Source organism: Colius striatus, chromosome 7 (assembly GCF_028858725.1).
Source record: "Colius striatus isolate bColStr4 chromosome 7, bColStr4.1.hap1, whole genome shotgun sequence".
In the NCBI taxonomy this organism is placed as follows: Eukaryota; Metazoa; Chordata; class Aves; order Coliiformes; family Coliidae; genus Colius; species Colius striatus.
In genome coordinates, this window is record NC_084765.1 from 6,156,919 (window position 1) to 6,301,097 (window position 144,179).

At 36.3% G+C, this 144,179-nt stretch overlaps 2 protein-coding genes across 2 annotated transcripts; one reads left to right on the forward strand and one right to left on the reverse strand.

Moving 5' to 3' along the window:
* Nucleotides 1-2,809: 2,809 nt before the first annotated feature.
* KIF18A (kinesin family member 18A) lies at nucleotides 2,810-41,693 on the reverse strand. The gene is made up of 17 exons (XM_062000152.1): nucleotides 41,543-41,693; nucleotides 40,287-40,678; nucleotides 39,533-39,690; nucleotides 38,344-38,448; nucleotides 37,465-37,575; nucleotides 32,565-32,762; nucleotides 31,148-31,324; nucleotides 30,198-30,272; nucleotides 29,790-29,899; nucleotides 26,021-26,183; nucleotides 21,917-22,081; nucleotides 20,752-20,873; nucleotides 19,312-19,550; nucleotides 8,248-8,731; nucleotides 7,631-7,735; nucleotides 5,230-5,339; nucleotides 2,810-3,541 (listed from the first exon to the last, which is right to left on the reverse strand). The coding sequence occupies exons 2-17, from the start codon at nucleotides 40,609-40,611 to the stop codon at nucleotides 3,399-3,401; spliced, it is 2,790 nt and encodes a 929-aa protein (XP_061856136.1). The 5' UTR covers nucleotides 40,612-40,678; nucleotides 41,543-41,693; the 3' UTR covers nucleotides 2,810-3,398.
* Nucleotides 41,250-119,651, forward strand: METTL15 (methyltransferase 15, mitochondrial 12S rRNA N4-cytidine). Its single transcript, XM_061999621.1, has 7 exons — nucleotides 41,250-41,270; nucleotides 41,530-41,820; nucleotides 43,707-43,958; nucleotides 72,960-73,096; nucleotides 108,992-109,183; nucleotides 111,226-111,404; nucleotides 118,551-119,651. The coding sequence occupies exons 1-7, from the start codon at nucleotides 41,250-41,252 to the stop codon at nucleotides 118,991-118,993; spliced, it is 1,515 nt and encodes a 504-aa protein (XP_061855605.1). The 3' UTR covers nucleotides 118,994-119,651.
* Nucleotides 119,652-144,179: the final 24,528 nt, after the last annotated feature.

A 144,179-nucleotide genomic window follows, 5' to 3' on the forward strand; every position in this document is an offset into this window, starting at 1 on the left:
TCCTCTTATTTTAAAAAGAGGTTTGAGATTTCTATTGCAAGATACACCTACAAATATTGTAAAGAGAAAGAAACTTGTACAAAGAATTTATACTTTTCTTCTCACTCTTCTCCAATATATACTATGTACCCCCCTCACTACTACTTATTTATCTCTAGATTTTCTGAGAGCTTTATACTTCAATAATTTAGCATACGCACTTTTCAAAAGACTAAAATAAGACATTCATGTATGAGGGACTGCTTTCCATAATGCTGATATGCAGCAGCAAACTCATGAATGTTCAATTAATTTAGACAGAGCCATGAATATTAAGACCTAAATTTTTGACTCAGGCTAATATTTGTTTTACATAAATGGAGAATCTGTATTAAATAAAGCAAGATGAGTCAAGATCAGCGCTCCTAGTGCCATCTATATGGCGAAACATATAAAAGTTGTCATGCATCTCACACAACAAGCAGGATGATTCACTCGTTACCTATGAAGTATTAGGTAACCAAGACGTCAGAATCTAGAGTAGTTAAGGAGCACAACATTTTTTTCAAGTAAATTTATTTTAAAGCTACTGCTTTTTTTTTTTTTTCTCTCTACACTAAATGAGATTAAATTGACCCAAACCATTTGAATTCTTGAATCAGCCTGAGTCATGTTATGTTGTGTGATATTCTGTTACATTCCATCTGGCATGATTTAACACCAAAGGATACAAGAGAGATAAATCAATTAAATATATAGTTCAGACAAATGCTATTACTTAATTTAGTTTACAAAGGCAGGCCAACAGGTAACAGGCAATGTAGATTGGCAAGGCAATGAAATGAGTTATATCTTACCCCTTCTTGCTCCCAAATTCTCCCTGCTTTCCACCTAAAAAAAACCTTGGCAATCTGACAAAAAACTTAAGCACTGAAAAGTTCTGTACTGGCATTTTGTATGTGGAAAGTGCTCTAAAGCACTTTCTGCTTATGAAGTCTAGATGTGTTCATAGTATGTAACAAAATAAATGTACAATTACCAGAACAGAGTATTAATCAACTGCCACCTGAAATGTGAAAATCCTACTTCAATCTGTTATAATTTCTGGAAACACTTATGCTGGTTAGAAGTTGTAAACACCTACCTAAAACTTGTAATCAACAACCTAGCAGATAGGAACAGGAATGACTTCTAATCTCAGTAATTTTCTCAACATACTTTTTTTCCTTCTTAGTCCCCAGATGTTTTGCAAGTCAACTGTACCAGTTCCACTCGGGGTGTGCAAAACACATTAAGAAAAGACAAGATCTCACCAGTTCTATGCTTCAAGTATCAGAATGTTGCATGCACAAGCTCATCTCAAAACCTTTCCAAATTGCCATGAACATTTATGTGTCTCATACACCACAAAAGTAATGCACATTGCAACTCTATTCATAAGCAAAGTCCAGTATGAACAAAGGAAGCTCCCTGTGCACATTTTAAGTTAAAACACTGATAATTTGAAAGAAATTCCATAAATAACATATGGTCTCTACAATTTTAGCTGTACCAGGTACCAAAAATAATAAATTAAAACCAATTCCAAAATTGTTGTTCATCACAAATATTAAGTTTACCCCCCCATCCCCTTCATTCCACTGAAATGAGTTATGCCATCTTGCTGAGATGTGGTCAAGTCACAAATTCTAGTTTTCAGGCTGTTCTGATGTTTCTTTGTTCATAAAAGCCTTTTCCACAATCAACATTTCCTCAGTGCTCATTATGCTCTCAGCATGACCCCAGGCTCACAACTGATCACCTATGCTCCCCTTTAAAATGCAAATAGGAAGATCCAGCTTTTACTCATAATTTTTAACTGCCAATGCCCATTTCTCAAGCAAACATTCCTTCCTGATGAAGCCAGACTGTGCAATGCTATCTGCTCCTCCCACAAGGGGTCCTGAAAGCTTACATAGACATTCATCACTTCCTTCTTCAGAAACTTTATGAAAAAATGCTTCTCTGGTGTGTCAAGAATCCATATGGCAACGTTCAATAGCTGGAGGAGATTTAACTGGGAAGAAGATTCATATTTGTTTGTCTAAATAGTAAAGACTAGGAAATAAAATTACAAACATCTGAAGCACTGAAACATTTTTAGGAACAAATTCAGTAAAAGTTATTAGATCATGAAATTAAACTGTTTGCTATCACAGAAAAGCTCATGATAAAATAACAGCTACCTTGGAAGCTTTTTTGAGCCCATTACTATTGCTGAAAGCCAGAACATTCTTCTGCAGCGTACTTCACATGACTTGATCGGGTTGCAAACTCTTTGCTTCAGGGAGTTGTTCGACACCACTGCAACTAGTTACCCTACTTCTTCCTCTTAAGTTCTCCTTAGTGCGGGTAAGTTAATGTATGTGCTTACATTTGCTCAGACCAAGCAGACCAGAATGATGTACCTATGGGTACATTAAGGCTTGTCAAGTCTACAATACAATTGTCACTACTTTGTCTCTTAATATTAATAATTTAACAGAAGGTAAAATATGAATGTGTACTTATAACAATACTTGTCCAAAATTAATTCACACAGTTGTCATAACAGAAGATGCAAACCAGTAATATTTATTCTAGAAGTTCAAGTCATATATTGTTTCCATTACAACAAAAAATTACTTAAAGAAACTAATAATAATGCTATTTACAACTGAATTAAAACTGAAAAACAATATTTACAACCAAGTAACAAACTGAACACAGAAAAGCTAAAAAAATTTAGATATAGTACTTCATTAAAAACACTTTGTGTAAATATTTTTCTGTCTCCTGGTACTACATTGATAGATACTATCTGGGATAACTTTTCTAACTAAAAATAAACTGGCATCTCAATGCTAAGCATGAATGCATTTTAATATTAATGTGTTTGACTTGCTTCCAAATGAAATTTTAACATTAGGAAGTTTCAGTGACAATAACTTAGCAGGTCAAAATATTATTTCTAAATTTTGAATTAGAAAGTCTCTTTAAATTGCTTACCTACAGTCAGTCTTAATTTTCTAGAGTATCACCTAAAAATTAGAGCACCACTGATCCCTTTAAACACTTGCATTGTCTGAAGTATTTATCTGTTAGTCACAAACCGAGGAAAATGCTCACAAAGGTTACGGTAAAAGGAGTAATTTGCACTTCCCCATTCCCAAATCTAAATGAATTTTTTTTTTCATTTCTTAAAATACAGATTTGTAAGCTTTAACAGGAGACAATAAGAGAACTTACTTTACAATTTAACAAAATCCTTGTATTTCCAAAAAGTGGTTCTCTGAAATAGTGCATTACTGAGACAGACATCTTCAACACAAAAATAACAAGAGTATCCCTGTTCATTTGTTATCTTATCAATCCTGCTTTAAACACCGATGAACTCAGAACTAAATCCTATTTTTTTTCTTACAAGCACGAAGTAAAAGATTTTTTGATGTCCTTGACTTCACACCCAATGCCACATTTCCTTCAGAACAGCTTCTAACTAGGTTTGACTCATCCTGTTCTTGCTTCCAGCTCCTTTTAATTCCTAGTGAAGAAAAAAACCACAGGAATAGGAGAGATTAATTCAACGAACGGAAGTAGAATTTAGCCTACATATCTTTTACATGTCTAAGAATTTTTACACTTATTTCTTGTCCTTATTGAAAGCTTAAAAATGTAATCACTCTCAACTTAGTAGTGTTGTGTACTAGTTGCCTAGAAAGTCCAACGTTTATAACCTCAACTGATACAAGATGCTATTATAAAAAGGCATGGTGGTCTCTATAAGAATGTAGAAATGTGAACATTTTAGTAATCCCTATTATTACAGAATAGTTAACACCATATAATTAAATAAAGTTTTGCGTATTTCATCCAGAATTAGCTTTTCCTCTTAGGGATTTGGTTATGTTTCATTCTTCTATAATACATGCTTTTGAAAAAAAAATACGAGTATTTTATATTGAGTTAAAACTTTAAAGAATTAAAACTCTATTTCAAAATGTGGTGCTTCACTACATAGTTTTTTATATCAGAGCAGTGATTGGATTTAGTAACTTCATAATCCCATCGTTAGTAGGAGAAATTGATATTGATTTAATAGTGTATGCACTGTGGTAAATAATTAACTATTGGTTACATTATGTTCAGGCTCAGATTTACACTTTTCAGAAGTGTATTGTAATAGAAGCTGAGCGTTTCTCATGAATGGAAGATAATAAATATTCCTAGGTACTTGCTTCTTCACATCAGTTTTTACATAAAAACATGTATGTGCTGTAAACCTGGGGCACTGTCTTTGCCAGTGGGAAAAGCTACATGATTGGACTATTCCATAAGAAGAGATTAAAACGAAATAATCTTTAATCTCCTCCATACTGCCAGAAGTGGCAATAAGACAGACTGGTTCAGTGTATTTCTGAAGATAGAAAGGAAAAGGAGAAATGGGAAGGGAGAAAAGGGAAATTGTAAGGATTTAATTAATGAAAATCTATATCAGGAATGGCACTAGGAATGGCAGATGCTTTTGGTAGGTTGTGAACTAAAGACCATTGTGCACATCTACTAAAAAAACTACTTGTAACTGATTTTGCTACAAAAAGGATTTATGTATACCTCAGAGAAACACATATAATTGTAGCCATGTAATTGTAACAGACTTTCACAGAATACCACCTGATCGTATTATTATCAGCAAAATAATTCTAAATATCACTTTAGAAGATTTTTCCTTAGGTATTGTGTTGGACCAAAATAGTCCTAAAGTTTAAAAAAATCTCAAAAAAAACCCCATCCCCATATCCATTAAAAAAACCCCATACAGTGTTATAAAACAAAGCAAGCAGTTAAAAAAGGGGTATGAAAATAATTTGAGGATTTAATTTCTTCATAAATCACACTTGGTAAAGATAAACTTGGTAGCAGAGTTCACTAAATATCACAGTAAGTACACAAACAATTTTTGGTGGAAGACTTCAACTCTTGGGAAAAAGTTTTTTCTGACAAGCTTGTAATAATATCAGATGAAAGCTTGCTATTATCTAGATAACTCGTTACACACTTGATTTTTATTTTCTAATGAATGGATATACTGTTCAAATCAATGGCTTCCTGTACTGATCAGAGCAACATATGCTGTTAAATTGACAAAATGCTGACTACCAGCCTTAATTCTGGTCCTCCTGTACAAACAGTTACCAATGCAGGGTCATACACTCAAGCTGTGACTCTTACCAGTCATTTTGGGTACTCTCAAAGCTCCACGGCTTAACATGACCTGCTGTTGAATGCGTTTTGCAGAAACAGGGTCTTGCAGGCTGCCCAATGCAGTGTTTGATGTCCAACTGGAAAAGATAACCAGAAAGGAGTTGGCTTTCAATAAAGTGAGTAAGCTACATTACAGTAGTTCAGGTCTAGCCGTGTAGCAATACATTAAATTATATTATCCAGTATTGGTAGTTCCTAAGAGAATGCAAAGAATAAAGCAGTTTATTTATGATGTATAGATATGGATATTACTCCCCTTTTTCCCTTTAAAACTTTACAAGAACATTTCAACTGTGAAAATGAGAACTAATGTTGCCACTTATGTTAAAATGCAGAGCAATATGCCATAATTTCTTTGGAAACCACAGAAGCCAGTTTGATGGTTACTGCAAACAAATTATACCAAAAAATTATCTTAATGCAGATGTTGAAATCCTTGAAATGACCAAGCTGTGTTTACTCAACAAATCACATTTGGTATTGCTGCAATAACTTTCCTACAGCCTCAACCACAATTGGAAGAGGGGAAAATTGTAGCAGACAATACTTTTTAGCTAAGCTGCAAGAAAGCTGCGATAGCTTCAAATTTATTAAGATAAAACCTCTATATCTTATTGTGACAGACTTTAAGACCTACAGTGAAAATTACGAACCTCTACATCTCACTGTTTTACACTCACCTCTAATTTCCCTGGTTCTACTCTAAGACAGATAAAGACTCATAAACCAGAAAACTCTACTAATGTCCCAAGTTTTTACATTTTTGCTGTTCCTCTAGTGTCATTGTATTATTCCTCCACTATAGTCCCTTAACCTGTACTACTTTTTTTTTTTTAATCACTTTCTATCTAAATAGAAATATATAGCAATCAGCAAAGATTAAGCCCTGCCTTGTGCCAGAGTCCAAAGATCTGCTCATGGAAGAGAACTTATGCCACTAATAATGTAATGCTATTGAGTAGAACAGCCTGTGTTATGACAGGCTTACCTCTTATCCCTTGTCCTAGCAATATAACTGTTTCAAATGATATTTCTAATGTAGACAATGTGTGAAATTAATATTTTTATTCTAACATTAGTAGGAGATTAATAACTGGAATGAACTACTTTAAACAGGGAAAGCATGGGAGAGCAGAGGGGGAAGAAAAAGAGAAAGTAATTGTATGTCATTATGCAGTTATTACCAAGAGTATTTCTAAAAATCTTAGACTATTTACTTTATGAACCAGGCTCTAGAAGCTCCCATATCCCACCCTAAAGAGAATCTAGACATCTAGCGAGTTTCAGGGAACAGGTGATTTATTTTCCTAAGTTCATAAGCAACTATTTGAAAAACAGAACATGTCAGATGTCTTTTTTCTCATCCTAAAGCAATATAGTTTATTCCTGATTCTAGAGCAATCTTGCAAAACAATTTAGAACAATAATGTCAGAACAAGAACATGAGACTGAATCACGTAAATTTGTGATCACCTAGGAAGATTATTTTAATCCCAAAGGTGCTAATAAACAGAAAAAGTGCTTCAGTTTCTTCCATGTCCTGTAATCTATCTTTAGAACTTGGGTCAACAGTCTTGAAATATTCGTTAGAAGACCTACAAAGTGGCAGCTCCACACACGGTTTAACAACAGGTGAGTCATAATATGACTTATAAAAGGTTGTATCAATTTTTGCTTTTGGAAAAAGAAAAAATGAAAATAAAACAAAAGAAAAAAAAAAAAAATTGATCCTGACCTGACAGCTAATCCTTAGGTACATAAGCACAAATTAATAAATTACAATTCCATTTAGTATCTATTCAATTTCAGCTTTACTGCTATTCCCAGTAATAAGCTTTTTTCCAGGGTTGTAAAATAGATGTGACACAAAAGGAGTTCTTCCCAGAGCAGACCACAAGAACGAAGTCATAACAACCGAGACTGGAAATGAATTATCAGAGAAACAAAGGCACTGGCCACATAAGTATTGTTAAGCACTTTCTTGAGTTTCTATTTTAGTAGTTTCTAATGTCTTCCAGCAAAGGCATAACATTTAGATTTTTCATTAATGATGGAATTTCTCTTTTCAGAATTATGTATCATCTTTCTATTTTGAGTAGACAGCAGATATGGAAGACATGATATTAGTTTTTATGCGTTAAAACAACAGAAGTTCCTAAACCGAGAGTAAAAATGATTCCATGCAACTTGTCAGAAAAAAAGTGATTTGAATTGTTAAAAATATTTGAGTCAGAGCATCTCATAGATACCTCCAGGTGCCCTGTATAAGAGGTTTTGATATTTGAAATGTAATACTGAAGCTCAAGTGAAAACACAAGAAGTGAATACAGACTAATTTGTAGAGAGTATATTTGTATATTAATCTTACCTTAACATTTTCCTTTTGCTCTCAGCAGCAGACGTCATGGCCATATACGAGGGCGTCTCAAATGCTGAAGTAGAATTTTTGTTTTTTAAGGAAGAGATATTAAGTCTGAAACCAAAGAGTTACATTTTAGTGTAATCTGTTCTGGGTAGATATCTATCGAATTTGTTCTTCACTGAAAATAAACATAAGTTGAAAAACAATATTGGAAATAGTTTTCAAATATTACCGTAGGCATCTTTGCAGGACTTCACACAAAGCAGACTGACATTGAAAGACTCCATTGTTAAAAGAAGTTAAGGTAGTCTTTCTATAGACAGGAAAAGTAAAGCTTAGAGAAAGTAACTTGTCTGAGGCATCATGAACAATTTTACAATGGCTGTATTTTCTTTTTGGTATAAATCTTGTAAAACAGGGTAAGCTTTCAGCTTCATCTCTTCCTACTAACATACCATTGAGATGAAATAATAGCAGAATTGACTCTTATGCTGATTCAAATTGAGGGTTTCATTTTCAAAATGTTGGATTTCCAAATAAAGTCGATTTCAGTGGAAAAATGCAGCATGAATATAACAGAATTAAATTAATTAATGCTTTTTCCCAGTGTAACCAGAAAATACCTTTGCAGAATGCTGTTACTGGGTGGTTTTAACTCCTTCACAGATGAGTCCCTAGACGTTTCAGTTATTTCATCTGTCCTTTCACAGATAGTTACTGTTGTGTTCATGTCATCTTCGTTGTGCTCTTGGATTATGTCAGATGCAGAGTCCATCATACTTGCCTTTTTCACTGGCATATCTATAGTAGACACATTGTTTTCCTGGAAGCCTGCAAGGGGTAAAGCTTTCTTTACCACAGTTTGTGTATTGCAACTTTGTAGCGGCTTTCTGCAAACTTCTGGTGTGTATATTATGGGGTGGACCTCCTTGGTAAGAGAATCCTCTAGATGATGGAGACTGGAATGCTTGTGAGCAACAGGAGTTTGAACTGTGACTGGAGAGTCCATCAGCCTCCGCTTCGTTCTTTTCTGTGGTGGTCCTGCATATTCTCCTAGTTCTGATGTATTTTTATTAGTTTCTTGTGATGGTGTACAAGAAGTTGAACCTGTGCAACGTAGGCAACAACAGGGCATTTACCTATATTTGCTATGTATATTTTATATATGTATATTCATATTGAAATATGTTTATTAGCAGAAATTATTACAAATACTATTCATTTATATATTAATTTGACCATATAACCAAAGTTACTTGTTGCAGCATTGTCCAGATGGTAGCATTTGTTCTGTGGCACTCAGAGTATTATAAATATGCATAGGCTGACATAGTTAATCCCAGAAATATTACAAGTAATTACAAGTAATCACAATTAAGATATGACATAAGACAACAAGGAAGAGTAAGAGTATTGAAAGTGATCACATTATCATGACACAACATTTCATTTAATATGGTACTATGACAGTAATCTACAGCTGCCTCCAGATCATGCCGTGTTTTCCCTAGCAAGTACCATGCAGTAGAATGAGACAGACTGTTGTAAAAGGAATCACATAGAATCACCTAGAGGGACAAAACTCTTGAGAAAACAGTGTTTTGGAAAAGGAGAGAGAAAGAAGTTACTTGGATCCTGTCATGTCAATACATCAACTCTGGGGGAAAAAAAAGGCTTTTTACTAAACATCCCACTCTTAAAAATAAGAACACAAGCCATGCAGCAGTAATTGGGCATTCCTGTTCATCCCCATCCTTCCTGAACTGTCATAATGTTTTTATTTCCAAGTAGGTAGTAATAAAGACTGTCTCCAAAGTAAAAGAGAAAAGGCCTTTCTTCTATCCAAGTTTTTACTAATGAGAACATTTTTAATACACAGGTCACTGTTCAAAGGGCCAGGCAAGTGAGAACTTCAGCAGTCAATAACAGAAAGGATTTTTTTTTTTTTTCCAACAAATAAACAGTAGGAGAGGGCTAGTCAAAAGCCCAAATGCTTCTGTATTTAACTTTCAGTGCAAATTTAAGGAAAATGGTCAAGACTATAATTCTTAAAATGTCTATGGATTGATTCCACTTCAGCTGGCAGCCACAGCACCATACTTTTCCTTTCTGCATTGTCTATTCCACTCCTATGAGCAACGGTAAAAAGAGCTCCTGCTTTTTAAATTGCTGCAAGTTCCTCAGGAATTCACTATGGTATTCATAAAACAGTGTCAATAAATATTTATTTCTTCTAAAATGTCATTCCACTTTTGCCACAGACTAAGAAAGTTAGTTTGAACTCAGTCTGAATGCTTCTTCAGTTCTCTCACGTGTTAACACGTAATAGCATTTTAGCTATTTCACAAAAATCCTTTGAAGAGGAGGAATACTGATTAAAACACCTATTGCATTATTCCACGCTTTGTTCCAAGTTTGATTTCTTACAAAGAGCAAAGATGAAATGATTGCTCTTTGACATTGACCACCTCAGTCATTTAGTTTTGATCTCATTGCCCAGTTACAACCCAAGATGCAACATGCACAAAGCTTTAAGAATTACAATTCCTCAAGTGACCTTGGAAGTCAGATGTCTTGAGGAAAAGACCCAAATAGGAACCTCATTGAAGGAAAGCCATCAAAGGATGGAGGATGATCTCAGCACCAGTCTTTTGTACACACTTTGGATCTAGCCATGTCCTGTGATAGATTCCTCATGCCAAGGTACATATGATGATGCCAAATTAAAATATACAAATTAGAGCTGTGAGGAGACAGGAAAATACTTGAAGATCCAGTATTTGTAAAAACAAAGTGTGTACAAGTAGCAAGTAAATTAGATGCTAATACATAGGCCACAAACCTATGTTGCCAGAACTTTGTTCAATAATGACACAGTAGAAAGAAGAGTAAACATTTATTCCTCACTCAAGGGCTCAGTTTCAGGAAGAACAATGTTTAAACTACTATGGTTCAACAAATATACAATATCTTATCCAACATTAAAAGCAGGTTTATTTAAGCTAAATTGCTTATGGGAAATGATGCCTGGGCGATGACATGAACATTTACAATTCTATTATGCTGTTCCCATCGTTGAACAAACACAGGAAACTGGGGGGTTGGACTAGACGATCTCTAACGGTCCCTTCCAACCCCTACTACTCTACGAATCTATGAGTCTATGGAACTCAGGTCTGAGTACAATTTGACATAAAATAACTGAATTGTGAATTTGTGTGTGTGCCTGTGTACAGTTCCCTTGATAATATATGTAAAGGATTTTTTTTTTGTTAAAATATATATATATATAAAAATCTTCTCATAACTATTCTTAGTCTAACTCATGATCAACATTCACTAGGTAAAATGCAGCATGTTTTTGAGAACACACAATAGCTCAACTGTAATCCAAACATAAGCAAATTCAGAATATTCTCCATGAGCAGCAAAGTGGAAAGGGTAGTAAAAGTTCCACAAATAACTTTTACCTCCACCAGAATAAACATAAGCCTACTTCAAGGTCAACATTTTTCTCCAAGACTTCGTAGTATTTCATTGGTAACAAGTAAGAAGGTTATTTATGACCCAGTTATAATATGTACTCTGTGACACTATCAGCAATGCTATGTTTCATTAATGTGCTTGCTCTTCAATTTTGGTTTCTTGAGTACAATATTATTCTTGTATGTATGTAAAAGATTGTTCTTTCTTTAAAAAAAAAAAAATTCTAATCTTCACAACCAAAAATTGAGGCCAAAGCTTTGCAAGCCTTTTTAACAGCTTATGTCCTTAAATACAAGAACATCTATAGATCTTGTGTTTAAAACAGCTATCAAACATTTCTGGACACATTCTAAAATATTAATTGATTAGGTTTTCCTCCTACTGATCTGCCTCTGAAAATGTGTGTTTCGGGAAAAATGATGGTTAGAATTCTATTTGTCTGTTATTACATTAGGACAGGGAGGTTTCAGTTTCAGAAAGTTTGTTTACCGTAAGACACTGATGTTTCGCTAATGTCCTAAAGTTACTAGGAAGGAAGTCTGATGAAGAACCATTTCAATGAGAGTGCCAAGTTTTAGAAGCTTCTCCAAGACTAAATACTGGAAGCATTTTTAAATTAACTGTAAATACAAGCATTTAAACTGTGAAATTAATAGGTAAAGAATAGAAAGGTATTGCCAACATTAATAATTTGTTACATTTTATCAAAATGAAGAGTTTTTCATCCTGTAATACAAGTAGTTCTCTATAAGGCAAATACAAGCCACTAGTAAAAACCCAGACCTATTTTTAAGATCTATTTATTTCTAAAATGAAACTCATTGGAAAATGAAGTTTAAACAAAACTAGTTTTTCTTGCCAGTTAAGTATTGGAAAGCATATAAAATATTCAAGAAGTGTCTCTCCTCAAAGCTTTTTGAGAAACCATTAAGTTGCTCCTAACACAGTAAACAAAAGCATCACCAGCAATATCATAATTAACTTGGTTTGACTAAATAACAAAGCAAATATGACGTAGCAAAAACACCAACCCCGGTAGCCCAATTCCGCATTAGCTTGCTGTTATACAGTATGTATCTCCAACAGTTGTGATCTGATATAAACACAAACACAGCAAGAAAAATACCTGTGTTAAGTAAGCAAGGTACTGCCACAGTTGGGGTGGTTTTTTTTTTTTGCATTGAGAATGCGGCAGCTATTAAGTAAAATACTTTACATACAAAAGAGACCATTTGCAGTTACCTCAAAAGCTACCCAATATTAAAAACATTACTATTCAGAGGCATAATTTAATATACATTGAAATTCTATGGAAAGAAAATATTTAGTACCACAAGCTGACACACAAGTAATATATGTCAAAGAAACACCACACCTTGTCTTTCCTAAATACTAAATTCATACAATTTTTGCATAATTTTCATAGAATCGTTACACTTGGAAGAGGCCTTTAAGATCATCAAGAGCAACCACTCACATTGCCAGGTCCATCACTAAACTAAACCATATCCCTCAGCATCTCATCTATGTGTCTTTTGAATATCTCTAGGGATGGTGACTCCACCACCTTCCTGGGCAGCCTGTTCCCATGCTTAATAACCCTCTTCTTAATAATCCCCTTGGTAAAAAAGCTCTTCCTCATGTCCAGCCTAAACCTCCCGTGGTGCAACTTGAACTCCTTTCCTTGTATTCTGTAATTTGTTACTGGAGAGATCGATCCACACCTCAGTACAACTCTACTTCGGGTAGTTGTAGAGAATCATCATACCTCCACTCAGCCTCCTCTTTAGGCTAAACATCTTCAGGTCCCTCAGCTGCTCCTCATAAGACTCTTTGTCCAGACTCTTCACTAGCTCTGTTGCCTATTTCTGGACATGCTCCAGCACACCTTAATGTCCTTTTTGTAGTGAGGTGATCAGAACTGGACACAGTATTTAATGTGCAGCCTCAGCAGTGCCAAGTATGGAGGGGACAATCATCTCCTTGGTCCTGTTGGTCACATTATCTTTGATACAGGCTCGGATGTCACTAGCCTTCTTGGCCACCTAGGCACACTGCTGGCTCATGTCATGTTGTCAAATAACACACCTAGGTCCTTTTCTGCAAGACAGCTCTCAAGTTGCTCTGTCCCAAGCTTGTACTGTTGCACAGGGTTGTTGTGGTCCAGTGAATACTTCAAACAATTTTAGAAAACATGGTCATTTGTCACTCCATGGCTTGTATTGCAATGGGACAGCTAAAACTAGGCAGAAGTAGTTCCTCTAAATCCTACTTGAGACGGAAAAAAAGAAAAATCTCCAGAACAAAAGATTTCAGCATTTTAAGTGGCAAATGTGAGCTTCTAGTATTGAAATAACACAGAAGAAACATTAATTTTATAGTAGGTTGGCTACTAAATCCAAGGTATTTGTATATTTTTAGGCAATGCTTTCTCTCAATAATCTCAATTTTAACATGATACTGTTGAGTGTTTGTAGGTGGTATGTGTGTATATGTTACATGTGTTAGCAAATGCTTTATTTAATTTAACCTCCCACAGACCACTTATACTGATGAACTCACAGCAGTATGTTGTGGCAAATCCCGTAAGTAAAAATGGGTTACAAAATACATATTTGACAAACCCAGAAGATATTTACTGGCAACTGTTACACTTGAATGGTCAATGGGATTTCCATTGCACTGGAACTTGAAATTACAAGTCAATTGACTCTAGATTTGTCCTGTTATCACTGTCTGGCTTACGAGTATGTTACTGACAACTAGTAAAAACAGGATACTGAAGACAGTGTAACAGTGGACCAAGTATGACTATTCCTATTTTCTTAAAGAACAAATATAAATACTTCCTGAATGGATGGCTAATGCTAATCATTAAGTCCTGTCATTACTTCTCTACTCCACATTCCAACTCTAAAGAAAATCTCCAAACTTGTCCCATAATAAGGTAGGAAAATGATGTTTATGGTTTGTATTTGCTTCTCATTTTATGGTCAGTTCCATCTTTTACATCAGAATGATCATCATGATTCAGTGATATTAAGTTTACTTTTTATTTCATCTACAAAAAATGAATCACTATATATTTCACAGAAATATCTGCAGTTAACCTGATGGAGTAGCCTAAAAGAAAAGTTTGGAAGCTGTAATTTCTTAGCTAGTGCTTTCAGCTACAACATTTGTCTTCAGAAATCAGCATTGTACCAAATGTAGTTAAAATAATAGATCAGATATTTGCTGATCTTTAAATTCAGGTTGGTAACTATAAAAGATAATTCTCAAAATTATTTTAGAAATTATTTTTAAGAGATCCACTCAATTTAAAAACAACAGTTATTCTCCACTGACCAACCAGCCCCCAGCAAATGTTATGAGGTGGTTTTGGTCATTAGTTTGTTTTATTATCTGTTCCAAAAGATTGCCTAGAACAACTGATTTATCAAAAGAGAAATGTAGTAATATTAGATATCTACAGCTCTGTTACTATGAACAGCAGAACGCAGTATTTGTGAAACATGAGTCACAGCAAAACTGAGTATAGAGTTCATGACAAAACAACTCTGATGAACTGGGTTAGTTCTAATTGACACTTGGGACAAAATAATAGCCAAGACTTTTCTTTTTCTGGAACTCATGCTAATACATGCATAAAGGGATTATTTCTGGAAACTGGGCTAAATTAAATCTACCAGGTTGTTCTGCTAAAGTGAAATCAAATATTAATGCATTCATTTCAATAAATATTTCTGGGCTATCAATGATTGATCCAATTACAATACTAATCATACACTTTCATTCTTTTAACAATTGACTCACAGAATTCTAAATTGCAAATGAGTTCTAGTGAACACTTCAATTATTTAGTAACCCTGTTACCCAAAGTCATCACTGTGGTAGCCAGTTTCACAAGAGTTTTGCAAACAACATCTGCCAACTCCAAAAGGCTAAAAAAACCCTAATCAAGCTGCATTCTTGTGGTGTACACACCAGTGGTCAGGTGTACTACTTTATATAGCATGAGGAAAAAATACTTAGTCACATAGGACAGGGTGAAAAAAGTGGTCAACAGAACAAATCTTTCCTATACGTGACACACGTTTTCCCTGCTTTTAATCAAGTCTTTTACTACCTAAAACTACACCTTAATTTTTCCTGACATGCAAAATAATAAACCGACTTCACTTTCGGACGTTTGTGACAAGGGGAGGTAATGGATAACATTTCTTTTGGTTTTTTTTTTTTTTTTTTTTTTTTTTCCTCTCCTGTAAATCAATTCCATTCTCTCCGTGGTAAAGTACAGTAAGGCTCCCGGAAATGGGATGCCTGAAACAATGCCAAGAACTTTCCCATTCACAGAAATACTTGCAAATACCAGTCAGAGCTCTCCACACCCAACAGTCCATATGCTATAAATACTGTATGGCTCTCCATTAACCAGCACCCAAGCATGGGGGCCCAGATACATTTTCAAGTCAACCTATATTGTTTTCATAGCTTGCGTTTTACTTGATACAAATAGATGAGCTGTTCAAGAGGTTGCACGTTGATGGTTTCATGAAGCATATACAAGCTTAACCTAATGTTTTAACATATTTGTAAACAAAAATGATACTGGAAAGCCAGCATTTCCTCTACAAAACAATTCTAATTTATAATAAAGGTCAGAAAAAATAGTATGGGTGTATGCTTAAAAATGGTATACCCCCTGATAAAACAATTGCTTAAAAAATAACCACACTGTCTATATCAATAGGAGAGTTAAGACATGTTGTAGAGACCTCATGTTAGGGCTTCACAGTGAAACTGAACAAGAGCACAAGTTCTGAAAAAAATGTATTTTTCAGCCACTTTAAAAACCAGAAAAGAGATTAGCAAGGAAACTCAATATAGTATAACAGGAATAAACTCAGTGGGGTAAACTAATGTTTTGTAAACATAGAAAAATTTTTCTTTTAATGACTAGATAATGGCTTCATTTTAGATTAAAATTGAGGGTATTCCATTTATATGATTTAAAAAATAAAAGTCAGTCAGAAATTTAAGACTTACATACTTGTAAGTTCACTGCCAAGATGTCCTTTTAGATCATTACACATAGAGTGTGTTAGCTCTGCAAAACAACTGTTTGTTAGATCTAGATCACTTGTCATGCACAGCTGAGTTAATATGGCACTGTCTAAACAAATTGAAGAGCAAAGAACATTAGCTTACAACAATCTGAATTTTCTGAGAGATATTTCTAGTACTCAGAGTAGTGCTATAGTGCAGATGACTATGTGCTATCCTTTGGTTGGACGAGATGGCTGATTAACAGTCAGCTAGTGATGTACATCTCTGACTCTCAGAGCAAGATATTTTACAGATGGTGTTCAAAGAATTCAAAGGTTAAAGGAAAAACTAGACAAAGAGGTTTACACCTGCAGTGAAGAGCTAGGTGTGCTCTGGCAAAGCTTATGAACTTTAAGTAGCTGTTTCTAAAAGTCAGAGTTTTTAAGCCCAACAATTGACAATATTGTTGCGCTTAAAATATTGATAACTTGACTACAAAAGCAGATGCAGAATGAATGCCCAAAGAGTATCTTCTCCCAATATGACCTCATATTATTTAATGCAGAGGAGACCCTTTCCAAGAAAGGGATCTTCATTAGAAACAAAGATTATTTATGCACTACTGGAATTCCTTGGTATTTATCAAAGGTAATATCAAAACAGCTCCATACAATGAAATAGGCATATTTGGAACATTTTTCAAGACTTATTTCTGGAAGATACTTCAAGCAAAATTTGGAATAAAAAGCCCTACCCTTTCACCTTTGCTATCCTTCCCTTTACTTTTTATATATTCTTTTCAACACATCAATTATTAGCTTGACTTCCTTCTTCAGGATCAGCTAGTGAAATGTAGGTCATTCCAGAGAAACCCATGAGAAGTTAAGGCCATGCTTTCACAGCTTTTCACATTCTACAGGAATTATTTATCTGCTTCAGCCTTTTGAGGACAATGGTTATCAGAAAAGTTATTTATGTGACTTAAGGGATTCTAATTTATGGGAAAGAACTCAATGCATTTCCATTTATAGCAATGTCATGCTTCTCTCTAAAACAAGCGCCTGCAAAAGGTGGAATTATAAAATGATTAGTGTCTCATGTTTTATGTCATGCATAACTCAACAGTTTATTTAAATACAGATGTTTTTCTACATCACTGCCATTTTGACTAACAGTAACTTGTAGTTTGCTAATGCATTTGAAATTACCAAACATGGATAACATATGGGCACTGCATATCATCTTAGATACTTTTGAGTTCAAGGTAATCCATTAAAAAAGTTTAAATTGAGGAAGAATTTGTGTTTTCCTCCTAACTTTTTGTATATGAGTAGCATCTTATTTTTCCAGAGAGATTTGACCTCTAAAAAGTATTCTGTTAAATACTTAGTAACATAGGTTCAAAAGCAACACATCACGTTTGTTTGAAAGGGATAGATTTAGAGATTAGGAAGAAGTTCTTCCTGCAAGGGTGGTGAAGCAATGGAACAGATTGCCCAGAGAGGCTGTGGCTGCCCCATCCCTGGAAGTGTTCAAGGCCAGGCTGGATGGGGCTGTAACCTGCTCTAGTGGAAGGTGTTCCTGCCATTGTGGGAGAGGGGCAGTTAGAACAAGATTATCTTTAAGGCCCACTCCAACCCAAACCAGTCTGATTCTACATGTTGCCAGCAGACTTGCTACACTCTTCCTCTACGATGCTCTAGACTTACGCTTCAACTGAAAGAAAATTATATTGCCACTAATTATTTTTTTCTCTCTGAGAAAAAACTTGTGAGACAGTAACACTAGCTGACATATTTATATAGGAAGCTTTAAATGGGATATTTAAAAAAATTACTGTTCTCAACTTACAGCATGAAAAATAAAACTCAAGCCACTCAAATCAAGAGCAGAAGTGATGACAAGCTGACATCCATGCAATAATGTTATATGAGATATGGATTTTCATATAACGAATTCAGATGACTGTGTAGCACATGGCTAATGTTGTGGGAGCAGTTGTTTGGTTTGTCTGTTGTTTTTTTTGCCATCTTTGTACAAAACACCATTTCCTTCCCAGAATATTGAACAAATAATATATCTACAAGCCAAGCGTGTGAGACAATCTGTGTAAATCTTCCTTTTCGTTCTTAGGTCAGCTCTTGATAACCTTTGCCAAGTACAGTTCTGAGATGGCTTCAGGAAGACGGAATTAGATTATTGAATAATTTTTCATATTTCAAGGAAAAAAGAAATTACAACATCCTTCCTATTTCTGATTGGGATGTTGCCCTTGCACTACTTCACATTTTCCCATGCAAATGTATTTTTCTGATATACATTCTGCACAAGAGAAACTGATTTCCATGACATGGTATCAGCTAGTAGTTCAACATATTTTCAATGTCAATTCAAACAAACAGAACTGAAGAAGTATTCCAAAGTATTTATTTCGTGCCCAACAAAAAAAACAGTTAAAGCACTGGTAAGTGTATTGGCCCACAAGAGGCTGAGATTTTGCTGTTATCCCTCAGCACAGCACCTTCTGTAAGGATTCCGCATCCCTTTTAACCCAGGCTACATACCAGGTCAATTCTCTTCACAGCTAATGAAAAGCCAACTACACAGAGTTATGGGATAAAAATCAGAGCCATGAGAATGCAGCAAATGGACTGTCAAATCCTTTGGTTCTTAGAAAGCTTACAAAATATGGTTCTAAACTGATTCTGGGTCAACCTGTAAATAATAGGACATCCCAGCCCCCTCAAGGTCATTACTTTAAACTGTAGTAGCTACTAAACACTTTGAATCACTTCACAGAATTCTACTACTTACAGATACTATGATTCCTTTTTCACCAGTCACGTGAAAGATTCAAACAGAACCATTAAAAATACTCATATAATCTGATGATAATATAATATTGATGCATGGGCTTTGTTAAAAGAAATTAGGAAGTTCTGTTAGCAGAGTGTGTCTAGCCGTTGAAAAGTAAACTTTCCTCTTATATCCAATGAAGAATGGTATATAACTTACAGGAATTGGGTGTGAGGCTCAGATTTACATTTGGCTTCAATATTTGCAGAAGTATGCAGCTACTGTGTTTATGGATGACATTTCAATTTTGCAAAAGACATTTAAAAGTATTTCCAACAAATTAATTCTATACTTACGGCATGGGGTGTTTGGTCTGCTCAAAAGTTGTGGGAATGCCAAGACAGTCAGCAACTTTAGTTCATGGTTTTGATTTTGTTCATTTTCTTCAGTCTGGTCAGCCCAAACTACTGATTTTTGTCTTTGAATCAGCTGCTCAACCTCTTCAAATTCAGTCTCAGTTAAATTATTGGTCAATCCAGCTTCTTTCAAAGTCAGGTATTGCTTACGAAGAACTGGAAGCAAAGTACTTAGTACTCTGTAAAACAACAGGAAGTAACACAAACATGAGTAAACCATAACCCGATCCTCACTAGCACTGTCACTACTCATAGCACAAGGGATTTTTTTTTTGAGCCATATTTCTCTCTTCAAAATCTTGTATGCCACTGTACATTTACTAAGCATAGTTTTTCTCAATGTCCACGATCCTCAGTCTGTCCAAACACAACATAAATACATTGTATCTTGATCAAGTTCTGACTTTCTAAAATTAAGTATCAGATAAATCAAGAAGAGCATAAATCAAATGTGATTTAAACCAAGCACATCTTAATTAGATGCACACAGAATCTTATTAGAAGGCTAGTTCAAATAAACTCAGATACTAGGATCCTTAATTAAAGATTGGAATACATTAAGATCTACACATAACCACAAATCAAATTATAAGTGACAAAAGATCAGGAATTCCACGTGAACACAAACATTCATTAACTGTGGAGTCAGTAGCATGACTTAATAGTAGATTCAATCAATAGGGAAAGCGATATGTACATAAAATCCCAAAGAAGTAGCTCTGTAATTACTAATAATACAGCTTCAAAAATTCTGCTTTCAAGTTTTGCAGGTTCATACGTTAGTTTTTGTAATATTAGCTGTTATATTCCATTTTGCAATGATTTTCTTATAAATTAAATATACTTATTTACTGAACAAATTCAGGATTACTTCCTGTTCCTTATGTCACACTGAAACCTAGTCCCCAATGTTTTCAAGAGACTGAAAATAGAATAAAAGGTGATGCTTACCTGCAAAATCAGCTTTTTTTAGTCTTATTAGCTATCTAAGTTTAATAGCAACAATTTTTAATATAGAAAAATTAATGTCTAAAAGTGCAAGACATTAAAAGAGAAGACAAATATTTCTCAAAAAACCCATCCTGAATAGGACACCTTGATCTATTGAACAATTTATAAAAGCTATGCAAAAAAAAAAAAAAAAAAAAAAAAAAAAAAAATCAATAGATATATGAAGCACTAGAATACACATGCACTTTGTTAAACTATGGTGGATTAAGATTTATGAAGTTATTATTTTACATATCTTTTTCCTTAAGAAAACACAATTCTAATCTAGAAAGGGCTGAGTAAAATTCTGTTTCAACTAAAATTAAATTCTATAGATACATCTTTTGGTTACAAACATCAGAAGTTTTACTATTATGAAATCACACTTACTTTTCTGTCTGCTTATAATGCTGATCTTGAAGGGCCACCAGAGATAACATGTGCTTGATCTGGGCTTTCAGATCCTTGACTTCTAGGTTTAAATGGCAACACTGCAGATCTTTACTGAGTTCCTTGAGAAATTAGCAAGAAAAAAAACCAAACAACTGCACATCAAGCTGGTAACTAGAAACTAAAATTTAGAATAAAAATAATATTAATTCATCACATATTGAAAAGTAAGGGTAGAGTGGATCTATATCATCATGATCATAGAGTTTTACGGTAGAAAAGTAGAAATTCTTTATTTACATGCATAAGTTTTGCTTTGTAGATTCCTTTGACCAATAGTGGCTGTAAGAATCTAACATGCACGCATGTCCTTATCTACGTACACTCAAAAAGACATCTGACTTCTGCATACTTGATCACATCCAAGTTTTAGTGACATTGCCTAGAAAAACTCTTCACTATATTCATTTATCTTCCTGAGATCCTGCTGCAAGTATATTAACTTCTTCTTAATTTCTTTTCAGTTATCAACACATTTTAGTAACCCAAATGAAAACACAGGTATTGAAATGCTGCATTATACAAGTCACATAAGTGTTCCTTACACTGCCATTTAAGCCACTCCAATTACTGCCCGAAAGCACTTTTCCTTTTCTCCTTGTTCGTGCATCTTATCTACTGCCAGCTCTGCTGCTTGAGGTGAAGTATGCTGAGCTGACTTTACTTGCTAAAACTCGGTAGAAAACTTCTTTCCTTCTTCGCACTCCTCCCCTACCACCCTCCAAAAAAGGGGTTTTTTTGGCCAGCCTAAGAATTAGGTTGTTATGTGGTTCAACGAGCATCAGGAGCTACTGTAAAGAAGTGTATGGCAGGAGCTAGGATTAACACTGGTAACCACCTGTACTGCTCAGCCATAGTACCTGCTGTCCTTTAACGTGCATTTTTGTATGTAAGTGTATGCTTTCATAAACAGGGAATACTTGCACGAAAGTGAGGTACTTTTAGAGCACGAGAACAGAAGCAGCTAATGCTAGAATTTGAAACCAACCTGAAAGAACGGCAAAAGCCATGAGTCAAAAACAAGATAGACGAAAACAACTCTTAATTATAGGCAGGTGTTGTCTACAATAGATGAAATGTGCCCTTGAAGTGAAAGGCATTTTACCTTTGGCATACACCCATCTTGACCCAGGAGGCACATTTCATTTTCAACACGATGCAGCCAACTGTTATTTTCTTCGAAGTGTTGAACCTCCTCTTCTTTCCTCTTCTGCATGTGTAAGCGGTGGGTTCTAAGCATCGCAAGCCTTTGATCCCGCTTGCAAGTGGCCTACAAATCAGGATTTAAAGGGAATCCTTTCAAATGATATTCACAAACATTTCTATCTAAAAGAAGATTTTTTTCCCCGTACTTTTATACTCAGTTGAGCATAACAAACATTTTGCATTTTTGACAGTTTAATGGAGTTAAGTAGCACATTGTCCTCACAGGCATTACTGAATTCTATTTAAACATTCTCAGGTTTTTTTCCTGGAAGCCCTTATAACAGACTATAGTATTTTGATTATTCCTTTAAAGAAAAATACAGGGCATTTGATCAATTTCAATTATCTTAAGTTGGAAAGACTGGAAAAACTACACATGCCCATACAAACACACTTCTACATACAACATAACCTAATGATTTCTAGTAACTCACCCTTGAGCATGAAGAGGGAATTTTATCTCTTTTGTTTTCCCAGTACAGTAAGTCATAGAAAAAGCCTGCTAAAGAATAAAGTATTTGGCAAAAGGAAAGTCCTCTACCTTCAAGCATCAAAATTCTTCTGATGCTTCTTCTGATATCTGACAACAAAAAGGCACAAAACCAGCAACAGCAAGCTGGATATAAATGAAGGCAGTGTCCTAACAAGGCAGAGGAGATTCTTTCTACTCAGAGGACAGCTATAGTCTGGAGTATAGTTTAAAAACTAGGGTGCTAAATCAACTAGTCATAGAGAACTTTAACTCTACCTGGAGTCCCCAGAGTTCACCTTTAGTTAACAAAAACAAACAACAAACCACAAATATTTGATGTATACTGCTACACTCAACCAAAACATACAGAACTCTGTTTTTAAAAATTATATAAACTAAATACCTGCACCCATATGTTTCAAAATAAGCAGTCTAAATGAATACATCAATGAGAATAAATCTACATATTTGGAATAGCAGGTCAAATTAGGTCTATTATAAAATGTCATAAGACACTCTGAATGCATCTCTGTAACACTGCACAAAGAGAAAATTACTAACTGGTCCCCTTCTGCACATACCATAGAAACAGTAGGTGGTGAGATGCAGATTGCATTTCTTATGCTGACTTCCCAAAACGCTTAACTTCACCAACATGCCATGCAGAACAGAACTGGTATGGTAAAGACACCTGAGCTACCTGTGTGCTCTAGACAAGTTACCAGGTCACAGACTAGGTTCTGGTCAGAATTTCACTTTGTCTTTAGACTGTCTTATCTGCTAAGACAACAGAGCACACAGTCATTTGGTAAAGAACCAGATCCTTAAGGGAAATGTCTGCAGGAAGAATTAGCAGTCAGACTAAAAGTCACAATGACTACCAGTTTCCTCTGACCAGTGAGACTAGTGGAGAGCTTTCAGGACTGCTGAAGCAGAGAAATTCAAACTTATTATTTTGCATACGCCAGCTTTTACTTAGTGCAGAAGAATTATTAGACTTGAAGGTGGTATTGACAAAATCCCACCATTTAATGAGCTCATCTCCTAGGTTCCTAGGAAAAAACAGACATCTTACATTGATGTACTGCAACTAAAAAAAATAGACGGTTACGTGTGCTAGCTGTACACCACCTCTGCAGCCCATGTAGTCCTAGGCAAGATAATGAGTTGCTGCTTTTTTTGTAATATAAATAAATTTCATGAGAAATTGAAGAAAACATCCCTCCCAGGCTGAAGGACTGGGACATAGGCAACAAGAGTTTTTGAATCCAGCATAGGCAATTGTACTAAGCAGAAAAAAATGAAACCAAGACAGATTGACTGCTTTCCAGGAATATGCTCCTTTTCCAGACCATAAAACATAATTGAAGTAACAATCAAAAATGTAGAAGTGATTTAAAACTGAATATATATTTTTTCAACTGAATATATTTTTCAAAAGCCTATCAGATTACCTGTAGGTTTTTAACATGTTCTTAAATAAAAAACAAAAAGAAAAGCAATTGAAAAATAGACTCCAGGACTGATGTAGAAACCTTCAAGATAAAATAAATTCTTCAAACTCATCAAGACAATTAAAATAATACAGAAGCATAACTTTTAATGTCTTTATACAAAGAGGAATGTTCTATACCCATTCTTGTGTTGGCACAAAGGCTTTCTGACTAACACAGCTGCAGATGATATGGAACATGCACCAGAAAAACAACACTGAAACACAAGTAACAAGAGTGGAGTGGAAGGCATTAGGCGAGAAGCAAACAGGTTCTTTCAATGCGTAGCATCCAAGTTCTAAAAAAGTCAGAAACAGAGGAAGATATGAAAAATTGTTTATAAGTGGTTCAGGATGGACTGTATTTCATGAGGTGAATTGTGACAAAAGTCTTGCAGCAAGAAAGCATTTGTAAGAACACAGATTAAGGTCATCTAAGGTCATGTCTAAATTTTTTGCTTATTTCTGAAATTATTTTGAATTAAGATGTTCCAAATGAAGATGTTCAAGTATATATATAAGACACTTTTTGCTTATCTAAAAAGCATTGTTTACCTAGTGCATTTAGTTACTAAGCATGGACAATCCAGTGTAAAATGTGGCACCTTTTTGTTAAAAAAGCCATCATATTTCAGAAATATCTGTGGCTTAGCAGTGTATTTTACCATGAGGAAAAGTGAGAGGCATTTAAGAGAATAGTAAATGTGTGAAAATGCAAGGCAAAACAGAAGCATTATAATGCACAAAGGAAACATGAACAGTCATTTTGGTAATCAAAGAACTCAATTCCAAATTAAAATCCAATTTGTTCTTAAGTAGTTGCAAAAGGACATTTAATTTCCCCATTACAGTGACTTACGCTTGTTAATAAAAAAAGGCATCAATACTTATATTGAACTTATATTGACTCTTGAACTTCAGTAAATCATATCTATAAGTCTATTAATGGCAAAACCAACATTTGACTGCAGCACTGCTAACATTCAAAATAAAAGTTAAATCAGCTAATAAAAAAGAAGTGTATAAAAGTATAAGTCCTCATTTTGAACAGTCTTACAGCTATGCTCCATTGTAAGCATGGTACAGACAAAAACTTACTTTGGGGTTTCTGTAGCATAAAAGAGAATTCTAGAACACAAAGTCACTTGAAATACCTTCATTAATGACAAGCAGAACATGTGATATTTTTGCTTGGATATTTATTTAAGGACTAAGTTTCATGTGAATCACTGGGAAAAAAAAATAGTCATATGGTAAACTATAATTTTTGGACAAATACAGATTGGTACCATGACTAAGCAAAATCAGCCCCATCCTCAACTTCATGTCTATCTAAGCCATATATTATTTTAAGCTGACTTGTACCAGAAAAATGAAGATACTATTTCATTTAACCATGCTTACTTATTTATACTTTGATTCTTTTTCACAGACATCAGCATTTAATTCTGTACAACATCAGTTGTTCACTTAGCTCCTGAATTATTCTTCTAAAATTCAAGGAAACTAAATATAGTTACTTAAATATAATTACTTCAGTTCACATGACTCTGTCCTTAAGCAGTTATCCAAATATCTCTCTGGTGACAACTGAGACACCAATGATAAGAATCCATCTTGTTTAGCACAAGGTCCATGTTTTTCCTTAGGAAATAAATGGACTACACAGCTTGATGATAGCGTCAGTGACTCTACCATAAATATATTGGTGTGCTTTGGTTTTGGACAAGAGGATTGTGAGTCTAAGCCTGGCTAGGTCTTAAGTAATGATGACAATCAAACCTGCATGATGGGAAGTTGAAAAGTTTTCATAATTAGCAGCAATAAGCACATAAGAATTTTCTGTGCACTGTGGAAAAAATTAGCACACCTGGCATTACTGCTACCTTTCTGTTGTTAATGCAGAAAATATTATGAGTATCACATTTTATTTATATACTTAGTTAATGCTTAAATATATAATACTTAAGGAGAAGTCTTACATTAGATTAGCAAAATAAAGAGAGATGATACCTTGGATTATGTTATAGAAAACTCACCCTTTCTACTCTTTCTTCAGAGCATATGAGTTGAATTTGTTCATGACACTTTTTCTGGTAATGTGTCTTCAGTGTGTTTTCCTTCAGTTGCATTTCCAACTTGAGGTATTCTTTTCTGATCTCCTCACGGTTTGAGAACACATTTTTAAGGATTTCTTTGTATCTATTTGAATTAAAGGATGACAATAAGAAATGGATTACTTATTGAAGTCTTTTTTTATGACTGACTCCTTTACAATTGTAACTTTCAATTCCAAGTTAATAAAATAACCATTAAAATAGTAAGAGGATAAAAGCAAAGCCTATTATAGGTGAGCACTAAATAAAGCATCCATACAGCATAACATACATTTATGTACTCAAACCGGAAGTGGGACAAAATTTTGAAGGTGACACAAAAAATAAATCTTGTTGTATTTATGACAATGACCCCAGGACTCCAAAGCCAGACATCTGGAACTTCTTCACAGAAGTCCTACTTCTGCCTCCAAGACAGACCAAATACTTATGTTCTGTACTCTCCCTTCAATTTCTTTCACAGATCACACTACAGTTGCCATAGACACATAAGCTCTCCTTCAAAAAAAATGTGCTAGTTATCTGTCCAAAAAAGAAAATCACAAAGTATTCAGTTGCTCACTTTCTCTGAAGTCTACTTAAAGTCATCAGTATCCCCAATATAACACCAAGTATAGAAGCCTTTGCAAACTTCCTGTTTTTAGCTGGATTCACTCTTTCAGTAAGCACACTTCTACTCTTACGGAGTTACCTTTACTCTTTCCTTCACTTCACAAGTGATCTTGTAGGCATATGAACTTGTAGGGTATGAACTCTCTGGACTACCTAGTTTCAAAGAGCTCACGAACCTGTTTGTGGTAGTTCCAAAGCCAGTGTTCACTGTCTACAGGCTCAAGACTTGAAGAGCTGGCAGATAAAGCATCTCCCAAGGTTTAGACAGAGGGAGCAGCAATCAGCTTTGGGTTCGAAGCAGCAAGTGTTGTAATCGTGAGTCTCTTACAGATAACAGTGAAACAAAATACATAGGGAGTTGGAAGATAAAACAGACTATGGATACGGCTCTCTACCCTGTCCCAAACAGAAGGGAGAAGACAGCAAAATACCTTCAAAACCTGGAATGAAGGTGGAGAAAGTCAACTCGTTACCCAATCAGTAGAAAGTACCTGAGAGGATCCTCAGAAGAAAGAAAAGAATGAAATACTCACTTTGTTGCTGTTATCTAGAGAATGTGGGATAGGCTTTTGTGTGACTTTATGGATATTCCAGAACATTAAACCAAAACCAACTCTGATCAACTAATATTAACATAGAATATATCCAGCATTTGGATAAGACATTTTAGAGACCTTGCCTTGACTGATTCTTCCCACACACATAGAATGAAATGAAGGGTAAATCACAGGAAATTCCATTAACCTTAAAGTCTTACACTGCAAAAATATGCAGGCAAACTGTCAGAACTATCAACATGACTTAAACCAACACTTATTTTGGAAATTAAACTTAAATAACCTGAATGAGACTTTTATTGAAATCTCTGGAATGACAGTAAAATGAAGCTCACATAGAGAGCATTTTCCTTTGAATGGGTTTTTACTTTCGCCTCAGAAGGTTTTCCAGGTTAAAAAAAATAACACATTCAAAAGGCCCATTAAAAAAGTTATCTGAATAAATCTAGGTGAATAATTCTCAGAAATATGTGATCAGATATTCAGAAACAGATCCAGAAAGACTTTCACACCAAAACCTAACCTCCTCATGGAATAGATTGTCTTCTGTAAATTCATACATTACATCTTAGTTATTTTATGTGTGCTCTAAAAAGAGACCATAACATCCAAAATGATAGGAACATCAGCAAGAAGAAAAGGGATCAAGAAACAGAAAAACAATAGGAAGGAACCTACAAGCCTAAAATCAACTCTTTGTGCAAAGAACTTAAAGTTCTTGCCTCTCCAATCTTGCAGGAAAGCTGCAATCTGCCAGTAGCAGCAGCACCTGCTGTCATTTATGCAAACTAAATTCTGCCTACCTACAAAACCAACTTTAAGGAGCTTTGCTGAAAGCTGGCCTTAACATGCTCCTTCCTATATTTCCTGCTGTCTCCCTAGATTACTATAAGAACCGGACTGTGAGGAGAAACACCATGGTTACAACATAGGGTAGAGTTTTGGAATTTTTGTATAACACAAGAGATATGCAAGGTCTACTTGGCAACATGTTTCTAGAGTGATATCACAAAGTCTTGTAAGTATTTTACTGGCTCGCTCCCCAAAATGTATCAGTTTGATTTTAGATGTCTAGCTCTTGACCAATTTATTTGTAATATAACTATAAATATACAGTAACTATCTTCATAACTCAAAAAAGTGAAACCACTAAACAGATTTTTTTTTTTGTTAAAGGACTGTGCCTAGTTTTATAAGTCCTAAGAAATGGACTTTTATCATCCTTCAAATAAGATAGTGCATAGACAGATCTATCAGGAAGCTTTTGTTGCTGTCATGTTCACCTTTTCCCCTTTTAAAATTCTACTGTATTTCTTTATTACATAACACAAATGCCACACTGTCCTGTTAACAAATATCATGTTACACTTATAATGGTATTCCATTCTTAGGTTACTATTCAGACCACACACAGACCAGTTGTATGGCTCTGTACTAATTTGTTTGCTTTTTCTTACTGTAGTTTTATTTAATTTGTATTTGATTGTCTGGCATTTACTTTTCACCACTGGACTTAACCAATTTTAGAGCGTTCTATCTGATAACACTGAGTGAATGACCCTATCCCAGCTCGGTATGTTCCGCAATTACAAACCTTCACTGAATATTTTTACTACCAAGCCTTTACAATTGCCATTTCACTTTTCTCTGTCACTGTGTGTACACACATGTTAGTATACATACATATATACACCCACATGCCCTCATTTTTTAAAAGGCAGTGTTTTCACATGGGGATTCTTCCAATTAACACAAGAACAGCAGCAACCAGGTCTGAAAAGTCAAGGTGACTTAAAATCAATTAATAATAATTTCACTAAATATTGGCCCAAAATAGAACAAGAAATTTATGAGGTTCATATTTGATTTTATTTTTTCTGAAAACCTATATGGAAATTTAAACAGCCAAGACTAAAGATGGTTGTTATTTTTCTCTGAAATCTTTTGGTAATAGAAAAGAATTTCTTAGCTCTACAGAGCTCTGGAGCTTCCTAGAACACTTGTTCTGAAATCTTTTATGTTCTTAATGGCAGAATTTCATCTGCACGTTAATACTGAATAACATTGGTAGCCTTGAGTCAGAAATACCTGACGTACCCATGAAATACTTTGAGTACAATAGTGAAGGCATTCACAAGCTTTAAAAAAATTTACACCCACATAAGCATTGTAAAAACCTAAGAGATGCAAGACCTTCACCACTTTTCTAAATTGTGAAGTCAGAGTAAGTTATGTCAGCTTCTGGAGGATTAGAGTACATGGTTACCTTGCAATGTTTTACTGAATTATTTGCCTAGGTTAATATCAGGATATTTCCTCAAGTATATTGTATTTGTTTTGTTTTAAATCAACAACTAAGCTGTTCTGAAAAGCAGTGATAAGTTATGCAAGGCCACACCTAGTTTAAGGAAAGCAAAGTTAAAAATGAGGAAATCAATAATGAGAAGAATAAGTTAAGTTTTCTAAATGCTTTGAGTCCTATCAAAACTGGAGTTTGTGTAAGACTATTGTGATTATTTTACCTTTGTATTTCTGCTTGCTGGTTGTTTGAAAGTACTGCAGCGTTATGACTACTAGGGATACTTGCTTGCTTTTCTTCATATTCTCTTAGTTTCTCTTTCAACATTAGGATCTAAAACAAAAAAGGTACTTGTTGGAATATAGTTTGTCTTTCCCCCCCCCCAAACTTATCATTCTGTGCTTGTATCTTAAAAACCTTTACAGATGGCAGTAGGTGATATCCCTCTTAGAATACAAAACACCTTTCTTACTTCAAAAGACTATATTTGAGAACTACGACATTATTGCCTTATAGGTTCCATAAATACCCCATAAACAATTTTTGGATTCAAAGTTGTAAAAGCTAATCTTTGAAATTTTTAACAATAAATGAAACGAAACAATAGATTTTAATTTATTTTTTCACCTACCTCTTTCTTTTGCTCATCACAGATTTTAACATACTGGCTTATATGACTGTCCAAGCTAACAACATTGCTCTTCAACTATTAAAAGAAAGAAACAAGTTAGAATTTAGGAAGGCTCCTTCATGCTTTCCTGCATAATAGATACCCTGTAAGTATTACATAGTTACACTTGCACTCTATTATGAAGAAAAAAAAAAATAAATCCTGACTTGAGCAAGGAAAATACAACTCTCAGCTTTTGCAGTGATCTGTCATATACCCACAGCCATGTCATGTCCCATAACAGAACAATACAAAAATAACATTTATATGTGTAAGCCCATTCTGCGTTTATCCAGATTAGTTCTACCATTTAGAATGTATCTTGTGCATTTCATTATATAAATTAGCTTTAAGTATGCAGCAATGTAACTACAATGAGTCCCATATTGCATAAGAGAAATTAGAAGCTGCAATACAAAGGATTATGAAAAAAGACAGAATAATAGGGAGCACAAGACAGGACATTCTTGTAGCTTTTCACTTATCAATATAATCTCACTGGGCTTGTCTTGGCTTCAGCTGAATTCTACCTGTAACAAACCTGGACCTGCTCATGTACAACTGTTCAGATATTTTTTAACATGCTTTACAGTTCTCTGAGAAAGTAAGATACTGAAGCCACCTGTGAATTCTACCAGCTGAGGGTTATTTCTAAAATTGATGCTCACACAACAAACTCTTTTGAACTGGCAGCATAATACCATTAATGAAGTCATGTTGCCTTTAGGAACTACTGTCTACTACATCTATCACTCAAATGATGAAGAGCTGACTGTTGAAAGAAAGAAGGGGTAACTGAACAACATTGAGACAAGGGTGAAGGAAATTACATTCATCTAGAAGAAATCACTGACTCTTAATACTACATTGATATATTTTGTCAAAACATTAATAAATACCAATACACTCACAGAAGACTTGATATCCTTGGCTCGGTTTGCATACTTAAGAGTATTGTAGGTATCGTCATAGAACATGGAAGATGGACTAACAGCAGCTATCATTATTGTTCGGCAGTTCCCTCCGAGAGAATCTTTCAATAAACGAGTGAGCTTGCTGTTTCGATAAGGAATGTGCTTGTTATTGCTCTAGAAAGAGAGTTATATACATTTTTATGGATTAGTCAACTGTAATTCAAATATTCACTCGACAAAAAGTCTGCTTATAGTTTCCACAACGCCACAAAACAGAACTATCAGTCTTGGACTTTTGCTTTTGGGGATTCCAAAATTACATATACATCTGCAACTGTTTACTCTTGGAACCGTTTAATACCTTTATAAACACATCTATTAGAGAGGTTACTTTTTGATGTCTGGATACAAAACAATTATTTTTGTGATGTGAACAGCTAGTAGAAAAGGCAGACTTCTTCAAACTACTTTCACAGAGTCTCCAAGGTTGGGAAAGACCTCTCAGAATTCATTGAGTCCAATATCTCTACTCAAAGCAGGGTCAGCTACAGTGAGCTGCCAAGGACTATGCGCAGTTGGGTTTTGAGTGTTTTCAAGGATGGAGATTCCAAAAATCTTTCCAGGCAACCTAAGAAGTGCGCTTTGTGAAGTTTTTCTCAAATTGCATCTATAGAATCTTCATCCCACAATACTTTGTCACCAGGACCCCAATACCACACCAAATAAGTGAGCACAATGAATCTTACCTATGCCCACAGTATAGATTTTAAATTCTGCTTCCCACTCTAATGAGATTGTGATGAGAATGTGCAGTATCAGGAAATAAAAGCATATTTGGCTGATCAGAAATGCCAGTGGTAGCATTTGACATCGGTAAGAGTTCATGAGGTTTTGTCTTTGTTATTCTCCCACATTAACTGTCCCTACCCCTTCCCTCGTGGTGCTAAGGCAGACTAGGAGGCTAATTCACTATAGTGAGCAGGGGGGATGTCAGTGGATATATCTAAAAGCACAAAAGAATAACTTAGGACAGCTGTTTTATCCTATAAAAGCCTTCTCCCTTAAGATTAAAGGGCATAAGCCTCTGGAAAACACTTTGTCCTCATAAGGCTATTCATCTACCCACGCAAGCTTATCAACATGTGCTTGATTTTATAAAAAGTGGGTAACAAAAGTAGGTACATGCATCTTAGATACTATCTTTAGGTACCTACACACTATTTTTCAGAATTCTTTCCCATTGGGACTGTTTTTCAGCTATTGCAGAGATAATGGAAACCCATAAGAAAACCTCAAAGAAAAGAACAATGTGAGAAGCATCAACAAGATGTCTCCTTGAATAATGGGAATTACCATTTTAAACAGTGTTTCAGAACACGAGGTGCTGAAGACTGCCTGGGAAAGTAGCACATACCTTTGGATCTGCCAAGGCATTAATGACATTCCCAAGAGCGAGCAGGGAGCGGTTGATATTGGTCCCTTCCCTGAAGCGAGCCCCCTTGGCATTAGTCACGCTGGCACGTTCGGATCCTGCCAGGTCAATGAGGGACATCTTGGCGATGCGAACGTTTTGATTGATGCTAGCTGTTTTGTCTTGCTGCCGGAGATAAATCTACAATCAAAAGGGAAAACTATTAGAAATTAACCACTAACCAACTAATTATTGTTACTCTAAGCAGTAAATTTGTTTTACAGTGTTAACAACTGTTTTCAGAAATTCTTATTGGAATCTCCCAGAAGCCAAGTTAAACCACCAACAGGCAGTTTGGCCCAATGGAAAATGGAATGCATCCATAGTGAATGCATCTGACATCTCTTCAAACTCACCTGCTTCAGGTATTAGTGGGAGAAGGAAGTAGAGTGTGATTGCACTGAGTTTGGCTGGCAGAGTTATTTTTTGCATAGCAGCCCATATGGTGCTTTAAGATTTGTGGCCCAAGTAATGCTAACACACTAGTGTTTAGCTTTTGCTGAACAGCAGCTGCATGGTGTCAAGACAGCAGGCAAGAGGTTGCAAAGGGACAGCTGACCCCAAGTGACTGAAAATTTTTCCAAAGCAGCCATTGCTTGAGGATTGGTTAGGCATCATCTGTCAGTGCTGGCAAGCAAACCTTTACTGATGTGAACCACAAAGTATTTCCCTCTCCCTTTCACTTTTGCCCCTTTGATTCTCTTCCCCATCCTTCTGCAGAGTTTTAAGTGACCAGCTGGGTTGAGGCTTACAACAGTGGCATAGATTGGTGAGCTTCAAATGCATTTTACAGCTACAACAGCTCTTGATTCTTCTACACTCAAGATGTATACCACACTACTGCATTTGAAACTGGAAAAGGCGATCCTTTGTTTGAGGCACCTTTAAGAGTATGCCATAAAGAAGAGATATATATATATATATATATATATATATATATATATATAGACACAAACCAGCTTGGACTTAGAGTGATTTAGACTTAACTATAACTACCTTTAATAGGGGAAGGATACTCATTTATTGCTGTGAAAATAAATACTACTCTAGAGTCTTCTGGAAAGCTGTCACTACTGAGACCCACCTGTTCTCTTGCATCCCTTCTTTCCTGAAATTTTCACAATGTAGGAGATAGACAAAGGACTAAATGCTTTTGCTTCCTTCTGCTAGTGATGCTATTCTTTCCTCAGGTTTACTAGGAAGTAGGTAGAGCATGATTATACAGTCAGTAAGAATTACAGTTATCCTTAGATGGCTTTTACTTTTTCAGGATTCTCTACACACTTCCTCTTCTTTTGTGTTGATTGCATTGCAATTTGTAAGGCTAAGAGTTACGGACACTTTCATGAATGCACTTTTAGACAGTGAATTGGGAAAAAGCTGCCATATATACAAGGTGATTGTCTAATAAAGACAATATCTCACCAGCTATTTAGCTTTAAGCTTTGCCCAGGAGAAATGAAGTCTTCACAACAATTTTTAACAGGAAAAAAGTTGACAAGTATTAGGGGCAAATAAAATCTTATGACTTGCCACAACAGGTATGTCTCTACCAAATAGACATATTTCTATATAAAACAATCCAAGTAGGTTCCATTTTACAGATACTAGTACAATAGAAAGAAAAAAAAAAAAAAGAAAAAAGCAACTTCTCTGAACTTACCTTGGTAAAGTAGCTATCTCAGGCTGGCAGCTCTCTACTAGAATCTGCTAACTATCATTAGTGAAACAGGGAAAGGTGGAGTCACAGCTTAACTATGTTGTATGACTCAAGCTTTTACAAAAATTCAAAAGATACAGGAAATGCCCCAAAGCAGAACCTTTTTTATTTCTTTGTCTGTCAGCAAAATACTTTCACTAGAACAGCACAGCAATTGGGATTTTACTTTCAGATGCAATAATTGCCTGACCTAGATAGAGATTTCAAACCTAAGACAGATGGTGCAGTAAGGCAAAACTTGCATCTTTAAAATCAGCTCACAATATCCTCGGCCAAGACTTTTACTACTTCCTCAGTCAGTTCCAGAAAACATCCTGCTACAATGGAATTAACAGCAAGAATCAAAGCCAGCATAAAAGATAACTTATCTCCGCCAACAAGAGCAACTCTTAAAGTAATAGAAAGCTTAATTTTTATGAGGAATCAAGACAGCAACAGGGATTTCTCACCATTTATATCTGTGGGACCAAAGAGGCAATAAAGGATAAGCAAGCACATGTTTTGCAGAAAATCGTAGATTTGTGGAAGTAGATGAGAAACTGACATATGCAGTTTCTTGTAGTATTGACTACTTAGAAACTGTTTCTTATAGAAACCAACACTGCTAATAACTGCATCAAGTAGATCAAGATCATCTAAGAATCCACTTCAAAAAAAGTGTACAGTTTTGAATTTTCTTAGCTTAAACCATTACACGTTACAATCTGTTAAACTTCCAGTTGCATTCATTGGACCTATCTAGTTAGCAAGAGTAATACGCCTTTCAAGTACTACATGCAGATGTAGTATTTCTATTAGGCATTTACTTATAGTTTTCTAAACCATGCCATCCTGCACTCAAGCACAAAGTCACTTCTGTGAAAAAGTCTTAAAATCTATTCTATCTTAAATTTGTTACTATTCAAAGACTGCACTAGTTATCTTGAGAACAGATGATATTAGTGGATATCAGTATAAATCTTACATTCAAGGTACAACTAACAAAACAAATCATGACTTTCATCGGTAATTTGTGCACTTAAAAGAAAATGACACTTAAGTAAAAGCATTTAATATCTTGAGATGATCTAGCTGTCAATTAAAAGACCAATGCAGCAAATATTCAGGATTATCTCACCACAAGAGTTAACTGGATTAGGAATATTGTAAAGAACACAAGAGAAATTTTCTGTTAATGTCCTAGAACAGAATCAGTCCGACAGTGTTTGTGAATGAACTGTGCACTGCGACTGAATGCCAAGTACATAGCAGAAAATACTTTTAAGTCATGACATGGCAATGGCTAATCTTTACACTGAAAGGTCTTTCTTGCCATTTAGTTGACTACAACTCCATATGGAGACTGGCTATGAGATGGACAGTGTATTTTATACAGTTAAGGATATTTTGCTTGCCACAACTGCTATGGGGACAGAAAAACAAGGAAAGAATACAGAAAGATTAGTCCAGAAATTACTTAATCAGTTCAAGCTCAAAGTGTAAATCTGAGTAAGTATAGCAACACATTTTTTGTCACGTTCACACAAAGTTGTGGTAAAATACAGGTATACATTTTTTTTCAATTTAGCTTATTTTGTGAGTATATACCTTTTACTAAAAATAGATATATCTACAGTGAGATCAGTTTGCCAGATTAAATCTTGAATGTAGGCTGGAGAAGACAAAGGCTCTAGCACCCCATCCTGCCATTCACAGAATTGTTTGTCACTGTCTCAAAGAGACTATGAGCCTGCAACATCTACCTAATTTATGTAATTGCTTGTAACTTTTAGAAATTAACTCAGAAGAAAGCCAGCTAACATAATACAGAGCTTCTTCCTGAGTAAAGGTGAGGGAGGTAAGACATTGATCCAGCAAGTAAAGAAACAGATAGCAGCAGCTCACTCTCTGAACTGGGCCTGTGGCACTGTGCTCTCTGCCTCATTAAAGACAGTGCACTTACACAGCAATGCAGCTCTCAAACAGAACAAATTCACAGGAAGTTTTTGCCTTAAATGTGCGACCATGGGCAAGATTTACAGGAAATTAAAACCAGGAACGACAACTTCAAAACAGAAATCTAAGGAATATAAGCAAGTGTGGAAGCTTTTAGAGTAAAAGTCATTCTCACTCTACTACATATTTTAGAAGTACTTAACACATGTACTGTCTGTTATTAATCTCTTCCCTCACTAGCATTGACAGTACAGCCCTGGAGTGATAACTAGCCTTGCTATCATCTATGTAAAAACACAAACTTTTGGCTATTGTTATTAAGCATTGCCAGAGTCTGCAGATACAATTAACAACTGCCTAGTAATTAAACTGTTTAGCTGGGATACAAGGACCAGAATTAATTTTTTTCTTTTACTATTTCACAAGCCAGAATTCAAGATAAACTGCTTTGCAGTATACACTGGCAAACAGGAATTTAAAAAAAAAAAAAAAAAGAGGAGGTTTAGCTAACAACACTAACTTTCAACTATTATTTATGAAAAAGGTCCCAGGTTATGTTTAAGAGCAGTCAGAAGGACAAGGTGGTGGTCTACAGACATCAATAATCTCTGGAGGATCTTCTCTTAAGCTCTATTACATTTGTAGAAAGGCAAAACTCTCATCTATGGAAACTAAAAATCAATATTCTAATTTGATGATGAAAGTATTTGTATTGAGATGCTTTCAGAGAACATATACTGCTTTTCTTGTTCTAAAACTTGCTAGGTAACACAATATTAATAAATCACTTTAATGTAAAAGTCAATCAAAATAAGCAGGATGAGAAAGTACTACTTGAGATTCTCAGACTATAGTCAGACACATAATTGTGTTCTGTAATTTTTCCTAGAAAAATAACAAGCAACATAATGAAAACTGAAAGCACTACAAAAACCCTAACAAGTTTCAGCTTATAAGATTACTATATGGAAGTACATTAAAAGCTCAGCATTACAGTTTTACAGAAAGAGATACCTTGCAAAGAACAAGAAGTCAGTAAGAAGGATCAACTGGAAAACTACCCTCCTCTCACACAAACTAAGGTTCAACACAATTTAAAAAAAAAAAAAAAGCTTCCATTGTATTAAACTTTAAACAAAATTTACAATTAACAGGAATGACCACTGTACATACACTGTATCAACTTACCTGAAAGACAGCATGGGACCGGGAAGAGGTGGCATTTACATCTGTGGGGTGCTGTGTTCTATTTTTATTTCCATAGTCCAACATTTGAAGGATTTCCTCTGCTGATTTAGGCTTTAAGGGTAGAGCACAAAATAAATGCATGCTTTTTCTTTTAAAAAATTCCCTATCAAAAAAAATTAAGGAACTTAAAATTTGAGTTACCTAGAAAAAAAGAGAAACTTGCTGCTTTGGAATTTATGTACTTCAAACATTCTCAGTTCAAAAGCAGTAAGGTATGAAAAAGGGAGCACTTAACTGTAGAAATTTAAATCCGAGATTTATTCTTACTGAGCAATTTAAATAAATCTGCAAAGATTCTCCCCAGTTAAAAGAAATCTTACTTAAGAATGACTGACTGACTTGTTCTTGTACTAATGCATCAGTGATATACTAAGATTTTTATCCTCAAGACCCAAGCTTTGGTGTTCACAGAGTAAGCCAAACCAATAACATTGTATCTTGTTTAATCATTGTTCAATATATACAAAAGCTGGAAGCTGCATAACATGTAACATCCACTAAAAGGCTGAAAGAAAACACGTGCACAACAGTTGATTTTCAGATTGGAAAGGTAAATTCTGTCACTGACTTTGACAAAGAATTGCTATGCTGGCCTGGAAAAGTAATTTAACTGGAAACTTTTACAACAGTTATTTAAAGACAATACCAGTTAGGTTTGCAAGTTATCAAGGCACATACCCACTAAGGTGAAAATGGCCAGCAAAGAAAAACCTCTAGGAAGTTATCAAGTTGCATAAAACTTTCACTGATCAATGGGAACATCACCATTTTCTCAAAGACACTGTGAAGCTTCCTATATCTCCATACCTATTTACATACCTCATGTAATGTTAGCCCTTGTACTACCACCCCTTTCTGCGTATCTTCACGAACAGCCAGAGGTCCTGAGTTGACCAGCAGATCACGGATCTGTTCATTGTAGACCTTTGAGGGGAAAATTAAAATATTTTAATAAAACTATCCTACCATACTTTACAAGATTAAATTTTAACTGACCAGAAATCATTGAAGTCTTTTTTAGTACTTCAAGACAAATAAAAAGTTCAAAAGTCAAACAGCTTTCCTATACTGAGCTTGAAATACTCAATTGAATAAATTGAATAATTGCTTCCTTTCTTTAATCACTCAAGTAGCAGTTACTCTTCACTAGTAAATAATATTTAGTCTTCATTAAAAAAAGTTTATTTTTCCAACAAAAATGCTCTTTTGCAGCAAGCACAAATCTAAAGAATCTTCTTGTCCTCTTGCACTTCATAATCCCTATTCAGCAAGATTTCTCAGTCCAAGGGTGCTTGCTAAAATTCTTAAATATATTACTAGGTACATGGAAGCACTTGAAACAGCACATGGCAAACCAAACTTTTCTCTCTTTTTTCTCCCCCCCATAAATACTAACTATACTTCCATCTAAATTCTAGGGGGCTAGAAGGTAACTATTTCATTATTACTGATTGTCAACAGTACCAAGACAACTACTTGTAAAAACACAACTGGAATGCAAAAAGCAAAGGAGAGGAAAGGGTGACAACAAGAAAAATGTCTGCAAAGGGCTAACCATTAGCGTAGCAGCTCTTCATGTAGTTGTACTGTATAGTCAGATAAATGAAGCAAAAACGTGAAAAATTATCATATAAAAGAGATGAGATGTCATTTGGTTCTGTGATTTCAGTGCTTATAAGATTTGTGAAATTCTGAAATATAATCCTGACAATCATTTTCTCGTACACATCAACAGACATTTAGAGGGATGTAACTGATCAGCAAGACAGAAATCATTTGACTGTTTAGTTAATATATTAGAAGACATAGACTTTTTTGAGTAGTCTTCTGTAAAGTAGTAACAGGTGGTTATGAAGAACACCAAGTCTGTGGAACATAGCTCAGTTCCATTCCTATCGGGCACACTTTGTAAAGTCACAGCAAGGGCCGGTGAAGGCAAAATCATTGCCTTGATTTATTAAAACATGCTTTATTAAAAGCAACATATCAAATGCAGGAACCCACTTACTTCTAAATAAGAGATAGCAACATTGCATATTTTATCTTCTTTTATCTGGTCCATGCAATTATAAAGTTCCATCATGGTTAAATACATCACTCCAGGATCTTCAGAGGAACCTAACATTGTATGAGTTTTCCCAGCTCCCGTTGCACCATATGCAAGCACTAAATTTTCACAAAAAAAGGAAAAAAAAAACAATAAAGCAAAAAAAAAGTACTTTATGCTAGTAAGCTAATCAGGCATGCCAAAATAGAATGGACATTGACCCATCTCTTTCATGCTACATAGCTGTTTTCATAAACGGATCAAGTTTTTACTCAGACTTTACCTTTCACAGGTATATGCTTAATCTCACAACCCTAAGCCATCCCTACCTTATTGCAGGGAGGCATTTCATTTCCTCACCACAATCCATCTGACAGTTAAAAAAACCAAGCTGTTAAAGAGACTTCTTAAAGTAGATGACCACATGCTCCATAACACAACTACTTCTGGTTGAATAACTGCTTCCAGAGGACTCCCCTTATAAACATGCATATTTATGATAAAATTGTTAAGTCTATTATAACTCTAACACAAGTTAATTTCTAAAATAGAGAAGTGCTATCCTAACTTCCATAGGCTAAAAAGTCAGCCTTTTACATCTATAAATGAAATAAAAAAATATTTTTATCTCAGATTTCCCTGCAGCAGTCAGATACTTTACATATATATAGAAACTTCAGTGTTTTGAACTGAAGAAGAGAAACAGCAAAGTTACCTGTGCAGTTATATCCATTTAAGAAGCCATCGATTATAGTTTTTGTAGTATGCTCAAAAACTTCCATCTGGGATGAACTTTCAGCAAAAACAGCATCAAACACAAATTTAAGATCTTTCTTTTTTCTTTTAGCAATATCCCTATAGGTCTGTTTCTTCCCGTGAAAGAAGCTAACTTCTTCCTCCGTTGGATCAAAGACCAATATATGCTGGTCAACAACGTGAACAACCTTGCTAAAGTTGCCATCTTTTTCCTTTTGAGATTCTGGGCGGACACGGACCACCACTTTCACATGATTACAGACTTCCTCCTTAGCAGCAGACATAACAATGTCCCTTTTGTTCTCCTTCTTCAATTCCAAGACTCTTCGAGATCAAACAGCTGAATCTGTTCTGCAATTGTCAAAAGAAGAGTTAAAGGCCTTATATTTCAAATAGGTCAAATCTATTACAGGACTAATATCTTCACCAGTGCTGGATCTGCCTATCCCATGTTAGCTCTCTAGACTGCTACAGTGACAGCACAACTTCGGAAACTGTGTAAACTGGCCTGAAAAGATAACTGAATTCAGTACAAGCTTAAGACAACGAAATCACATTTCCCGAGGAATTCTGTAAGCTTATTTCAACTACTAATTCATCTCCTGGTTTTTCTGCATTTCAGAGCAAGCTTAAAGATAAGCTACCAGGCTTCCACAGACCAATGGGAGTGGTTTACTTGTGCTTTGATGAAACAGAGAAGCTGGTTATCTGCTTTCTCAAGGTTACTGCCTTAAGTCACACTCCACGTAGGTTTAAAGAGACAGTTAAAGGGCGATCCACGTTAACGTAATTTGCACGAGATACTCAAACATGCTTGGAAGATGTCAAAGCAGCCTCCCCTTTTAACGGGACATTTTTTCCTGATAATTAACGGCCCTTCAACCTTAGCGCTTGACAGCGACCTTCAGGGTAAAAGCTCTCGATGACGTGTTTCCAGCTCGAGGTCAAACTTGCCCTCTTTCAGTCGAACCGCCACACAGCTCCTAGCATAACCGAGACGCGGCCAAGAACAAGGCCCTAAGGTAAAGTGAACATCCAGACATGGGCGAGCAGTGGTTGTGCCGCGGCACACCTCTACTCGCTATTCTCCACTCACTCCTTAGCTCGCTACCGATAGATCTGCCCCAAGGCTCCCAACTAGGCCTAGTCTGACAACACGCGACGATCAGCACTACGACCGGCACCCCTAACCCTCGCCTCAGCGCCGCCACTCACCTCAGGTCCGCTCGGTTCCGCGGCCGGGCCAACCGCCGCCGCCACCTCCTGCCGCCCAATTCAAACACAAGCGGCCCGCCCCCTCCCGCCGCCTCATTGGCCGCTGCCCTCATGACGTCAGCAGCGCGACAGTAAGCGCTGGAGAAATCGCTGGCCGCGCGATTGAACTTTTGCTGGGGCCTGCTGGTCTTAGCCGGCGCCACTTTGTGTTGTCGGGCTCGACTGTACCCCGACCCGGCTGCCGAGGGTGGGAGAGCCCCTGGATTACGGCCCCGCCGGTAGGATGCTGAGGTGGAGACTCCCCTGCAGTTGTGCTGTGAGGGCGGGTGCTTCCCGCCTTTCAGAGCCTCGCGGGGGAGAGTGGGAGGCCTGGGTAGAGGGGGGGGGGGGGTGATGAGGCGTGTGCGTTGGGAATGACTCTGTGGGGAGTGGCCGCTGAGGGGGAGTGACAGAGCTCGTGGGCGGGGGCCGGGGATGTTTTATTGCTGGTATGGTGGGGTGGGTAGGTAGTCTCTTGCTTCCTGTGGCTACTTGCGTCTTGTCGGCCCGGCCCGGCCCCGCCCCGCCGAGGAGAGGCGAGCAGCCATCAGCGTCTTTCCGCTGCGCAGTGTCACGGGGCATGGCTTTATCCGGTCACTTCAGATGAAAAAAACGTTATAGACACCAATTTTTGTGTCCTACCTGCCTTTAGCGGCTACTTTAGTGCGGGTGCCGCTATGCAGGCAGCTGCCTTAAACGCTGTACAACAGCCGCTCAAGACGCGTGCTGTAGAAAAGTGTGCTTTCTGTTCGCTTCGAATAAAAATTCTCTAATCGTGTGGAATGAAGTTGACTATAAGCAAAGTGCGACCCTGATGTTAACAACGCCTCCTGGGCTTGTACCAATGTAGGGCTGTGAGGGTTGGGTGGTGGCTGTTGCTCTTCACCCTTTTCATACAGTGTTTTCTGTAGAAGCATGGGGATTTGATGCAGTATCTCAGGGCTATAGTGTATCTGTACAAAGTTATAAAGTGATACACGCCTCCAGATTTAAGGTAAGGAGAAATATATTTAGTTGAGGTTTAAGTTATCAGATTAATTTTCCAGAATTGATGACTCAGCAACGTTCTTAACTGTGCAGACAAAAATCTGTGAAGCCTTTGGCTAGGTAAATCTAACCAAAGCATCTAATAAATAATCTGGTAGTTAAAATAAGATTGCCATTTTGTTAGTGGAGTAAATGTAGGATGATACTTTTTCAAATTAATTTATTACAAGATTTTCACCTTTCCTGCCTGGCAGGATAAAGTGTGTGAAAGTAATACAGAAGGGCTCAGCTCCGTAAAGAAGTGGAGGTATCTTATAAATAAAGCCCTTGTATCACCTATGTTAAACTTAACATTTATTTTTTTGGTGGAAAGTCATGCAGCCTTCCACTTATAGATTACTGGCTTGTTTTTGGAGTGTTTTGGACATGGGGAAAGAAGTCATCAGTTATCCAAGTAATTATAGATAAACTGCAGTTAACTGCTGTGATGTTTCCAAGGTCTCAAATATTACTTGAGTTAGTTATACTAAGAGAATTTTTACCTCTATCTATTCTTGAAATATTTGGTATTATAAGATGTAATGCTTGATGAAAGACATATATTTACTATGTGTGTAATGCTAAGTTACAGTGCAGTATATGGTTGCAGTATTTGATTTGTCCATTCCCATTTTAACTGGGCACATGGAAAACTTGGCAACTAGAGTGCTCCTTTTCACAGCAAATATCACGTTATGTTTGGCAAAATGAAGGGCAACAATTTGAAGGTTAAATCAGTGTTCCGGTTTTGCCAGATGTAGTTAATTATTTAATGTTAGCATCTCTGAAATGTTCTAATGCTGTTAGAAGCTTGGGAATGGAAAGGAAAAGATGTTCCTTGTGAAAAGAAAACCATTGTTGCTTGAATGTGACTTTCCATGTTATCCAACAATTCTGAAAACAAGTTCAAGTAACAGATTCTCACTTTTTACTGACATGCCATAACTCTAAAACCGCCTGTCTTGGACTGTGTAATGCCTTACTTAAAACATTTCAACTTTACTTTTAAAACAAACCTACTATTTTAAATATTTATTTCAAGATAGTTCCTGATATCTACTGTTTTTCTAGGTTGATCAACTCCAAAATGTTATCTCAGTGTCTGTGCCAAGTTTACAAATGTTTCTTTCTGCGCAACTTAGAACCAAATTCAATAAATGTGGCTTCTTTGGCCAGAACGATCCATTCTTCAGCAAAAAAGCTTTTTGATTCTGAGTTAAAAGAACAAACTGTCCAGAAGTGTGCAACTGAAGAGTTACCTGAAAGTGCAGAAAACAATGATTTTGGAAGATTACACATACCAGTGATGTTGGAGGAGGTTATTAATTGTTTATCCCCCCAGCCTGGCCAGGTGAGTGAAATGATTAATTAACATTTGTAATTTAGTAGCAGTCGGGCAGAAGAAAATTGTGGATTGTGGGGATATAGTTTTGTTTAGAGGAACAGAGGAATCTTCTTCTTCCTGCGTCTTTTAAAAGTTCTAACTTGTTTTGCAATTCAAGTTAAGGCTCTGTAAGCAAAATTAAAAAAAAAAAAGGTATCCAAATACCTAAATCCCTAAGTCATCAGCATTTGTTAAAACTGTAGTAATCTCTTGCTTTGGTGCAAGCACACTCAGCTTTTTGGAGTGCCCCCATCTATTTATAAAGTTGTGTTAATTACTAATAACAGCAGAGTTCTCATGTATGATTATGTCATCAATTTGTGAAAAGCTCTCTTCTTTTGATATAAGAGGTAATAAAACCATAGGTTTTAAAAATCATCATTATTTATCATACCCTGTTCTGAGATACTATTTTCAGTGGTTTCATGTGTTTTGAAGCACGGTATTTCCTTAGGATATACTTACACTGCTTAATGTTATGCCCTGTAGATGTCCTGTAGTTAACAAATGACAGTGTATGGTACCAGAAACAGCTTAGCATCAGTCACATGAAGTATTACAAGTCGTTTTGTTTGGCCATGGTACTGTGAGCAGATTCTTTTTGTTGTCTGGGTTAGTTCAGGTCTCTCTAGGCTTCAGTGTTAATGTGTCTACCTCCTACTGGTGTATGCAGTGTAAGTATATTGTTAGATACCTTCTTTACAAAAGTGTGAAATAGTTTTTATCTGAGGAGTCTTAAATACAATATTTCTGAAAGGATTTCCTATACAGCTCAACTGCTTAATGACTTTTTAACTACTTAAATGATTTTCACATTTTAGATGCTTTTATCTGTGATTTTAGTGCTTTTTGTTAGTTTCATGGCATCTTACAAAGACTGAAATGACAGATGAAGAAGCAGAAAGTTCCAAGTGTTTGTATATTGGTTTATTTTTACTCAAAGCCAGTGTTGTGTAACAGTGGCAAAGGGATACAGCAAGTTTGAGGTGGATTCAGAGATAAAAATTCTATCAAATCTTGTTGGTTGCCTTGTGAAAATATCTTCAGTTTGGAAGATAATATATCATTTTAAGTGTTTTGAAAACCAGAGAAAATCCAAACAGCATATTTATTGTAACATACACATTGCTCTTACTTGTGTCCTACTGTTCAATGTACCTACGCTAGTGCAATACATAAGGAATTTACCATTCAAATTCTGTTCAGATGTCAGAGGAATCACAAAATTTTCATGTGCTAAATGAACATAAAAATTATGACATTGTATGTAAAATATTTTTTCCAGTTGTGTAAGTTTCTACTTTAAAAATCAAGAAGAGGCTGATGAAGTGACTGATTACTTAACTGTGTTGATTTAAAAAAAACCATACTTGACAACAGAACTTGCAAAAGAAACTATTAGTGGTTGTAAACTGGACAGTAACTATTGTCTCAGAGGGCTTTTGATAACTGAAATATTTATGACTGTAAAATAGCTTATTATTGATGTGGGATTTTTTCAAGTGTGTGTACATATGGTTTTATAGATTCCCAAGCATCACTAATGACAGATATAATAGAGCACAAGTGTGCTACCTTGAAGAGAACATTTATAATATAGCTAACCTGTTTAGCATAACTGGAAATGAAAACAACACTTCAGGGTTTTTTTTAAATACAGAGTAAATCATGTATTTTCAGTGCTTTCTGAAGCGTGAAGTGTTAAAAACAAGAAGTGTGCAAAAGGATGCGATGTGTCAACTGACTTTTACTGGAGTAAGCATCAGGGAAATTTTGAACAAAGATTGAGACTGTTTCTCACTGATGTGAGTAGTTGTCCAGTTGGATATAGAGAGTGTTATACCAAGTTACATTTTTAAGGTTATAGTCATGACTAGGAAGTCCATGAATACTTTATTTTGTGGGCAGGAAAGGTAATGTTCTGATTTTGGATTTGTTCTTCTACTTTCTCGTCCTCTACCCACATGAAGATTTCCTTTACTTGGCTTTAACACAGTTAAATTCTTTGTTATAAAACCCCTGATTTGGGCCTCTTTTTTGTGTCCTAAGACAAGGAATTGCAAATAAAAAGCAAATACAAAGACAATATTCTCCCTATGCTTTTGGTCAGTGAATGGGGTTTTCATTTTATTTATAGGGTTGCTGAGAAAACAAATGTTACTTAAGTTAGTCACAGCTGAGATAAGGATGTTAGTACTCTCCTACTGAATATTCTGTTGACCGTCTCAAATGGAATCTGTTTGTCAGAGGTTTAGGCAATAGTATTTCCACTTATCTTTGAATCTTCTTTTATTGCCTTTAGAGCCTGTTTCTACAAAGTCCCTGTAGTAGTCCTGTCTTTGAAGCACATTGTACAAATTAGTTTTTACTGATCTGTCTCACTTCTCCTCAATGAAAAGTCTGTTGCAGTAAATCCACATGCAAGTAATTTCCTCTTTAACTATATTGACTAAACTACGTTTCAGTCAGCTCAGTCCACTAGTGGTTTTTACATATACTTGACTGGTGTTTTTGCAGATATCTGAGCAGCTTGAGTTTTTCTGTTCTTTTAAACTTTAAACCAAGTGTATTCTCAGAATTAATGTCTTTGGATGCATAGAAGCATGTTTTCCCAATTTATAACCCTGCTTTTTGCTATTTTTTTTTCCCCGTGCAGTAGCCACCTACCTTTTCAGTAGACATATGGATCTTTCCAACATCATATGGCTATAATGATATGAAGAATTTCATTACCATCGAGTTTAAGTATGAATGCCAGAGGAAGAAACTTTGAAGTTTTAATTATTCTTATGGAGGTCTTAAAACAAAGATTCTTACAGATTGCAGAGCTGTAGGAAACTATTTTGGTAGTGCTCTGTGTGCAGTACTTCAACTAAGAAAAGAAATATTATACTCTATTCTGATTTTATGGGGAGGCCTGTAATCTGATACATCTGTGGTTTTGCATTAAATGTGCTCTAGAATAGACAAAAATGCAGATACAGTTAACTCCACGAGTAGGATTTGGTTTATGATACTTCTGGAAGCTTTTTTAAATATCTGTAAATTAAATAGCAGTGGTCAAACTTCAAGTGGAAGCGAATGAGACTATTCTATTTTCTTTAGTGTTTAAGTGATTAATCAGAAACAGAGTTAATATCAGATGATCTTTTTATGTCAAAATCATTTGTGTCTAAAACCCATAAGGCAGTTAACATTCCCTAAATACATCTCCTCTGACACCTTATCAAGTTAGCTGGGTCTTGTGGAGGGTTCTTCTTTGATTCTTCATAAAATTATTCAGATAAGTTTTACTTCCCAGCTTTCTTTGTAGAGAGTATCCTCTTTGTCTTGGAGATCATGTGTGATACCTCACTTCTAGAAAGTGACAAGTGTTTCTTAAAAATATCCACCTGTGCTATCAGCTTTTCTTTCTGTCTTTCTAGTATATATTGCATTGTTCCAAAGGTAGCTACTATTTTCATGGATCCAAATGTCAAATAATTTTTTTTCTCAACTGAGGGACAGTATGAACATGGCCTTCCAAAATACATGAGGAAGCATAATGTACTGCTGACTGTCAGACATTGGTGTTCTATCACTGAACTGCTGCTGGAACTCTGCAATTAGTTTCAAGACAGTAGCTTTTCACCTTCTGAAGTTCTGTTGCCCCTGTTGGATGTTGTTGACCTGGAGTATAGTTGTTTCCATCCTAATCTGCATAGCTAGTTAGTCAAGTAAGAGATGACACTCCAAGGAAGCTGAGGCAGTCTGCTTGTCTGCAAAACCAGAGTCTGTTCTGAAATTCTGTCTTAGTTTCCTTATATCCTTGCCCGTATGTCAGTGTTCCTTTTCTTTTTCTGCCTTATACTGACCGTAAACTCAAAAGGACAAAAATAACCTTTGTACAGTCCCCAACAGAGTGGGCTTCTGTTTTATGAGTAGGGTTTCCAAGTGTTATGGTGTATAAATAGTTATATGTCTATGCTGGTGACCAGTGTACTTACCTCAGTACTACCAAAGCCATCTGCAAATAATTTTTAAGTGGAACAACCCATTTACACCAAAGGCTCTCAAAATGGAAGTTATCTGCAGGGTGTCCAAGATAAATAAGATTTGGAGAAGGACCTGGAAAAAATAATTCCGAGTTGTCAAGTTGTATGAAGTGTTTTGTAGGATGCAACCAAAATACCCAGTTAGGTATGAAACAGTAATTACCTCATGGGGTAAATACCGAAATACTTTTGGAAAAGCACAGCACTCCATGGACATAGAAACTGTTTTTATCATTTTAGCTTGTTTAACATTGGACTTGTAAAATGAAAGTGGATGACATAAAGCAAGCGATTTATATGGTGTTCTTTATTGTAGAAACAACTACATGGGGTTTTTTTGTGGAATGCATGCTGAAAATATCTTTCCATTTGCAAATTGCATGGTTAGTTCATCTTTGGCAGCAGCACAGTGATTTATATGGTGATAAAGATAAGCCATGGTTGTGAAACAGTAAGAAGGATACCAGGACTTGCAAGAGACAATAAATTAATACAGAGAAATTCTGAAAATATTTTGGAAATTGTAGAATGCACTTTTTTTTCTGTGATACTTCAGAATTATTGTGGGGTATTGAGAGTTATTTCAGCTGATGATGTAATTTTTGTGTACGCTTTCAGTCACTCTTGTCTTACCTCATTTCCAAGTTTTGTATATTTTATCAAAGAAACTGGCCAGATCACAGCTGTGCAGGGAGATGTGTAATAAAATGTGTAGACTGCATGTGTATGCAAAGTATATTAATTTTCTGCAATGTGAAACAGGATACTTGTTAAACGGAGCTTCATCAAAGAGCACTATTTAAAATATTTGTCTAAAATCATACCTTAAAAGGGTTTTTTTGTTAGTGTTTGAAGGAAGTACATGAAAATACAAAGCATTTTCAAACTATTTTCAAAAAGTTTCTGTCAAGATATACAAGACATAGTCTATTAAATATCTGTTATTTAAATTAATAATATTCCCTGGTTTTATGATGGTAGTGTCTACATGGGTGTTTGGAAAACCAGACCTCATGTGCTTAAGTTCCTTAACTTTTAATGAATTACTCTCTTTTGTGCAAAGTCTAAGTAAAAAAAAAAGTAACGGGGTAGAAAGAGTAATATTTAGCAATGTGATGCCTGCAAATGTCATTTGTGTTCTACAATATCTGCATCTGGGCAAGTTTCATGAGTAGATGGGAGGAAGGAAGGGGATAAGGAAGAAAACAAGACTGAACATAGTGTTTATGAACACCTTCTCAGTTAAGGTGGTAGAGAAATTCCAGTCATGCTTTTTAATGATCTAGAGTTTCTTGCTTTGCAAAGTTCTCCAAAAATACAAGGGTCATAAAGTTCCTAATGACAGATGAATTAAAATGTATTATTTACTTGAGAGCACTGCACAGCTTTGCTGTTTAGAAGCTGAAACTGCCTTGCGGTTAGACTGTGGTACTAGCGAATGAAGAATATTCATGTGTTGTATCTGAATGATGGCAAGATATGAGTGAGGCATGGTGAAGAAGTCTCTTTAGATTTTACTTTTTATACTTAAAGATTTTGCTCTTCAGAGAGAAATTAGCTGAGAAACTTGGAGGGGGTAGAATAAATTGATGGCAACAGCTGCACAGGGAAGAATCTTTTGGTTGTAATTCTTGGATATCTGCCTGACCATGTCGCCTTCCCACCTGCAGCATGGCTCTCAGCAGGCATATCTAAATGTTATCGTCATCAACAAGAAGACAACTTTCACCAACTTTGTTCTGCATCTTTCTATATTGCAGTAGAGGAAGGGAAGCCTGCAGCTGCTATCACCAAAGCGACCAGCAAGGGAACTTGGTCTGCCTACTGAGAACAACTCTGCAGATGCACCAGATTTCATTTTATTGTAGTACTGGGTTAGCTCACTGTTATCAGTCTATTGCATAACAAATGATAGTGCTTCAGGAGACTATTTAAGATGCTGTGTTATAATAAAGCAAGATTCAGTGCTTTTGGGTGACTCAGCTTGTAATGACGCTGTATATGCTCTCCTTTTCTGTTGTGACAGCATTAGTCTTTGCACCTCTTGGGGAAAACTAATAAAATTCACCAGAAAGTAATCTAAGCCCTTTAAATTTTAACTTGAGTGAGCCTGTGATCGCAGAAAGGGTGATAATTAATATATGTAGCTGCTCATTTCCTCCACATCAAGTACTGTGTGTCTTATTTAGTCAGCCTTTTGGCTAAGATTTCTTATTAAATATTGGAATTTGAGTTTGCAAACAGGAATACAGACTTTTTCAACCATACAAAAATATTACTAGCTTAAGATTGCAATTGGAGTGTGGGAAATGTCTGAAGTGGTTTTTTTTTTCTTTGTTGTCTAAGATATTCCTGATGTGAGTAGCTTTGCACAGGCTTGTTTGGCATATAGAGATAATTAAAAAGTTAATTCTAAACATCACATCTGGTAGTTTAACAGGTATCTGAAGTCATCCAAATGTATGGTCTGATTTTTTTTTTTTTTTTTTTTAAGTATTTTTCCTTCTGTTCAGAGTTTCTGAGCACATCTTCATTCCAGTGGTGTTTGCTGGTGCTCAGCACCATGGGAAAATACTTTGCTAATAATTATGGTTTAAACACTGAAATCAACTAATACTTTTTCAGGCTCTCTCCTTTTAGTAAGCTGTATTATTTAATATCAAATTGCTATAGGCATATAGCAGCCAAGACTTATAAAAAGCATGTACATGGCTTTTTTCGGTTGGCTAACCATAAATATTAAAGAATGGATTAGATTTTCAGTTGAGCCTTTGTAAAATTTTCATTGCATCTTAAATATCTCTTCAGTTATAATTGAGAAGTTTCTTCTGAGGTAGCTGAGGAAATCATCTCTGTCTTGCTAAGTCTAGTGATTAGCTGAAGTCATTCAGACATTGAAGTTTTAATTTCCTATGGAAATGTTAATAATGGTGTACTTGAGTCATCATGTCATTAAATCTAATTCCAGACAACATTACTCTTAGGAAAATGAGTTAAGTAAATAATGCATACTGAGGTGAGGCCTGCCAGAGCTGTCTAAAGGCAGGTGGGTGGTAGCTTTTGTTTGCTTCTCTTGCCCCTGAGCTGAGTGGGAAGGGGGAAAGGCCTCATCTGTGTTATGTTGCATTGAAAAAAATTGCTCCCAATAATCTTTCTGGGTGTTTGTCTCACTTACGTGAAATGCACTGTTTGGCTGGCAGGTTTCACACTAGTCAAGGAACGCTACTTGACATGCTTTGGGGGAGTCTGAGACGTGCTCCTTCTGCTTCTGGAAGTATGAGGATTGGAGAGGTTTACCAGTGAATGGAATTTTGCAGGGCTTCTGTGAATGACCTATAATTGATGACTGAGAAAACTGTAATGTATTTTAAGATGAACTGTAGATGTTTAAAGGTGGAGTGTTCCAGTGTGTTCTGTAGAATTGGTTATTACCCAAATTAAGGTATGTATTTTTAGAAAATAAGGCAAAAGGCAAAAGAAGAACAAAAATGAGGTAAAATGCTTTTTAATATGCTAAAAATCTTCATAAGAAAGGATTATTTTGCCTACAAAGTTGCTGATTCGTATTTAGCTTTAATCAGAAAATTGAACTCTTGTGAAGAAAATATATTTGAAATAAATTTTGTGGCTAAGGAGTGATTATGATTGATGAGTGCTTCAAAATGCCATATGAACAACAATCTTTTTTCTCTTTTCTGTGGAATGCTACAGAGATGGTTGATAGAGAGTGCAAGTTGCTGAGGTGTTTGCCAGATCACTGATTGCTGATTAGGTATTGAAATATTTTATCTGTATACCAGTCTGATTTAGTAGCATCCTCTGTTAGTGGATGAATGAGATGAATGTGAGAAATATGTAATAATGGTTGCATTACATTGTTGAGTAGACCAGTACTGGAAAATCATTTTATATTGTACTAATACATTATATAAGAAGGTTGTTTTCCTACAAAATGCCAACTATTTATTTAGATTTCGTTTTGTAATGTAGACTGTTAGACTTGGAGTGTAAACAACTTATTTATCATTTCATATTTTCTCAAAGGTGTTTATGGAAAAAAATACAGTCCAGTTCTATCTCATCAGTCCTCATTTTTTCAATTATGTGATGCCTTTCATTTATATAAAAAGATTATGTACTGTATAGAACTGAAAGGAGATTTTTTTTTTGCTTGCAACTGAAGTTCATTGTGTAATTTATTTGCTTCTTTCTAGTAGATACCAGAAATGGATTGTAGCATATTACCATTGACTAAAATATAGAACTAGATTTTTTTTTTTTTTTTTTTGGTTCACCTTTATTTTCTGGCAAGTGATACCATGAGGCATTAGACCTTTTAGTTCCTTTATAATGTCACTGACACATTCAGCTCTTCTATGCTTAAGCAAGATTTGGAAAGGAACTATGCCTCTCTAGATCCATGGCTTAATCTGCACAACGTAGCTGCTCATACATTTCATAGCAGTGTCATCAACATGGTAGTAGGTGCAGACTTTTGGAAACCTTGATTTATCTTCCATATGTTTTCAACATTTTGAAGTTTGCTGTGGGTAAACTTGGAATCCAACTGCTTTCTTCTGCAGGGTAACCTTGACTATTTTTTAACACAGGTGTTTATAATTTCTCAAAGTTCTATCTTTATTCCATTTTCATTGTGAAATAATTTTGTGTTATAACGTGGCAGTATTTTGTTACAAATTGAAGTCCCTACCTCTCATTCTGAAAAAGTTGCAATTTGCATTTGCATTGTTACTTCTATAAAGAACTCTAAAAAGGAAAGATGACACTATTTAAGCATATGTTCTAATGTCATCTCAACTTCAGAGTATCTAAGTGTCTGTGGAGTTCTCTAGATTTGTAATAATATGTTTCTTTCTGTGAGGCAATGGTTTTGAAACAGTTACCTAAAATCAAAATACATCTAGTGTAGAAACAGATACATCTGATTTACCTTATGCAACTGAACATATTTTGCAAAATATTTTACATTCTCATAAGAGGGAGGAAAGGTCAATAATATGCTAAAGACTAAATAATACTTCTTACCAATTGTATAAATAGTGGTATAAAAATAACCTGATAAAAATGCAAGAGTATCTTGGACTGTCTTTGACCTCTTGTTTTCTTAGTTCTAGAATGGTTTTTCTTACTTGCTTGTGAATAACAGTTAAGTTCTCATTTAATATTTTTTATCAACTTTAATTGGAAAAATTTTAGCCCCTGCTTGTTAAAACCAGTCAGGACTCTAAGTAGCATAAAACAGGACCTTTCATTGCAAAATGATAGGTATTTTATTAATAATAAATAATACTACTTGAATGGCTTATAGAAAGATAGATTTAAAATCTTATGTTTCATCTTCAGACTGTACAAAACATTGCTTGTATTTGGATTTTTTTGAGAAGTTTATTTGAAATGGAGCTAAAAAAATACTTGTGAAATTCTCTCCTTCATAAGATTATGTGAGCAGTTGTGTCAGTATATACTTTTGGTCATCTAAATTTAAAACAAGACTTTCACAAAGATCATCAATGAAACTACTTTCCTTTTGATCTTGCATCCTTGTGGGTGCCTGGATAATTCTTCTGTAAGAAAAGTTTCACTGGATGAGTCAGTGCACTGAGTCATAGGCAGCATGAAGCCTGTAGTGCTCTAGACTAACTAATTGGTAACAGTCTCAAATTTAATTAAAGCACAGTTGTCAGCTCTGTGTTACTGACATCCCACTGAAGTATTTTGTTTTTAGCAACTTACATTAATTGTTCTTTGCTGTTAAAATGTGTGTGTTTTAAAGATCTTGTTTCTGTTGAATACTCCTACCATTGCCATTATCTTTTACTGTCTTCTGTGATTTTTGTAGTACTCGCTTTGAATTTTTCTTCTCTTAGGTCACATATTTAGTAATTATGCTTTTAACCATGCCTGTGGATTTACAGATGTTTAGAGTCCTTGGAGGATTTTTTAAAGTGTTTTCTTCATTAATAACTGTCCTGTTAGCACTGATGAATATTTTTTTCACTTTTCCTAAACTTCTGTGTTATGCAAAATTTCTTAAAAACGAAAAGTTTTTCTGGAGACTTGGAGAATACATTTTCAGCTTTCCTGTATTCATTTCTAATGTTAATTTTGTCTTTTACCCTATTTTATAATAATAATATATTTTCTTTATCCCAGTGCCTGCCCATTACCCCCAGATTGATGGCAGTGATTTCCAATATCATTGGAACCTTTCTCCCTCCTGTTCTTCAGTTCCTTGTCTTTCTTCCTATGATGCAGCTTGAGGAGACAAAGAGCTACAGGGGTTGCAGTGGGGAACAGGACCTGTCTTCAGGCTCTCTTTCATTAAAGCAAAAAAAAACACCTCAGGGTGTTTGGGAGAAAAGCAAGATTTTTTTTTTTTCCCCATATAATTTTATTAAAAATGTCTATGACTTGCTTACTCCAGCTGAGAACTGAGTGAAAGCTTGAATAAACGGTGGCTCTCTTTACAACTGAGTTTCTTATTTTTAAAACCTTTGAGACAATATTTTTGAATGTTCAGAAGTTGGCTTTCCATATGTGATAAACACTGAAGCTGAGATTGTGAAGAATTTTCTTTCTGGAGGCTTAAGGAGGGAGAACATGTTTTGATTACACATTCTTTCCTCTTGAAGTTTTTCTGCTATCCTAAGCTCTTAAGATCTAAATATCCTGTTAAATCATAAGAACATCAGTAATACAGTACTTGTTCACATTGAAAGTATACCTGGCCCGGAGTCCAGTCTCTGGTAGTGCCCATCAGTGAGTGCTAACAGAAGCCTAACAGAAAAGAGAAGCAGAGAATGATTTACTTTTCTACCTTACATTACTTTTAATGCTCTGATAGTAGTTTTGGGACATCCTTGGGGCAGGATGGGGAGAGTTAAAAAACAGATTGAGTGTTGTATAAATGTAAGATCACTAGCATAGCAATTTTTTTAAAGTTTGATCTCTCTCTCAAAAAAGTTGATAAATATTAGCCCTCTCCCTGCAACGTGGTATTGGTGCTTTCAATATTTGCATGAAAGGCACTTTTTTTTATTTGTTCTAACTTGATGCCTGATAATATCATCAGGTTCCCTGAGCTGTTGTGTTTGAGGTAAGTGAATCATACCATCTGCTACAGCTGTATAAAAGCAACATTAATAGTCCTCTACAGAAAATTGCTGGAGCCTTTGGATGTTGTATTGGACCAGAGAGATGTGTCCTAAGGGATTCATTCCTTTTCCACATTTCCTATCTTCTTGTCCTCATCTAAGCCCAGTTTCATATAAAGTAGCAGTGACAGAAGGTGTCCCATTCTCTTCTGAAATGATCCTTCAGTTAGCTCGGAAATTTGTTCTTTGAATGTGATTTTTCTTGTTTTTCTGGATTGTAGGCTTCCCTCGCATCAGCTTTCTGCTGCAAATCTAAAGCTTACTGACGCAGTTCGTCCTTTCTATAGGATTTCCTTCATGCATTTTTTCATTGTTGTCTTTATCTTGATTTTTTTTTCCAGTTCCTACCCTTTTCTGCTATCCGTTAATTTGATTTTTGCATATAATTTACAGTATTTTCAAACACTACATTTTTAAGTAGATTTTTGGATGTAACTTTTTGATGTAGGTATCTGTTCTATTTCATCAGTTTGTGAAGATACTTAGATATTTTGAATATGATCACCAATATAATATTTCTCCTAGGAATTAACAATAAAATGAATTCTTTAAAAATGCATTGTGTTTCAAAGCATCTTTTTCTGTTTGAAAGAAGCAGCAGAGATTTAAAGGTAGTCTTCCACTTGCCTTAGAGTCACTGAGGAGAATAAACCTTGGAGGTACCACATTTCTTGGTAGAATAAAATCAGATACAGGTTTTCCATTTGAGCTAAGATTTCTGTGGTGGAAAGTTGTAGCTTAGATTTTAAACTCAGTGGTTTGGGAACTGTCAAATTCTGGTTTGTGCAGTATGACCAGTTTCTTCAATGATAAAGTTGTGTCATGTGATTCTTCTGTAAAGTAATAAAGTATCAGTGGCTCTTCTATGATCAAGTGTATTGTTGCTCATGTAACCTTGGTTATAGAGATAAAAGTTAGTTTCCTATTTGTACATATATTTCTGGGGTTTTAGGAATTCAGACTTCTTTGGGTTAGATTATCGCTGGACAGAATCAGTCTGTTCTTAAGTTGAAGTGCTGGTGGTGAAGGAATGAGATTTCTGACCTGTCAGTGAGATTTCTGCACCTCAGTACAGAAATCTGGAACATCCCAACAGCAGTGGGATTTTTATTTGCTTTCAGTAGAGGAGATGTTCAGGAATATTTCCTTATATATAAATTAATAAAGTAATGCCTTTTTGATTATGTGGGCAATGCTTACTTCATAACACAATGAAATAACTAATGCTGATTATATGTGTTATTTCTTGCCATGCCTTGTTGTGGTACATGGATTACTTCTACAGATGTTCCTCAAAATTTCTATCACATTACTTTGTCCTTCCAGGCAGCTAAGGGAAGAACCCTAAATCATTAAATGTCATCAGAAACACCAGTCTTGGAAGTATTTGTTAGTCTCTTGGCTGCTAGTAGAGAGAATAATTAGAGAATTAAGACTTCATTTCAGCAAATGTTGTGCAAAAATTCTGTCTTGTTGACCTGACTTTGTGTGGGCAACAGTAAGTGCTCAGAACCCGATGGAGCTGGCATTTAGAAAATCCAAAAGATAAATTTTAACACCTACTGAGGCATGAAACAATTAAGGTACCAATTTTAGTATAATTTCAGAGGCTATAATAGTGAAAATTATTTAGCCAACAGTTCAATAAGTACACTTAGTAACATACTCTTAGCTCTGTGGGGTTTTTTTCATGGTTTTGTAAAGAATTTCCCTAAGTGGTTTAAGAATGTCTGTATTTTTTCCTCAAGTCAAATTGCTTGCATTAGGATTTTTCTATTTTAGTAATATATTAAAATGCATAAATATTAAAAACAAAAGAGGGCAATTTGTCAAAATTAACCATGTAATTATTTTAACCAAGTATTAGAAGTTGTGAGAAAACGATTCTCATCACAAGAAATGTATATTTTATACTGTTATTTCAGGAGATAGAGCTCACAGTTTCTAGTTGCAGTATCAAACTAAGTTTCAAAATGTTTATATGTTAATTTTGATGAAATACATTTTGAGTAAAAGCATGTAAATAATTAAAAATTATGGTAGGGCCAATTTTTTGGGTTGGACATTACCATCCCAGCCCTTGAGATTCTGTGATTCTGTGAAGCGCTTGCTTTGAACATCATGGCCAGCCATGCCTATCAGCAGACAGTGGAGAACATGCCATCCCTGATTGTGGATGTGTCTGTCATGCTTCAAAATTGATTTCCTTTTTAAATGACTGAGTGTATGTTCATATCCTGGTTAAGGAGCTTGGAGAGTGAAAGATAACAGTGGTGGGTACACTGAAATAAATTTAAAAGTTGGATTTCATACGTACACTGGTTTTGCAACTAAATAGATTTTCATCATTTTACCTCTGCTTTGATCAAAGCAGCTGGGGACAAGTGTAACCCTGGTTTTGGATGCAAACTGGGTTCTTGTAGCTTGTATTCTAGAAAATTACTGATCATCTGTAATCATGCATTCGTATTCTTCTGGGTGTTGTTTTGCGAAGTTAGACATCTCTATAACTCCTTTTTGGTATTGGTGGTCTGTGTGGCATTCATGGAACATATCCTTTTTGATTCCTTTTGGAAGCAATCATTAGATCTCAGTCCTGAAACCTACTAGATTTTTGTGGCTGTGGTTAAACTGGGCGAATGTTAATCCTAAAAGAGCAGAAAGGTGAAAAACAATGTTCCTTTCCAATCAAATTTACTTGGTAAATGTCTTTCACGGTCTCGTTTCTTAACTCTATTGGCGACATCCAGTGCACTCCTGCTTTGTCATTGGTGTAAATACCCATTGTATTTAGTGCTTGTAGTATCTGAATTTTATTAATATTTCACTTTGGTGACAATTACCAGTTGTGTCGTGTGGGGGTTTTTGTTTGTTAACCTTTTTGTGAAAGGGCTCTGTGTGCAGTGATATTTTAGGAGTTGAACAGGCTTACATTGTTACTGTGTGTAGAGATGTCAGTTTTTGACTATTTATATTCTTAATGTTAAGAATATAAAATGCCTATACATCTTGACCAGAGGACTCGGAGAAGGTATTTGTGATTACCTGTTAGTTAAAGGGCTTTACTGGTCTACCCCACAGAGGATACTTAAATTTACAGTATCTGTAAGTGCTTTCTCTTCATCAGCGATCTCCTCTCCTCTTTTACCAATAGTACTTGACTCTGCTATTTTTTTGCATGAATTTAGTACAATTTAAGATGTTGGCAATTCCAGGTTGTGCTGTTTTTCTTCCTTGTAAGTCTGATGTGTTGTAATCTTATTACTTACTGATGAGTAAAGCATACAAGATAGTGAATGATTTATCATAGTCTTCAACAGAAAGGAAATAACAGGGCTAGGGTTTGCATTTCGGTATTTAACTCTTTCATATAGTGATTTTTAGGATGATGACACAGCTGTGGTATAGAGTAGATATTACAGCCCCTGAACGATTCCAGACTTTTTTAAAAGGCAGGCAAACAACTCTTAAATGCTTTTATTTGTATTTTGTTTGTGTAGGCAGAGTGGCTGTCAGCCTGGGTGAGGATGATGTGTGTCTAAATATAGCCTATCTTCAAAAGAGAAAAATCCTTCTAGCTTAAAATAAACTTAATAGTATAAACAACTGTGTAAGATATTTTTTCAGTTTTTCACTTAATGAATTACAGCAGCAAGATATATTTTTATTTTTCCTTCTGTATTCTGTTTAAGCAGTTGAATGTCTGATGAGAATTAGACCACAGTGAGTGAACTGGTGCAAGCGTCATGTAAAGAAAATAGGAATGTTGATATCCAGTGAAGAAGACAGCCAGTTATGAAAATCATCCAGTTGTTTCAATAACTGGTGTTACAGCTTCACTGATTATTGCCATGCTCACAGCCTGAATGCTCAACGGTATGTTTGATTGCTGTTGGATAAACCTTACATGCTTAACTGTAAGATTTCTAGAAATTTCTGCTGTTGTCCAGTCCTGCCTGCTTTGTCCTGACCTGTGTGGTCCATGGTGTTAGAACATACTTCTCTTTCTATGGTGGTGTGTTCATATCAGAAATGTACACAAGCTTGGTGTTTCTCTGGGTAAAAAACAAAGAAGTGAGGTTAAGCAGGATATTTGCTATTATAGAATGAGTCCATTCCTTTGCCTTTCTCACTATATTTATTTGGGCTTCTCTAAAGTGCTCTTATCTTGTGCTAGAAGAGTGGGGCTAATACAGTAACGAGGCTACTGCTCTGGTTTTCTGCAAGCAGTACAGGGATTTGACTCTTCCATTCCCTCTGAACATATGTAGCTAGTTTAGGAGTGACTAACAGGTACTTGGTGATAATTTTACATATTTAGCCTTATAAGCCTGTACTTCAGGATATGAGAAGTGGAATGGAGGAAATCAGCTACTTTTAAGTACTTCTAAACTGGAGCTGTTAATTGTAACCTATTTTTCTGATGATAAATCTAATGCAATCAATTGAAACTGTCAAACCAGTGTTTCTCAGAAGAGTAAAAGGAAGAGTGTTGTGATAAAATACTGGATGCAGTTTGTATAAACAGTCTTCAGATAGTTTTATATCCCAGCATGTATATGAAGTGTCACAGTAACAACAAAGTAAAGATCAGGCTGGTTGCATACTGGTTGTTGCAAGGTTGTGAATGTGACAGCAGACAGTAAGAAATGGATGAAAACTGGAACACAAAAAGTTCAACTTAAACATAAGGAAAAACTTCTTTACTGCTCAGGTGAGGGAGCCCTGGCACAGACTGCCCAGGGAGAGTGTGGAGTCTCCTCTGGAGGCTTTCAAAACCTGCCTGGACATGTTCCTGTGTGACCTGATCTAGGCTGACCTACTTGAACAGGGGAATTGGACTAGATGGTCTTTAGAGGTCCCTTCCAAGCCCTGCCATTCTGTGATCATATCTGGAGGAGCTTGGCAATATTGAGTATGTTGAGAGCTACATCCATATAGAGGTTCTAGTGGCTTAAATGCTGCTTGTTGAGAACATTTAAAATCATAATTGCTTTTTAATTTTTCTTCTTGTGCAATTAACTTTTGGATGGAAATACAGGATAAAGCTAACAACTATGAAACCCATCTAGTTATGCACATTGATTCTGAGGCAGCTAAGCACTTTAGGCATGTTCATAACATTAAACCCATGAATAGTGTTTTGGAGGTAAATGGAACTGTTTGAAGATAAACATGTGTTTAATTGCTTTGCTTCGAGGGAAATGACTACTAATCTGTGTAATTACATGGAGCTGTTACTGTTATCTGTGTGGTCTTTTCTACTCTGTCACACTCGTTTGATCTTGTCTTAAGTTAGATAATAAGTTCATTTGAAAAGAACTATTGTATATGTGTACAGTTCATAAAGCAAATGAGTTTTGCTGATGGTAATTCCTTTGACCTCTAATAAATGATCATGGCATACAAGTGTAATTATAGAAAGACTGAGTAAAACAATTTGTTTGCAGGCAATAAATAATAGACAATGGAGAGTAAGAATGTTTTCTGTATATACACTCTTTCTTCCCATGATAAAAGCTGTCTTATTTCCAGTGCATTTGTAGGGTTTTTTCCATGGACAGTAGCTTGTTAAGTAGTATTGCTTCTGTTTGTTTTATTTTAAACTAATGCTGTGTTAGAAATGGTTGATTCAACCACTGTTTTTATCTAATCTGTATAATTAATTTAGCCATTATAATTTTATACTACTTGTTTCAGCCAATAAGGACTAACAGAGGTGACCCAAATCGGCTCCCCATTTTGTGACATGCTGATACAGGTAGTACTTACTTCATAAACCAAGGGTATTGTCAGAAATTGAAGTTTGGTATGTTGTGTCTTTAGAGCTTTTGGCTTATAGTAGCTATATTGTCATGTTGAAATACAAGCAGTTACTTTGGCAGCTTCAATGTAAAAAACAGTCTTATGTTCTTAATGTATTTGTTTTATTTGCTTCTCCCACCAAAATTTTTTCTTAACTAAGTCATACCATTGAATTCTGTTTCTTCCAACATTGAATGTTATATTAAAATCCCAAAATACTACTACTGAGAATGGTTTTGGGGTTTTTTTTGCCTTATCTTAGTAAATAGATGCTTTTTCAGACTACATGTTTTATTTCGATGACTTAGGTCAACACTGCAGACACTTCAAACATGATTTATTACTATAATTACATGTTGATGATGAAGACTTCTTACACTACTATCAAACCATCTACAGAGTTTCCATGAGGGGTTGGAAGTTCCTGGTGTTTGGTTGTATGCTTTGAAAGTCAAAGTAAATGCATTCTGTAATCAAGGAATTATGTGAACACTGTGTAGTTCTGCAAGGTTTTTATACTCCTTATTTTTACCATTGGTGAATGATAGGATTTTTCTCAGGGTCTGTATTGTGTTTTGATTGCTGCATTACTGTAATAAAGAGTATTAAAGCAAATGATAAGTCATACTATTCTCACCAGGAGTTTGAACTCATCTTTGTGGTAGGAAATTAATCCGATTTTAATTGCCCATGAGTCTGAAGTATGTTCCTTTTTGTAAAGCTGATCTCGCATAAATATAAATCAGTAACTGCCTGTTCTTTAATTATGTATTAGTGAATTGTACCTGCATACTAGATGAGAATATGAACATCTCCAGTTACAGTGTATTGGAGGTCATTAAATATTCTCTCCTCTGTGAAGTTTAGTAGTACTGCATTTCTAATTACTGAAAAATGTGCTATGTGTTTGTTGCTTCTTTTAGTCACTCACTTTATAAGCAACTCCATAGGAAATTTGACAATAGTGGAAACAAGTGCTGTAAAACATAGTGTGAAATTACAAAAGTATTTTGACAAAAACCCTATAATAGTAAATATTTTTATATTTATATATAAATTTATAAAATATTTTAAAAAATAAAAAATAAATTATTTGAAATTATTTTTTGATATTTCATTGACATCTGACTGAATCCTACCATGGTCCAAAAATACTGTATTGACTGAAGGAAAAGATAACTAATGTAACCTGTGTTGTCTGTAGCAGTCTCTCTTTTTCACTTACCACTTCACACTTTTGGCACAGATTATTTCTGATAGAAGTAATGTAAAGTTTTGAAAAAACTTCGAAAGTTTTATGGGTGTCAGGAGATTGGGACATCCCTCTTTTCTATAGTAGATAGTAACAGGACAAGGGGTAATGGGATGAAGTTGGAACACAAAAAGTTCCACTTAAACATAAGAAAACTGTTTCACTGTGAGGGTGATGGAGCAGTGGCACAAGCTACACAGAGAGGTTGTGGAGTCTCCTTCCTTGGAGGTCTTCAAGACCTGCCTGGACATGTTCCTGTGCGACCTGATCTAGGTGACCCTGCTTCTGCAGGGGGAGTGGACTAGATCTCTAAAGGTCCCTTCCAACCCCTACCATTCTATGATTCTATGAGAAGGGTTGCTGAACTATGTCGTGACAAAGTGATTTTTTTTTTTTGCCTTTAGATTGCCAGTCATAAGACTTAGCTGCAGGAAAGCTTACCGCTGGTTAGCAACAACTGTATTCATGAATTGTAAGGATAAACTTTGTTAAAAGTATTCTTTCCATACTATACATACTGCTGTGATATAAAGTAGGAATTTGAGCCAGCACAGTTAACTGTCTTTCTGAAAAGTATTCTAAACAAAGCTGATGGTCTAATCCTAGAACATGACTTCTAGTGATATTTTAATCTGGTTCTGTGTTTGTATATATCCGCTTTGCATAGAAATGGGGAAATCTTCACATGGCTGAAACAAGGTCTGATTATCAATATAATACAGAAACATCATATGCAAAAATAACATGGTATCAGGACATGCAAAATCTTTTAATGAATTGCTCTAGCAGCAGACATAATTAGCATGCAGTGCGTAAGATGAATCAACCAAGGCCTGGAGATACTAGAATTCATGAGACTTAAGGTGTGCTAGTCTTCAGCACAGTGATCTGTTGCTATAGACGGTCCCCCAACAGTGCATTCTCTGCAGTGCCTATGCTTCTAAGTAGAACATCCTTTTTAGTAACATTTAGTCTACCTTCTTGCAATATCTAAGGGAGGCATTAGCAGCATGGTGTCTGGCATGTTGGTGTTAGGGAAGCAAATGCTACTTGATAGGTTAACATGAGCTGATGTGATAAGGGTGTAAATCTGCTTCACAGTTGCTGAGACTCTGCCTCCAACGATCTATTCTACTCATCAACCTAATAATCTGCAAATAGAAATGCATCTAAATTACAGGCTACCTTTGGCAAGTCCGTGCATGGTACTGAACTGTTCATATCCTGACTAGGAAGCAAATATTCAGCAGGCATGACCTTTTCAAAGAAATACTGATCCTAGAGCTGAAGTGAAGTAGCCTGGATTAACTAATATCAAAAGGAAAGCTGGTAATGTGTTTTACTGAACATGCCCCAAGCCCCAGTTCTTAGTACTGCTGTGTTTGAGACAAAGGACACAGCGGAGCAGGAGGACAATGTTGTGCATTAAACCTATTGACAAAAAAATATGAATATCCTGATTTTGCTTTCCAAACATTTTTTAAAAAGTGAAAAGAAATAGCAGTAGACTATATGTTTCATTTCCATGTCAGCTGAGCTTCAATATCCTAAACAACAGAATTAATTCTGTTACTCATATTGATTTCCTTCTGCCCAATTCCATTGAGAGTGAGTATGTGTGTTAAAAAATAAAAACATGCAAAAGTGCTTCAATTTTGCACAATTTAAATAATTGGAAATGAAAAATGAAGGCCCAGAGTAGTAGGACAAATATTGTGGTCTTTTCTGAATACATGCTATGAGGACTTGCATAACAACATTGTTCAGAGTGTTTAAATGTGCATCATGTGCTTGCAGTTTATCCAACGTTGTAGTGGTATTTGTCTGGGCATGGAGTATATGGAGTATTATGTTTGGGGGTTTTGTTTTGGTTTTTTCTTCAACCTGCCTTATTAAATGGATCTCCTGCTATATACCTCATAGAAAACTGTGCTTCTTGATGTTTGGCGCCAACTTTTCCTAAGAGATCACAAATGTCATGTTACTTTATGTTTCTGCATATATAATTAAAATTTTAACCTTTGGATGATGTGTTTCCAAACCAATTTTTCACATGTTCAGATGTGAGCTACAAAGAATGAAATTAAGGAGTAGCTCAGAGAAGGAGAGGAGAACTTGCTAAGTTAGTTATTGGAAAAATATTAATAAGCTTATTGGATAAATAAAACAAAGGTGGGATTATTCTCACGTCACTGCCTTTTCTTTTTGTAGAAGAGCAATATATTTGAAATGTATTTGAAAAGGTGTAAGTTTTTTCAAGTATCCAATACTCAGTCAGTAGGGAATATTATATGAAATGATACTACCAAGAGGAAACTTGAAAGAGTTTGGATGAGCAGGTTTTTTGATGTTGGAGGTAAGATACTCTTCTTAACAATAACTTTCATTCACAATGTAGTTGAATTGGTACCTGTGTGGAATTTTTGATCTTATATTTACATTTCATCCCAAGGTGAATTTTTAGTTCTGGAGAATGCCATGGTTTTGGGTTTTTTGTTTGTTTTTTTAAATGATTTATTACTGTTGTATGCTCAAAACCATACTTTGCATTTATTTATATTAAATTGTTTTCATATAATGATACAATTGCAGAATGGCTGTTACCAGTAATTATTTATGATGTTACACTGTTATGTAATTATTGTCCAATGATAGGAGAACATCTGTGAGATTTTGATACACTGTAGATTTTTAAGCATGTTAGTCCCATCAGAGTTGTAAGCTGAGTCCAGCCGTGAACTTCAGTTGACAGGAAAAAGACTCCATATGTCTTTCAGACGAAAACTGATCCTACTTCCATTAGTCTCTTTTAAATAGATTGTTTGTTACCATAATAAGATGTTCCAAAGTCAACACCGACATCTTGGATTGTTCTGTGTAACTGAGCTGGTGTAAGTGACTTAACTCATGTGTGACTTAGCAGTGGCACTGCAATTAATAGGCTTGGTGTTTTTGCTTGTAAATGTTAATTTAAATAAGTTTTTAAAGAAATGCTTTTCATTTTTATTCATCAGTAATATGTTCACAGTGACCTAAGGGAAATAGTTCAAAGTTATTTTTGAGCTGTGGGTTTTTTTTATTTGCTACACACAATAACCATCATAACTTGTTCAGAAATAACTGTAAGAATGACTTAAAATGCAAAAATAACACCACAAATAAACTCTTTGTAAAGACTGCTGTTTCAATTATTGCAATATTGAAGTTCAAATTTCTGATGGTTATTATCCTTTTCTGGATTGTGTTGTTCAGAAGACATGTTAAGAAAAGACAGTCCTCAATTTTCATTTTTTTCCCCATTATATTTGATCATAAACATGATCTGTCAAAACTACTCCAACAGATGTCGACTTGTGGCTTCAAAAGTGATAAAGTGCAGATCAAAGATTTTCCGCATGTACCTCAACATCTTTGAGGCTCATGGTAGAAGTTTAGCTGCACTTTGCAAAAATTTGTTTGAGAAAGGTCACAATCCATGTAGGAAAGAGTGTGATATGATTGTCTGCTTCACCATAAGAAATATTTAAAACATGTATCTAGTGGATTAAAGGTAAGTGCCACAAGAAGCATGAATGTTGAAAACATAAGCATTTAGGAGACGTGAGTTTTTCTGTAATTGAAAAAAATTACAAAAGGCTATAAGGGTATGGATAGGTTGCCTTTTCAATTACTGCATTCAGCACATCAAAACTATTTTTAACATGGTCATCTTTTGACCTGTGTGTGATAATCTGTACTGCCATAATTTGATGCAAAATCAACAGTTTGTAGACATCTTGATGGTAGACTTGAGTTGTGCATGCTTAGGAGGTAACATGGAAAAATATACTGTTTATGTTCTGGTGGTGAACAATTTGAGCAGCAAATGAGGTTTAAATTGGATTCTGGTGTGAAAAAAAAACCCAAGCCAACCGAACAATTTTCAGCTTTCTTTTAGAATACTTTGCTGCATAGAATAGTTTTTTTTTTTTTCCCTGCATTCAGTTCCTTAGAAAACATCTGAATTGGAGCATATTGTCATCTCAGAATCATTATCTTTTCTGCTGATTAAAAATCACATTCTGTAACAAGTATGTGGTTTTGGTAGCATGGGAATACTATAAATTGTGTTGATCCCAGAAATAGCTTAACTGATTTATGGGAGACTATCCCTTCCGTGTTAAGGTAATGGAGCAGACTAACTTTGATACAACCATGCTATATGATTGTTTTTTGTTTTGCAATCCACTTGGACACTTACCTTAAAATTAAGGTGCTTGGATATGTGCATGAAGTTGTGGGTTTTTTTAAGGTGCGTGGTAATCTCATATTGTAGAACTTTTTTTATGAAGTAAAATAAATGGAATTGATGAAAATCCACCTCAACATTGTACAAGCACTGATACTTTTCACTGTATTTCAAAGAATGTCCAAACAGCTATTAAAAAGGCCTGAATGAAATGTTTGTTTCATGATTCTGGGAAGTATTACAGATTTCAAGCAAGAGCCTTTTCTCCTATCTTCTGTCGTATTGACCAAATGTATTTTGAGATGAAAAATAGTTGCTCATACACTGAAGTTGTTATTGGTCTTCTGTTGAAATGCAGAAAATGAGTTGGATTAGGATGAGTCATGGAAAGGAGACCGCAAATCAGAACAATTCTAAGATTAATAAGTTGTTCTGTTAAACACTTTTTTTTTTCTGATTGTAATTCTTCCTGCTGTTAGAAATTTGTTTATATATATGTATTTACGCATGCACTAACTGTATTTGTATTGATAATCTGTGGGGCTTAGAACAAGTATTTTCAAATCCAGAGGTTTCTATTTATTCTCTAAACAGAAGCCCATTTAGGATCTTGGGCATTCTCAGTCCAGTCTGTTGGCTGGAATAGGATTTGAATTCTCTTTGATGGATCACAGTCCTCTTCCATAGTATGAGTACATTCTGTTTCAAATTGTGGTTTAACAGAATGAAATACAGTAAAGTTTGGATTTATTTTTTCCTTTTGGCATCACTTTTTAGATTTTTTTTGTTCTGATCAATTTTCTTTTTGCATTTATTAAAACTGTGTTCAGTGAGGTTGGTATTAACAAAGGGCAGCATTTAGCATTAGTTTTCAGTTTTGGGCTTGTGGATTTCGAGCTTTGCAGAAGGGAAAGAAAAGGCTTAAGGAACTGAAGAGACTGTTTTTTGCCATTGTGAATATTAAAATATGTGCCCAAATGATAGTCTTTGTAGTTTATTCAAGAAATATTTACTCCAATAATTACTTTTAAAATTTCTGTATTCATAACTTTGCAGTGATTAGTTGTAAAAAGTGTGATGAAAGCGTACAGCAGGTCAACTCTTCATTGGGAAAAAAAAATCACTGATAGAAAAAGATTCCTGTTGAATTTCTTGTCACTACTCCCCACTTAAACTCAGTTTTTATTCTCCTTACGTGTATATGAAATAGTTTAGTGTATTAAAATGGTAAGCTGTGGCAAATTCAAGATGTTTGAACAAGAGGTCAGATATATTTATACTTTAATGCACTTATGGTTGATATTCGAAAAATAAAGCAGAGTGGAAAACAAGTTGTGTTGTGACAATGAACAATTTCTGTTGTGAATAACAAGGAAATTCAGACAACGAGTTTAGAGAACATGACTCATCATAGAAACAGCAGGAGAATGAAGAAGCAAAAACGGTCTTGCAATGTGTTACTTCGTTTATGATATTACTTCTCTGTTCCTGGGATTTTTTTTCCACCAAGTGATGGAATAGATACAAATAAAATAAGAGTAAGTACTTAGATACCTACCAACAGTGCCTGGCAATGCAGTAATGAATGAAATATTTATTGTTAGCCTTAACAAACATCTCAGTTTAAAACACAAGCAGACTAGTCGTTTGACCTTTGCATTTACAAGAGAAGACTAACACTCATCTCAAATATGGAGGCAACAAACATTGACTTGTCATCCCAGTAAGAAGGATCAGTGAAAGCAAAGAGAAGCCCTGTGACCTAGTCATGATTGGCTTGGACTGTGCTAGTAGATGGTGACTTCAGTATTGTAAAAATATATCTTTGCTCTCATCATATAACCATTTGTTGTTTTAAACTTCTTTTTGTTAGAATATCCATTAAAACAATACACCGAGAAAAAATATTGTTATTTTGATGCTTGATGACTCAGTTGCATGCAAGAGTCTTTCTCCATTTTCTTGTTCTCTTTTCAAGCAGTTGATGCCAGAGGTGTTCTGCTAATGAGCAAAAGACTTAGGCAGTATAGCTTGGATGCTGGATACTTGTTCTTACCTTTGTTTCAAATAAATCAATATTCTGGTATTTTTTGTTTAAAACGTGTAAAAAGTGGAGTGAGTGCCATTTATTTTCAAAATAAATATGTTATTCAAGCACTGAAATGGTACTAATAATTGTTATGCTTTCTAACTCCTGATTTTTATTCTGAAAGGTGGAATGTGGATGATCAGAGACTGTTGGGACTGGGACTATGTTCTCAGCTGTGGCGACAGGAATTGTGGATATATTTCTCTTCCACAAATGAAAGTTCTGTGCTTCTAGTTTGTAATCAGGAATGTATCACTGTTAAAAAATAATATTCATGTGTAATATTGATGCATTACTGGCAAAGTGTGTAGTTTTTCCAAGTTTTTCTTTTTTTCTCCTATTTTAAACTTTGCATATGTATTGTTTTCAACTCTGAAAAAAGCACTAATCTTGTCTTACATTTTTACTTATCAGGAAGTATATCCTTCCTATTAGCTCAAAGAGGTAACCAATTAAGTAGAATGATATTCCCTTCTTTAGGCTTACTAGTGAGTAACATTTTATTCTTAAAACTGTCTAAATTGTGACACATATATTTCAAATAGCAAAGTTGAGTTACTTATACAATGTATAGAGATCATACATTGTAATATATGTAGTATCAGTTTGTCTTTCGGTGATTGGCCTGCCACTCTGTTTGACATGATAACTGTCTTCATTTTTTTCCAAGTGGTTCGCTCATGCTGTGTTTCTTGGGTCTTATGAGTATTAAATTTATGAGGAGAACACTCCAATGAATATACTCTTGAAGGCTACTGCAGAATCTTCTGCTCAATACATTATCCTGCAATACTTGAATGACTACCACTTGAAGAAAAATTTCTTTAGACAGGAAGGGAAAAATGCCAACAGTATGATACAAGAGCATGGGGGGGGATTAATTGTACAGTTTTCCCTTCTCTGAGTATATGTGAAGTCTTCAGAGGATGTGCAAAAGCGAAGGCTGGAGGAAGCAACTCTGTTTTTCAAGGAAGGCTGACAATTTTGGGTTTTCTGGTGGGTTTTTTTTGTTTTGTTTTGTTGGGTTTTTTAATCAATGGACCTGGGATTAAGTCAGTTCAAGTGGTTACACCACTTGAAGGCAGAGGGGAATGGGCATTATCAATATAGATTTTAATAGGAAAAAGTGGATAGACGGGACTGGGAGTTGAAGAAAGAGTTCCGTAGCACAAACGGGGTTTTTTTTGGTAAAAACTGGCTCTGCGTTTGTGGAAGAAATTCGTGTTATCAGAGAGAGCCATGGAGAATGCCTTGTTACTGGCTAATCATGGCGTAATAACAGTCCTTTGGTATTGTACAAACGTGAGCAGGTGAGACCTATTTTGTCTAGACCAACAAGTAAAGAGCAGAAGTCTATCATATGGTTAATGATGGAAAAGAGAGACTGCTCATGAAGTGCTGATATCTGAGATAAGAGACTCTTTGGCATAGTGCTTCACCTACTCGGTATATCTGGGCTGTCTTGTACAATTTGTCAAAGTCTCCTTGAGATTTTGTACCAGTTCTCAAAGTCCTCTTTAAGACTATGTCAAGGTCACAAGAGAAAGAAAAAACATTTTGTGAAAGATCATCTGATTGCCATGAAGTGCTTTAAAGAATTAAGGTTAGTAGCAGAGAATAAAATTGTACATCTAGAGGATCAAATGAAGAACATAGTTAAGTTCTTGCCTTGAAGAAAGGACAGAGAGACTAAAAGTTTCTGGAACTAGTGAGAAAAATTGTGTAAGTCCTGCAGTCTCATTTTATTACATAGTAAAGGAAAACTAATTGCAAAGGATATCTGGTACTGTGAAGTAATCTTGATTAGATGTGGAATACAATCATAAGTGAAGTTACAGATTACATCAGTCATGGTAAAATGGAGTGCCTAAAAGGTACTTATTAGGAGACAGCTTGTTGCTGCAAGTCTCATATTTGAAAATGACAAAAGTGAACTCTTTGTACCTCTATAACTATCTTAGAGCTAGTTGTAAAATGGAGGCTATCAGGTTTTTGTTTGTTGCTATCTGTATGTCATGAAGGAGCCAAATAGTTTCTAAAACAAACAGTTGCAAAATTATAAAATTCCTGAGGGGGACTCTGAGGGGGCTATCATAACTTAACAGTGGAACAGTGAGTCACTGCTGGAGGAATTCATGTAATAATCTTTTCTAGTATTTATAGGACCAGGAGGATAAAATGTCATTTAATTTTACTTGATTAAAAACTACTAGGCAGGAGAGAAAGAGGAATTAAAAAATGAAGCATCTTTCTTTTATTTCAGGCATGAAAGATGAATGGAAGAGATAAAAAAGCATATTCTGAAGCGGTGTAGTATAGTGATTAATTTCATGTCTGATCAATGCTCCAAAATGTTTGTGTTAATCATGAAATTATTTCATTTGATAAGGTGTTTTGTTGGTTTTTCTTTTTTTAAGGTTCTAAATGTAAAGTGTTGCTTTTCAGTGGAGCAGCTAGATGGAGGCATCTGTATGAGTTCCTGTGTGCTAGTTTAGGCACATATTTATCTGTACGGTTCAAAGATGATCCATGGAAGGTCTTAAGGTTAAAAGTTAGGCCAAAATGTACTTTACATAGCTGTAGTTAGGTTTACTAGTATGCCAGAATGGTTTAGTCTATCCCCTTAGTGCTGACAATGTAGTATTTTATCCAGCACTGTTATTCAGTCTTGGAGTTACTTCTGCTTGAATCAAAGCTGTATCCTTTCTTATGTAGTGCTTCCAATTTAAAGATCATGTTACAGTTGTCTGCTGTTGCCTAAAGGTTTGATTGGTTTGTGTTGGTTCTTTCAGAAAAGGCAAAATAATTTAGTGAGCGTGTGTTTATTCCCAGTGAATGCTTACATGAATTCTTAACTAAAGCTTTTAGATGCTGTCACAATATTGAGAGCTTGTCACAATATCACAGTATGGTGATCCTTATTCTTTTTCCTCTCCTTTGCAATGCTAGTGTAAACTTTTGGCTTATTTGGTAGACCTTCTGTATGGTTCAGTAGTATTTAGCCTGTGTAAAAGGTTTGTCAAGTTTAAAGTTAATCAAATTAAAAATTACTGAAAGCAGAGGCAGATGTGTGTAAGGTAAGACTGTTAGACGAAATAACAAAATGAAACCACAAGATCTTAAATTTGAGAATATTAAAGAAAAAAATCTAGCAGTATTAAATATTGCTTAAATAGCGAAATTGTCTGGATATATACTTGTCCAAAAAGATCCCTAACTTATCTTTCTCCTATTCAAAAGTGGTGAAACAAGGGATCTTCTCAACAGTACAGGAAATGTTGGTACGAGAAAGACATAAAGATCAAATCCGTGTAATACTTTCCAGATATCACTTAAGAAGAATTAGGTGTTTGGAAAATGAGCAAATGTGCTAGAAATCACACAAATTGCTAAACATATTGATGATGTTTTCTGGAACTTGATGTTACTAGTGAGCTTAAGTGGAATAAAACTATTCCAAACTTTTCCTTATGAAGATTTAAGTAGCTGCTTCTAGCACTTCCTATACTTTCATTGACTTCCTGCCAACCTTGTAAGTCTGTTTCAGGAAAGGAAATGTTGAGCTTTTCACAAATTTTAGTGTTAGGTTTCTAGCTATGATAACAATTAAGAGCATTTATTTGTGCTTCAGGGAGCACCAAACCAATGATGCCATGTCTTGAAAACTTGAATTTTCTGTGCTAATCAGGCTAGTCCTGGTCAGGATATATATATGCCTTTGCTGCCATCACACTTCAATCTGTGGTATAAAATGACAATATAATTTCTTTAAATGAGGCACAATACATCAGCCTTCCATTTATATGCTTTCCTAGAGAGCAGATGGTACTAATTTTGGAACATTGGACATTCCACTTGAACATGAGGAAAAACTTCTTTCCCATGAGAGTGAGGGAACCCTGGCACAGGCTGCACAGAGAGGATGTGGAGTCTCATTCTCTGGAGGTTTCCAAACCCATGTGTGCAGCCTGGTTGAGGGGAACCTGTTTTATCAGGAAGCTGGACTAGATGATCTCTGGAGGCGATTAGTTCCTATAGTCCTAAGTCCTATACATCTTTGTGAAATTGAGCAAGTCCAAAAAAAGCAGTCAAATGTGGCTTTCCTTTAAACTCGGCATATAAAGAAGTGGAAAGAGTGTGAAGCTGTGGGTTGTACCAAATGATTGTCCTTTTGTTCTGAAGGGGTTGCAGGAGGAGGTCACAATCCCTAAAAAGTTATTCTGAAGTGACTACAATTCTGCACAAAACACAAAAAATATTTCTTAAAAGGCATTGTCATTACAGTGAATATATTTTCCTCCAGCATTATGAGATTAGCAAAACAAGCTTTAAATCAACAATTGATTTATCACTAAGATAAATGTGTTGTCTTTTTCACTCAACAGTGTTTCCTTGATATGACATTTGGAGCCGGAGGTCATACTAGAGCTCTTCTGGAGAAAGCCAGCAACATTACAGTCTATGCACTAGACAGGGACCCTACAGCTCATAAAATAGCTCAACAGCTTTCAGAATTATACCCGTAAGTTGTCTTCTGCTGTCTTAAATGTGATTGAGATAAGGCTGAGACTGTGGTATATATTCAATTTAGTGTGTTTTTTTTAGTTTTAATATATAGTTTCTAATGGCAGTATACGCTGTATATACCCCGTTAAATAGGCGATCCAATTCAATTGGAGTTCAAAATCCTTCTGAGCTTTTTGGAATTAAATGCACATGCTATACTCTGTTAATTTTGAATATGCATCAAGTAGCTAATTTAATATTTAAAAAAAATCTTATGTTGCTTTGAGATGATTCTAATGGGAGAGATAGAAAAAAAAAGTACACTTTGTGGTAAGTCTTTCACAAAGAAGTAAGGAATAATATACTTTAAAAATAAATAATGAGGTAATTTAATTTGTGGCTTGTGAATACTTCAATTTTTAAAATATCAAAAAGTAATTGTAATTCAGTATTAGAATTGCTAAATATTTTACCACTGGCTTCAGAAACTACTACACAATGAGGAATCTACTATTCCTGCATGAAACTCGTGCTTCAACTTTCTTTTTAACTAGAGTGGGGAATTTGTTAAATGAAGAATTGCCACATGAAAAGTTTTAGGGTTTTTTAGTTACACAAAGTTCTTGTTCCTTTATTCAAGAAACAGTCCAGTCAGAATATTAGTACATTGATGCAAAAGTCTGCAATATTTAGAACTGAGTATGAGCTTCTCAGAAAGTGCTCTTGTTTAAATTTAGCCAAGAAGTAAAAATATGTGGATAGCAAATTGGATAGTAGGAAATAATTTTTTTTTTTTTTGAAATTTGAGGAATGTAGGAATGAGAGGACACTTCCTGTCAGACTGAGAATGTTACAGTATTTATTTCAAAAGAGCTTTTATGTGAGGAAAAGCAAATGTTTCGTTCCAACACGAAGAAAACTGCAGGAGGTGGATCAAGAAACACATGGATCTTCAGTCATGTTTCACTGCATAGAAGGGGGTTCTAAGACAGCAGTACTATTCAAGCAGTGCAGAAGGTATTCTTTACATTTTCTAAAAGGAAACGCAGAGTAGGATGTGTAGAAACTGAGCTGTAAGACCACTTACATATATTCCTCTAAAATTTCAGTTCTTAGTGGGCTGAATTGACATAGAGCATATACTAATTTGTAGAATTCCTCTCTGCCACTGTTGTTTCTACAGAGAATACTCTTTCTGATACAATAGTGTGCAGAGTATTGGCAAGGAAAACTCCTTTTTTTTTTTTTTTGACTAGACCTACAAAGACATTGCAGTAGATGTCATGGGAGTTCATAAAGCTTTCTGTTCTGTCATTGGAAAAAAAAGTAGTCCAAATTAAAACTGGTCTTGTATCTAATGCAAATTTTCAGTAACATCCACATAAGGTAAGACAATGTTGAGTAGTCCTCTGACTCAATGTATGTTTTCTCTGTGAAGTATTCTACACATGTGAAGGAAGTTTATTTTTCAGCTAGATCAAGAAGTGTTGGATGTTTTTCTGGTAATGATTGACATTGTTAATCCTCTGCTTGCTTTATGTTGGTGAAAATATGAGCTTTAGTCAAGGTAGTGTTACAGTTGTAACTTACTATAGCTTTATAAACAAAGGAGGTCTCGTAATGCCTATTTTGGTTTGTAAAATCATATAAACTTGGTTAATTGTACTCCAGATATGAAAGAGCAGGTGGTAAAGTAAGTAAAATGTTCATACGTGGCACCTCTGCTTATTATTAAACTGTTTTTCTGGATAAGTCAGTAACACAAAGCATTGTTAACTTAAAGATGTATAAGCCTATAATTTATACATAGCAAAGCTAGGGTTTGTTGTAAGTATGAAGGAGTTGTGAGATATGGAGGTTTCATAAATGAACTTTTTTCTTTCATTGTTTATTGGAAGATGGTTCATCTAATGTTATGAGGTTTTATCGTTTTGATTGGGATAGAGTTAATTTTATCCCCAGTAGCTGGTACAATGCTGTGTTTTGGATTTAGGGTAAGAATAATGTTGATAACACACTGATGTTTTAGTTGTTGTTAATTAGAGCTTATACTAAATCAGGGACTTACCAGTTTGCCATTCTCTGTAAGGGAGGAGATGATCTTGAGACTTGAAGTAGTATTTGCAGTACTCCAGCCTACAATAAAAAACTTCAATTCTAAATTGTTAGTTATTATTGCTTGTTCTGCTTAGGTAACATTAACTACCTCAGTAACTCTCTGTGAGGCTTCATTTTTTTAAGGCATCCTGTATCTTAAATCATTGAGATCCAAGATTATTAAAGCTCAAGTTGGAGAAATATGCCCAACAATATGGTTGGAAGAGGAGATAATTATGGCTAAATTAAGGGGTTTTTTCTATATTCAGAAACAATACAGGAAATTCCCCTTGTACTTAGCTGAAAGACAGCCAGAGTATAAGTCGTCACTAAAAGAGAACACTGAGGAAAAATACATTTGATATTTGTATTGTAAATGTATCTCTGTTCTTCTTGGTAGTGTTTTTGTCAGAACTAAAATCAGAAGAGGATAGAGTTCCAACTGTGATTTTTCACATTCATTTAGCTTTGATTGTTTATTAGTTTTATTTTTAATATAGTACTGCTTTAATAAGGAGAAAATGGGTCAGAGCCCTTAAGATATTCAGTGTGTGGGTGGGAATCCTTTGACGTACTTTCTGGGGAAGCCTCTAACTTGGGAATTGGTGCTGAGAATCCAGAACAAGATAAAATTCAGTCAGTAGCACTATAAATTACAAGTACACCCTTTCACACCCACTGAAACAGAGAGGTTAGAGAGGTGGCTGAAATCTGGCAAACAGCTAGTCTCATTGCAAACTTGCAAGTACGAGACACTTATGCAAAGCCTATGCAGAGGAGACAGTATGTTCTTTGTAAATCTGTGAGCAGAGTAAGAAATTGTGCCCCAAAAGTAAGGATGAATAATGTAAAATTCATCGTACAATTCAACTACCTTTTTATTGAAATTGTAAAGTAATTTGGAGGTGTGATGGTGCTTTGGGTCTGGTTTTCAGGGTTACATTAAGTTTACAGAACAAGTGGGATAGAACCATCAGCTGTACTTTTTCTGGGGAAAAAAAAATTGTCTTCAATTTTAGGGAAAGCAGAACTTCTTTTCTCAGTGGCAATGAGCTTATTCTAAATCTATTATATATTTATGTTATTGTCACTATGTATTGTTTATTTATGCTGCTATATAGTTTTGACTGTAGATCATACAGGATACAATTAACAGTGTGTAGATCTGCTTGAGGGCTGGGAGGCTCTTCAGAGGGACCTCAACAGGCTGGAGTGATGGGCAGAGGCCAATTCTATGAGGTTCAGCAAGGCCAAGGCCCAGGTCCTGCACTTGGGTCACCACAATCCCATGCAGTGCTACATGCTTGGGGATGTGTGGCTGGAAAGATGTCCTGCAGAAAAGGACCTGAGGCTGTTGGTTGACAGCAGCTGAACATGAGCCAACAGTGTGCCCAGGTGACCAAGAAAACCAAAGGCATCCTGGCTTGTATCAGAAATAGTGTGGCCATCAGGACCAGAAAAATGATTATACATAATTTAACACTGAGGAGGCAAACAGTATCTCCTTAGAAAAGGAGATGGATTTGTCCATCATTTTTCTACTAAGTGTTTCTTTAAAACATTTTGTAGCTCAGTATTAGAAGTAACTTTGATAAGATGTAGCTAGGAGAAAACCATCAAGATGATAATGTAAAAAGGTGATCACTCTGAGTGTACTGGTTCAGCTTTGCATGACAACTGCAAGCTTGAGAAAATTGAATCAGTTATATGCAACAGTTTGTCTGAATACCTTAAGATCTTCCTCTACAACTGCAGTAGTTTCTATGTATTACTTGAAAGTTTATCTATCTACAGTCTTTAAGATATAAAAGTCCTATTTTGGAGGGGTGGGGGTGGGTGAGAGAAAAGACGGGGGCAAAGGGGAAAGCAGGTTTGTGAGTTATCCAAACTTAGGGGTAATTGTTTCTAGACTAAGTTGTCTGGCAAGCTGTAGTTAACATACTTTTGACACAGTGGTCTTTTATTGTGGCTCTTGGATCAGTTTCAACATTGAGCATGCTTATTCTTTTCCTTGGAGGCAGATGTAAAAAAGCAATACATCACAGCTTATAGAGTGGGTATGTATATGAAAGTGTGAGTTGCCATTCCGTCCATATATATGGGAAAGACTAAATGGGGTCCTAGATTGAGAATTGTTCTGCATGCCAATATTGCCCATGCGGTAGGTCTTAAACTGGTATTTAGTTCCAGTGGTGGGAGTTGTTAACTGTTGTATGCATGACTGAAGTAGGTTAATATGGATGTGTAGAAATCTGGAGGAGAGCTTTTAATGCTCAAGGTATAGGATGTTAAGGATTGATTGAATGGATGAATGGGGTATCAACATTTCAGATCGCTTCATCACAGAGTTCTTTTAGCACTGTATCATACCAGAATTTTAATAATGAATGACAAGAAAATGCTCTCCATCTGCTGAATTTAAACACTATCAAATTATCAAAGTCTCTTCAGAGCTCTAATTTTTTTGCCTCAGTTGCAATCAAATACTGTCTTGACCTGACTTGCTTGCTTGTGAGATCTGTCTAGCTCATTAGTTTATTAAAATTATTATTAAAATCATTTCAATTGTAATGTAATAAATTTGGGGGTTTGTCTTAGTTTTCATGCCAATGCTAGGTTTAAGGTAATTTCCAGTCGAAAGGGTAAGGATAGCTCCTTTGGATGTTACTGTTTTAGGAAAATGAATTGCTACCATTTTGATGAGTAGTCTTGAGAGAAGCTCAAGTAGAGGCTGGGGACTGACTTGTTGGAGAGCAGCTCTGCAGGGAGAGACCTGGGAGTCCTGGTTGATAATAAACTAAACATGAGCCAGCAATGTGCCCTTGTGACCAAGAAGGCCAATGGCGTTCTGGGGTGCATCAAGAAGAGTGTGGCCAGCAGGTCAAGGGAGTTTCTGCTCTTCCCCTACTCAGCCCTGGTGAGGCCTCATCGGGAGTACTGTGTCCAGTTCTGAGCTCCCTAGCTCAAGAAGGACAGAGAACTTCTGGAGAGAGTCCAGCACAGGGAACTGAAGCATCTTCCTTATGAGGAAAGGCAGCAGGAACTGGGGCTGTTTAGTCTGGAGGAGATTGAGGGGGGAACTCATTAATATTTACAAATATCTAAATGATGGGTTCGGGTGTCACTTTTTTCTGTTGTATCTAGTGACAGGACAAGGGGTAATGGGAAAAGGCTGGAACACAAAAAGTTCCATTTAAACATAAGAAAAAACTATTTTACTGTTCAGGTGAGGGAGCCCTGGCACAGGCTGCCCAGGGAGGGTGCAGAGTCTTCTTCTCTGAAGGTTTTCAAAATGCGCCTGCTTTGCATTCCTATGTGACCTACTCTAGGTGGACTTGCTTTGACAGGGGGATTGGACTAGACCTCTAAAGGTCCTTTCCAACTCCTACAATTCAGTGATTCTAAGATGCATTGTCATGTTATTTTTGTAGGAAAATCTTTAGAGATGTTGGCCAATTTGAAGCTCTGAAGGTTTACAAGTGTTGTGTTTAAAGTAATGAACTGCTTTATTGTCGTGTTTTTTCTTTTACTGTTATCAAGTGGTTTTACATTTAATGTTGAAATGAAAATTAAAACTTTGTGAAATAATTTGAATTCATCTATTTGAATGGTAGTTTTGGCGTAGGCCAGTTCTCTTACAATATCAAAATCATTCCCATTGGAAGGGATCATAGGATGTCATCTGCTTCAGCTTCATGCTTCAGGCAGGTTCAATGGAAACAGTTTTAGACTGTAGGTTGTAAGTTGATGTGAGTGGGTGGTTGACTTTTTCTGAGGCACAATAGGTTTTTAAAATACATTCATTCTGATATTATTAGGTTATAGTGCTGTAGCATTAAACGGTAGATGTGTTCTGCATTGTTCTCTATCAGGCATTAATGAGTACCCTAAGGTGAACCCTGGAGTTATATCCCATGTGATAGTGCTTTATGTTGTTTACACAATTTAAACTAAAATTCATAATTGCATCATATTGTCATCTCCTTCAAACTTTCTGTGGAGTAGATCCTCATCTGAAGTGTCAAGGAAGTGATTGCTTCTGTGAGTTGTTCCTGCTTCCCTTCTCTTCATGTTGTATGTGAAATACTGCTAGGTCAGGGCAGGCAGTTTTCTTCCTTCACAGTTTTTCATCAGTGTTTCTAGGAATACTACAGAATGCTAAATGTTCTTACAGAATGAGAGGACCTTTATTAAGTTGATGAAGAGAGAAGTTTCTGACATTATGTAAAAGAAACAAAAATCTCCCTCTGTATTGGTTAAGGATGGGGACCTGAATTGGGTGATTTGACTTTCTTTTCAGTACAAATGTGCAAGATCCTTATTATTTTTAAGGACATAGTTTATACCTCCTAGCTCAACTTCATATGGAATGCAGGGCCAAGTGTTATTTTAACCAGGAGTAGTTTCAGACATGTCCATTGCATTGCAGTTTAAAATGTATCTGTTTCAGCATAGTATAAAAGTGCTCAGAATACCTTTAAAGTTTAATATTGTAGTTCCTAGAGTGTTTCTGAGGACACTTCTGCGAAGTTTAGCTTGGGTTGTGGGTTGTTTTCAAAAAGAACAACTCTCTTTATTTTTAAAAATAAATAATTATGATGCTGAAGTAATCATTGAACTTACGTGATCCATAAAGGAAACATTGATTTTTCCTTTCAGCTGGGAAAGGGAGGCTGAGGAAATGTGCTTTGAAGAGAGGTTGGAAGGGAAGAGAACATAGGTTCGAATCTAAAGGTTTTTTGCACCTCGTAGCTAGTTGTCTACACATCTTTTTATTCTATTGAAAAGATGGTATCTTCATATTTCTCTGCAGCAATAACTATATTAGCTAGCTATCTGTATGTTTAGATAATTTTTGTTCACATTTACAAAAAGAGGTATTGGGACACTGCACAAAACAAGGAAAGGTAAACTGTACTGAAATACTCTTCCCTGTATCAGACAATAAAGGCAAATGTGAATTTAATCAGTACACAGATGAATTTTTGGAGTAGAAGATTCCAGCATTTTCGTATGAAAGTGGAGATGATATAAATGTGTGGACAAAAAGGTGCTTATCTGTTACCAGGAGAAAGTCAAGACTTGGTGTTTAAGCTAAACTTGTAATTTACTAAGTAACTAAACCAAAAAAAACCAATAGCCTCTGATTCATGATTTCATTTCATCAGACTTGATAAAAAGGATAATAGGTAACTAAATTACAAAATTTGTCAACAGATTTTTTTTAACCTATGTTGAGCTTCACACTTAACTAATATGAAATACACAAATATATAGAGAAGTTATTTGGAGTTCAGATGATTTTTGTGATTGAGTCATTGTACTTCAAATACTATTATTCGTATCTTAGATATGTTAGGGTTATGCATATAAGTGACATAGACCATAAAAATGAATTACTTTGAGTTTGACTACATTATTATTATGACAAGAAAAAAAACAGAATTAACATAATTTGCATTTTAGTTTGATTTTGGCCTTTGTGACTCAGCTGTGCCAAGTGTTGTGCAGAATATTCAAAGGACTGAAAGTAAAATCAAACAGTTAATTGCTGACTTTGTATTTGCATGCCCATAAAATCTAGCCACTTGATCAATCAGCAAAGATTTGGTTGGAGAGATTTCAGAGAATTTCTGTGTAAAACTTCACTGAGAAAACATGTAACTTGGTACAAAAGTTACCTGTGGTTATGTCAACACTGAATGGTGTGAGTGTTTGAGACCAATATTGACTAGCAAGTGGTCTTAACTCTTGACACACAGATTTATAAGAAATAATACCACTGTCATGTCTCAACAGCAGATACAATCTGTAATACTGGTATTGTTTACTTCATAGTCTTATGAAGTTAGAGACTGCTGAAACTTGGATTTTTAAATATGAGTCAGGAAAAGAGAGGCAAATTCTTTCTTACAATGATATTCCAGTTGGCCACTCATCTATCTTTAAGATGAGTTTCTTCTGCTCAGCTGGGAAGGGAAAGAGGAGGATAAGCACTGCTCCCTTCCCTTAAGCCACTGTGTCTTTATCTCTGGGAAAGCTCCATTGTGTTTTTTTATTCCAGTGATTACATGGAGACCTGAAAACCTGCTCTTTTGCCCCTTGAAAGAAATTAGGAACCAAATCCCATGAAAGTTGGAGGTCAGATGTTAAAAAGCCAGCTTTTCTGTTACTAGGTCAGGCTTAATCCACTTCGGCATTGTCTCTTCCCACCCTCTCCAAAGACGTGTGCTACACATTATGACGTTTTCTATCAGTTTAAGGTAGTATTTTGTTCTCCATCTCATTCAGGACAGCTAACTGTGCCTAATGTTCAGTGATTTGCCACAAAAAGCAAGGCAAAAATCTTGTTCAATTGACTGAGCATCAACATGACTTGTGGTTCCTTGCCATGCTGCTTAGGTTAAGGTGATGTCACGTGTAACTGTCAGAAGAGCACACTTTAACAAATTCAACCTTACCACAGTCTGCCTTTGTCAGAAGAACTGGATGTTTGCAATTGATGAGCCCAATATTAAGATACAACCTACTGGCATTTAGCAATATTTACTACCTTGTCATCTTCTAAATAAATAAATAAATGAAATTCTCTGTCACAACAGAATTGAATGTGCCAATACAATTGAATGTGCAGTTTGTAACTCTTCCCACTAGCAGGACCAAAAGTGTGTGCCCAGTTTGAGTAATCACTGCTGTCACTTTGTGAAACTGTGTGCTGCAGCAAAGCTCCTGTAACTTGGAGGAAATTTGGAGAACATCATGGATACTTGCTCCAAGAAAGGGCAACTTCTGAGTTCAAGCTAACAAAAATTTGGGCATAAAACATGAAATCTGCTTCTTTTGCAGAGTTACTGTTTGTAAGATGCGTGACTATGAAGATTAATGAAAGTGTAGGATTCTTTATCATGGTAATCAGGAACTCCACAAATAGGATTATTTTTACAGTGTGCTGAAGATACAGTTTTTTTTGTATTGTGGTTTATGATTTGTGTAGTATGAGTGATCTTATTTCTGCATGTTTGGAACACTGTGCACACTGTGCCATGGAAAAAATGCAGATTTCTCAAAACAAAATGCATAATTGAAACACTTTTTCTTGTTTTGCCTTTAAAATAACCTTTTTATCAACACTTAAATAGATTAACAATAGTATTAACTAAACTCCCTTGTAATAATGAGAAATTACATGACCAATTGTGAAACTATTGACCAGTCTTTGAACTGTCCTTAGTATTTGCTCTATAGTACTAAGCAGATGAAACCTCTGACATCATTCTTCCGATAGAGTATTTCCATATTGCTGTTCCCGAGTATTTGGATTACTACAGGTTGATAGGCAGTTTAGAATAAGGAGCAGGTATGGAAGATACTGGTCTTCTTATTCCTTTGTTTTTGTGTGGTCCCATATGTGATGGACAGGTCATCAAAGCTATGTCTAAAGGAAACCTTGAATTCTGTGTTTTTTTGCATAACTGCAGACAAGAAATAGACTGAAAATGAAGCTGCTGTAGGCTTTTGATATTTATTTGATGTCCTTTTTTGTAGCTGTTTGCTTGAGACACTGATTTATTATAAATTCAGATATATTGCAGCAAGAGAAATTAATAAAACAAAATTGTACTGAATTTTAAATACTTGAAAAAATTCTGTATTACTTTTTCTGTTCAATAGTTTCCTGACTTGAAGACCTTTATCTTAATAAATATAGAAAGAAGAACTGAATGTGATTGCATAATCAGGGAAATTTCTGGTTTTCAAAGAAACATTTCCATTTTAATTCTCATAGTTAACAAGATACTGAACACTGAGAAACAGAACTGTGCAAAACTAAAAATGTCTTGTCCTTTCCTCTCTCGAGCCATAACTGCAGAAAAAGAACTGAATATTTTCTTGCCAATCTGGAAGCTTCTCAATGAACCAGCATTGCAAGGTTTAAAAAATAGATTATGTAGTAAATTACAGTACACAACAGTGTGTTTATGCTTCATTCTGCAGCCATGTATTGAATCTGAGATTTTTGGGATGATTTTTTAAGGTTCCTGTGTAAAAGTAAAATTTTTCTTTATGACCTATGATATTGTTTGGAGAAAAAGAATTCTTCAAGGTTCAGTGCTTCTTAGTAAGCATTGTGGTATTGGGATGTGAAGCCCTTCTCTAGAGTAGTGTGTGATCTTGGAAGATTTTCTATGCAGAGGGACTGGATGTTTACATTTGACTTAATTGTAGAATTACACAATTGAAAGAAAAGAAGTGAAGTAGACCTTGACGGATTTAGATCATATCCTAAGTGTCAACAACATCCAGGATGAGGAAAACAGCTCTTAAACCAGTGGGCTATTAGTTATTTTTGGAATTAAAACAGAAAAAGAAGTCTCTTACAAGGTAATTTGATTGTTCTTACCTGCTGCAGTGCTTAATCCAGTCACAACCTGTTACAAGTTTAACACATTTCTAAAGCGCTTTAGTCAAACTCTTCAAATATTTTAATCTTGAATGACAATTTCAACAGAGCTTTATATGAAAAAATATGCCCTCTTTAGCAAGAACCAGAATGTTCTCAGTGTTTTGGCTTTCTGACGTCTTTCTGCCCCATAATCAACTTTAAGAGGTACTGCAGGTAGCTTGGAGGTGGAATGAGTTAACGATTAATAAGGTTTTACGCAGCTTCTTGCGTCACTTTTTATTTCCGAATCAGTTGCTAACAAGTCACCTAAGGGCTTAAAATCGACCAGGACAATAAACAGAAGGAGCCTGTAGTGCAATTGATGCTGATGAACAAAGCAAATAAATTATAGAAGTCAAAATAAGTATTATTTTATCAGTTGCACTTGATACTATAAAAATTTGGTTTACTGTAAGGAATACAAAAAACTGATTCAAGTAATAATTCTTCTGTTGTAATTTTATGTGGAACCAAAACTTTCATTTATCTATTTAATGAATTTATTCAATGTAACATGTTGCTGTATGGCTTTTTCTTAAGAACCCTCACTCAGGTGGTTATCAATCGGAATATATGTTTTCCTCCTTTTTTTTTTTTTTTCCTTTTTCTGTTATGCTAAGTCTCTTTGGATATTTTCATTATAGCAGAAGGTATTATATCTTCAAATGTTATAGAACTAGAAGAGCAACAAAACTAGCCATTGCCATCACCTCGTTGAAGTCTAAAGAGTATAGAGATGTTACGTTCCTATTAATCTCATTTGAAAGGATCCTGAAGTTTGAGTCTTTTATAAACTTTTAACTAATGATAGCTAGTATCTCCAAAGAGACAAAAATTTGTTGAATGAGAACTGCTGCAATATATTATTTTCGTAATTTTTTAACCACAACCACTCCATCCAGGGTACTTGTTTGCATTCACTTATACACAAGCAATACCTAGAGGGGGTTTTTTTTGTGGAAAAAAACAGTGTATTTATGTGATTTCAATGATCCTAGAGGAATTTACACCAGAATCGGGCTCTGATCTTCAACACAAAGAGAGTCATACCATTTTTAAGGTTTTTGTTGTCAATTGGCTTCTGTTCATGAGTTTTAGAAGTTTTGGGTTCAAAAACCAAGAGCACTTTCTCATCTTCTCCTTTTCTTTTTTAAAAAAGCAAACTTCCCAGAAATTCAGTCCTCTCTTCAGACCTTGAGGACCTGAACTTATATTGAGAATGTGTTGCTTTGACAATAATTGCAAGATACTTAGTGTTACCACTTAGAAGTGGAACAGCTAGACTTCTTCACCTGTTTCAGGTAATTAAGTCTTAGAAAATAAGGATATAATAAAGATTTCCAACAGCACAAGCAATTACAGAAGAAAAGCATGATGTTGAAATCTGAATTTTATTTTGAACTTATTAATCAACATCTTCCTTCATTGCCTGAGTACTTAATCTGTCTTTTGAGTCTGGCCACATGATTTCTTCATCTGAATCTGAAGTTAACCTTTCTCAGTTTTCTTGAAACTTGATCTTTTAATTTGTTGTTCCAAGTTTTTTAATCTATCTGTATAGGCCGTGAGAACAGTGCCAAGTTCTGATCTCCCTTCATGTTTACGTGTTAAGAACTTGCTCATTATTCTTTGTTCCTGGATACTGGCATTCTGAGTGGTAAAGCACAAGGTGCAGTGCTAAAACTTTTATAAATTCTGTACTTGGGAAAATAATTACCTTATAAACATTTAATTAAAATTGTAGTGTTACTCTTGCTCAGAATATCCTATAAGCCCAACTAAAATGAAAAGTCACATGTTGCACCATGGAATAGGTTGTCTGGGCAGATATGGGTTTAAATTAATTGTGAATTTGAGAAGCAATCTTTTAAAGCTTTTTGTATTATCTGTTTTCCCTTCCTGTCTTCTTACATCTGTTTCTTCCTCATTGAAGAAGCAAGAGATCAGTGAAATGACTCTTTATATCTGGTATTGTCTTGGCTGTATCCTACTTATAACTGGGGCAGGCATATAAAAGGTGTAAAAAATTTTTTGGATTATGACCTTGGGGAAAAAAAAAAAAGGTTAACCCAGGTACTGGAATTGAGCATATGAGCTTACACTGGCTAACGATTGTCATAATCTATCCTGAAGTATTAAAGAGATGTGGGCTGTACTTCCTATCAATATCCCGTATTGTTATAGCTCTGTTATTTATTATACAATATTGTTTTTTCCTATTTCATCTGAAAGTTTGGAACTCTAAAATACATTCAAAAGTTTGCACATCTCCATTCTGTTTGACTTCTAAGACTAGAATTCATTTTTAGCTAAATGTTACCATTGATAGCCAGAATGTGTTGATGTATTGAAAACTTGATCAATATTTTCTTTAAAGGGTATTTTATTTTACCTGAAAAAAATGCCAAAAACATCAGATGAATTCTTTATGTGGGATGTACTTTGTGAAATACAAAGACTTCTATCTAAAGCTAAAGTGTTAAAATAGTATTAACAAAAGTAATAGTTTTTTCTCATATTTTGGGAAAATTATCTTAGATATAAAATTTTTTTAAAAGAAAATGAAATTGAAGTTGTTCCTAAGTATCTGAAGTTTTGAAAAATAAAGAACTTTGAAAGCAAAATGATGGTCTCAAAACTGATAGATGGCATTTTTGTCTTTTTAAAAGCTATATGATTTGCACCTGTGATATTCAGTTATATTTTGAGTTTCATTACAGAGACAGGCAATGAGAGCATAAATGCCTCCCATCCATAAAACCACTACTGTAGTTGCTAATTACAGTTAAAACAGGTTATATGTCTCAGAAGACCCACTATTCTAAATGAAACAACTCGTACATTTGTGGTGGAAGGCTCAGCATGTATCTCATGGAGAAGCTTAATGCAGAATTTTGTAACCTTCTACAGGTGCTACTGGGAAGATTTTCTTACTTAATATATTAAAAATAAACCTGCCTTAATCTGGAGAAGTTTATATACTGACCAGAATAGAGACTAGTCCTATAAGGTCTTTTGCTTGAACTCGGGCCGAAGTGAAACAGCTGGGAGAGGGAATGTCTTAGTTTGTTGCGTTGATGTTCTGTCACCCTTTATACTCCTTATTTTGTTTTATAGTCTGATTTATGGAGTCACCTAGATTTTTAAAAGAAATTTTTGGGGATGATGGGTGTTTGCCCTGAACTAATGAATCAAAGATTGTCTTCAGGTTGTAACATATTTTTGTTGGAAGGTACTTGTGGAAAATGGAACTAATTGATTGACATTGCCATACTGACTCTTAAGTGTCACGTGTTGTTGCAAGAAGTGAAAGCGTTACTTCCTTGCCGTGCTACATCAGATGATGGCATAAAAGATGCAAGTAATTGGGCTGTGGAAGGGCTGCTGTGGAAGGAGGTATACCATGTAGAGCTGCCCACTTAGTCCTTTACTGTCAAGGCTGCAGGAACCAATGCAGCTCTTTCCTCTGATCTCTCCAATTGTTTAATGGCTTTCAAGCAAATGAAGAGTTCAATATGTTGTTCATAGTGACAGGATATTTTACTGCTTCTATTACATAAGAAAGGTTTTAAATTTGTGTTTCCCCAGTGGGAAGACAAGAGGTAGGAATCTCAGTGCCACACGAGATTAGAGATACTGATAAAAATGGGGATACAGTCAAGGCAGCAAATCTGCAGTTGCTTGTTGCTTCACCATTGCCCAACAAGTTCAGTCTTAGATAGTCCAGTCACCACTCTGACTCTTTATTCTTTGTAAAAACCTGTGGCTGAAATACTTGTTCCCTCTTGAGATTAATTTCTTCTTGCCAGCCTAGACAAGTGCACCAGCTGATATTAGGGGAGAAAAAAAAGCCGAAGGAAACAAAGCAAAACTAGGTCTGTGTTTTTAAACAGTTGTATTTAAAGTGGTTATTCTGCAGTGTCAGAAATAAAACAACATTATAAAGTTGTATGTGCTGCAATTTAAATGAATATGGCAAGTAAAATAGTCACATTTGTTGAGAGGGTTAAAAGCTGCCTGATCTTTATGAAATAAATTTACTGCTCACAGTCAATTGTACTTAGAAAGAGCAGTTGCTGCTTGTTGCTTTTTGTTCTTTTCTTTTGCGCATTTGCTACTACTCACTGGAGGGAAAAACCTACTGGAAAATTAGGACTGTTCTGCAGCTGGAAAAAAAATCCCAACAATTGCAATATTTAAAAGGGTATAACTTGCTATTTAAAAGGTACTTGCAGACAGTTTTTGCTTCCAGTACCTTTCTTCCACCCAGGATCAAGTACTGAAAATGGAATAGACAACTCGGCAATGAAAATGTTGAAGTAAGTAGTATGTATGTAGTAAGCTATTTTTTGCTGCAGCTTTGGTACTCTTGATAATCAATATGTAAGAACTTTGACAGGTTTTTTCCCTGTTACTTTTTGTTTTTTTCAGATTGATGCTAATTGTTCTAATCATTTTCTATTTCAAAGGAACACATTTTAAATGCTAATCTTAACATTTAAAATTAGTATTTAGTGTCTTTGGAATCTGTTTAAATGGTCGCATATGCACAGTCTAAAACTCAGTTTCTTAAACTTTATAAAAAAAGAGTGATAAACTTTACAGGGGCTACAAACAAAGTGGATTTTTTGGTCTGCATTTTTTCATGGAGCAACATTTTGAGCATTTTTTTTTAACAGTGAAGAAAAGTTTTTGTGTATGTTTGCAGACATGTAGAGCACGGTACTAATACTTAAATCACTTCGCTCACGTCTGATCTCTGAAATGGAAATAATACTGTTCTCACAGGAATACTTAAAAAGGTGCTCAAGACAGAAGTAATTTGAGATGAACAAGACTTGCTATTCAAGTGAAAGCTGTGTTAGTGACTACATGAGCAGATGACAGGCTCTGCCCAAGCTGCCTGCTGAAGAGAAGAGAAGGAGCACCATCTCAGGGGAACTTCGCAAAAGGACCTACCACCTTACTCCGTTTGGGTGGCACCCTGGACCTCTGACCTCTGTGAGGAGTAATGGCAGGAAAAATACTTTTCACTTGTGATTCAGGATATGCTCAGGGAACATCAGTCCTCCTGCCTTCTCCCCCAGTTTAAGCCCTTTGTAAGCCACAACTAAAACATCTGCACATTTAAGAGACAGCAGTTTTCAGAAGTGTATAACTTGCTTCATAGGCGTAGCTGGAAGGATTTGAGTATTAAGCTCCACACATGCACCATAGATTTGCCCGTCACCTGGGTGGCTGCATCACCAAACCTGTAAATTGTTAATTGTACAAGCATGGCCCATGATTTGCATCTTTTACAAAATTAAACAGAAAGAGAATATTTTGTTAAATTCTTGCTCTATAGAAGGAACTGAAAGGCAAGGGAAAGTCACTTGCTACTTAATGTGCTTATTAGAGAGAGAAGCAAAGACTAGCATAAAGCAGATTTTTACAACTTGAGTTTTACCAGACTGTCTTTTGGGTAAAGGTACTATAAATGTTTTAAAAAATGTCAATTTCACTAGAAATTGCTTACTCTTGTTTTGGTCATTTTGAAAAAACAAAAGAGAAATAAAATCTGCCCTCTCAAATCCAACTGAGAGGATATTATGAGGTAGAAAATACTATTTTTATACCATCTATCACCTTTGTTAACATTTTATTAGACATAAATCATGTATTTTTGGATTGCGTAGTGACAATATGGTTCACCATGCATTCTATTTTTATAACTTTATTTAAAACTGACATGTAACTTGCTGTACCTGAAACCCCAAGTGAGCCAGTTATTGGAGTGTAACAAAGTTTTGACGTCAGAACTGCTATTTATTCCACTGGCAACCATTAGCGATGCATTACCCTTTGGCACTTGTGTTTTCAGAGATATGGTTAAATTTTTATGACTGACTCTGGCCAATTAGGATTCTTTCTCAGTATAGAAAGAAAGGAAGAGATCTTTTTTACAACTTGCTAAATGTAGCTTTCCAGAAACATAAAAGTATGTTTTAAACAGCATAAAAATATGGATTATTGCACTCAAGAGTTCACAAAACATACTATTGAGCCACACTTCAGATTGACTGCTTGCTGTGTGTGTATTTGAGAGGCAGGGATTAAGCCAGGCTGCCTTGTCAAATGTATGAGCCTTTATTAGAATTTAATGTAATTACAGCTGAGTCATGCTCTCCGGTTAGTCTGGTGGCTTCAGTAGAATGTGAGGGGGGATGAAAAGATGGAGAGAATTTGGGAGATATAGGGTATGTGGAAGAAAACTGGGCAGAGGGGGTAAGCTTGGCAAAAACAAGTGTCTAGTAGAGAAATTTCAGTAGATGTTTCTATTGCTTGCTTTTTCCCCAAAAATTTTGACTTAGCAACACTGAACTTCAGAGTGTGATTTGCATGCCCTGCATACAGAGTGTGATGGAACAGCTGCAGAAGAGAGTGCTGCAAGATCTGGTTCCTGGGTGTGTTGGCTTAGGATTCCTGTCAGTGTTCTGGCAATAAGAAATGCCATTGTGTACAAACAGAACCTACAACAGATACATTTTCCATCTGTGTCATTTTCAATGATCTTCTCCTGGGGGCTTAGTAATAGGCATTGTGTATTCATGCATCAAGTTGGAGTTACCTGTCTACAAAAGTTACAGAACACTTGTTTGTACATGGTGTTTTACTAGTGTACTGTAGATCTGTTTTGAAGGGAAGGCTTTTACGTAAGATTTTTCCATTCTTGCACTTCATTAATGATCTTGTGTTCTTTAGATCAGTAGTGAAAATATTGTCAGCTTTTGGCACAGATTGCTTCTTAAAAAATGCTTCTCTTCCAGTCTCTGATCTTTATTATAATAGGCCATCTTTAATATGTTGCATAAAGGGTTTTGGTTGCAAACTAAATTTCCTTAACCTTGGCATCCATATCCCAATTTTCCAAATAAATAGAAACTACTTGATATTAAAGCATCAAGCATCCACATTTCTGTATAATATAGTTATATATATATATATTATACGGTTTTCAGGTAATTCCAGTAGAACAGCCATCTCTTGAGCAGCCACGAGGGGGAAGAATTTTGGACATTCTGCTTCTAGTTCTTGAATTTGCCACACATGGAACCTTTGACAGCTCTCAATGCTCTGTCCTGTAATTTTGATGTTTGTTCTGGGTGCTGCAGTCTCTGCTGTCTTTTACCAGTCTCTGTTTTATTGACCTTACTCTAAGTTAGTGGAGACAAACATTTTCTTCTTGGAGGACAGAGACTGAGAAAATTGTTGAAACCTGGGAAAGCAAAAAAAATAGTTGTGAGGATTGACAAAGAAGGGATTTGCTTGCCCAGGGGAATAGAATGGAAAGGCTGCATAAGAGGTGGTGGGATTTTGAGAGCATTAAAACAAAAAGGAGAAAAGCTACTCTTGCTTCTGGAAGAGAAGGCAAACTGCATGAGATGTTGCTATTTATTTGAGAAAGGCAAGTAGGCAATTAGAGAAGACTTTATTGCCATTTTATTAGAAATTACTGTATTGCCTAAGCAACTTCATGAAGGAGACATCAAGTCTTCTAGAAGGTGAGAGGAGCCTTGTTGGTTTCTTCCATGTACTCATTTTGTTTTCATCTGTCTGAATGTTCACTCTGATCTGTCGTGATGTAAGAGAAACCACACTTTGAAGTTTGAAACATCAAAAAAACACACTTGTTTTCCTGTATGATCCTTAATTATTCTTTTCAAATAAATTCTATAGTGGATAGATCACTTTTTTATGCTTATGTGCTCAACAAGGGAGATCATTAACAGTCTTCTGTTCATTGGAATATACACATTTTGAAGCTATTTGTTAGACAGCTGTTTCTGTGCACATGCCTTACTGGGAGTGTGAGTACAAGGATGACTACTTTTAAAAGACAGAACTACTTTAAATCTAAAATCTAAGAATTACTCTTTAATGTTAGTAGAACTTTACAACTAAATATTCTCCCTGCCTTTTTCTGTTGGTAATTTACAGGTATTTAGGCAGTAATTTTCAATATTTGGAAAGTAATTTTTTGAAATCTGAACAGTGATTATAGACTTTCTCTTGCTATTACACATGCAAAAATCAGGGAAACGATCATCTGTTGGAGAACTTACTGTGACAATGAGAGTAATGTTTTGAGAAGTTCTGAAGTACTTGTTCAAAATCAATTCAAATTTAGATTGCTGCAGCCTGTAAGATCTAGGTACCTGCAATGTGGACATCTCTGATATGCAGGTTCTGGTTAATTATGAAATAAAGCTCTTCAATTAGGGAACTTTCAGTGCAGGAACTGCTCGTTAAGTACAACATATATTTGTGAAAAGCCTGAACCAGTAATTTCCTTGCTCTTAACGTTGTTACAATAGAGGCAATAGTTACACAGTTTCACTGTAGTTTTAATTCCTTTTTTCCTTAGTGTTCCCTTCCCAATGAAAATCAGGTATGTTTATCACAAATGCTAGCTTTTCAGATGAATCTGTTCAAGGATATTCATCTCCTTCAGTACGCTACATTAACCTTTAAAACTGAATATCTGTAATTCAGGCATGGTATATTCTTCTCTTAGTCACAGGAATGAACATAGTGTGTAAAGGAAGAATAGTGATGGTCTACAAATTGTTTTCAGATGGCTTTTATTTTTTTAACATTCACTTTTTCATCAGGAACTAGATTAAACTACAGATACAAGATGCATGAGTTATTATTTATTTAAAGTCTAACTGGTGAGGTTAATTAATTGCCGCTTAAGGTTCAGGACAAAACAGACCAGACCACTGGGCTTGGGGCAGAAAACAGAAAAGAATTAATGCAATATCAACTAAAACATACCCCCCAAAACATAACCAAAATGAAACAACCCAGAGTAATAAAACAATGAAGGGAGGCACAGGGAGTGGCGGTTTCAGTTAGTCTGTTCCCGATAGCTTCTGTGTCTGTCCCTCCTCAGGACGGGTGAACTCCACACCAGTCCTCCCTGCAAGTCCATGGGGTAACTCACACGCATGGCAGACCTGCACGGGCTGCTCCGACACGCACTTATCCCAAAGGCTGCAGCTCCTCTCTGCCTCTCGTGTGGGGCTGCTCTGCGGCGTGCAGGCTCTCCAACACGGCCTGGGCCATGGCCGTCTCCCCACACAGTCCCTCGCCCGTCCGGGCTCACTCACATGGAGCTGCTGGTGGCTCTCAGTCCTGCCATGGATCTCCATAGGTTGCATGGGCACACCTTGCATTCTCGCCACAGCTTGCAGAGGAGTCTCTGGTCTATTGCTTCTCCTTCCTTCCTCCTCTGTCTGAAGGGTCTGCGTGATCACATCCATCTTGTATCATCCATACACCTCCTGCCTTGCATTTCAAATTCCCGTCCCCTAAATAGTGATGGCAGAGGCGCCAGATTGGCCCAGCCGGGCCGGAGGTGGGTGTGAACCCAGGAGCCGGGGGAGAGTCCGCAAACTCTTTACTGGGTCTTCACTGCAACCCGCCCCCCCCCCCCCCACTAAGCCAAAAGCTGCTCCTTGCTAAACCAGAACATCAGTGCAGAATACTACCTAATGGAAAAGAATAGGAACTATGATCTCTACCTTTCAGAAATCATACTTTTAAGAGAATTGACTGCAGGGATAGGAGTTGAAAGCTTCCCTTATTCGGAACTTTCTCTCTGAATACCGCACGGCGATCACCTCAAGGAAGACGAGAGACCAGCTTGCTGCAAAAACACGAGGTGGCTTTATTTCAGAGCTCCAGGCCGTCTCATACCTCACGCAGGAGATAGAGGAGGCGACCCCGAGGCCCCGGCGGGGAGGGTTTATATAGAGAGGGGAGGAGGGTGGAAAATTCCAGCACATCTGCACATCAATAGTGTGGGGAAGGAGAGTGGAAAATCCCAGCACACCTGCGCAGTTCCATTCGATACAAACCCCAACATGTCCAGACATGCCCAAACGAGCCAAAACCCAAACAAGCCCCAACCCAGGTCACCCTGATAGCGTGGGGGGGGGGAGTAATGTCCTTAGTTTTACCCTGCAGTTTCTGACGCCATTTTGGTTCAATTTTTTTTCTTTCTTTCAGAGTGAAGGGCAGAAAGGGGGTATTCTGCCTGTATTACAAAGAAATCTGATGCAATCTTAGAAGTCTTATTGTAGAGATAAAGCATTCTGATCCCCTCTAGCCTTCTTTTATCCAGAAAGAAAAACAAAACAAAGCATAACTTTAAATGTTTCCACGAGTCGTGTTTTCTAACTACTTCTTTTGTTGGTCCCTGTATCTCTTTCAGTTTGTTGACTACTTACTTTTTTAAAGCACAGTCTGTAATATTTGGCCCCATACTTTAGGTGATACCTGATTAGTTGTCTGTCACATGGAATACTCGACTCTTAATTTTTTCAGATTTTTGCTAATTATACTTTGAAAATATTTGCCTTTGTTTTTTTCCCCTAAGAGCATCGTCTTCTAATTTAGGGTATTTTGATGAATGATGTTCAGTTTTGATGTGATGTCTCGGTGCTGGGGTTTGAGGGGTTTTTTTTGTTTCACAGAATCTTAAGGGTTGGATGGACCTTGAAAGATCATCCAGTGAAATCCCCTTGCCAGAGCAGGACCACCTAGAGTAGGTCACACAGGAACTTGTCCAGGTGAGTTTTGAATGTCCACAGAGAAGGAGACTCTACAACTCACCTGGACAGCCTGTTCCAGTCCTCCATCACCCTTACAGGGAAGAAATTCTTCCTTGTATTTCTTTGGAACCTTTTGTGTTCCAGCTTATACCCATTGTCCCTTGTCCTGTCATTGGACATCATTGAGAACAGCCTGGCTCCATCCTCCTGGCACCTGCCTTTTACATATTTGTTTTATTTGGTTGATTATGTGTTTTTTTTCAGAATTATGGTTATTCTGCCATCTGTGGTTGTTCAGCTCAGACCTGTCTCAAACTTTAAAGTATTACTATTAATAGAATCATGGAATTTTTCAGTTGGAAAAGACCTTTAAGATCATCAGGTCCAACCACTAACCAAACACTGCCAAGTCCACCACTAAACCACGTTCCTTCTTGTCTGTCAGTATACAAGAGATTAACTTATACTAGGCCCAGAACTGGTTCCTATAAAAATCCTGTTGTGTTTCCATTTCTTTTGGCTACGGACTGCATATAATTGCTGGTTTCACATTGTTTAAACTACAGAAATTTCTACTATAACCTCCTAGTTTGTGATAATGTTCTGTGAAACAGTTGAGATCCAGCACTAGCTGTGCTCTGTATTAGCTACTCACAATCCATAATTCCTGTAGTGAAAGTGGGGGGAATAAATGATTTCTCTTAGCTAAAGGTAAAGACTTCAAGTGACTTTCTTGCAAAATTTCTATGTAGAGAGATGGGTTTTCTCCATATATATATATATAATGATTCTTCAGTAGCCCTACAAGAGAGCTGGTTGATGCCTCAGACCTGTCAACGTTTGAAGCATTTGGCCAAAGCCGTTAACATGCTTTTCAGGGTCAGCCCTGAAGTATCAGGCAGTTGAACTTAGCTGGTCATTGTAAGTCCCTTCTATACTGAGAATTGTCCTATACTGTTCTTCTCTTCAGTTCTTCTGTTTTCAAGGTGTTTCATAAAGTGGGCCAGCTACACATACAACCAGCCTGTGTGATGACTGAAGCTGCCATCTCAATTTCCAGATCCACAGTCATAAGCCATGCCTACATTAGCAATTGGAGTGATAGTGCTTTTCACCTGAGATCTCTAGGTTTCTATTAGTTTTCTATTCTTTGCTGTTATCTTTCTATTCCTTTCTTCACCTTAGACAAGACCTCAATGAAGTGCTGTCAGATTAAAAAAAACAATTACAGTAAATGGTGAGGAATGTATTTTGAGAAGACCCCGAAACATTTTTCCATAACATTTTAGTTATTAATCTGTGTATTGGATAATACACTGGGTTTATGGATAAAAGCAATACGATGTCAGAACTGCTTTTCATGGAGGTGTTAGTCCAAATGTATGAATGTTGAGCAGTCAGTCTCAGAGAGGAAGTCCTCTGAGCAATAGCTTCTGGTTTCTTTTGTAAGACAGAACAATAGCTTGGGAGTCACTTGGGGATTACTTTTGTAAACAGAAAATCAAGCTATGCACTTTGTAACAAATCTAATAACTAAACTGTGAATATAACACAAAAGTTATTGGTATTGCAGGAGTTATGTGGTGAGGATGGAATTTACTGCACCAAGTTCATGGCAGTGTTTTGCAGAGTAAAGCTGGAGATATGCTTGTCCTAACGTTAACGGGTTCAGCTGGATGGTTCTATTGAGTTCAGGTTTATTTTATTTGATATTTCATTACTGGAAATACTGTGTGGTATAAGTTTCTTTAGTAGAAGTTTTCCAAATGGAGTTAATGTTACGACATGCCACCTCAGGGAAGAGTATACTCTAGATAATACATTATACTGCTGAAATGAAATAGTAAGGTATTTCTGTAGTTTCTCCCCTGAGAGATTTGAAATGTTACTGGAGCATGTTGTAAGAACACTAGTGGAGCCATCTAGTGTCTTCTGAAGAATTTAGTGGAATACCCATGTTTTTGCCATGGCAAAAAGAAATTTTTTCAGAATAAAAGGGTAATTTTTTTTTCTCTTGAAGTGCTAGTATTTGTATTTATATTGATGTCAGCAGTCCATATCATGAACAGGAACATAAATGTGTTTGTATAGTAACAGAAATTACTCTTCCAGTAAAGATTATTCTGCTCAACAATTGTTTCTGCTAATAGCCTTCTAGCAAATGGAAAACAATGAAACTGCATTTACTGACACCTCCAAAGAGAAATCATATCATAACTGAAAAATCAGTTTGAGAGTGATTATATACAAAGCTATAATCATAGATCGTAGAATCCTACAATTATTTAGGTTGGAAAACACCTTTAAGATCAAGTCCTACCGCTAACCTCACACTGCCAAGCCCATCACGAAACTAAACCACATCCCTTGACACTTCATCTACACGTCTTTTGACTATCTCTGGAGATGGTGACTCCACCGCCTCCCTGGGCAGCCCACTTCAATGCTTAATAATCCTCTTGGTGAAAAAGTTCTTCCTAACGTCCAATCTAAACATCTTCTGGTGCAACTTGAACTCATTTCCTAGTATTCTGTCATTTGTTAATGGAGAGAAGAGATGGACCCCCACCTCACTGCAGCTCCCCAGGTAGTTGTAGCAAGGTGACCATACCTCCCTTCAGCCTCCTATTCTCCACGTTAAACATCCCTGGGTCCCTCAGCTACTCCTCATAAGACTTGTTCTCTAGACCCTTCACTAGCTTCGTTGCCCATCTCTCCAGCACCTCCATGTCCTTGTAGCGAAGAGCCTGGAATTGGACTGTATGTTTTCTGTCATCTCAAAGGGTGTTTCAGCTTCATGTGAAAGTTACCTGTGATTATTTTACTTACAAGATCATATCCTCTAATAAAACTGGTAATACAAAAGAAAGTACTAGTCTAATTGAGGAATCAGCTACTGTGCAAAACAAATTGGAAACTCCTAATAAACAGTCACGAAGCAGAAGGTTAAAATGTTCTTTTCAGATAAGCAAGTTCTCCTGTATTCTAATATGAAAGAAATACGGTTAAAATACTGGAGTAAGTTGGCATTGGTTTTGGGGTTGGGTTTTTTTGAGTATTGCAGAACACTCCTTTTATATCATGTTAAGTCAATGTTTTATATTTTTTATCAGTCTCTGTGGAAAAATGGATACTGAACTTTTTCTTCAGTAATGATCAGAAGTTATTGACCTAGGGATCCTAATCATCCTTTTGTAGCAGCAAAAGAGTTGGAGACTTGCTTTCTCACCTTCTGAATTTAAAAAAAGCTAAAAAGCATTTTATCTGAGAGCAGTGTCTTTGAGTTTGCTACTGGAAAACAACAGTTTCCAGTCAATACCAGTCATACATTTGATGCAAGAGTCCGCAGTAATCACTCTGGGGAAAAATTAAGAGAAAGATGCCTTTTCAGCGCCAACGTTGTGTTTCTTTATACCTAAGGAGTACTTATTGTTAGGTTGGAGTATGTTAATACACCTTCAAAAAGAGTAATTGTGTATGTATCTTGATAAGCTTAAGTAAACTTTTTTGGGGTGAACTTCACAATGGAGAATTACAATAGCTGTTCAAATACAAACATGCAGGAAGAGATTTAATCCAATTGCCTGGTATTACAAGACATGGCATAATTTAATCTCCTTCACTCTGCTCTGTCTTATAAGTAATTAGGAGTTCTATATGCAGTGTTCCAGCTATTCCAGAGTGTAATTTTTCATTATGTGAAATTTTCTTTAAATTTTCAGTTAAAGTAGTTACCTGATTTAATTTTAGTTGAATACAATTAACTAATAGTTGATTAATATCTGATAGCTCTTTTATCTCTCTGGCATTTAAAGTACTCAGTATAGAATATTAACACCTATTCTTGGCTTTTTGTATGTAAAACAAGTGTAGGAGTTTTTTTATAATTTCATAATAATAGCTCTCATTTCTTCTAGTCACCCCACTAGCACTTCTATGTGCCAATTCCAGTTGCTCTCTTTTAGGGAAGGGTCCTGTGATGGTATGAAATGCTCCAGATGAAGTCTTACCATTAATACTTTTCAGCCGTACATTAATGGAAGATCTTCTGCCTTGTACAGTGTAGGATTTCAGTCCCCATTTTATGACTGCATTTGCATTACTATTACTGTTCATTTTATGGTCAAAACATCATTTTCCTTTTCCTCATGTTTATTACTAGATGAGCTTCCAGCTCACACAAGGATTTTTTCTTTCCTCTTTTGTGCATGATATTATATAGAATGCTGTTTAACTCATCACACGTTCCTTCAGTCATTTCTTCATGAACTTGGTCATCCTTTATGAGGGTACTTGCAACAAATGTAACTGGATTGAGTTGCCTCCTCTAGGTTAATCGAAACAAATACTTTTTAGCTTATGGGTTTTGAAGGATAATGTTTCATGATAATTTAAATGGACTTATGCAACACCTTCTGTTGTGAAAACCTGGCAGTCACGTTAGTATACTTCCACATTATTTCTTCTTTATGGTGTCTTTTTAACTTAGGCTATCCATTTTGGCTGATTGAAAAAATTCACACTGTCTTGATTATGTAACTGTGTAGTTTACCTTTTTACACTTGGTGGAGGTGAGTCACTGTGTTGTTTTACCTCTGGATGTTGTCTTGTTTCCCAAGTGAGGCGTTTTTATGATAAATAAATCAATCAATCAATCTCAATTGGATGTATTTTCCCAGTAGAGAGAAGCAGTGAAATAATTTAAAATTGTGTGTATACTTGCAGGCCCAAGCATTATTCAATTAAATATTCTCTTAATTCTCCAAATACTTACAACTTCAGAATTTATGTTGTCATCTGCAGTGGCAAGAAACTAGACTGTGCATGTAGTCTCTGTACATTAAAGAAAATGTGGTTGCAATTAAGGTATTTCACAAATATTATTTCTTATGTTTAGTTAAAAAGTAATTTACCCAATTTCTGGTTATTCACTGTGTAGGAGGGAAATCCATTGGCATGCAACATCTCATGGCTTGCATGAAGTCAGAATGTCAATACACAAAACACTGATTGTCAGGAAAGGTGACCACTGTTGAAATGCAGCTACATTTGCTAGGTTTTGTTACAAGATACTTAATAAAGGACATAAGGGAATTAGAATTGAATGTAGGGTTACCTGTAAGATTCTACTTGGATGCTAACGAGGTGGTGTCTACAGAGTGGCAAGATATTAATGGTTCCTAAACGAACTAGTTTCATTTTTATGTTTGCATTCTGAAATACAAAATTTTTAAATAGAAAAAAAGGTCAAGGCTGCTGGGGAAAGTCAGTTGCTGCCAAATTGTGTTTTAAACAGTATTTTAAATCAGACATATTCTTACAGATAATATTGCATTCTCTTGTGTAACTTCAGTAGTTTTTCATAATTTAATGCTTAGCAGTGTAGCTAGAACTCTTATTACCTTTCTATTACTATTACATAACTTTTCAGATACAGTGTTAGAAAATCCTGACTTGCTTAAGGTTTTGGTTTGACTAATTAGTCAAATACTTCCTTTTAAATGTGCATATAAACACTATAATCTTTGGTAGGATTAAGTACATGATTTTTTCTTTTTGCAAGGATGGATTGTAATGTTATGAGAAGTAGATATAGATTTAGTTTTGATTTTAAGTGCTTTGTAATTTGGAATACATTTTCAAAGTTCTAAAATTCAGAAGTAAAAAGTGTGTTTTAATAAGTCAGAGTAACCATTTTGTGTAATAAATGATAGAGGTAAAAGCAGTCTTCTGATGTAGATTTTTCTCCCTAGCTGTAAGGTTCATGCTCATTTCAAAGCAATGAGCTCACCCATGGGTTGCCAGAAGGATATGTGGGTACCATCATATTTAAATATAAATAAATTGATATAAATTGGTGACATTATTGCTAGTGATGATTACTGGGAAGTGATACCTAATATGGCAAACACAAATACTTATTCTGAAGAACTACAGAACCTTACAAAGCAGGCAGGTGAAAAGACAAAGTAATGTGTTGCCAAAAGCATTTAAAGTTGACTTATGTAGTGATGGGCTGATCCAGTCAGTAAGGAAATACTGGACTTAAAATATGTAGTTCTATTAAAATGTAATGCTTGATGTTCACTGGTGGTTAGAAAAGTGGGCCAAAAACTACTAGGAAAGGAATACAGAACAGAATAGTGAATGGTAGTCTCGCCTTTACAGCCATGATATGATTATACTTTTAATTTTATGCATAGTTGTCGTTCCCTTGTCTCAAGATTGTAAGATTTGGTACCAGCAAAGATATGGAAGCTTTGTGGCTTCTGTGATCTCCAGCTGATGCGTCTAATTCACTTCCACCTTAATTTGCATTCCTCTGGTGGTCTGCTTTTCATATTTCTCCTTCCCACAATCAGGAGCATATAGCTGGGAGATGTAATGCCATCCAAGTGATGAGCAGATAGTTTAATGTTTAAAGTGCCAGTCAATTAGAAATGTAGATATGCTCTTATATGAGACAGCTTAGATAAGGAGGACAGGAGGGAAGACAGGGTTACTTGTTGCATTTGTTATACATTCTTGATGCCAGATGTTTTCATCTGTAGTGTTCCAACTACTGTCTCAATCAAATAAATAGTTTGTCAAAGGAAATAAAGGGCTGTAGGGCTTCATAGACCACTCCAATACTGTCAACTGTTGAATAACAGATTTTTTTTTTCCATTTATTATTTCATAGTATTGCTACTGAGTCTGAAGGTCCTGACTCATTTTGTTAATGAGGCAAAGGTTATGCAAGTATATTCTAAATATCAGTAGCAGCAGGTCTGTCAAAGCAACAATTATGCACAATCTTGAGCAAGATCTCTCTGTGAAGAGAGCACTTTAGAGTGACAGGATTTGTGATTGGGGAAGTATTGCATAAAATTGCTTTGTTATCTAAAGAAAATTTAGCAATAGTCTCATTTATAATTCAGTTGTTCAGGGAGAAAAAAGGACAATTTTTACATGCTATATGTCTGTGTTTTTATAACGGTCTTACAAATCAAATTGTAACTGGAATAATGATAAAGAAAATTGAACTTCTGGGTTGTAGGCAGGAGTAGCCTTTTGACAGTTCATCGCGTGTTACTTTTTAAATCATCAGTGTGTGCTCTGTTAACTTCATCTTTTATATGCAGATAAATATGTCAATAAATTAAACCTTTTATTGAGCTAATTAACGAATGTCCTTGGGAGTTGAATAGCTTTATTCTAATCCTGGAAATAGACTACAGTGTCATTTTGCACTTTCCACGTAATCCTCTGTTTATGAACAGATTGTTATGTTTTCTGAAGTTGATTTCAGATGAGAAAGCACTAATAATTGAACTTTGCTAGAAAAGTAATTGACTTGATCTGAGATTCTTATGTGTAAAAATTCCTTCTTCATTAATAACTGTGTTATGCAGAGAACAGTTAAATTACTGATTTAGGTAAGGTAGAAACATTTAGACAGAACAAACCAAAACTTCAGAGGGAAGGAAGGCAGTTAGCAGAGAAGATACACTCTTTTTTATTTAACATGCAGGAGAGACAAGTACTTGTCTTTTGAAATAGTAGTGTTTCATATATGGTATATTAGTCATACATAGCTTAGCACAACTCATCAGTAATTGATCAGTAAAGCTAATTGAATGATGAAACTGTGCCTTGTTCTCAGTCTGCAACTCTGAAACTCAATATCCAGATTGGATATTAACGCTGGGGAAAAAAAAGATGATGTGATTTGCTCATTCCTTACATGTTGAAAAAAAAAAACAAACCTGCAATGATTATTGCTGTAGCTAGTATACTCATGGACTGAAAAATGTGTATATACAGCTGGCATGTTTCTGATGTCAATTTGTGCTTTTCGACTTCCCAATATATATCCTGAATTTCTTTCTGCATTCCATAGGGTTTTGACAACTGAATTAAACAGTGCTTTTCTTCCTTTGAAGGACAGTAGCAATGTTTCTCTTGAGTTCAATGAAGCACCATTTTGTATTTAATGAAAGCATGAATTTATCTGAGAGTCATTGGAGAACGGAGAAGATTTTTATAAAGACACCTTTTAAGATGCTAGTATAGAAGGAATAAGGGAATAAAGCATAATGTGTATGGAAGGATGTTTTGCTATCTTTTCTTACAGTGAAAATTAATCTTAGAAATCAAATTTAAATAATGAGACCCCATGCACCAGTACAGGCTGGGGGTCGAGCTCATGAAGAGCAGCTCTGCAGAGAGACCTGGGAATCCTGATTGATAATAAACTAAATATGAGCCAGTAATGTGCCGTCGTGGCCAAGAAGGCCAATGACATCCTAGGATGCACCAAGAAGAGTGTGGCCAGCAGGTCAAGGGAGGTTCTTCTCCCCCTCTACTCTGCCATGGTGAAGTCTCATCTGGAGTCCTGTATCCAATTCCCGGCTCCTCAGCTCAAGAGGGACCGAGAACTTCTGGAGAGAGCCCAGCACAGGGCCACCAAGATGATCAGGACACTGGAACATCTTTAATTTGGTGAAAGGCTGCGGGAACTGGGGCTGTTTAGTCTGGAGGAGACTGAGAGGAGATCTTCTTAACATTTACAAATATCTAAATGATGGATGTCAGGAGGTTGGTTGGGACATCCCTTTTTTCTATAGTAGCTAGCAACAGGACAAGGGGTAATGGGATGAAGCTGGAACACGAAAAGTTCCACTTAAATATAAGAAAAAACTATTTCACTGTGAGGGTGAGGGAGCCCTGACACAGGCTGCCCAGAGGGGTTGTGGAGTCTCCTTCCTTGGAGGTCTTCAAGACCTGCCTGGACATGTTCCTATGCAACCTGATCTAGGTGACCCTACTTCTGCAGGGGAGTTGGACTAGATGATCTCTAAAGGTCCCTTCCAACCCCTACCATACTATGATTCAACTTTAGAAAGTGATCATGCAGACTCTGAAGAAAGGCTACAAGAGCATCAAAACTTGTTGCAGTAAAGTAGTAGTGGTTATTAGGAGAACTGAAGTAACAGACAGATTCATTCATGTGTATAATACATACATACTGGATCTGATGAGGCAGTGTGGTTTCATTGACTGTGGAAATAAAGTCTCTTCTTGTCTCAGAACTACACTATATCCTATCTGCTTCTACTTGTGACTGAGTGGAGGTTGAACTGTGTGTGGTTCTGCTTGCAAAGCCACAATCCATCCAGAAGTGATGTAGGTGGACATTCCATGGATATCTGACTCCTTCAGATATTCATTCATGTAAAGAATCTAGTCAACTTTAAGTTAAATTTGGTTAATAATAGAGGATTGCCAAGATGTTTAATAGACCTTAGATGATGAAACAGATACTCAGCCGTTCTTACTTTATGTCTGCTGAACCTTGTAAAATAAGATTGTCTTGTTGCCCTGAAGGCTAAAGTAACATGTACCTCTAACTAAAATCCCCAAATGGGGCAATGGAAAGTGAGAGAAATATTTATGATTCTTCTGATGGTCAATTACCCTTTGAGCTGTCAGGTCTCATGAAGGAAAAGCAAATCTTTCTAATGGCTTGGTTTTCTTGGCACATCTGAATGATGACAGCATAATACATGTTTTATGGATGTTATATAATAAAGGTAGCATGCATAATAATGTTATCTATTTTATAACAAAGGTTATAGCTCTGGGTAGCTTTGAATTGCATAAAATAATTACTCTTATTACTCAGCAAATCTTTGTATTGTTTAAGAAACTTTAAAAGTATATTTTCTCAAATTTTGAGCATTAATTTACGAGGAGTCTCTAGCAGAGTAAGGAGAGAAAGGCTTGCTGGAAGCTACAGGAGCACAATTAAAGCAGGAATTAACTATTTTCATAAGGGATTTTAATGAGAGGCGTTTGCCAAGAGAAGACAAAGGCAAGCATTTTGACTTTTGGGATGATAGTTCTGACAGTGTAAGATGTTCAGTGTTCTACAGGTTAATACAGAAGGAGGGTTTTGTTGGGGTGGGGTGTTTATTTTTTGGTGTGATGTTGTCAAGTTATATGGAAAGAAGTATTTAACTTTCAGAATGTGTGCACACATTTTAGATGTTTCCTGGTCTTAAGTGAAGGTACAGGGTACCTAAATGCTGTAAACATGAAAACCATGCCAATTTCCCATCTGTCAGAGGTCATTTTAATATGTTTCACAGAATGTTCATGTATGGTTTTTTGAGAAGGGTGTTGCACTGAGGCAGAGGAACACTCTCAGCAATTTCCAGGTAGGGTGCTGAAAGTTCCAGGAATATATGACTGGAGCAGTTTGGTTTGCATCTGAGTGTGCCTGGGGCAGTGCAGCCCTAAGTGAAAGTCATGGCAATCTGGCAGTGACCTAGGTGAGGTGAGTCAATGACATCAAACTGGGTTGTGCCAATATCCTCATTACAGCTGGTGCTAATTGGCACCCCTCCTGGAAGTGTCAGTGGAGTTACCAAATCTCTCCAGGTTGGTCTCCTTGTTTGATGTGTGTTGGCAAGAGTTAGCTTTTTTTCCCAAGTTCTCTCAAAGAAACCGTTTATTCTAGTTAAGTAGAAGGTAGTTTTCACTCTTGACAAGGCATCATCACTTCCTGAATTTCTCTGTATTCACACATAGAGTTTGTAAGGGATGCAGTGGTGAAAGACTAAGAGCAAGTATTGTTACACACACACAAAAAATGCTGAAGCACCATGAAAGCATAATCCTAGTTTTCTGTGAAATTACTGGAATGATTGATCTCACAGCAATCTCTGTTGACAGTGGAGAAACTAGATAAGTGAAAAGACTTCCTCTATTTTGTAGAAGCTATAGTCATGTTTTACGTTTTGCCTGTTCACATCCCTCCTGGCTGAGTAAAATAAAGAAGAAATATTTTTATCAACCATTGTAGAATATCAGAGGTTAACTGAAAGCTGAAGATCCTGAAATACATTAGGAGACTTCAAACTCTCTCTTGTTCTGCTCATTCATGTAATTGAGAAGTATGAATCCAGGGCAGTCTATCAAGATTACTGTGCTGTGTCATAGTATAATATAATGAAATACTGTTTTATGATGTGAGCAAAGGGTCCTGAACCCAAGATTCTGTGTTATTTTCCAACAGTAGCAAACAATACAAGAATTCTACAAGCTCTTGCCATGCAATGAGGTCTATAATGGCCCCAACAACATATGTAGGAGCTGAAATAACTTTTTATTACTTTTAAAATTGTCTAAATTGCCCCTGTTCCCACTGTTCTTGAATACTTCCTTCTTGGAGAATGTCAGTAAAGAGAGAGAGAGCACATTGAACATTTTGAGAAGTTAGGGGTTGCTTGACTTGTAGCAATTGGGATTTGTGAAAAATTGCCACACTATTATGACACACATACACATGTACACGCACAAGACAAATGAGAGCTAAACATATGACAGGTATTGTCTGCTTTTCTGCATCCTCAGACCATAATATTTGAAACTGTTTTAGCTTGCTACACAGGTAGAAAGTCATTCAGTATTAAACCCTGCAAATCTTTCTTCCACATTTATAAGAGAGGAGCTAAAACCTTTTAATAGAATTTTTTTAATGTTTCTAAAATGTTCTGAAAATGTGAAGTTGTATTCAAGCAGTAAGCTAAAATATTTTCTCTTAAGCAAGACAAGTGGATTTAGTTAGATTGTAACCTTCAAAGATCACCTCAAATTATTAAAATGTTCTCTACGTGGCCCATTGTACTCTTAACTTTTGATGGTATTCCCAAGACGTGCCTAAAACCCCCTTTCAGTGTTGGTCTGTGATATTTTGATATGCTCTCTCTCCTCTAACAGTTTAGGCTTTTTTGAACTGTAGGCTTCATTAGTTTATTAGGGATATTCCCTTATTTACCATTTCTGCTTTTTACAGTGAGCACTGCTTTTGCAATGTATTAAGACAGAAAGGGTAATAGATTTTCACACTAGGTAAGTATGGTCATGGAACATAAATCCTGTAATGCCCAAAGAAAATGTTGAAACACTGAAAAAGAAAGTGAGAGGAATCTCTGCACACCTGGGGAGAGCAGAAGACATGTAACTGTAGGAAATAAATGGTTTTAGCATAGGGTACACATTTTTTAAATGAATTTACAGATGATATAAACAAAAATCTGAAGGCAGAATTGAGGCTAGATTAAGCATTTGTAGAGAAAATAATGTGTGCTATGCAGCAGTTACTTGAAAAAAGGCATAAAGAATGGTAGAAGAGTTTTATTATGTTACAATAAATCTTTCAGAATATTTGGTAAAATATTTTAATTTAAATAAATGTGTCATGCCCATAATCTAATAGATTAGTCATTGTCATCCTTATCATAGCTGTTACTATTCTATTGAAAAAAAGAGTGAACATTTGTATTTCCTTCTGTAAGGTAATAAATTTTTCATAGCTGTGCATTTGATTTGATTAATTGAAATGTATGAGATACCCAAGATGCTTTAAATTGTTTCTTCTAGTACACAAAGCAACAGGAATTCAGACAACTGGCCTGAACGTTTTAATATCGTCATTAGCATCTCATGAAGAGCATCTGATTTTAGTAAGGATTTATATTCACCCAGACACCCATATCCACTATTGGTACACAAACCACAGCGTATTATAAACAGGTTATACACAGAAGCTGTAATTTCAGAGCTGAAAAGGCTGAACTCAAAATGCCAATCTCATTATTTTTCCATCTTTTTCTTTTATTTGCAAATAAAACATTTTCCAGCTGAACCATCTCTCTACCAGAAACCAAATTTCAACTTACTTCAAATGTACTTCTTCTTTAATTAGCTTTTCCTAATCACAGAGGGCTGACAGACTGCATAACCAAGACCACTGTCTCGGGTATCTTAGCCATCCACGTACTTACAACTTGTTTAAAGAAATGCAATCAAATTTCCAGCAAATAATAAATACAGTTCAGAATCATTTTTCAGATTGGTTGGCAGCACAGTACAGCACTAGTTCATAGCTGCTGACATGGAGTTCTGTCTGCCGGGGGAACTAGACAACGGCAATTTATAATTGTTTCCACATCTCATTTAATTTCATCTCCCACATGTGGGATTTTAAAGTTCATTCCTCTGCACAAGTTGTAAAGTTAGAAACACTGCCCAGTTGGACAAAGTGGTACAGATTTTCAAGAAAATTCCTCTTGTTATATTGAGGAGAAATATGATCTCAAAGCTATAACTATATACCTTAAATTGGTTTAAATATGTTAAGTGGATTGTTGAGCTTTTCAGGAACTGTCAGTTCTTATTAAGCTGAGTTTAATTATGTGCTGGACAGTAATCAACTAAAAAATGCATGTCTTTGATTGTGATATCCCTCATGAAATCTGTTCATTCAAAGTATTTCCCAGTTTTTGTGCTGTGAGAAATGAGTTGATTCATTCCGCTGTAATGAGGATACCATTGTGTTGCTAAATGTTCTTCTGTATGGTTATGTTCATAACTTCTTTCTTTTAATGGAGCTTTTTGTCTCTTTTTTTTCTTTGTTAATGTTGGTAGCATTTTCTCACTCCAATTACATGGGTGCAAAACAGGTTCTGATTCCCTGTTCATACACTACTTTATAAATGTAGCCACTGGAGCTGACTAGATTCTTAGTACCTGTTGTCTTATGTTAAACTGACCTGAAAGAAGGATTAGATTTAAAACTTTTTCAAAATACCAGCTTCTTCTCAAAATTACTGAAATGCTAAAGATTCAAAATATATGTGGGCAGCTGTCCTTTTGTAGCTGAAACAGTTAAAGGAATTGCACTCTTCATCCAGTCTCTGCGGCCACTGTAGCTTAGACAAAAATATATGAGTTAACCCAGTGAACCTTGTAATTGTTTAAATGCTAATCAACATGACTGAAGTTTATCCAAACTGTGATCAAAACTCAGATGTGGAGGAAGTGGCTTCTTTTTAGGGGCAGAAATATATTGTGTTTTGCAGATACCGCTTCGAAGTACAGCAACACATATTTTTAAATCTATGAAATCCACTGAGATTTTGAGAGATAGATAAAATACATTATTTAATTCCAAGTCACCTGATATATCATCAGGAATCAAAAGTCTGCATTTAGACTTTCCAGAAGGCATTGGGTGCCTCAGATCTGTCATCATCTCCTTTGCTGTGTCACTTCTCACTTTTCTTAAGGAAGAACCTTCTTAAATTTAAGAAAGAAGACTGCTAAGCACCAAAATACATGTAAACTCTACTCTCCTCGGTGATGAAGTGCCTGAATTGAAACTACACTGAAGTATTTTATCTGCTTATAATCTAAGGTGCCTCATTTGCCTAATTATTTCTAAAACAGCAAATACCACTAAAAAGAAAGAGATTTGTCCCATGGCAGGAAGCCAGTTTGTTTTTTTTTCCTGGCAGGTAAGTATTAACCACCAGGCTGTGCAGTCATTTTGATCTTGTCTGATTCTCCTTTAGGTCCCAGAACTGTTTGTTCTTTTCTGTACTTTGACCTCACTTAACTAAGGGCCCTGTTCAATACAGCAAGTAACCTGACTGTCAGGTCACTCCCCATGAATGTGAGAGGTGTCCCTTTGAGTTCCTTCTAGTCAGGTTTCCATTACTTTGAGATCAAGCAAGATGGGAGTGAAGAGTTAAAGAATCTTAAGTAGCTACTGATAGGTAGATTGGACCAGTTTTCAGTGTTGACATATGAAAAGTGCTTAAACTATTACTTTGGGAATAGCCCTATTGTTTCTGAGAGGAGTGCTACTATCTAATTCCTACTATACAAGGGAAAGGCACTGCACTGTTAAAATTGAGGCTATTTATTTGTTTTGTTACAGGAAACAGATTCAAGCTCTTCTAGGACAGTTTAGCCAGTTACAGGATTTGCTAATCTCCTCTGGAGTTGAGCCAGGGACTCTAGATGGAGTTCTCTTGGATGCTGGCTGTTCTTCAATGCAATTTGATACACCTGAAAGAGGGTTTTCCCTGAAGAAGGATGGACCTTTGGACATGAGGATGGATAATGATAGGTAATAAAATATTTCTCCTTGAAACTCAAAACCTGCTCAGCAATCCCCATGCAGTTAATTTCACCTTAAACTGAAGAATTCTCATCATCAAACCATATCTAATTTTGCACGAGTATGCTGTCTTTCTTTTTCCACAAAGCTGGTTTTGATCTCCAGACTTAAAACTCTGTTTATCAACTTCGAAATAAGAGGAAAGTTCCAGTGATGAGTTATTACACCAGTAACACTTTCATTAGGCATGCCATTACAATTTTACATTTTTGGAGCGTATGGAATGCAGTCACAGGGGCATCTCACTTTCAGAAGCTTGTCTTTTTTATTTCTGCAGTTTCTCAGACTGTACTTGATCTGTGGGCTCACAACCCCTTACTGCAGTATCTTTGCTTTTCTGCCTCACTGTGTTTGGAACCTTCACTTGAACACATTCAGTTGCTCCCTCAGGAAAAGACCAACCTCCCTCTTTCCTGCAATGGCCATCTGACCCACTTCTTTCTAAAAGGAATGTAGTAGAAATAAATAAATAAAATCCCATCCATGAGATATTCCAACTGAAATCAGAAAGCAGCATTGCTTTTAACACAGTAGTATAATGTTGTTTTCCAAGCCCATTGATTTCTCCTAAGCTTTTTGTAGCAATATGATAAGTTTCCTTTGACATTGTGTGGTAACCTTACTTATTTGTTACATTAACAATTACTAAATAAATCACCTCTATTTAAATATATTGGAACTGGTGTTTAGTACATTCAAGACCATGAAAATCAGTGGTGGAATGGAATGACAATTGCTGCTTATGTAGCAGTTTTCATCTTCCAACAGCCCAATATATTTCTGTAGCATTGTGCTTTTTACATGAATGAACAAAGATCTCTATGTATACTTGATGGCAGCAATTGCATAATGCATTATTGGGAGGAGTCAAAGTTTTGCTTTGTGTTTTGATGAACCTGTAGTCTTAAGTGTCGTTTGATTTTTTTTTTTTTTATTGCTCACACAAAGCGAACAGGAATCCTCAGTATCTAAGGGATTATTTTAACACATTAATGTTAAGTCTTAACACAAATTTCATCATATTTGCTTTTTCCAGTGTTTTGTAAAGAGCTCACATGATCCTTGGATTTAGCCCTTAGATCATACAGAATCTGAACGGCAGGCTTATATTTGCATCTTGAGAATACACACGTGGAACAGAAACATAAGAACAAAGGATACCTGTGGCATAACAAAAGCCTTACGCTATGGTTGTTGCTATGATACTACTTGCTTCTGATTTCTAAGTTTTGTTGTCTTCTGTAAAATACTGCAGGAGAGTAATAAATGCCTGAAAAATATTCCACAGGTCCTTGTCTTTGTAGAAGGGAATTTAAGTAGTTTTTCTTTTATCTTTGATTAGTAAACCCATACATGGTGTTAATAAAATACCGTGTACTATTTCAGCAGCTGACAGAGATTGTAAAAAATGAAGACATGCTTATACTGTTCACATTGTTATAATTCCTGTCATTTGTAATATTAAGAAAATTCTAGTCTCTCAGGTCTTTGGTATAAATTCTTAGGCCTTTTCGTGAAAAGTAAAGTTATTTTCATGAGCAATTGTTTTCAGGGCAGGAGATGTGAAAGAAAAGATCCTTGAAATCAGTTCTGACTAGAAAAAAAAAGTAATGTAAAGTGACTGAAATGAACCCACAAGAGGCAAGTTGTAAAGCTGGCAAAATAAAAACTCACACAGCATTTCCATTTAAACATGGTACTGAAAGCTATTTATTCTTGTCAACTCATTAAGCATAGCTTATGATGATACTTGGAAGTTTTATCTTTTCTAATTGATGTCAAGGAACAAACTCCATTTCAAATAGCAAGAAAAAGGATTGCAAAGGTGAATGCTATATCTGTTTTCACAGAGTCACTGTCTCTTATTTGAAAAGCTCAAAGGCACTTGTATGCAGTGTGTGTGTTTGACTTTATGTCTCAATGCTATGAAGCTTCACCTCTTGTCAATGAAAACTGACGTCAGTGAACTAATTGGCTCTTCTTGTGCGTAGGTACCCTGACATGCCCACTGCTGCTGATGTTGTGAATGCTTTAGATCAACAGGCGCTTGCGTCCATCCTGAGAACATACGGGGAGGAGAGGCACGCCAAGAAAATCGCTTCAGCCATCGTTCAGGCACGCAGCATATACCCCATCACCAGAACTCAGCAGCTTGCAAGCATTGTTGCAGGTACCCTCATTAATTCTTCACAGTGGCTGAAGAGAAGAAATATTAATCCCCCAAGTCCCAGAGGGATCTATTTGTAGTTGAAATCATGCAGGATCTAATCCTGCCTATTCTGCTCTGATGTCAGCACACTCTTGTGGTTTTTTTTAGCTCTTACTTTCTATATTATAGTTTGATGATTAGTTTAATAATAGATTTTACATGAAGTGATTTATCATTTTGCCACCCAAGTTGAAGCACAGAATAACAGCAGCTTTATCCCAGCTATTGATAAGACTTCAAAAAACAAATACATCATATACCTCTCTTAGTTTTCATTTTCTACATTTTAATATTTTGAGGGGACATACCATGGCACTTTCCAATAGTAAATTAAATCAGATCATTTCTGTCTGCTTAAAGAACCAGGAAGCAAAAAAATAAGGCAATACATGGCTTGCTTCACCTTATGAATGCCAACTAGATCAGCCTGAAGCGACTATTGAAACACTTCATCTTACTTGCTCTTCACTGTAAACAACTTGAACAAAATGTAGTTAGGCAGGAACTGTGCTCACATCAAGAACCTTCATGTTTGTGTTCTGAAGTTAAAATTTTCAAGTAAAAATTGAAGAGAGAAAGCCTGTTCATTAACACTATAATTTGTAATGTTGGGATATTTAATTTTTTTTTAACCAAGAAATGAAAATTACTGGGTCTTGTCACAGATAAGTCTAAACTGCTGACTCCTTTAAAATGGCTGTCCAAATTCCACATTTGCTAAAGAATACTGCTAAATGTTGTATCTGTGTCATGAAGAATTAGAAAAGTATATTGTATTCATAACAATTTGTTTTACTGTAAATTTCAATTTTAAGGGCCTTACTTTTAATGATCGACAAACCAAATTACAAGATTTGGATTTACATGAGTCAGGATACTTGAGAAAAGTGCCCGGTTAACCAAGGCCCATTGTTTAGCTGATGTGCTCGAAGGACTTGAGTACACTGCTTGCTGTTGTGAGCCCGTGGATGTGGGGAACAAACAATCTTTAAAAACCCTAAGAGATAAACCACTAGGAGTCTTCTATAAAAGTTCATGAGTTACATTTTTAATATAGTCATTGGTATCAGCATCATAAACTAATAATTTAGGTTTGTGTTACATGTATCTCATGCTTTTTGAAACAGTTGTCTAAAACAGTGAGCCGTTATAGAGACTGAAGCAACTGTATTGCTCTGCTAACCATCTAATGTTATGGACTATAAGTATGAAATATATTCTGAAATAAATTTGTGCACTAGCTTTAACAAAGAAAATAAACACGAGTACATAAAAGACAGTCATTGAAATCCCTTTATGATTAATGTGTTTCATGTGAGTCATCACTTAATGGTCACTTCTTGACAATGAAGAGGATTTTTTTCTTCTTAAAACTGTCAGCTGTATTTGAAGAGCAGACTATTGCATGAATCAGGTATGTATGAGATGCTATACATGCCAAGGACAATGAATCTAGCACCTGTCTGCCTAGATAGCTAATATGTACATTTTCTGTGCTTTTTTTTCAAAGTATACAAGTAGTTAAAACAAATTTAGGACTGTTACACTGATCCCTGTTTGGGTAGAACTCCAATTTGTATTTGATTCCTTCAGTAAAGGAGCACAATGATGGGTCCTATTAGGTTTTGAACTGATTATACCTTAAGAAAATCTCTGGTAACTGGAATGTGTTTAGTTTAAATTGTCACTATCAGTATGCATATTCTTATGCAAAATGATATCTGTGAAGCTATTGAGGTAAGCCAGAGCTAAAGTGTGAGAGGACACAGCTACAGCATCTTCTTGGTGGCACAGCACTAAAAAAATCCTGACAAATTCAGGACTTCACCATATTTAAATCTATGACCTATTAGCTAAATACCAAGTGCTTCAAAAAATAAAATATTAATTAGAGTAAAATCTTGCATTTTGGGTTTTGCAGCTTCTATACAAGCATGATTATCTCTGCAGAATAGGATCATTTTGTATAGGAGCCAGAAAAGAAGCAAAAAATCTGTCCAATGAGTCTTGGGTATTTATATCTCTTTCTCTGCTCGTGTCAATATCTGAGAACTTATGTATAGTCCATATTTCTTTCACGAGTTATAGGTTACTGTGATTTTGGATTTTCTAGAATCCCAAAGTTTAATGTCCAACTGAAACAAGAATCCCAGTGAATCTTGCCTGAAACTGGAACAGTCCTTTCTAGTTACAGAATTTTAGACTTTTGATCTTTCCTACTACCTCACAAAAGGTTAGAAAGTGTATTGCTGTTGCTAATTGATTGTGAAATAAGACTGAAGGATGAAATTAAAAAACAAACAAGCTCCACTGCAGTTACAGTTCAATCAGCTATTTCTCAGGTTTCTATTAGCAAGAGTTCTAATTAGAAAGTACAGCTGGAAAAAAAAAAATAGATTTGTATGTCAAGATTGCCTACAACAGCTTGGGGCTAACTCAAGTATCCAAGTGATTTCCTGCTCTCCTTTGTTCCATTTCAAGAAAATAATTTCTTTTGTTTCTTGACATAGAGCCTGAAAGCTGTCTCTCTACATAACTGTACCAATGAATAAGGTCCTAAAAAAACCACTGGCTTTGTTTTTTTTATTCTGCTAAATGTTATCCAAAAGTCTTTTGATCCATTTAAATATGGAGAACTCTGTGAGCTACAGAGTCTGCGGTTTACATGGTAAAAAAAAGGTTTATGTTCAGCCGTGTGAACATCATCTCTTCTTGCAGCACAATTGAACTCACTGTTTGTAGTTGTCACACAACTATCTGCAGTGCTGAATGCTAAAGATTCATAGTTCTCAGCTGAAGGTCTGTGAAGAGATGTGTGGAAGTTGATGAAGAAGCACTTCCTGATGGCTTTTTCTGAAGGTCATCTAGTTATTTGGAAACAAATAGTTTAACTTAATGTGCATGAAAACTGGTTAAATAGAGTGAAATTTTTAGAGTGCAATTTTAATACACTTTTTCCAAAGAACTGATGATTTACTTTTGTTTCAGTGGGCAATGTACCTTGTTATCTATTAGTTTTTGTTCAAAATGTCATTTTCCTCAATGTTACTTAGATGTGTAATCTATTAACAGGTCATTTTGAGATCATATAATCGCTTGGACTTAACTTGAAAGGAATTGGTGAGATATTATAGAAGTTTGAAAAGTTTAAGAAGAACTTTAATGGCTAAATCCAGTCTCACTGAGATCGGCTCACATTTATAGACTTCAGTTATCAGTTTGGAATTTGTAATATTGCCTGAATTTCAAATTTATGAGAATTAACACTGTACTGAGGGAGCCTAGACAAAAGGACATTAGTTGCATCACAGAAATTTATTAAATGCAATGCTAATTCAACAGACACATTCTTGCAAACAGGTGCACGATCTGAATTAATTTTTAAACTCTTCCCACTCTCATACACTCTGGGGACTTCAATAGTTCATTTTGACAGGCACAGCACGTTGCTAATTTCATTCACAAGCTTTAAAATTTCAGTACATTTCAAGATGTGAATCTATTAGATTTTTAAAATTGTAAGTAGCATCAGGGCATCCCAAAACTAAAAATGATAATTTCTCTCTCTGGGATTTCAAACCAGTCATCTCCCCAGAAGCATGGAGTTTTTATGAATGAAATTCATTTTACAAGCTTCTCATACAGATTTTTTTTTTTTAAATCTTTTTGTACAGTGCACAGATTGTTACCAGGAAGGACTTTCTTTTAGTGTCATGGTAATTGGAGGGGGCTGGGCGAGAGATTTTGTACCTTGGCAGAAAGCACAAATAGGTTTTTATTTAACTATACCAGAGGAAGAAGAGTGGAGTAGGAAGATTTTTCAACTCTGTAATCCAGATCAAAATCTAGTGCCTTTACTAAAAGAGTGAAGACCAGTGTGACAGTAATCACTACCACAGGTTACATTTATCGGTTGATCCTAGTCTCTGAAGATAGATTTAGAAGTCTTTGAACTTGGAAATGGTTTGATTTTGGTTTTAGTTTGCAGGGTTTTGGTTGCAAAAAGTTGCAAAGTGGTTGTATTTCTTTACAAGTTTACAGAAGATTAGTATTCTATACCATATATATGACCTGTAGTGCTGTTTGTGCATGTTCAACTGAGGTGTGTAAGGTTGTATCATTCTGACAGAATACATCTGGGATTTAATTTCCTTTTCTTCAGTGTGTGGTAAACTAATGTCACAGTTGATAGTTGTAGAAGGTAACAGTAGGAAGATATTGCACTGAACAAACATGGCAAGGCCAATGGAGGGACTTTTCCAAGACCTGTTAGTGTCATGCTGGTGGTTTGAATATCTCATTGCTTTTGTTTGTGTGTTCAGTATTGTAATTGAAAAATAGCAATCCTCCTGATCAGATTTCTACAAACCCCTCGAGATACCAGCATGTCATGTCCATTTAGACTTTTGAAAAAACAATTTTGAAGTACATCTTTACATCATCCTTGTTTTTTCAGGAGGTAAAACTTCCAATGTTCTACTAAAATTCCAGTGAGATAGGCTGGAATTTAAACAAAGAGGTCTCATTCACAGCTTCTGTTTTTATGGGTAGGTCCCAATCAAGAAGCACGGTTACTTTTGTACCTAAATTACATGCTGTACTCTTCAGTTTTTTTGGCTTCATTTTTATTTCTGATACTTTTTGGAAACTGAAATACTCTTAGAATATCAGAAATGGATCATATCCAGAAAAGAAGCAGTATTTTTAGAAAATACTTAGACTGCTAAAATATGATAGTTAAAAAACTCTGGATCTGCTTTAAGAGGTAACACCAGCTCTAGGTAGGAACAGCCCAAAATATAAAGTATAAAATTGATGCTCTTCAAGTCACAGCTCTAAATTGTTCAGCAAGGGTCAGGAACAATACAGGTAGAACTGAAAAACAAATGCATCCTATTTTCTAACCCCCTAGCTTATTAATAGCTAGTATTTTGTAAGGGAAAAGTGCTTTTTCATTCCAGTTACAACTACTTTTGTATAGAGAACATGGCAGCAGTGGGATTGGTTTTGGAAGGATGGAAGAGTGAAGTATGTTTTCAATGGTTTTAAAAGTAGGCTTGGAAAAAGAGATAGCTTTGTCATGTCACATCTTTTACAAAACCAGTATTTTCTTACTCAATAAACCATAGCTTCTGTAATTTAATTCAAAAGATACTCAGGTATCTGATATTTCAGCTTTAATTTCCATTGAAGAAAAATGCTATTATGACTGAAACCCAGTACTAGCTTTGTATATTTAGTCAGTTATTGCATTCTATGGAAACGTGTGTGTCCTGTTGTTGTTTTGGATACATTACATGCTGATTTTAAACCCTGCTCTTTCATTTAATAACTATTGAAGAGTTCTGAGCATGTTAGTGTTTTTAGCTGTCAGTTGACTATTGAAGGAAAGTTGGTTTTTTGCTCAGCACAGTATTCCTCTATGCATTAAGACACAAATGGCAGTCAGTGGCTGTTTTAAAGACTCCATTTTCAAAGAATCTCTTTTTAGGAATGTAAAGAAATGTGGAAAGGGATACTGTGCCAGATTGCCGTGCAGTAGTTTGTGTTGGGGGAAGTTGATCCTGTTGCCACTTTCTCACTTGAAGATTCAGACTATAGGCATTCCTAACAGCCACAGCTACAATGATGTCTCTTCAGTTAATTCAGCAACTGGTAGCTTTAGAGTAAGAGAAGGTAGGAAATTTAGTTAGGAAAGCTGAGTTTTCGGAAACACATCTTAGATACCTTGCATATGTGGTAATAGCTTTCTTAATAATGATTGTATTTTTACACCCTGTTATTGGCCAAACATTGATGATCACTTTGTATGTTTGGCAAACACATTTGCTGATGTAAGTAGAATCTTTTTTTAAAACTCTCAAAAATTCCTCTAATGAATTATTTTGTGCCAGCATACTGGACTAGTACAGGAAATTTTATTTCAGTCACCAGTGTAAATGTGAATTTAGTCAACTTATTTCAGAAGCGTCATGTTCCCTTCTTTTACTCCACTAGATAGAATATAAATTACTTGATTATAAACTGCATTTACTTTTTAAATCTGTTGCTTTATTATGTTGTACTTTAGCAGTGGCACAGAATTAAGGCTTTTAAATACAGACATACCAACTTTATTGCTTTATTTCTAATGGGCCCTCATGTTTGGAAAAGTAATTGTTTCCACTTATGCACTAGCATTATTCATTTACCACACTCCCATGCTCACTTACATAATAGATTATAAGTTTATTCAGATTTCATAGATCTTGTAAGCTTCTTGCACTTTAGTCCCTTTGATCCATCAAATTTATCTTCTCTGGGTTTTTGCTCTGTACTCAGATAATGAAGATACAAGTCTCAAATACATTAAATAGTAACATTACAGTTTCTAGCGAAATTTCAGTGAGATTTTTTTATTTGGGCTTTTTTTCCAACAAACTCACACCTTGACATATTCTGCTGTATAGCTCTGTGAAAAATGAACAGATGCATTTTCTAAGTTTCTTATGGTATTTTTGTGTACATTTGAAGACACAAACATATAGTGGTGAACAGATTTCATTCCCAAACAAGGATGTTTCTTTTAAGCGTTAAATAATTAACTGAAACATCCCCAGGTAGACTTTGTCTTCGTCTCATCTCTACCTGTGAAGAAATGCACAATTAGCTAGAAGACAGCATTTAAAATTGTATCCATTGTGTATTAATTTTGTTTTTGTTTAAAAGCATAAGAAACCCAAATACAAATACTGAACTGACATTGACTACACTGAGCTGTATATTGAGACTTATCTAGCCCGTCTTCATTTTTTTGCTCTCTTGGTTTCAACTGTCACTTTATATTTTAACTCTGTGAACCATTTGTGGAAGGAAATTCTATGAAAGGTTCTAGGAAAAAAAAAAAAAAACACTGAACCACAAGCCAGCTCAGTTCAATAGGGTTTACTTTCAGAAATGCAAATTTGAAGCAAAAACTACAGATATATTATAAAGAAGGCAGCTCACCACTCAGGGTTCAGTTGTAAGTATACTTTCCTTTGAAATCATTGGTCATGAAAGGATTCATGTCACGATAGCAATGTAGAAATAAGAAGATATTAACATATACCTTTTAAAATTTGACAGGTGCTTTTCCAGCCTCAGCACTGTATGCACGAAAAGATTTGCTTCAGAGACCCACACACGTTGCTACCAAAACCTTTCAAGGCCTGCGGATCTTTGTAAATGATGAGCTCCATGAACTCTTTATAGGGCTGAAGACAGCTGAGAAATTCCTCAAACCTGGAGGTCGCCTTGTAGCCCTCTCCTTTCATTCCCTAGAAGATCGTATCATCAAACGTTTTCTTCATGGGATAGACATGACAGAAAAGTACAATCTTGGCGCAAGGCAGAAGATAAGACAGGCTCTGAAAAATTGCTCCAAAGAAGATACACAAGAAGTTCCCCATGTAAAATCTAACTCAAGGTGGAGTTTTATACAGAAAAAAGTTCTCAAACCCCAGGCCAAGGACACTCAAATAAACCCAAGAGGAAGGTCGGCCAAGCTACGAGCTGCTATTAAACTCTAAACCAAGATATATTATAATTGTGTCATTTTCTTAAATCTTGTGTTCCAGATGTCTAACTGGACAGAGAGTATCAAACTAAAAAAAAAAAAAAAATAAGGCCATCAGAAAACATTTCTTTCTTACCTTTGTGCTTATTGGAATGTACTATAGAACATCAGAAGGTTAAATAAAGATAAGTAGGTGTCACTAATTGTGTAGAAAAGACATCTTTATAAAGTCAAAGTTTATGAAAGTTAAAAGGTTTGTATTCACAGTATTTCGTTTAGATTAAGTTCAAAAGGCTGACATGAACAGTCAAAGTTAAGTAGCTGATTGAGACTGTCAGAAGCATTTTTATAGGGGTGGATTTCACACCCTAGGCAGGTCACTGGTTTTGTCTAGAGTAAGTTTAAACCAAGCTAAGAATTCAAGATATACATCTCTTGATTTTAATTGACTTGTTACATGAATGACTGTGGGACAAGAGCTAGTTCTTTAATAAGTGCATATCAGTATGTAATGTTCTATCCAGGACTTTGTAAATGGGCTTGTGCTTTTTTAAAAAAATAAGTAAATATTTACTTCTGAGTGATCACCTGGTTATTTGAAGTTTATGAGTTCTGAATAATAAAAGTGTCTTGGGGAAAAAAGATACTTAAAAGACCAGTATTTGCACTTTGATGCTACAAGCAAGCAGTCAGACTTGTACTTGATCATCTCCCGTGACCCCAACTTCTGTGCACAGATCCTTTACAGCTTGTAGGTATTGATGGAATTGTAAATAACCCATCAGAAGGGGAGTATTGTGGGTCTTAGGAAGTCTTCTCTTTGGCTGGTGATCATTTATTAAGAGGTGCCACTTAGTATTGCATTATTTTGTAAAAGGCCCCCTGAAACACCAGTTTCCCACTTGGATGCTGTGTTAAGTGGTAGAACACGTAACCTGATTTATTTTTTAGGAAGTTAGTATGAATTAGATTTAGCTTTGAGTTTATATATTATCTTAGAAGACTTGTTTTGCTGTCTATGTGTGTTTAAAAAGTTCAGAGAATAGTGTGAGTTTCAACTTCTTTGACCTCTGACTCATCTTTTCAGGAAGAAAGTCCTCATTTGTATAATCAAATTGGTAGCAGAATTTCATTTATGATGAACCTGAAACTTGACAGGTAGAATAAAAAATGCAGTTTCTGACTCAGATCTAAATGATTACTACAGTAGCTTCTGAAAGATAACTGACTGGATGATTCTGGACTTGATTTTCATCAAGCATCCTCTTTGTGTTGATGTAAATGATTACTTCATGGTAGTGTTTTGGGTCATTTTGACACACAAATTGAAATTTAAGTTCAGTGTCTATAACATACAATACACTGAAATCTCTGAACATTGTTTAATGCCTTGGTAAACTAAGATATGTGATATATTCTTAGGTATACACATGATAACATCTATCATTAATCTGAAGTAACATTTGACTGATGATGGGCATTTCATATTTCTCTGAAATTTCAATATTTTCCCACTAGTTTCATTATACATTCCATTAAATATTAAATAAAACATTCCACTTCAAATAATATTACTTACCGCTGACATCTTGGAGACAACAGACTGTACCATAAATAGACACTTTTTTCATGCAGACATTAAATATAAATAGCTAATGTTATTTTTAGCTTAGATTCCGTACGGAAATGTACTCCGATAGTAGACTGGAAAAGTTGTGCCTCCAGCATTGGCTTAGAAGAATTGTAGTGCTATATGATGTGTGGTTCAGGAACATACTTGAGGAGAAGGCCACCTAGTTATAGCAGAAGTATCAGTATGCCAGGAATTACATTAAAGCATTAAAATGCCTTGTGCTTAAAACGATGTTTAAAATCCACACTTCTCACATCTGATTTTCAAGGCACAGTTTCTTACGACACTTGATTTACTGTGTAGCAGTTTTTGTAAATACACTCCTGTTAAGGAAAGAAGGAGACTTTACCTGTAGATTGGAGTTGCACAGTCATGGCAGTGCATCAGTCTTGAGCTCTTCTCTTTAGATGATCTATTTCCCTTCTCTCAAGGTTTCTTCACGTTCAGCTTTAAACGTGTGGTGTGGAAACTCCTGGAATGTTAATAGTTTCTGCTTGCCTGGAAAAAGTGTTTTCTGGTTTTCCCAGAAAAAATCTCTGGTTATATTTAGTCAAAGTATTGTTCCATCTTTAAGCATTTAATTTTTATTTGATAGGTGAAGTTATGTTCCGTGAAGGGTTATTAGGTCTTCCTGTTTTTACCAAGACACATGTCTTGATAGCATGCCTTAAATTCCTCTAACATGGTGTGTAGTGGTTTTGCCTGGGCTAGGTTTTTGGTAACTGGGGGGCTACAGGGGTGGCTTCTTTAAACAAAGAGCTGCCAGAAGCTTCCCCTGTACCTGCTAGGGCCAGGGCCAGTCAATTCTGAGATGGACCCCGCAGCTGGCCCAGGCTGAGGTAACGACCCATCAGGGTTTAGGCCCATCAGGGAACAAAGGCCACGATTAGCCTCGAGTACTGAAGAGGCTGAGGATTGCTCGAGGGCAGGGAGGGCTTAATTGCCGCTTAAGGTTCAGGACAAAACAGACCAGGCTACTCGGTTTGGGGAAGAAAACAGAAAATAATTTAATGCAACATCAACTAAAACATACCCCCAAAAACCCAAAACATAACCAAAATGAAACAACCCAGAGTAATACATCAATGAAGAGTCCAACCAGCCTTTTTAAGAACACCTTCTTGCCACACCTCCCCTCTTCCCGGGCTCAGAGCCCTGATCCCAGTGTTTTTACCTTGCCCCCCCCCCGAACGGTTCGGGGGGGCAGGCAGTGGGGGTTTCAGTCTGTTCCCGATAGTTTCTGCCCTTTGTCCCTCCTCAGGACGGGTGAACTCCACACCAGTCCTCCCTGCAAGTCCGTGGGGTAACTCACATGCATGGCAGACCTGCACGGGCTGCTCCGACACCCACTTATTCCAAAGGCAGCAGCTCCTCTCTGCCTCTCGTGTGGGGCTGCTCTGCGGCGTGCAGGCTCTCCAACACGGCCTGGGCCATGGCCGTCTCCCCACACAGTCCCTCGCCCATCCGGGCTCACTCACATGGAGCTGCTGGTGGCTCTCAGTCCTGCCATGGATCTCCATAGGTTTCAGGGGCACAGCTTGTATTCTTGCCACGGCTTGCAGAAGGGTCTCCGGTCTACTGCTTCTCCTTCCTTCCTCCTTCTCTGTCTGAAGGGTCCGCGTGGTCGCCTCCATCTTGTATTACTCTTAGACCTCCTGACTCGCATTCCAAATTCCCGTCCCCTAAATAGTGATGGCAGAGGCGCCAGATTGGCCCAGCCGGGCCGGAGGTGGGTCTGAACCCAGGAGCCGGGGGAGAGTCCGCAAACTCTTTACCGGGTCTTCACTGCAACCCGCTCCCCCAGTTACTAAGCCAAAAGCTGCTCCTTGCTAAACCAGAACAGACTCTGTGAATAATGTATTTGAGAAGGAGTTGTTGCACAGTTGCTGAACTGCAGGAACAACAGCGAGAGAGAATGTGAAAACATGTCCGCAGACACCAAGGTCAGTGGAGTAGGAGGGGGAGGAAGGTGCTTGGGCTTTGAAAGAAAGACTCCCCTGAAGGACCATGGTGAGGCAGCTGTGCCCCTGCAGTCCATGGAGGCCACTGGGGAGCGGGTGGATGCCCGCTGGAAGTCTGTGGGAAGAGAGGAGCCTACGGCAGAGCAGGTTTGCTGTCAGGACTTGTGATCCCACGAGGGACTCAGGCTGGAGCAGTCAGTACCTGAAGGACTGTTCTCCCGGTAGGTGACTTGTGTTGGGGCAGGGTGTGAAGAGCTACCCCTGTGACAGGCCCCGTGCTGGAGCAGTTCATGAGGAGCTGCAGCCCATGGGAAGGACCTAAGCTGGGGGAGTTCGCGAGGGACTGTCTCCCATGGGAGAGACTCCACAGTGTAGCAGTGTGAAGTGTGAGGAGGCCTCCCCCTGAGAAGAAGCAGTGGCAAAGTCCATGTGATGAGCTGACTGGAACCCCCATCCCCGGCACAGCTTGGGGGGAAGGAAGAGTCCTGGGAAGAGGAAAGGGTGTGAGGAGGTATTTTAAAATTCAATTTTATTTCTCATCTCCCTGCCCTGTTTTGATTATAAATCTTTCTGAAATATGGTCACATGTGGAGGCCTTTTTACGTTGAGGTATACTGGAATTAAAGCAGGATTTTGTGGAACGAAAATGCAGTGCTACAGTGAGTCTTTCAAATAACTTAAAATTTAAATAAGTAAGAAATAAGCAGGAAAGTTGAACACCTTAGAAAAAGTAATTTATAAGGTTGATATCCAGTTTTAACAAAATACCATAAATGCAGTATTCTGTGACTCTTTCTGTTCATTGCCTAATTTTACTTGTTTGGGGATAAGCAGTAGCGGTGAGTTTGCTCAGTCTCTGTACATGGATGCAGAGCATGGTTTCTAGTGCATTATCAAAGGTAATAGTAGGGAGGGTGTATATGCTTCTAAATCTAGTGCTGTATGTTTGTCTCCTTTGCAGTTAGAATTGTATTTACCTTTGTGAATTCTCTGGAAGCTTACCCAGGGTGAATGAGAAAGAAGGGCTTTGCTTTTTTTGAAAACTTTAATACCTGTACATCCAACTTCACTAAAATCAATGCTATTTACTACTTTTCTTCTTGACATGTTTTACTGATGACATGCCTTGTTTTACAATATTACTGTTACATCATAAAGATGTGAAAAGGGACAAGTACTTGTCCATGATAAATCTAAACTAAAACAACAGAGCCAAGTGATCAGTTGCATGAATGTCTTACCACACTGACACAGTTGTGTTGATAAAAAACATCAGCTTTTCATCATACCTTGATTGTTAGGCACATTGTATTATTCTTGATGCTTTTAAAGCTTCATTTCCTTGGTTGAAATAGTTAAAAATAAGGTGGGGTTTTTTTTAATTGTGTATGTGTGTTTGCAAACTTAAAGTTGACACCTTGTTTATAGCTGTCCTTTAAAGAGTAAAACTGGGGATACAGCTCCCTCTATCTGTCCTGGGGATAGTGTTGCTTGCTTCTTTTTGGAGTGCACCTGCAAATAGTTACAGCGCGTTTATTGTCAGCATGAAGACACAAGAGAAAAACATGTGGATAACTTCTTTTACAGCTCAATATTTGTTTCAAATTATGCTAAGCAGAATTTTAAGACAACAAAGGGTGAGTAGTTTTCTTATCTGAAAAGACTACCATCAAGATAGTTCAAAAGACGGAAAACCAAACTTGCACTGTGAGCTTCTCAAGCATATATTTTATTATTAGAATAAAATACATCTCTATAAAATATAGAGCTGTTCTTTAGTTCCTGTACAATTTTTTACAGGCATAAGAGTGGCAAATGTACTTCCACCCATGCTGATGGAAAAATATGCATAAATCTGCATAAACAGTAAAACATTAGGGGATACAACAGATACTGGAATGAAAATAAATGACGCTATATAAATCACATCTTGGACTTCATATATGCTGGAATATTGGAGTAAGAACTTAGGTTTTCATGTACTCCATTGTCATTTGTTCACGTGCCACATTAGTTTGAGTCTATGGATGTGATTCTGACAAAGAAAATAGAATTACTTTTCAGTTTTAGTTTATCTGTGGTTTATATTTGCACTGAATGTATACTGCAGCTCAGAGTAAGTCTGCTAGACTTATGATATTAGTAGCATTTTATATTATCTGTGTTTAGATTAATGAACATAACATTAGCAAGGTTATATCACAAGTTAGTAACTATAAAAGAAAACCTTGAAGCATCGTGACATAACTTGTACAGTAAAATGTGTGGAAGCTTAGTAATAACTTAGTCATCAACAATTTGGGCTATAAAAGCTTTTTTTAAAATTTAAACTATATTTTAAGCTCATTTTTACACACCTTTCCTGTAAATTGTGTGTGTATATATGTTATTTCTTTTTTAAAATCAGAAGTAGTTTCACCCTAAAGAACATCTCTCATAGACTTTGCAAAGAAGTGAAGTAAGAAATACTGACAGCCCTGGATGATATGTATCTAAAAATGAAGACATCATAAAAGCTGTTTGGTAATATAGTACAAAAATCATATACTGAAGAGTACTGACACATGCATGCCTGTTAATGCATGCCCAATCTGAGCGCCTAATCTTGCAACCTTTACTTCTGGGTACAGCTTTCTTATGCACACACTTTTGTTCCTAAAATATCATAAAGTTGTGATAGAGATGGGAGTTGGAATCATGACAGGGAAAGAGCTGCCAATGAGCACAGAGGTAAGTCGTGGCTCTCTGTGGAAGCAGACAGGACTTGACAAGGTCAACGTGGAGTACCCTGAGCATGTGGTAGTCTGGGCTCCAATAATAACTAAATATGATATTTCTGAAGTAATGAGTTCTCCCCTGTTAAAGGGAAGGAAAAGTTTCTATTGGTTTAAAAAAAATATGTGCTCAAAACACATACTGTACTTATCACTATTAATCAGTCTATTAAAAACCGGCAGGTGATGTGAAGTTATAAAACACTAGATTAATTAAATGAGCTTGGCAAATACCCCACTATATTGTTGCACTGCACTTAATAGCATTCTAAATCTACGGTAATTAAGAGATGATTAGGGATGTGTCACATTAGCCTTCACACCAGGGCCCTGCCAATTTTTCTTGTGCGTGTCTTAAGTAAACACAGCCGTGTTGGGCTGCACCCTGCACACCTGGGCAGGAGCACTGCTGGAGCTGAGAGCATGATGAGTGACTTGCAGATTAAAATCTGAGCCTCCCCTTAAAATTTTACAGTATCTTGCTTTTTAGAGCACTGACTTATTAGCTAATGTTTTATTGATAGAGCTCTAATTATTTGGAAAACAAGCTGAGCATAGGGCGTATTTTCTGATTGCTGCTAGAACTTGATAACTTTTGTTTCTTCTCAGAGCAAGTTAGCTATTGTTGTTTTAAAGTTAACTGAAACTCTCCTGGAAACAGCAACAGCAGTCAACATTTTCCTGAGACAATAATTAAATAGATATATTACTTGCAGCGACCATTAGATCCAATTATATCCCAGTGAGTGGAGCAGAGTCTCTAATAGTTTCCCAATAGTTCAGTAATTCAGCAGCATGTTGAAAATACTCTTTTGCAGTTTAGCAACTTGCATAATTACAGTTGGTAAATATTTCACTCAGCTTATCCAAATCATAGTGTAGTTTTCAGGTTTCTGTTTCATTTGAGCAGGCTTTGAATAAAAAAAAAATGTTACCAAGTGCTTAGTTTTTCTGCGAAAAGGCAATTGATTCATTTTTTCAAACAAAGTCTTGTGCCAAGAAAACCGTGCTGCTTTTTTTTTTTTTTAGCTTTTAGCTCTTAAATACTGGTCTAATAATTTCTGCCATCAGAATTACTTTGAAGTAATTAATTGCTTGTATTAGAGGCACAGAATTAATGTTGGCTACTGAATAGAGCTATTTGCTATCATGTTCCCTCTTACACAGTGTTATCATCTGAACTGGTCTTACTCCTGATCACTTCCTATAGCCTGAAGAATCACAGACATTCCTCAGCATGCATTCACCTTTTGTTCCTTTTTATTTAATCATGAGGCTATACAATAATTTTGCTCAAGTTAGATTTTCTTCTCTCCAAGAGAAATTCACATTTGCAATTTTACTGCTTTTTGCATGTAAAAATTGCAAAATGTTTCTGTGTTCAGGCCACCACATCAGCTCCAGCACTGACAGTGCTTGTTATCTGTGTAATTAATGATGTTCTAAGTTTTCCCTGGACATGAGACTCTCAGCTTTCCTGAAACATTGATTTCCAGTTTTCTTAGCTGCAAAGAAAACCATGTGAATTGGAGCTCTTATCTTTTTCTTTTAAGTATCTCCAATAACCAGATGTATTTTTTTCCTCTTTTTTTGGTCTTTTTTTTCCCCCCAGAATACTTGTGTCATTTTTTGGAGCTTTATTTACGACTTTTGAACATTTTCAGCCCTTTACCCTTCTCCCCCTACCTTCTGTTTGCCACTCTAGAAACTGTGTGCATAGCAGCGCGTGGAAGAGCCTCCAGGATTGGCTCTGGATTTGTCACCTCGCTTGCCCTGCCATCATTCTTTCATGCTACCAGCATGTACCGTCTCAATTACTGCAGGACGCTGTTAATTATCAATTGACAAGGAATAGTTAGGGGAGCATGTAATGAAGTAAATGTATAGAACACACGTGGATATGCCATTACACACCTCACTGCCGTGCAAATATGTGTTCCCTGTGTAGAGTTGCTGCCTCTCATCCATTTGAGATGCTCTTGGTTTTTCATTTATTCACACAATTATCCTCTGTTCAGCACTGCCTGGTGAAAAGCTGCAATTCTAGTTGCTTAGGAGTACAATAGACAGGGATCAGATATCTTTATTTTTAAATTAGTGCATAGAATTTGAGAACATAATTTGAGAACATGGCATAATATTTAGGGCTTCTCCTAAATGTCTTCCCAACTGAAATCTGAGACAAATCATTTGTATCTTTAGTATCTATGAATCCTAATCATGGAACAGTTGAGAACATGCGGTGCCACTGGTTTGAAGTGAAAGAAAAGAAGGCCTTAGCCTTGATGCCAGAGTCAAAAGATTAATGGAAGAGCTTCCTGAGCAATGGGAAACATCTTTCTGGAATGCGACTGCCAATGTTTTAGGGAGCTGAAGGTTTGGGGTCCACAGCTCACTAGCTCCTCACTCCATCCCTAAAGCAATCCTGAATGACACAACAATAGAATGCTGGGTCTGGCTCTTGACTGAAGCCTGCAAGCATTGTTCAGTGATACGAAGAGACTGAGGGCTACCTCTAGAGGTAAACGGTATAATTAGTGATTGTGTAATTTAAAGTTGCCTTGGGTAATGATAAAGATTGAGAGTTATTATTGGAGAATTATTTTATCCTTCTCAAAGAATAATACACATTACTTTTCTTGGGCAGGTTAAGTTGGAGGGATATATCTTCTGCAATGGGGAGAAGTGTTTAATTTGAAAGATAGTTTTTAGGGAATATCACTTTCCGTGATTAAAGTCAAGACGTAATTCAAATCGCCTGAGTCATGCTTCCATTTTTTCTCCAAGTTATGCTACACTGGTGAGCAGTTAGCAATTATATGGGCTCTGACCCAGTGTTAAATCCAGCAGCTTGAAATGCCCTAAAGCTTTAAGTGTCATCGTGAGAAAACTTGCAAAATGTTAGAATGTGTGACTAGTATGTGGTTTCTGCCTTTAATAATCATTATTAGCTCTATTTACATTCACCACAGCCACTGTTTCCCTTCCAGAATCCAAGGGGAAGGGAGTTGCAGCTGACTGCTCACCTTGGCATGCCATAACAGCTTTTTATGGCAAGAAGGGGCAACAGTGATATCAGACAGTATAAAAATGTCATTTTCCTTATCACGGCACAATGCTTAAGTAGAGTGTATGCACGCATGGAGAGTTGTTAGATGCCTACGTGTTGCATGAAAGGCCCATGATTTGCACTGAAAGGGAATCGGGACTTTGCTGTGATTTCAATTAAAATAATTAGTTTAAATGCACATGATCTGTTGTTACTTGATAGGAGTTTCTTTCAATAACCAATTTAGTAAAACCCGTGCAGATGATGTATTAGTCTGGGAAATTAAGGCAGTTTAGCTAAACCAGAGCTATTAATCCCTGTTGAGCAAAATTTATCAGCTTGACAGTGTGTTAAAATGGCTTTATTAAGTTTGGGACAGAGGAGCGGTGTCTGTCACACTGTCCTTTTCTTGAACATGTTAACCTCAGTCTGTAGCAGCTTGGATTTTTATCAGTTATATTTGACTTAATAGCATGGCAGCTGACTTGCAAGCACAATAAACTGTCATCAAATGCCCATTCATGTTATATCTTTTAACTGTTTTCCTTGCAACATCTGCAATTATGTTTGTGTAGTTTTTTTTTTCCACTACCCTTCTTTCTAGAATTGTTTCAAATAGTATGTGATGAGCAGCAGCTCACCACACCAGGAGAGCAATATTAAACTAATTCAGGAAAAGGCTGACAACTACGGATTCAGCAAAAATAATATCGTTTGGGCTTTTTCTTTGTCAAACGAGGTTCAAGACTGTTAGAAGCCTGTAGTCTTTCAAGGGAAGTGGCAAGGTAGCGATCTCCAGCAGCATGCCAGAAGCTATCTGTCATTTCTTCTGAGTTTAATCTACTGGAGGACTCATCATCTGGGGCAAATGTCTGTAAATACACAAATCTATTGATCCTGGGCTCATTTTCTGCAGAAACATAGCTGGCAAATATGTTTTTCCCTCCTCTGTACTGAATGTAAAACATGTTGCTTTATCTATCTAGAGAGAGAAGAAGATGAAAGTTAAGAAAGAGTCTGGAGCATTAACAGGGGTTAAGAGCCTGGGAATGTATCCTTATGACCCTTGCTTCCTTCCACTCTGATCATCTACACTCATCAATAAATAAATAAGTTAATTAAAAAGCTGTTTCTAAGGAACAAAGTACCAACCCTTTAGATCTATCAGAATCTCAGTAAAATATTTAGCCACTGGCTTAAAAGAAATGCATAGTGTTATGGATGGATGGATGAAAGCTGTCAGCTTTGATGGTTTTTATTGATATAATGAGCTGTACAAATTGGAGTAATAAACAACATCACAGCTCTCTGCCAGAAGTTGTTTGGCCAGTGGGCCATGACGAGGCCAACTATGCAGAAAAAGTAAGATGAAAAATGCTATCTACATAAATGCCCCAAATTTCATATGTATGTATATATTTAGTCATAATCCTAATATTTTGGAAGTGTTCCAAATCATCAGGGTGTGTATGAAAAAATAGTCTAATTAAATGCACATAGAAAATTCTTTCTGATGTTGAAGCAGGAGTTTATGAAGTGTGAGTAAGAATGTCTGCGTGCAGAAAGGGAAGTATTAGTTAATTTTTCTAACACATAATTGAATGCATTTTACCATGTATGGTTTGATCTTTATGATCTCTCTCTCCTGTGTTGCAGGCTGCCTGTTTCTGCACTGCTCCCCAAGGTGTCCTCTCCTTGTCTGTCACCACCGACATCCTCTGCTGACACAACTGTTGGGGGAGGTCCTATTCTGAGCTTTGTCCCCCAGTTAAGTTTCTCTGCAAGAAGGTGTATTGGTATAAGCGTTCCTTTCAGGAAGCTGGTGTGGATTGTCTTCTGTGTTTGGAGAGTAAGTGCTCAGAGACTGAATAATGCAGAAGGCCAATTGTGTTTGAAGCTCAGCAATGTCTGGCACTTGCAGCTCTCCAGAGCATGCAGCAGGAGAACATAGGCCTTTGAGAAGGACATGTGAAAAGCCCTCATTTTTCTCTCCCTCTGCACAAATTCATAAATGAACTGAAATCCTGATATCTCTAGATGCATTGCTGTTCTATTCAGTGCTTTTTACAACCAGAGGGGTCAGTAAGTAGGGGCTCATTCAAGTACAGCCCAACACTACGGGTGGCTTTGATGAAACCAACTTTGCTGTCTGTGTGTAGCTAGCTGCAGTGGTTCTTACAAACTATAAACATGCATTTTGTGAACAATGAATCAGAAAAGGGAGGAATGATCATTTCCTAGCAAGTTTTCCTCACCTAAAAGTGCTCAAAAGCTTAAATGTGTTTAAAATGTTTTCAGATTAAGTGATTTTTGTTGGATGTTTAGTTGGTCATTCAGGATGTTTAAGCCTATGCAATGATGTGAACAGCTGTGGAGAAGCCACCACTGTTCTCTTCATAAGAGTCAACACATACTCATTGACAGAAAAGTTTAATTCTACCTGCTTAGTTTCTTAAAAGCAAAAATGGAAAGGCAGTAGCAGCCACAGAAGAGAGAGTGGGTGATTGGTTCCTGTTATTTTTCTTTTTAATATGAACATGAGCCCTACAATGTTGTGATTCAGTTTCATGATTTTCTTCCATTTAACCTAAGTTGCTGTTTTGGAAAAGATTCCTTACCTTGAAGTTTAGTTCATGAGAGGGTTTAATATGTTCTTGTAGAAATGTATTATTATATTCTTTTATAATCTTGGCAGAGAGTAAAACACAACACAGTAATTATATCTTCTTTTATTAAAGCTTTCCCAAGACTTAAAAATAACTGGTATCACCTGTGTGGCAATCTACTTTCTGTAAACTTCCAGGTATCCTTATTTAAATGAATTAAGACTCTATTTAGAAATAGAGTTGTGGTTCCCCTGCCTGTATAAACTTATCTTTGTCTTCTCATGAGTAAGAATCCATCTGCTGTAGATATTTCCAGTGCATTGCAATGAGGCTTTTCCTCTTACCAAAAGGGAAGTGCAGGCCTCAAATTGAGGACAAACCTGTAGGAAGGCCATTGCTAGCAGTTTCATCCATAGAGCTGAAGTTAGCAGAGAAGTTACATAATTTACTGTGCTCTCCTGTTCACTGGTTACTTGACATTACAAAAGATCTAAATTGGGAATACAATATTGTAGAGCATTGTGAAATTGTTAGTAAATTGTATATTGATTGATACAAAAGCAAGTGTAGTGCTGACCAGACTTCAGTGGGCAGAGGGCAAGACAGCAACTGGGCAGGGTGCTGGCTTCTGCTCCCAGCTCGATGCCTGTCTCCCTGCCTGGTTGGTGGCAAGTCAATTAGACTGGGATGTTCTGGTATGAGTGCTGCAAATTAGATGTCAAAATCTGTATTTCCTAAGCTGCTTGGGTTTGCAGAAGTGCTGCACAACAAAGCTTCAACTATTTGAAATTGCACATACAGTGTTTTTCAATTCCCTTGCCTTCCAGTGTTAGTTAGGGGGAAGAGGAGTCTCCTGTTGCACTTAATCTTCCTAATTAAATGATACTCATGTTTTTTAGTCTTTTCTGACCAGGAAAAAATGGATCATAAATATGTATAGATGTAGCTATTTATAAATATGTAAATACTTAACATTATCTGAATGGCATGCAACTGACTGACCACAGAGCTTTTATTAGTGTAATTACAATAGAGCTCCTGCTGCAAAATTGTCATTGCACCAACATAGTCTCAAAATGGGATCATAGTTCTAACTCTGTCTTTGTTAGCATTCGACTTTGTCCATAAAATAAAACATTCACCACATATCTAATAAAATTGTGGTTTATGTGAGTATTAAATACCTTCTGTTGAGTATCAATTAAGCAATGAATTGCGAACTCATGTAATTTGTTTGAAATGGTGCTAATTACCACTGTAAGGTCTTTATTGATGCTGAAATCTTTAAAGGTAGACTGAAGGGATAAACACCTCATGTTACACAGATCAACTTTCACATGGTAGTATCCTTCAATTACTGCTTACTAAGAGCCAAACTATTGCTTCTCAAGTTCTGTCTTTTACTTGTCCCTCTTTTCTCTTCATATTACAAAGTAACATATAGTTTATAGGAAACTAACTTACTCCTAGACAAGAGTATTTCAGCTGTTCAAGATACTGACCATTGGAAAATGCAAAATGTTTTCACTCAAAATGCTGGAAGAAATAAATAGCTTGTGTGTCTGAAAACAGGTATATTTTGTGCAGATTTTAAGTAGCAGGAAAGAAAATTCAGATTTTCTTTCTTTACCCAAAGCTGTAGAAACAAGTGAATGCGTTTATGTCCATTTTTTTAACCTCAGTTTTATTTTTTCTGGAAAATTTGGAACCTCTCCCTTGGAATTTAGATCAAATTTCCATTTTACAGAGGTATTGATGACATCAGAAAGAGCACTACAATGGCAAAGGACTCTTGAAGGCTATGAATTTGTTTACACCCAAGGTCTTATGCTGTGAGGATTCTGAATGAGTTCTACACTTAACTCACCTCAGCAGAAAGTTCATATAGCTGCAGTGTTCCAACAAAATTAATTGTATGTATGCAGGTGTATGTTTACATATGCATACGTAAATATATATGTGTGTATAAATGGTCATAAAGAAATGATGCTTAATGAATTAGCATGAGCATCCTTAGGATATTTGAGAAAATGAAGTCTGTTACTTCAAGAGGAAAAAGGCAGGCCAATGAGTGGAAATTCATACATAGGTAAGTTCAGAAGCTGAGGAACAGATCTTGTTTCCTGTGTGTGTCATCAAGGTGCTAGCATACATCCAATGCAGTCTCATCCCTACCGTTTATTGCACATTTTCCACTTGGGTTTTCTTTGTATCTCACCAAAATCCCATCCACATCCTTCTGTTAAGAGACTCCACTTCTTTTGGACCTGCAGAGAGCTGTGTGTCTGTAATGCTGCTGCTGAAGAGCACGTTGAGTCACACATCACAAATGCAAGCTTTGTCCTCTCTTGGCTGACTAGGCTCCTATCATTCTATATTACTTAACGATACACCAACTCTTTCCATAAAGTGTGTATGAGTCAAGGCTTCACCGTGCTGTTACCCCTGAACTATTCTTCTCTTTCTGAATCACAGCTTGGAGGCTTGGAATGGATTTATTAAGGAAGATGTTTGGGAAGACCAAATGGCACAGTACTTGTAATAATAGGTTCAGTTCTTAAAATGGCAATTTTGATCAAATAGTTTTGTTATTAGTCCATTGAATTATTGATCTGGAATTTTTTAGGGATTCGGCTTAAAAAACACACCAAAGTTCAAACATTGTGTTGATCCTCTTGGAACCCCCAAATAAGTTGGAAAACTGTATAGGTCCTTTTCCTTGTTCTTGAATGTGAATGAGTCCAGAAGCACTAGGAAATTAAGCCTTCCATTCACGGTTTTTCAGCATTTCTAATTAGAAGCAATAAGTTAAAGTGAAATAAAAGAAGAGCCGGATTTTTGAAATTTGTGTGCTTTTGCTTTGTTGGGGTTTTTGAGGGTTTTTCATTTGTTTTGTTTTGTTTTTTCAGAAATAGAAAAAAAATACTGAGAATTAAACACCCTGAAAATCCCCACGTGCTCTTATCTGCGTTTTTAGATGTTTGAATAGCAGACTCTTTTCTGGAGTTTTGTTAGCTTTTGTCTTTCTAAATTGAAAGTATGAAAGTATTTTGCTGTGAAGGACCAAGACTTTTACATAAGAGATATGAAACACGTATTTGCCTACGTTGCTCATGTTGCAAACTATTTTCCTACAGGTTCTTGTAGTCTTACCCTAGAAATATAGTTTTAATGGTTTAAAATAAGGATAAAAAAACCCCAAACAACCCTCAAACACACACAAAAAAGGAGAAAACCAACAATATTGAGGGTTCCTGTCACATTAGCTGCTGAACTCTTCAACAAAGAGGTTTAAAAAGGATACAAATCATTTTTTTTTAATTTTATCCAGTGAACTATTGCTGTTAGGAGACCCAAAGCTTCAGGGTCTATAAAACATTAAAGTAACAATTTGCGTAATTAAATGCACACAGCCTCATTCTTCTGTCTTTAAAATAAATAGTATTTAAAACAATAGACTTTTGTAATAAGGATTTTCTCTCATCATTTGAATCATAAGAGCTTCTTGCATCTTTACAAGAAACTGATAGAGCCTGCACTATGTTCTATTTAAAGTAGACCTTTAAAGCAAAATATTCCAGGTTACCAGGTTTGCCACCTGCCTTACTGTCAAGACCATCTCTGTAGCAGCTCAGCTTTGATGTTTCAGGGTCAAACACATGAGTTAGATTATATTTTGGAAGTGAGAGTACGTCTGTGATGAGACTATACCTCATCTACCTGTTGCTTTGTAACCTGCCTGTACTTGTCTCTACAGATAACTTGGCCTAGAGTCCTTCCTACACTCTGTAGCCAGTTTGAAGTTGGAGTTGAAGATGAGAGCAATGTGGCCATAGGGACATAAATCATCCTGAGTGTCCTCCAGACCACTACCAGAACTACACAGCTGTAGCCTGATATATAAATATATAAATATATAAATATATAAATATATAAATATATAAATATATAAATATATAAATATATAAATATATAAATATATAAATATGTATATAAATAGCATCTACCTGGGGAGTAATGATGTATGTGGAATCCCTGATCAACTGTTGGTGGAATTGAGGGTAATTTTTTTTTAATCTGTGTCTTCTATGGCTGTGTTTTGAGGAGACTCCCTGCATCTCTGGTTAAATCGTTTCACAGGTCAACTCGGCTGAAGATGGCATCAGCCTCTGTATTAATCGAATGGCACCTGTCAGTGGAATATATCTGGCATTGCTATGGATCTCAATCTAATCTGCAGGTGCAGAGGGCTGAAAGCTGGAGAGGTGAAGAAAATGGATGCATTGTATGTTGAAAAAGCAAGACTGAAGCATTCAAGAGCATAGTGACTAAAATCCTCTAGATCATGGAGAAAGATACAAAAAGGCAAAGATATGAAAAGGCTAGCAATCATCTGCACTGTTTGTACTTACTTTTGTATGAACAATTACTTCATGCATTGCTTTGGCTGTTGTTCCATGGAGTAACCCATCCCTCCTGGGATGCAAAATACCAAGACAGCAGTAGCTTTAAATCTGTAGGTACCCAGAAGGCTGAGAACACTGGGTTGGTCTGTGTTGCTCATATTCAGTAAATGTGTACTGTATGAAGGTATTTTGAAATCTTGGATCCTGGCAGATTTTGGGGACTTGGAATTATCTTAAATAACTGGGACACAGGCACTCGTAAGACTCCAGAGACTAACCAGCCAAGGAGTAAAAATTAGTTCAGATACACATCTAAGCCTCATTTAATTTTACTTTAAACTTCTATAGAATTATTTAGTTATTTTTGGAATGTAAGGCTTGTGTGTTTAAGAAAAAAAAGTTGGACAAAAATTCTTTTGGCAAAATTTGAAACTCTCCAGTTTTGAGGGGTAAAAATATAATGCCTAGGTTTCTTTATGTCAATTATATTTCTAGTGGTTTTATTAACTTTCCTACTACTTGAATTTTTTTATCATGCTGTATGTGAGTTTAAGGAAAAGAGGGCAAAAATCTCACTATGGTTTCTGACAGATTCTGTCAATCACAGTAATATGCCCAGAGTAGAGTAATTCTTTCACAGAGCTTATTCAGACACGGAGGGATGACTAAGTGTACAGCAAGATGCATGGGCATGTAATATTACACTTAAAGAGAATATTCCACTTCTAATTCACCCCTTCAGTCAGATGTAGAGATAGGCAGTCACTCAGAGGCTGCTGGAGTGCATAAGAATATTGAATCAACCATTCAGGAACTCTCCAGTCCAAGGCAAGACCGAATCAAGGTAATGTCTTCACAAGCACATGCCTCATATGCCCAGCTGGAAAAATCATAGCTGATGTTATAAAAAACCCTCAAATTCCATGTTTCTGGGTTCACTGACGAGGAGCAGTGCCAGCCTGGACTGAGGGCTGCACAGCGTTACAGTCTTACTGGCTGGACTGGAGCCTGACAAGGGACACTGAAGAGAAAAAGGATATGGGCAGGTTTTGGTGGTGCTTTTAAAGAAGACAGCAACTAATTGTGTTACACAAACGACTCAGCACCACATACGTTTGTGTAACTGTGCACCAATGGATTGCCCGGTTTTGTCTTGTCCCTTCTCTCTGCTTAGGACCGACTCCTGTAGCAGAGAAGGAGCCTTGCTAATCGGACATCTCTGGCATGTGTTTTCTCATTCCATCACTTCATTGTTTTGTGATTATTTAGGTGATGTTGTTCCATAGGTAACAGGAATGTGCTGTCCTCACCTTTAGCCTGCTGCTGTCCTCACCTTTAGTCTGCTGCTGTTCTCCTGAGAGCCTAGCACAAGGCACAGGACAAACACTAGATCTTCCTCTGAACACTTTGCAATTCTCCTCTTCAAACCCTTTTGGGGGACTTAACTGATGAGGTTCTTTTATTAATATTTTCTTTTTATTTTTTGAAATCAATGTCCTAAAGGGTTTGCTGTTTTCCTTCCTAATATGTCACATTAGCCACATAAATGTGATCGTATTTAACTAATTAATGTCATGAAGCTGTTAACCTCTTTAAAGGATTTGGAGCTCCTCAGGGACAAGGCATTATATAAAGGCAAAAAACCTGTTTGTACTAATTCTTTCATATGGCAGAATGTATTTTTTTATTTCAAAGTTGATTTTCACTCTATTTTCCTTAGGTCAAATAGGGTTTTTTTCTAACCATTTCAGGGTTTTTCTAATAACTTTGTATGTTTCCTTTTCAAATGATAATCAATTTCACGTTGTCATACACCATTCTGCTGGATGCATCCATAATTGTGTGTCTGACAGTGTTGCAAAACATTGTAGTCTGTGTTTTGTAACTGTGTCTATACATTTTCAGGAACTTCTCAGTCTATTGGTATTGTGCCAATATTTTTGTAATGAGACTGTTTTCTGTTTTCCTTTTCTATTATTTTCCACCTTGGCACAACTAAATATTTCATGATTTATAACATCAAGTGTTGTGGTTTTCTTTTCAGGAATACTGTTTTTAAGGAATTTTTATACTACCTGTGAAAAACTATTAAAAGCAAAACAATTTTAGTAATTAGTCACACATCATTATTCAGCTTCAATATTTGCTTTTGTATTTTCTTCAGAAATTCAGGAATAAGGTTCTCCCAAGCATTGCTCTGGAGAACTAAACTCCTTTTCAAGGCAGATTTTTCAGTGCAACGTGGGGAAATTGTTTAATCTCTCTCCATCTCTTTTTGCAGCCTGTGGAACTGAGCCCGCAAGAGTTTTACCTCTATCTGCAAAACCATTAATGGTTTCTTGGAAAAAGAAAATAAATATCTATTCTGTTTTAGTAGAAGAGCTAGGTGAATTACTTGGTGAATATTAGACAGGAGGCTGGAAGAAAAATACAGGAACTACTTTTTTACACATAACAATCTCTGTTCTGATGAACACTCTCAGTGAGCAGGAGCCTTCCATTCCTCACACCCATGCTGGCTTTGGCAGACGGGCAAATTGTCGACATTTGTAATGCAAGATGCATACGACATGGAAAGGCCTGAGTAAGTGCCAGTAAATATGGAAGCCACATCAGTATTTTTGTCATTAATTTTATGTTGGCCCAAAATAGACAAAATCTCTCAGAAGAGGGTGAAATATGCATCTACTATTGTTCTGGTGTGGGTAGGTATCTCATGGGTGGCTACTGAATCAAGCACTTTTCCCATGTGCAAGCCTGAAAACCAAATATACTAAAATATAACAAAGAGAGATGTAAAAGGTATGAAAACATTACCCTAAGTGTATACATACTGCAGGTGAAGTTATTTCAGGCATTCTGCAGGCATTCATTCGAGGTGTGCAAAAGATACCTTCTCATAGACAATCTGTAGAAATGTACACACTTTACCATGGGGCTTCCTTCCCTGTTTGCTTTTGGTTATTAATCTTAGAACAAACTGTGCTTCAGTCTTTGATCTCCTCACAAAAAATTACCTTATCCAAAGTGGCATTTCTTTTATATGAGTATTGGCAAGCAAACATGTACTATTCTGAAAGAATTCATTAAATAGGGACATGTTAGTTTACAGGTTCAATCCATATGATATTTATTGGCTGTCATACAGGCAATGACAGGCAGCCAACACACTATTCAGTGGACTTTTCCACCCATCTGTCTTTCCATCTGTTACTTGAAAAATAGATTACTGCTTTTTTTTTCAAAAAAAAGGCATTGTTCTGTCAGACCAGTGAGGTAAAGATATGTTGATGTATAGAACCCGTTGTAACAGGACCACTTGAAACATCCAGTACAAGTATCTTTGAAATAATACCAGTAACTGGTTCACCTCTGATCCCCACACCAAAATACTTGTTACTGTATAATTCAAATAAGCCCATAATAGACAAGGTGAATTTAGTCTTTTGTGGGGGAGAGAAGGAAGATGTCTCTTCTGTCAAGAAATGTATTGCTCACCACATCCTGGGTTGCTAAGATCAGAATGCTCAAAAAGAAGCCCACCTAATTTTTAATCAGAATGCCAATATTAAATTGTTCACTGTATTGACATAGTAAGAATGCCTCTAAAAGAGAATCAAATTATTAAACTTTGGTCAGGGGCTTAAGAACTTCATTGGTATTCTGTAACTTGGTTTTATAGTACAGATTTCTGAAGCCTGCAGTTTTAAATATTACTATCTGTTTGTTTAAAGGTGTTATTCCTCAGTAACAAAAGATTGGGAATATACATTGGAGGGAAAAAGCAAAAAAACCCCTCTTTAACTTGCTAACTTCATATAGATACCAGCTGTATACAAACATGCACCACTGATATCACTAGAAGCACAAATTTCAGGCTTCTGATGTGCTGGTGCAATTGTGCTCATGGAGAAGACTTACATCGTCAGTTATGGCATCACTGGTTTCTGGGCCGTAGGAAATACATGTGAGAAGATGTTCTTTACAGACCATGGGCTGACTGATTCCCAGCATTCACACTGAAAATGCCTTAATAGCAGATTTGATACGATTTATTGTGGCAACACGGTGTTCTAAAAATATGGAAACAATGACAATGTCTGACAAAAATTTCTAGGAGGGGCAGGGAGATTGAGTTTAATTTTGCTAACAATTTTAGTCTAAAACAAGCATAAATTGAGGCATGTATTGAGAAATAATGTCCAAAATAGTAAGTGCCAAAGTCTTTTGCATAAAAATACAAAGCTCAAGAAACTGCTACAGGCACTTCAGCTGATTCAAAGAAAGGTGCAAACGACCTGTGTGAGAATGCTGGTTCTGTCTTCAGCACAGTAACTAGTTGCACTATCCCTTTGTAGAGAGAGGGAAAGGAATCTGCTGTTCCTGTACTTTAAGAATGGTTGTCCAGTATATGCCACAAGAGAACATTAAGCAAAAGCAGAGAAGAATGGAAGAACAGTGGGGCAGCCTAATTATTCTGAATTTTTTTTCCAAATGTCTTTCTATTTAGAGAGGAGAGGTGTCGGCAACTGAAAAAAGAAGTTGACAACAAAGTAAGGATGTTGATGATGTTGTTATTACTTTTCCCATCAGACAAGTAACGTATGACTGTTTAATTTAATTTAGTTGAAAGCATTAATAGTAATTTACCAAAGTGCATCAATTTTTAATGTTTCCTAAGGGAGTTTATTCACAGATTTCGCAATTATAAATAATCTAATTAGAAGACAAAAGTAATATAAGATTTTTCTCCCCACTTCCTCTCCTGGGATAGCAGTAAGATTGTGTGTAGCTCATTGCACAATGGGGCATTCTGTGAAGAGAGAACTTGAAAAACAGCTTTTAGCCTGAAAAATATATCTGATTTTCTACAGCACAGAAGAAATGCTGTGAACGAAAAACAGGGAACAAGGAGAGAAATAGATTGCATTTTTGTTCAAGTATTTGTCTGAGGTGGGTGCGCTACTGAAAAAAAAAACCCCATGGAACATCATTTACTAAAGGGCTATGGTTAATTTTCCTAGAACGTAATCAGTAAATAAACCCCTTTAAAGTGTTGCAATCCTAGTCTTTACAAACATGCTACATGGGCATTTAAAGTGGACATCATGGAATGAATACAAAGAAATCTGGGAAGTTTTTGGCTAAGTGTAAGGAAGGACTTTCCCTGTGTAAGTTTCAGTTTGTAAGCAAGATTAAGTTATGTGATGGAATAATTTGCATGTTATATCAAAAAGTCCAAGGAATAACATAAACCCGTGAAGTAAAGTAACATGGCAGCTCACCAGAATTTTCTATGCTAGTTCCCCATGCTGATATGCTTGATGTGCAACACATGGGAGGTAAGTTAACCCATCTGACATAGGTTATTTCTGGCTTATTTGGGTAAGAAGGCCTGAAGGTTTCAAAAATCTCATGCTTAGTCTGAGCCAAGAGTGTCTAAAGAAAAATTCATATGGCCATGCTCTGTAAGATATTATTCTTCTTTCTTGCATAATAAGTAGTTTTCAAACTTCCACCTTTCTGAGGATTTCTTGATCCTCAAAGAGTACAAAGAAGGTAGTAAGCAGGGAGGTATAGTGGCCCTGAAGTGTTCCATGAATAGAATTGATTTTGCTTGCTGCAGAGCAGAGTGAGCCCCTGATGTGTTTGCACTGAGTAAGGCCTCCTTCAGACATCTGGAAGGAACTGACATCACCCTTCTTTGCCTGCAGTTGCAATTTGACCTTAAATAATATGTATGTGTGTGTACCACTTCATGCAGGAGTAGCCTTTCCAAACAGACTATTCTGAGGCTTGAGAAGCTCCAGTAAATATTCTTTAGTGGATCTTCTCTAGGCCACATTACTTCATGCCTGTTAATTACCTTTAGGGTACATTATGTAATTGTGCTTTCTTGGATGTCCTCTACATTAATTTCTAGGGGAAACTCAAAAAGTGGAGTCAAACTTCAATGTTCATTCTTCTATGAATATAGCAGTTCAACAAGTGTTTGCACAGAGTGACAGCCCTTGGCAGTAAGAAGGTGGCTAGTGTAAAAAGAAAGGGAAAGCTAGAAGTTTAGAGAGGAAGAAAATAAGACAGAAGCTGAAATAAATATGAAGGGGAAAGAAAGATAAGAGCTTTCAAACATTTTGTGTGGAAACTAGATTCTTTTATGTATACTTTAGTATTTACCCAATTATCAACACTGAGCACTTTCAAAAATTTTCTCCTTTTTGTATCCCAAGTACAGGCCAAAGTGTAGTCTGGAAGGGATTCAAACAGCAGCAGTTATGGGAAAAATAGTGTAGATTCTTAAAGGAAATCTTGTTACAAGTCTTATGACCCACAGATAGAGTAGATTGCAGTATGCTTGCTCATCAGTTTGCCCCTCCTCTAGGTACAGCGGAAATAATGCAAAACTCATGAGGCTTATTTGTGGGCTAAAGTGTTGCTCAACACATGAAAAGATGGCCATAAGCCTGTGTTACGTCTTTATGTGCTTCTGCTCTTGTACTTTTATTCCCTCTGAGAAGATTTGTGTATTTGAATTTGAAAATGATACTTTCTCTCAGCTTGTCAGCCACTTTTTTTTTAAACACAGTTTGTCAAACACCACTTAGCACTATTTTGGTTCATATTTAATAATTTGTCAGGGTCCTGACTTTCCTTAATTCTTCATTATCCTTTCTTTTTACTGATGGTGAGTTCAACAGTCTCCTCGTAGCTGAATTCTCTCCCACCTTAATTTCATCATTGTGGTCTGTGACCACAAAAGGCAATTAATCAGTGTGTATTACTACTGATATTTTAATATCTCTCTCCTGCAAATGTGGATCTCTGTAAACACACTTACAGAAAATGTTCCTTCAGATCTAAAAGCACTGTACTAGATTTAGTGTATCTGGATCTGCTACAAGTAGCCCAGATGGAAGAGCCAGTCCTTTCCTGCAGAAAATATAAAATTCTGATCATAGCAAGAGCACAATTGCAGGGCAACTTACACTTCAAACAGTCAGAACACCAGAAACTGAGAACTGTGTTTCTAGAGGAAAAAGTAATTTTCTTAGTTATATTTTTGAAAGATCAGCAAGATATAGAGATTTAGAGCTTCACTTGGGAGATAAATACTCAAACGTGAAATTTAAGCTTTGCTCAGTTATAATTCAGAGTCCTGGAGAAATACTACTGTCTCTTAATAAACATTCATCATCCTGATACAAAGTTCAGATGCTCTCACTGACTTCTTTGTGCTCTGGAGTGGGAGATATGGCAGACCTGAGAATGGACTGTTCTCAACTTGCAGCCTTTGCTTCTGCCCAGGAAGGATCATAGGGAATTTGGTGAAGCCCCCTGTCTGGGGGTTCACTCTTCCAGGTGCCCTGCAGGATCATCTTCTTTGCCTGGGTTATCTGCTTAGGTGCAGGCATCATGATTGCTCTTCATTGTGTCCTGGTTGGTATTTCATATCTGCACCCGTTGCTTTTATTGACATACATATTGCAATAATTTTGAACAGTACTTTAAAAAATGGAACAGTCCTAAAATCATTTGTAATTGCTCACTGTGCACTGGGTAAGAGAAGTCACGTGGCATTGCATGGCAGCTAGGGCAATGCTCCTTATGGGGGCTGGCTTCCTTCACACTATCCAACACTGATGTCTGTATTCATTTATAGGATCCAACCAGATGAGATCCATGAAGTTCCATGGGTTGAAATTTGGGTAAATTGAGACAGACATCTTGCAATCAGTGAGGTACATAATTTAACCCTGGGATTACTTCCATTGAAAAAGTATGAAACAAAAAATGAGATCCAAAAGCAAATGTCAGAGAAGTTCAAGCATGAAGGCTTTTAAAAGTCCGGGAAACAATCTTTCAGCTTCTCTTATAGTTACTTTTCATCAGCCAACACCTGGATCTCCCTTAGCCCTAAACCTCTATGATATTAATAGTTGGCCTTTGCTCTCTAGTTGTTCATTTATTCAACCAGCTGTCTAAGAAAAATGCATACAAACCTTTATCTTTTATACCAGTCTTACAGGAATTCCAAAAGGGTGTTGGTAAAATTCAAGGAATCCACAAGAATTGTGTTAGGAAACCAATTACACTGTCACTGAGAGGTGAGTAGTTCTTCAATTGCCAAATGAAGTACTGTTTAGAATTTCAACGTGACTGTTTCTGCTTCCCTTCAGTGATGGTGATTTTGAGTAAAATGAGCTGAAGAAAGCTACAAAACTAGCTCCTCACTGCACAGACCTGCTTTATCTTAGATATACATTTACAAAGCTATTTGTCTCCTGGATGTAACATACTAGGAGAAATCTTTGTATATAGAATACCATTGTGTAAAATCCTGTGAGACAGATACGATCTGCAAGGTAACATGGATGCTAATTAATCATACAAATCTGTTCAGTCACTGCATGTTTCTCTGATTTCTCACATATTCCAGGACGGTGCAAGAACAGTAAAAGTAGGTCTACAGCCACGTTGGGACTAGGTACCTAGCCAAAAAAGCCAAAAAAAAAAAGCAAAAGCCAAAGGAATTACCTTGGCTTTTGCTACTGTCATGAGCTTTGACGGTCTTATGGCCGATTTTCTTAATTTTAAGGAATTGTTTAATTTCTCTTCTGGAGTTATCCTTCAAATGAATATGATGCTTGGACTGCTTCTTTATTTGACCCTGGTTGTACTACTGGTAGCTGAAGTAAGAGGAGACCAGAAAAAACAATTGTATTAATTTTTGTCAGTGACTTATTGGATGATTGTTAAGTGAAGAGAGGTG

What these genes read in the sequence shown, in the direction of transcription:
- METTL15 (XM_061999621.1), top strand. Translation starts at nt 41,250, where the DNA reads ATGACGTGTTTCCAGCTCGAG. An exon ending in CCTGGATTACGGCCCCGCCG is followed by an intron (nt 41,821 to 43,706) that starts GTAGGATGCTGA and finishes ATGTTATCTCAG; the next exon opens with TGTCTGTGCCAAGTTTACAA. An exon ending in GCTTGCAAGCATTGTTGCAG is followed by an intron (nt 111,405 to 118,550) that starts GTACCCTCATTA and finishes AAAATTTGACAG; the next exon opens with GTGCTTTTCCAGCCTCAGCA.
- KIF18A (XM_062000152.1), bottom strand. Translation starts at nt 40,611, where the DNA reads ATGTCTGCTGCTAAGGAGGAAGTCTGTAATCATGTGAAAGTGGTGGTC. An exon ending in AAGATGGGTGTATGCCAAAG is followed by an intron (nt 20,874 to 21,916) that starts GTAAAATGCCTT and finishes TAATTTCTCAAG; the next exon opens with GAACTCAGTAAAGATCTGCA. An exon ending in AGTAACAGCATTCTGCAAAG is followed by an intron (nt 7,736 to 8,247) that starts GTATTTTCTGGT and finishes CTTTGGTTTCAG; the next exon opens with ACTTAATATCTCTTCCTTAA.